The following is a 106,527-nucleotide window of genomic DNA, read 5'->3' on the forward strand; positions in this document are numbered from 1 at the left end:
TATTAGAAATGCATTTTGATCTCATGAATCATGTGAAAAAAAATCTTATTATATCTAACATATTTCAAATTTGTTTTTGAACAAAATAAATAAGTTTGATGGCTCCTGAGACAAATGACTCATAGGAGTGCTACCTGCTTCCCACCTTGATCCCTACTTGATGAAAATTGAATGTTCCTAATGGGTCCCATATACCTGTGGTGCAGAGATATATTTGAGTGTCTGAGAGAAAATTGACTGTACTACTGTCTACTGGCACGTGCCGAGCCGCTCAACAGATTGCAGACAGAATTTGATTGATGGGCTGTCAGCAAATTCCAATTTGCATCCGCTGATTGTAAAAACTAATCACTGCGGGAGGAGGAGCAACGAAGAGCATAAAATAACAGAAAATCTCTTGTGGTGTGATGTTAACTGATGCATGTCCACCTCTTTCCAGAATTATATCATGTGTTACATTATTGACGTCCATCCCTCACTGACACTCTGCAGTCACAGCCTGCTGTATTTTATGAGCAAATAAAAGGGACATGCTGCTCTTTTTCTCCTTTTGGCTTGTCACCTTAGGTACCTGCACCTCTCAATCATCAAGCTGTCCCTCTAACCACCTCCCCTTTCTCCCAGTACCCACTGTGTTCAACTCTCTTTGAAGTTGCACAGGAGTGTTCAGCCAACAGCTGGCCACGGGAGAATAAAATGTCTTTGGAGTCTGTCCTATGTCAAATAGGATAGTCCTCATTGTCAGTGGTTGTCATTGTGCCAGATGAAGGGGGGCATTTTCGGTTTCTGTCCACCGACTGGGGAGTGCCAGAGACTCAAAGGGAGCTCCCTGGAGGGTGGTAAAGGGCGCTGCACAGGACGGAGTCAGAACCCTCAACAGCCTCTCAAAGCTCCCCAACAACAGCAGCAGCATCACTGTGCATAGTACCAGTGGTGGAAAGTAACTAAGTGCACTTATTTATTTAGTATAGTGTATGAAAGTTTTGAAGTGCTTAGTAATTTTGAGTCAATTGCACAAAATTTCAGAGGTAAATATTGTATTTTATACTTCACTGCATTTACCTGACAGATAAGATGGAGAGAGATTTAACTTAAAACAAATGACCATGTTATAAGAATACAGATTAAAACAGTGGCTACAAAACCTTTTGGCTAATAACCACTCGAAAAGGGTGTGAGGAGCCACAAAATCATCAAACTATGTAATGTTTTACAAAAAACAGCAGAAAAGACCTAAGAATTGATATAACTTGTTTTGTGTGTATAGCAGGACTTTGTTTTCTTCTTCTTTTATGCCCCCATTAATCATCTGAAAACCCCTCAGGTTTATCTTGTGACCCTTTGGAGGTTTAATATCAGCTCCACCACAAGCAGCTCCACCATTAAAATGCTGCTTTTACATTGATGATGCATCAGTATTAACAATCTACTGAAGTAATAATAATATAGTCAGTCACACGTGTCATTTTATTGCAGATCATTTTCATTTAGTTTTGAAATGTTAAATACATTTAGCTGAAAACACATCTTTTACTTGAGAGAAAAAGTGAATGCAGGAATAATGTTGTATTGGTTGCTTTGATAGATTTGAGTGCTTACTGCACAGCTGCAGAACAAACAGATCTGCTATGACACAATTAAACAATTTGAGAATAATGCTCTTCATTAGTGGTCATAAGATGTTGCATATTTGAGCACACTCACATCAAATGAAATGCACTCACTCGCTCACTCACTCACAAAAAGCAAAATTCACATGTTGCTTATTTGCTTCTATCAGCACTTTGCACATCACTGTTGATAAATCCAAACATCAGGCTTTGGTTTATCATCCACTTTATTATGGACAGTGATTGAATTTGCAATATTTAATCAGCGTGTTTCCCACATTAAATTATAACGAATCAGCAACCACCAGAATTCATCACATCACTGCTGCAGTCTATCAGAAAACAAACTTTTTCATCAATCAGATACAAAATCTATGAGGGGTTCTTGAATAACAAAGGAGTATGGAAATGTTCAAAAGTTGGGTCATTGGGTTTACAGTTTGAAAAACAGCACGTCAAAGAAAAATGGACCTGATCAGCAAAACATTGTCGCGTTGCGTTGTTTGTACTCCTCATCATATATGCAGTTTCCTTCTCAGCTCCAGTATTTTGATGGATTGCTGTTGCTGCCATTTTGTTTTTGGTGCTTTTGCATTTTTATACACTATTTGAGTTATGATTAAAGAGGGAGGGGGGGCCAATAGTTGATACAGGATTAGTGACAGCTCCAAAGGAAAGAAGAGAATAACAAGAAGGAGGAGGTAGAGGAGGAGGAATGGTTGGAGAGGTCATTATTAAAGAAAGGTGATGGTGGAGTAATACATCCTCATCCATTATTTGCTGCACAGAGTCTGACCTGGCAGAGACCTCCTGCACTAGAGGAGGAGGAGGAGGAGGAGGAGGGAAAAGGAGAATAAAGACAGATGATGAATAAGGGTGTCAACAAGAGGAGTTCCTCTGTCTCATTAAAGCTGCGGCCATCCTTCTGTTTTCTTCATCACTTCACAATGTGTTCCCATGGAAAGCAGGGAGATTCTCCTCTGTCCATGCATCACAGTTTTAAGGTCACCTGCTAGACTCGCTCATTAAACTTTACTTCATTGTTTTGAACCAAAGGGAGGAATTCATGCAGCAGTGCAAGTTTGCTTTGTCATATTTAATGTGGCTTTACAGCTCTTGCAGTGCACCGTGTGGCAGTGTACCCTCAGATTGAACTATGCTGCACTGTGCTCTTTCATTGATTAGCAAATCTTTTATGATGCAAACATTAACAAATTTGTCAGGTGCATGTGCATAATATCTAACCCACACAATCACAAATGCATGCGTACTGTCAGTGTCAACTTCACAGGTGACCTTTTGTTTCTGTAGTTGTTAGGAGATGCAGTTTGTTTGAAGCTCTAACCACCCTGAATTAAGCACTCCTCGAACATCAAGGTGGCGTGGTTAGCTAGATGAAAGCAGATGGGGATTGCTCAGCGGGTAATACATTAAACAGGCAGGTATTCACAGCCAGAGGCGAGGTAGCTGGGGAGATGGGCAAGGTAAGATGAAAGGGGGATTAGCATGGATTCATCATCTCTCTCTATCACACGAGAGAGGCTCAGCAGGTTTGTTGGTTAAAGTAGCACAAAATGGGTGCAAAGCATTAGCACCTTTGATTTGATTTAAAATGATCAGTTTTTGGATTGCATTTTCACAATTTCTGGTGCCAATAAAAATGTATCCTGTCCAAAGGTGAACAAATTTACGTACTTACAGTATGTAAAGAAATCATTCGCTGAAGTTATACATACGATGCAATCATACAAATCTTTACAGGTTTTAGAACAAGCTGGACTCAAGTTGGGATAATCTCTGAAGTTCCAAGCCCAGATCCATTGATTTCATATTTTACCTTTAGCTGACAATCTTTTTTTTGTTTTGCAAAAATGTAGTGTACAGTGGGTTTAGCAGGGCTTTTTGTCAGGAAAAAGCTGTCTGCTGAATGTAGAACCAAACACAATGAGCTGACAGGTGTTAAACAGACTGTAAAGCTGATGATAAGTACAGAGTCAGGTGATCATTTTCTGTAGGTTTGTCACTTTGTATAACACCTTTTACATGCATAGTCATTTGATGCATTGTTAATACACAAATATGAATTATAGCAGCTTTAAGGTTTGAATATGATCTTTTCCCACACTATCTGATGGTGTCACATACAGTATATATTCTGTATCCATTGGTGTCTTCCAGCTCTTCACTGAATAATGTTACACTCAGTGAAATTTTAAGACCCAAGATTCTAAAATTCAACCGAACATATTTTGTATCAGTGGAAACTTCCTCAACTAGGAAGTGAAATACAATTCTATGGGTTTACCCGAGTCACTTTAGTCCACTGTCCCTATTAAAAAAGGAGTTGTCAACTCACCTGAGTATAATTTTGTTCCTCTCTTCAGTCCCAGTCAGAAAGAGACTCAGGTGTGACACACTTGTGATCGTAATTTTGCAGGTATAAATTGTTACCGATTGGCATTTTTCTGTTTTCATAACTTAACCTAATACAGGCGAGTCACAGAATACAACGCTGCATCTCTCCACAGATTTTCTGTTTTATTTTATTCATATTTTCTAAATATCAAATCCCTGGTCTGATTATAATAACCACATATCTATTGTTGAGTGCTAGTGTTGAATAGGTGATTATTGAAGAGACTGCACTTAATACTACCTTTGTGAAGAAAATGTTAGGGACACCTTGGAGAAATGTGTTGATGAATAAGTGATGCACATTATAAGCACTAGGTAGAAATATTGCAATATTGTAATCTCAATGTTTTGTACTTTACAAAAAAAGCACAGCCAGTCATGTTGCCTGTTTCAGAGAGTTCTTGAGCTAGATGCAGCTGCAGTGGAGCATGATTTGATCTTCATGGATGAAGTTGGTTTCAACCTTGTGAAAAGGCGAGGAAGGAGAAGAATGTCATCAGCCAGCATGTCATTGTCAAAGTTCCTGGCAAGTGTGGAGGGAACATCACTATGTGTGCAGCCATTAACCACTGTGGTGTCATCCATCACCATGTCACCCTTGGCCATTACAACAGTGCCCGTTTCATCAAAATCCTGGACACACTACACAACTACAAGAATATATGCCATGTCGGATTCACCAAACACTCGTATCACCAGGAAACAGTCGTAAATGACCTTCGTAAACATGATGAATCCCACCTGTGAACGCGCATTCCCGAGAATAATAAGTCAACATGAATGATGCCCCCAAAACACCATATAAGGTCAGACGTCTGGTAGGTTGTAGAGAAGCTCCATTCATGAAAAGACTAAGAAGAAGAACTTTACAACCTATAAGGGTGTCATCAGCCATGGAGCTAAACTATAACTTCGATCACCAATATTTCAATTAAATTAATAAAAATAATTAATGGTCAGTTTGCATTGTGGAAAAGTAACTGTGGACAAGTTGCGTTGTAGTTTCAGCCACTAATATTTATATTGTAAGCTTGCATTATATCATAGTTTAACCATTTAACATACGCCCCTGTTTTTATGTTGTTAGCCTAAACGACATGCCCAAGTTGTGAGCAGCACAGATCCCACATAGTTTGAGATTCAGATATGTGTCTGGTATCATTGGAAAGGAAACACTCTCAGGATTCTTGTAAAAGTGTCTGTGTGATTCTGTGACTTACTGACAAAGAGTGGCAGAGGTTACAATGATGGGGTTGTTTACTCGCCCATAGGTTTGCCTTTACAATGACATGTGTACAGACATTCAGGGACCTCTCAGCGAGATATAGACACAATGAGGCCACAGCCACAGGTCTTGGCTTCATGCAGTCCAAATTTGGAGTCAAAAGACCAAAAGATGAATTTTTCAGAGTTATTTTTCAACAGGTATGTCCATGCGTTTTCCTCAGGTCCTTTTTGGAGACTCCAAATGGACACTTGGTTACCAAAGCTGTATAACCGCAATCAAACACCTATAACTTCACATCCCCTTTGCCTACAATCAAAATCTTGATCTCTAATGAAAGCTGACACCATAGTATTATTATTATTATTATTATTATTATTATTACATATAACCATATTTTTTTTGTTTGGCCATATCTATCTATCTATCTATCTGTCTATTTTGCTATTAGTCATATGTCAAGTCGAAGAAGAACCAACCGTGTACCAAAATGCGGAGTGCATAATGATATATGGTTCAACCCTTTTACGCACTAGGCGCACGCCGGTTACGCTTGGAGTTTGTTTATGGACAGCTAAACTTGATAGTTTAGTGTCATACGCCGTTGGAAACCTCTGACTATTAGCTAAAAGGTTATCAACTTCATTTCACCGAATATGTCCATAGGCTAGAACAGCAGTCAATCAAAGCCATGTCGTCATTGTTGTCGGTCACATGTCCTCATTGGCTTTGGAGACATGTACTGCCTAATCCTAAGCACCGATTGGCTTGTGTGTGGTGTCGTCAGAAGCAGGAGAGGCGGTAACATCTCGTCGTAAACATCTAGTCACGTGTACTCTAAGATGGACGTGCAGGTTATTTGTGTTATTACGTTACGTGTTGGACTAAATACATGGACATATTGAGGAAAGTATTCCGGTTTTATGGAAACGGATTTCATATTTCACAAGAATGGATACTTGGCGAGCTGTACAGAAAGTCCTGAGTCATAAGATGATCGTTGTGGATAAAGGGAAGACTTTGAAGGTATGTAGGCATTATAGCTTTTCTTACTTAGCTGAGTGGCTAGCCGAGCTAATCGCTAATACTATTACGGCTGTGAGCAACCATATGAGTCATGAGTGGTCTTGAATGACCAGCGCAATCTAAGCTTTCCAACAATGTACGGCATGAATATATATGTTTAAGGGTTGGTGTTTAAAACATTCAGAATAACGTGTCGCTACCTCTTAACATCCGTCCCGTCCCGTAGACGGAACAGCGTACGTTAAGAGGTTGACTGACATATCTACCTAAATTGTTAAATAGCCTACCACTTTATACTAAATACTTTTGCAAACAGAGTAATGTCATCATGATTATGGATTCAGAAGTGCAATTTAATGAACGGGACATAGGGGAGAACGGGGTTGGTAGTCACACGTTTTACTTTCCTTTGAATTCCTCATAAACCATAAACTGAATAAATTCCCTTTTAATTTGTAATGAAAGCCTAAAGTGTCAGGTAGGAATAGAGTGGTCTTACTCTCCTTCAGCTGATTCTGTTCAAAAGATATGGGCCGTCAAGTATATCTTGTGCACTTGTGACAAGTTTCATTGAAATACAACAACCGAACACATGTCCTGCACAAAGACAACATAAATAGGAAAAATAATTCCTTTAAGTGTATTTTTTGTCCTTATATGACAATATTATTTATTTTCACCTCTCTAACTGAGCTTCTGGAGAAGTCTGGCTCTTGTTTGTCTTCCTGACAAAGTTCCTAGTCATTTTACTATCTTAAAAGAAAGAAAGAACTAGATATATCACACTATGTATATACCAACATGTGACAACTATTATGGAGTTTTGCCATTTGTGTGTACAGTTCTGCTTTCAGAAAATGTGTATAAGCAATTGAGGAAAACTGTATCCTATCTTACTGAGAAATAGTTCTTTCATGGTCACTTACTGGATTACATAACACAGGTGCTGCTGTTCTTGTAGTTCACCCTTTTGCAGATATATATTTTATGTCACATTAACAATTTCAACACTTCTCATATGTTTTCCTCAAGGTTGAACTGATGTACAATTCAAAGCAAGTGCAAACTGGCTGAGCTCAATTGGAAGAAGCACATATCTGAAAGTATTTCATCTGTAACTGAAAGATCTTATGATCTAATATAATGCTGCAGTGGAGATTACAAGAGTAAATTATTTTGCCTGGTGTGAAAATGATAATCATCATAGCTCTGGAACTTTATTTGAATCCATAATTTATTTTTATCTTAGAAAACTTTCACCATTAAAGACTCAGTATTCTGCTCACACACAGAGATTTTTAAGCTTGCCCTATTGAACAAGTTTTTAATGTTACAGTAACATGACACTTATTTAACTGAAAATCAACACCCAAGTCGGCAGCTCTATATAGGGCAGATTTGCTGGTCCGTGTCAGGGAAAGCCAAGCCAACAAGAAGCTTACAATCGAGCTGCACTGGGCAACGCTCCATCCTGGTTCGCCTTGATCTTGGTGCTGCTCGTGATACCATCGATCGCACAGATCTCATTCAAAGTCTCAGGGATTTTATGTGGAATTAGAGGCAGAGTTCATAAACAGTCTGTATCCTATCTTACACACAGACAGTTTGCTGTGAATGTAGGAAGCTTTGTACTAGAAAGGACCACAAAACAGCTTTAATCTGAACCAGATCCTCAGCTAAATCAACAGTGAACCTCACTACAGTTCTGAAAATCTTTCTTACTTATTCCCTCATCATAGAATAAGTAATTAAGTAATTAATTGTTATACAGTACTAACAATTAAAATGTGGCTCAATTAACTCAACTGACAGAGAAGATACAGCATAGTTTTAAAAGCACAGGTTGATATTGCTGATAATAACATTAATAACAGCTCTGTTCTATTCAAGTATTGCAGTAAGTCATGACAGTCTGACAGTGAGCTGGACTGCACAATACAAGGACCCTGAAACTGTGGCTTAATGGAAAAAGCCATCATTCATTTTTTTATTCAAAGTTTGACAATCCCTAATTATATGCCTTGCAGCTATATTATAGACTCTTGCTATATTTTACAGTATCTCACAAATACGAGTGGAAAACCTACAGTGAAATGTGTGTAAAATAGGTTGACAATGTGAGTTACTTTTGTTGTCAATTTATTGAACGTCTTTGGGTTCATTTAAAAGATCCTTTGGTGTGATATAATTGTTAAATGTAACTGTTGACTGTTTGATTAGGTTAGAGAGCACAAACCTGCAGACTCTTGTCCTCCATAGTGTGATTAATAGTCCCCACTTTGTATATAGACGGACACATACAGTAAATAGCCTTGATAAATGTTGCTCAGAAGACAGATGATGCATCTTTTGTAACACCTTTTCCTGATTGTGCACATCAGCAAGAAGTCTGAATGAATAAATAAATACATAGATAAATAAATAAATTACTAAATAAATAAAAAAATAAATCTTTGCATGTTCACACACGTGTGCGCACACTCTTACAATCAGCAGCAGCCCAATCACAGCAGCAGCAGACAGGCTCATCCATCTTTATCACTGCAGAAACACACTGCTAAGACCTGCCAGTAAGCACACACACATACACACACATGCAGAACCACACGCCTCCTCTGCCTTGTCATCCACCGCTATTTTTCTCTATCCTTCCATCTCTATTCCACACCACATTTTCTACTTTTCTCTCCCTGCATCTTTCCTTGTCCATTGCATAAACTGCACATGAGAGACAGTTATGGACTGACAGGACATTTATCAGATAGACCTACTTTATATTATGGTGAATGTAGAGTGACCTCAGCTTATACAATGCGGGTGATGTGGATTTATTGGAAGAGGCCAGTCGCAGGTTGTCTCACTGAAACAGACACGCTGATCCTTTTGTTCAGCTGCAAGACACTTGATTGTGTATGCAGGGAAATGTCAGTTAACAGTGAGTCGTGTTTGGCAGTGAGGGTGACTGCATTTTTTTCTTGTGAGAGAGGTGTTAATTGGCTTATCATGAGCTGTGTGTAATAATGATTGGTAGACTGTGAATATGGGTAAGACAGTGATTGGCTGACTGTGCCTGCGGATGTAACCAGAGGGTGTTTAAAATATGACACACTTGTGTTACTTTAACTTCAATCAGAGATGATTATAGACATATAAAATAGAGTCTTCTTGTGTGTGAGTGTTTGTTCTCATGAACACTATGCTTCACGTATTGTGACTTTGACAGGGACAAAGTGTCAGTTGAGTCAAATCTGCTGTCAGGACTTAATTGGGCACAAATGCATGCACACACACAGACACACACACACGCGCACACACACAGACACACACACACGCGCACACACACACACACACACACATGCACACAAACACAGTTGAATCCCCCCTATGCCTCTGAGCTTGTGATTATCAGCCGGATTGTTACAGTTGAGCTGGAGCTGTGGAACAACAAAGCCCTGTTTGCCACTGCATTGTATAGTGTATCCCCCCGAATTATAACAAACTGTTATCATTTTCGCAGACCCACCAGCACAGTGTGACCACACACACACACACATTGCAGTAAACTGGACTGGACTGTTTTAAATCCTCTGCAGTGTGTTTAGGATGCTTCAAGGTCAGGTCACCATGCACAAGTTGATTTTCAGTTCTTATCTGTGGTTATTTGGTTAGAACTCACAGATGTGTGTATTGCTGAAGAAAATACCCTGGTATATCATTTTAATGATGTACAGTTGGATATGTAGAGACTCCTTTTTTGCAATGTTAATAGTCTGTGATATTATCTGTAAAGAAGTTAGATCAAATGAATATCTTTCCCAAAGCTGCTCAGTGGTGTATTTTATTAAAAAATAGTTTCCAAATTATTTTACAGGCCCCCAATAATTGAATGTATTATTCCCTGAAAGGACTACGTAATTGAAAGTATGAAATATAAGAATTCCCTGCAAGAAAAGCTACATTTACATAAATATTGATTAAGTACATATTTATTATTAGGAAACTGTATTATCTATATACAGAATGTGGAATCATATGCTTGCCTGTTTACAAGAGCAATTCACTAGAATAAATCAATTGGGTGTTTACCATTTGAAGATTCAATTTAACCACAGTATAGCACTTAATTACATTCTACATTCCAGCCTCATATTCTTGACAATAATAGGAAATGATTGGGAAATTATTCAACAATTATGGACCCTTCAATCTAAGCATTACTTAAAATTTTTGGATTTAATAATTTGAAAGTATTCAGAATTCAAAATTATTTCTAAAACCAACAGTAATGATAGTAACAGATGAGGTTTATATTTTCATTTCAGCACTTTGGGGTGCCACAGTTTTGGGGGCTAGTCCTCGTTTTCTGAAATATAACTCCTCATATCCATTTATCAGCACAGAACCTCCAGACCGTTCACCGAGACAGAACACTGAGTTGGTGCTTATTTTCTGCAATGTTGCTGAAATCAGCAAGTAATGTACTGCAACCAGATATGTCCAAATAATATAAAAAAAGACACTGCGGAATATAACATTGTTAAAATGTACCCTTCTGCTTATATTTCCCTCATGTTATTGAGTGTATTTCTATTTCTTTGAGTTTTAAATTGTAATTTTGCATGCAGGAACAAAAACAAAAATTGCACTATATCTCAGTCTTGAGAGATACTGTTCTTTATTTATTTAATCAAAAATATTCATATTGGTCAATACTTTTCTGCATACTTTCTCACAGCACAGTAATACATACTCTTTATACAGGCAATACATTCATTAGGAGGGAAAAAATGAATTATGCAAGCCTATAATTACTTCAGTACAATTATAAAACCACAGTTTTGAAACAGTGCCATGAAGAGAGGTAAAAGACTGCTCAAAAAAGGTTGTTGTGTAGAAAATCACAATCAGAAAAATACCAACAAAAATGCCAGAAGCGCCATTTCTACATTCATGAATATACTGTTATAATAATGTGCTGTATGGAATTATATTTGTCATAATTTCATATAAATACATATTTGATTTTGTACATTACAGGTCACAAACACTTTTTTAAAGCTTCTTTCTGTCTAACACGGACATTATGTACACACGCACACACACACGGGCGTGTGTACATACACACACTCGCGCACACATACACACACACACACACACACACATTCTAGAGCTAAGCAGGTAGAGAGAGATGGACAGAAAGTGGAGCAGGGCAGGATGTGTGCGAGAGAAAATACAATTTTCCCCAGTGATTGATTTATGTTTAGTTATCTTTTTAATACCTGGCTGAAGAAAATATAGATCCTGGGTATTTTTTTCGTCATAATTGGGAAGATTTCTTGGCATTGCCCCCTGTCACACACACACACCCTCCCACCTGCTCCCGAGTCCCTCACGTGGGATGTGTAGGGGGACCTGCATGTGACAGTCTTTCCACCCTCCCACTGATCCTTCTGCTTTGGTTTCCCAGCATGCTTGCCTCATTCCCTGGTGGACTGGAATGAGGCGTGCCAATGGCCTCGGTTTTCTCACAAATGTCACATTAACATGGCCGAAACACTGAAAAGGGTTACCACGTGAAATGAATGTCATGGCAACGTTGATCTGGCATGAGCTCCTTAGGCTTAATGCACCAAATCCAAAGCCATTGTTTTGTCATTTTGTTTTTTAATCATCACAGTCTGATAATTAGGCAATATTGATTAGCTATACATTAAAGCGTATATTTAGTGCCTTCACATGAAATGAAATGTAACACCTTGCTGCTGTGTAACAGTCATGACGTTGATGGACTGGAGGTCGAGTAGCTCACTGAATGATTCCTGGCTATCGACCCTTTGGCCGTTCATCTCCATCAAATGATTCTTGACATCCACCAGCTTCAAATCAAGGTCCCTACTCATATGGATCAATTCCCTGATGAGGAATGATGGAGCGATATGTTCAATATGCACATGAAGCACAAAAGATTCCAAACTAATGAGTTAACGAGTAACAAGGACACTTGTGAAATTAACTTTGAGCAGGTGCATTTGACATAAAGTGGGAGGAAAGAGGGATGAGAGGGAACAGTGAAGTGAAGATGATAAGGAGCAGGTGGCAGTCTCTACTCCTCACTTCAATTTGCAATTCTGCAGAAAATCAATTTGTGTGGAAGAAAGAAATGGGGATGGAGAGTGGAAGAGCCAGTTATTGCTTGAGTACACAACTGAAGTGAAACAGGGGAGCTTAGAAGTTGGACAATCAGGTTTACATCAGTGAAGTGCTCTTTGATAGAAACAGAAATTGGAAATCATGTAAGCCAACAGGTTGAATTTGTGTATATACAGCACACATGTTTTTATTGTAACTCTGACTCTGGCTGGTTCTGATAAAATGTTACTCTCTAGATTGATGAAGTCTACAACAGTTTCTGGGGCAAAGCAACACAAACAGAGTGGATGGTTTGTGTACAACTTTAGCTACTAAATTTACCTATACTTACATGCAGTCTTAAAGGGTCACAACTCTTGTAGAATGAGGATTTTGAGTGTTTTTCAAAGTCTTTGTGTGCTTTTAAACTATTCATCACAACTTCTCTTTTTATCTCAACTTTTATATTTTTAGAAATGCCATTGAAGTGATTTTTTTAATACAGTAATACATATAGCACATTAAAAATGCAAATTTTGAGTTCCTCTGTATTAATTACTCTTCCTGTTTATGGACCAAATATTGCATCATCTACATCCATCATTGGACACTCCTTTCCTTTCAAACAGTGCAGGAATTTAATCAGTCTAAAAACTATATGGCCCACTATACTACTGCCATGTTTACATCATATGGGATGGAGAGTTACCAGAGTTGGCTGCATTAGATTAAAAAATATAATGTGTTGAAAATAAAGCAATCAATTAATTGTGGGTTTAATTCTAAATGTATGTTGATTGACATGAGAGTGTGTCCAACCTTTTAACTGGTGATGTATGTGTGAATATCTTGTCTGCTGCTGGTTGTCCTTTTTTTCTTCCAAATACAAGCCATATGACAGTGTTTAAACATCTTCTCAAATTAAACTAAAATAAAAAATATCTTTAATAATTCACTGCATCTGCATGTTATTAAACTGGTACGTTGTTTAAACTGGCTGATAAAAGGTGATACTTGTTTTAAAAGACTCCATTGTAAAGTTGTGTCTTAGCATGCTCTCATATCTCAGCAGTGAAGTCAAATGTTATTATAACTGACATGAGTAATGACCAAACCTATGAACCCCTTGCCCTGATTTTCAGCTGCAGCCAGTTTTTCCTTTATTAGTTGCTGAGGTAAAAGAATGAGAGGACATACACACATACAGTCCCCATCCCACTGCTGAAGAGTATCACACATTTGAGTTTGGGGGGCATTACTTTATCAGCTTTTGACAGATGCACCAAACATTCAAAGCCATATCCATTTGAAAAAAGAAAAAAAAATAGGAGGCCTGATGTGTCTCTCTCTCCAAGCAGGTACTAGCAGAAATCTGCCCTTCGGCACAGCTCCATTCTTCTTTTTTGGGCTTTTTCCCTTTATTCAAGTCAGTAGAGAGATGCCTCTAATAGAGGAAGAGAAAGAGGGGTATGACATGCAACAAAGGTCCCCTGGCCAGGAACCGAACCATGGATATTGGGGTTATGCGGTCTGCACATTAACCATTAAGCCACCGGGGCACTGTGGCACAGCTTCATTTTTGCTAGATAGATGAACACAGTTAATGCCCCAAGGGGTCTGCAGAATGGATGTGCATTGATCTCAGTGTGCTCTTTCTGTGGGCAATACAGCACGAGGTGTGTGTGTGTTCACATTTATGGTTTGTTACCAGGCAGGACTCGGGCAGCACTGAGACACAGTTGATGTACGTGACTGTGTTTCGGTGTAAAATGTTACTGAATTGTCATCAGCCGGCAGCAGAATGAGCAGAGCTAAAATATGTCACGGTGGCCGTGAGACCAAATTCACTGCTGCATCATGGGACAGAAAACCTTGGATGAGGGAAACAGACCAAAGGGATGAAGCGCAGACTCTTTTGGTCCTGTCTCTGTCTGTTTCTCTCTCGTTCTCAGACAGCTAAAGGATTACATTCATTATATTCATCCAGATAATGGCTAACAGTAAATCATCAAGGTCCATTAATAGTTAATAGAGGACTATCTACTAATAGCAGAAATTTCCTCCTCCTAATATTGGAAATGTGATTACTAGATTAATAACAGCTTAGAGACAAACGACCTCATGTCATATTTTTTGTCTTGTATTTGTATATAGCTACAATAACAGTCAAGTCTACCATTGATAAATATTTAACCAACAATAAGCAGAGTGCCTACTCATCCTACAACAATCTGTGAGCTTGGATGTGGGATAACTTCTTCCATAGCGAGTGCCGACTTGTAAATGACCTGCGCTGCTAGGATGAACTCTGCACACATGAGGAAAGTCAGAGAGGGCTACTCTTTTTTCTTTTTTTAAAAATAAAAGCCCAAATTAACATGTCTTTGTGACTCCTCTGCATATTAAACTGGTAATGACAGCGCTGTTTTACATTGCTTGGGAGACAGTCAGGACTGTGGGCAGTGGACACGCCATCGGTGGCTCTGCCTGAGTGAATCACCCCTTGAGGTGAGATGTTTCGTGCCCAGACTCTGACTGGATCTTTCTGGAAATGACTCCCAGTGGACAAAGGCGCAGCTGTTCAAAGTTCCTCACTGTTGGCAGCAATGCACAACAGAGAGGGTCCATTAATGAACCACCGTCACCAGGCATTTGATGCTTAATTGAGGATACATCTAGTTGTCACTTCAGACAGTGGTGTTACAAATGGTGGCTCATGAACATCAGTGATAGATGGTGGTGATATGCCTTTATCAGTCTGTGATTTCAGGCAATGAAACAGTCTGGAGTCGCTCAGTCAATCAGCAGTCATTCACTTATAGTACCGTTTTTTTTTTTTTGCATGGTGGAAACAATCAACATCTGTTTGATGCTGGTCACTGCTTTGTAATTACTTTATTGAACATGAGCAGCTTTGCCACTTTCTTCCAAGCACGTATCTGCTGTTTGCTTTTCCACCTTGCTAGCCCTACCACTGTTTTTATCGCTCAAAGCTAACTAAACTGTCACCTCTTTTCCCACCGGGCGTGTTGACATTTTCAAGCCTCAGAGAGTCCCATGCAGGCAAAGCTGGTTGCCAAGGAGACAAAACCCCAACATGTTCCCCAATGTTTGAGGGTGGGGGCAGCTGCTGGTGCCTGAGGACTCAAGAGGAAATACAGATGGGCTTTCCGTTTTTGTCATACTGGTACACCAACATTTTGATGCAGTGGGAGTTGGCTGGTGAGATCCAGGGACTGCTTGTGATAGAGAAATTGTGGCTGGCATAGAACGGCGGTGGCTGCTTCCGGCAATGGACCAGTGCTCGCAGCACGTTAGCCGCCATGCCCCTGAAGCGCTTGCTGATGAAACAGTAGAGAAAGAAGTTGACACCGGTGTTGAGTAATGCCAGCATGTTCGCCAGATCAGTGAGCATGTGGAGCAGCCGACCGGCACCTTGTGAGGCTGGAGGAGGGGAGTAGAAGTGGTAGAGGATCATGAGGGTGCGTGGGGCCCACAACACAGCGAAAATGGAGGTGATAGCGAGGAGAATGGCGGTGGTCTTGCCGGTAGAGTAGCCACGCAGACGGAAACAGCTGCGGCGTCTGCGTAGCTTGCGCACGATAACAGCATTGAGGGAGAAGAAGACACTGCAGGGGAGGAGGTAGACAGTGGCACAATGGGCCCACACCAGGACATGTTGAGCCACAGTTCTTCTGTTGCCCTCCCCTCCACCACCACTGCCCAGACCAGGCAGGCTGTGCCACAGCTCAGGCCACCAGTAATACGGGGCTGCAGAGAGCAGACACCCAATGTAGACGGCGAATATCACCCTTCGTGTACGGGCTGGATAGGAGACCGTGTGGTAGCGCAGCGGGTGGCAAACAGCAATGTAACGGTCGATGGTGAGCGGCACAGTGATCCAGATGGAGGTGTGGATGGAGGAGAACTCCAGAACCTGCACTGCATTGTTTATTGATGGTGGCAGCGGTGTAGCCAAAATAAAATCCTCCAGTATGAAGTCGACAAAAACAATGAGGAGCAGGACGAGGATGTCGGCAGCCGCCAGTGCCAGGAGATAGTTGTAGGACGACTTCTGACGACGCAGCACCAGCTGGGACAGGATGACCACTGTCAGGATGTTGGCTAGGGGGAAGAAGGATGTGTGAAGATGATTGAAAGTAGATGGGTCAGGGAAATAGGGAAATGATGGGAAAGGAGGAAGTATGATGAGATTGGAAAAGGAATGGGTGCAGGATAGGGCAAGGAAGGAAACAGAGAGATTGCGTGTTAGTGGGCAGGTAATTGAAAAGGGGCAACACTCATCCTGCCAACAACAAACTAGAAAAATAAAATAAATAGAGATGCAGTCGATAGCAGCCAGAGGTGTAACCAACATGTACACACAACACCATGAACAAACAAATTGAGTGGAAATTGTTCAGTACCATCGACAGCATATCTATACCAAACAGATGTAAGAGCAGCTCAGGTGCCACTTTTTTCCTTCACAACATTTCCTTTCACTTCAATATTAACCATATTCAGCTATACCAGCTCTCCTTCTCTGTAATCCTTCTTTTTATTTCTCCCTTCTCATTTCCCCCTCATCTACACCTGCTGTGTAATTTCTGTACCACCTGCCTCTGCCTTTGGCCAAATTATTATCTCTAATAAAATGTAAAGCCACAACAAAAACAGAGGGGCAACTTGCAGCATCACAGCCTTGGTAAATCTGCTGAGTTCACTGCTGCCCTCCCCAAAATAAGCTCCTAAAACAAAGCACAAGTACACCCCATCTCTCCATGTCTGTCTCTCATTTTCAATCTTTACTCCACGCCTCCATCATATAATGTTACATCTTCTTTTCCATGTTGCAAAATAAAATGTCTCATCTGTCTCACCACCCTCTGTCTTTTGTATGACAGGTAACTAACCCAGGTGGAGGACATAAGGGAGACCATGCTATGTTCTTATTGTTTGCTGAAAAGAAAGTGGACACAAAGGCCGGGATGTGATCTATCCTACTGCTGCGTTTACCAAAGCATGACCTCTGTGCGCCTCCATCAGACAGGAGGAGCACAGAGTTTGCCTCTCACGTGGAACTGCAGTTGGCAATTGAATTGAACAGCTTTATTAAATTTTTTTTTTATTGACCTATTCTGTTTCCTATAGTCCCTCTTTATTCCCAGGTTGTTCCGTTAAACGTGAACATTTGAGTTTACAGCTTTCTGAGCATGCTCAAACCTTTCCCAAACCAGTGAACAAGATACAGGCACTGTATGTAACTAACTAGTCTGTGTCAGTGAAATTCCTGAGGGTTAAAATATTTACAGGAATACTTTTCTGTTACATGTTTGTAACTCCTAAAAAATGATTTTTCATTGAGTTTGAAACAAAATTTTGTTTTCAAACTCATCTTAAATTCACAAGCCACAAGCCATAACAAGACCATAACATGTAGGTGAAAGCTAGGAAAACATTAACAATGTAGGCAATGTAGGCATTTGACAAATTGTATGTCAAATGGGTTTTTTCAGCTTGAAACTTTACTTGTGTTGTTTCAATCTCCCACTCTTATGACCACTGTCTTTTTTGCAGCAGGCACAGAAAGGGAGTCTTGGATATGCATCTGTCAGGTTGACACAAACTCCAAAAAAAGATGCCAATGTCACTCTGTGTCTGTTGGATGTGAAAGTAGGCAGTTGTTTGCTATTACATTTACCATAACAACTTTAATGTTGGTAATATGCTGTTTTTACAGATTGTTTCTTCTTCGTCACCAAGCATAGTAATTTGTGAAAAGTTGATGTTGACATCAACATATTTTTTTAGGGATTGTATAATGTTACATAAGTAATCTTGAAAATATTTGCAAATGTCCTATTCTTGTAGAAAGTATGTGTGACATGAAGTGTAAAAGGCATTATATGAGAAAATCAATATTTTCCCAATGTGTCCAAAGATCCCCATTTCATGCTGTACTGGTGTAATTACCCAAAATAACAATCAGATAAACACAGCCTTGTATCTACCCTTTACTGCTTTCAAGCTGTCGCTTCTAGGGAAACTGTCTAGTGCAGCATGAAGCCATCTCCAGTCTGTTTCCTCAGACGAAGATGCGTCTGACATTGATCTGCATCACAGTATTACCGAGACATCAATGCACTTAGCAGCCGTCATTGTCCATATATACAATATGTGTGTGTGTGTAGGGGGATGACTGCTGCTCTGTGGTCCTGTCCCCGTCTTCTGTAATAGATCTGGGATTGGATTAAATATGGCAGCTTGGAGTCTGGTACATCACACTTCACAGCCTCAGCCACTATCAGCTGATTACAAATTACAAAGCCGGCTCCAGATAATGACTAAAGATGTCCTTGCCAGACTGGAAGATGTGCAGCAGAAGACACACACACATTAACACGTCTGTGCACGCACACCCGAGCACACACACAGATCATTAGTGATGCGCCAATTCATTAACATAGAAACTATCAATAACCATAAATGAGATGTCAAAGCAGCTTACAAGACTCAACAAGCCAATATGTGAACATGTAGGGCCGCTGGATTGCGTTACACCCCCATCAACTCCCACCCCGGCCGCTTGTACGCCACACTAGCCTCTGCACAGACAAGTTAAATTGCTTTCAGGTTGAATCCTCGTTGAGTGTGATATTGATTCTTTGTTTTCATCAGCAGGTCATCCACTTTCTGACTGTGTCTTCCTCTTCTAGTTGTCTATCTCTAGAGATATCAATCAATCCAGACTGCAATTTCAATAAAATTAGAGGGTTAACCTTAGACTCAAGGATATGGCGCGTCAGGATTGGCATGATGAAGTCTGAAATAACACTCACTGCAATAACTACAGGTTGTTGGAGATTGCTTTTGTTCTTGAAAAATATATAGATTTTTTTCTCTTAGCCCTGTGTACAGAGTAAATGACAGGAGATCAATGACAAGTATCATTATTTATCAGTTGGTCCTAGCTTTTATATAACAATACAATTAGTGTAAACACGGAACATGTGAGAAATTATTAATACTTAAAAAAAAAAACAACAACAAATTAACCAATAAAATAATAATGACTACATTTAAGTGACTAACTTCTTACCAGAGTGTTGGCTCAGTTTTATATTGGTCCAACTGGTCACAACCTGTTTACATCCGCAACCTGTGACAAAGGGTCTCATGGTTCTTGTTTTGGCTTTTTCTTCTCATTTCATTTCAACAATCTCTTTTTTTTGTCCTTGTCAAGCTCATACTGACTCTTGTTTCCCATTCAACTGCCCCTCACAGTTGTCAGTGTGCATTGTATGTACACCTGCAGCCTAGCACCTGGTTTATCCAAAAGGGATGTTATCAGTGTTTGTATGAGGCAAAGTTTGCTGTTAATCCTTGAGCTGATCAAAAAATTGCCAGATCCAACTCAACAGACCCCACCTTTAATCCATCACCTTTCTTTCTCTATTGTACCTCTACCCATTAGTTTCCTTGCTTTGTCCACATACTGCTAAACAGAGAGGAGTGACATGAAATGGAAACAGTGAGGTGTTGACTGTTGCTCGCTCGGTATTATTCTGTTTTGGCTCCCCAGTGAGATGCGGCCTTCTACAGTCAAACAAAAGGGATCTACGGAGAGCTTGACATTTCCATTTAGCCCTAGCCAGCTTGCACTGGGTTGCCCATTCATTTCAATTGACTCCTGCTCTTTATGTTGTCTCTGGAGCCGGGGGGAGCTTGGAGCTGGATGGATCTGCTCGGCATTCTGTGGGTATGAGGCGGCACATGCAGGGCTCATCTCAGCAGGGTTGGGGACAGACGACGAGCTGGAGAGATGCACGCTCATGCACACACACACAACAGGAGAGACATGAGGAACACAAACACACACACGCATTCACAGATCTGTCCATGTATGTATACAAAGACATCTGGATCTCACGCCTGGAATCACAGACATTCAAGCGGACACACACGAAGACACACGTACACATGCAAAAATTTCCCCTTCTTTTCCTTTTTTTCTTTGCAAGGAATAATAAGTTAGCAGAGGGCTCGTCTCCAGCTGAGAGGGGATTAGAATGACCTGTAGAATGGATAATGGGATGCTGTGTGTGTTTGTCTGTCTGTCTGTTTCCATTTGCTTGTCTTTGTGTGTGTGTGTAAATGTTTGCATGGGTGACCCCTTCTGTCTATTTGTGTGGGAGTGCTTTTGTGTCTCTGCTCCCCCCGCTGCTCCTCCAATATAACGAGAGACAGGACCATTGACGTTGTTTAGCGGGAAAGTAGAAGGCACAACGTGCTCCCTGAGGTGTGTAACGAGGCTGACTCATCCCACCACTAAAGGGACGTGTTCAGGCGGGCTGTCGACAAACGACACTGCACAGTTTAACCCCTTGAAACCGGTGGCAAAACGTGCTGCCACTCCCCCCTCATCATGGTTCCTCATGGGCCTCATATACCATAGCCACAACATTGAAAATTATATCCTCTCTTCCAAAAGAAGAATGAAAACAAGCATTGCAATTACTGTAAGGATCTTTTTTTTTTTCTTCTTTTTTTTTTTGTGTGCCATTTGGAGGAAATTGAGGTTGAGCTTTGACGGCTTATCTGGAAGCTAATAAGACCAGAGAAGGAAACTAGACGGGAAGAGAGGAATGAGGAAATACACAGAGGGCGAAGGAAAGTGTGGTCTGAGGAAGGTCACAGAGAGTTAAAAAGAGAGCAGGTGATTGAGAGGGAAGGGAATGGAGGAGAGGATTAGACAGCAAGACTGAATGAGATGGAGAGAGAGGTATAGAGGAGAGCAGCATGGCAGTGGGAGGAAAGGAAGAGACAGGGAGGGGGTGAATATCAAAGCTTGCTTCAAAGGTCACGGGCACTTTGTTCCTGATGACATCCATTTCCCTTTTGTCTTCTGTAAGTGTCAGACCGGACATAAAGCAGGGCAATTCCTTAATTCCCCCTGAACAAAAACCAGGAGCACATTCCAGCTACAAAGCCACATAGAGTGTATGTATTTAAAAAAAGAAGAAGCATACGTTAAAGATGAAACTGTGATTTTACTGACATGTTTTCAATTTGTTTAAAGAAGAGAAACCCTGATATCATTTTTATCACAATTCATTTAGACTGAGACTCAGGCTTGTAATGTGATGCAAATTTGACAATATCACACATTACATTGTGAGGATAGGTTGATCTGGGATCTGAGAGTTAATGGGGGATGGAAGAACACAAAGCGAGAGAGAGAGAGAGAGAGAAAGAGAGTGAAGAAAAAGGAAGATCCAAGACAGAAAAAAGAGCAAGCATGAGGAAAGAGAAAATGAAACAGGATATTTAAGTTTAATGGGGATATTAAGAGAAAGCACTGCTTGCTGCTGGTGATATTGATGCTACTGCAGTGCTCTGTTGCCTGCTCACTACACTGCCTCTGCTCACCTCCACAGCCATTTATTGTTCACACAGACCACAGTGAGTCAAAGTTTGGTGGAGATGACTGTCCTTACAACAAGGCTAACCCAGTTGATGTGGCATTGTCAGCTGACAAACCCTGCTTATCATGTTTAATGGGTGCATAAACAACGCTAACAAGTATAATGTGCCCTTGGATCTCCTCCAAATGGTTTTTATGAGGTTCCAGGAAAAGATAGAAAATGAGGGGAGAGAAATTAAATACAGAGAGAAGAAAATAAAGAAGGTTAAGATGAAAAAAAGATGAAACATTAAAATCGGATCACAGCGATGTATTTGTCATCAGATCGATGCATTGCTGTTGTTCAAAGAATGCCAAGCAACATACAGGGTTGTGCTGCATTGAGCCGATTGAGTCTGCAATGTTTTTAGCAGCATTGACAGCTTTTTGTTGTCAGCTGGTAAAACAAAGTCAGCTCTGTCACTGCATCAACAACATCTCTGATTTATTGCCTTGAACAAACCCCCCCCTTCCATCTTGCCCCCCTCTGTCCTCCAACGCCCTCCCTGGCTCATCTCCCCCATGACAAGCTGACATGCTCACCAGTTCTCCCCCTGCCTCCCTCCTTCACATTTCCCCAAAGGCAGACTGGAGACAAACCAGAGCCAAAAATCTCCACGTCTCTCTGTTTGATTTCATTGAATATTCACTATCCTTTCTGCACTCTGTCCCTGCTTCCATCAGAGCGGCAACACAAGCCTTCACATCCTCTCCTTTTCAGTTAGTTTACACCCCTTAATTTGACACTCCAGTTTCAGTGTGATAGCATCTAATAACAGGCTCCCATCCCACCATAGATGCCCCTCTCTCTGGTGCAGATTGACAGATGAAAAGTGCAAACTGAAAATCGATAGGGCCCATCTCTTTATTAAGTAGGGGTTGACACCTGGCCTACACTGCGGTGCTGAACAGTGGGTTGTTAGCTCCGAACATCTCCAACCTTTTCCCCCTTGGGTGTGTGGATAAGTGGGGAGTGTGAGATGTTTTCCAACTCAGTCACACAGCTGTCTGTTGAGCAGCCACACAAATTGCTTCAAGGAGGTGGGATGGAAAACACCAACATACTGCGCACTTATGTGGTGTGCACACGTGAACATGTGCACATACATGAACATGTGCACATTTATGCACACATGCCTCTGACTCTTATTCGACCACTTGTTCCACACCCAAGTCATCTAATGACACCTGATGATGACATTTACTGATGCGGACCATGACATTTGTGTGACTGTCATTTTGTTGCACATAATATTTGCACTGATACTTAAAGGGGACAGGCACATTTCCAGGCCTTCTGGAGCTCTACTGGTATATTTTGCATACTTTACAGTAAAAAAAAAATCTTCTTAAATACATCCATATATGTTCAATAAGAAATGTGCATATGAGGCAATATGGGAATGGAAAACATGAACAACTGATGGAACAACATTAGCAACAAAGGCTGCATAATGGATGGCTAATAGTGGGCATGTGTGACTGATGTCAGTTTGATGGAGACTTTGCAGATGAAACATTCACAGCAGGTTGAAGCCCTGGCTTTTTACTTTCAGAAACCATTTTCACATACATTCACCTCAAGTTTCAGAATTTTGACCATGTTTTACACTAACATCTGACATCATAAAAATATAAAAATAACAGAAAATAAGAAAATGATTATATTGCCCCTTTAAATGTTGCAATAACTGAAAGTAACTTAGTACATTTACTTATCAAGTGTTCATACTGAAAGTACAATTTTAAATGTGTTGTACTTTATTTGAGCACACAGCTACATTTCAGAGGCAGTAATTCCATGTATCTATATTTAGTAAGTGGAGACCTTGCTTTATATACAAAACATATAATCAGCTTAGAAAATATTTAATTTAAAATATCAAAGTTAATAATTTCAGTTATTCTTCTACTCTTGTTGAACAGTGATATTGAACTGATCATCTTAAAACTCCATTAATGTGTAAACAGGGGTGTCTAATAATTTAACGTAACACTTAGCAGATCACGAAACAGCAATACAAAACACATGCATGCATACATAAAATCAGGCTTTGGAGGAAACTGTGAAGACAGTGTGTGTTTCACAGAAATATTAATTTAGTAATATAACTAAATTGATGAAGTTTTGATGAAACTGGCTTTTCTGGCACCCAGCTAATGAATTCATAATTACATGTGAATAATTATCACATAGAAAACAGAATTTAATTTAATTCTTCAAATGGCCCTGTGCTCTGCTGCTCTATCTCAGAGTGCACACATTTTCTGTTAACAGATGTTTGCATTCATTCAAATAAGCGATATGGAAGCATCAACAGCAAACAGTTTTCTGTTTGAAGACTGAACAGAAATCACACCAGGGGACTTAGAATTTAAGTATTCAGGTAAAAAGCACTTTCATAAAGAAATTATTGTGTAGAGAAGGGTTAAACTCAAGCCATATATTCAGAGCATCTTCACTTCCACTTAAATCAGTTGAAGGAAGATTTCTCAGCACACTATACAGTTTGTGTCTTAGCAGTGAGCGCCTTGAGACATACTGTACTAAACAAAGAGCTCTGTAATCCCAGTATGTCAAAGACTGTTTCAAAGCCCGACTGCTTCATTGTGCTATTTGCTATGCTAGCACACATCTGTTCTGTCTCAAGCACCGTGGTGTAGTGAGCAGAGAGGGAGTAAAAGAGAGAGAGAGCGCAAGTTAGCGATTAATTAAAAAGGTGGCAATTCGTCTCAGCTCTGTCGTCTGTAGCTCCCCCACTCAGGGCTCAGAGGTGCTACTTCACTGGCTCTGCCGTTATTAATCTCTCTCTCCCTATTACTGCTCTGATCTCTCTCTTAACTCCACTGTTCTTCTTCTTCTTCTTCTTCTTCTGGGTGTCCTTGTCTGCCCTAAACTTCAATCTCTGTTAATGCCCTTTTTTTGTGCGGAGCTATCTGTTCATCATTTCCCTAGGTCAAACAGCAATAATTTCCCGCCACTTGACTTGCGTAATCCCTTTTCTCATCACCTCGCTTAATCTCGCCGCTCACCTTTAAACCTTTGCTCTTGACGTGACCCCTCTCTGTCTGCAGCATAAAGGTCAAGTCTGCAAGAAATGCGCACAGACACGACGACGTCTTTGTGGAAACCCTGTTGCTGTTATTCTGATGGAACAAATGTTGGTAATCAAAGTAACAGCCTTTCAAACCATTGGGAGTGTTAAATACGTGCAGGTCTGTATAGGTCACACAGCCACTACTCACACATGCCGAGCTCATGAAACATTCATGATTCAGCTTGAGTGGAACGAGCTGTGTCATAATGATTAAATAAGTTGAACTCGCTGCTGCAAAGTATCAGCCCACTGCACTCAACTCTGCCATTAATTCAGACAACTATTGTAGGATTGCATTACACACTCAGGTTATTGTTACCCAGTGATTAAACAAACTGCCTCAATCACATTTGCAGAGACGACTCAGCAGTAGAATCAAATAAAACTGCGGCCGCGCAGAAGGGACTATAAATGACAGCAGGGAGAATTGCTTGCGCGAGACTTGATTTGCCATCCGGGAGAAATAATTACGCAAAATGTGATCAGAAAGAAAGGCTTTACTTTTACAAGACAGCAAATCTGTGGAGCAACTGCAGTGTTGGCATACAAAATGGCATTTTTACTTTGCATTGCAGATTTGTTTTGAACCAGAACAGCTTACGTTAGTGATAACATCTCACTCCCAATCTTTATCAAAGAAAAGGGGTGCAGAGTTTAAGATTTGTTAATCTGAAGTATTTAGGATTAAGACAATAAGCGTCACAGATATGTAGTCATACAGGCAATATATTGTGGGCCTTTTCACGTCATTTCAAGCTGGAAATATTTAAATTAAATCACGGTTAAATGATAAAATGGGGTGTTGAACCAAAGAATAGGGTCAACATTGTGTTGGTGGGCTAAAGCAGAGAGGATCTGAATGTCCACAGGGCTTTTAACATCTGAACCCCCAATCTCTGATTAGGCATCAGCACTTTCCTCTTCATCTGACCTCCACAGTTTCTGTCTGTGTCTCCCCCTGTCTGTGTCTACCCCCCTCCCCCACTCTCTCTCTCTCTCTCTCTCTCTCTCTCTCTCTCTCTCTCTCTCTCTCTCTCTCTCTCTCTCTCTCTCTCTCTCTCTCTCTCTCTCTCTCTCTCTCTCTCACACACTCACACACACACACACACACACACACACACACACAAACACACAGAAACACACATCACTTTCCCTCCCTGTGTGAGACTAGGTCAGCTCTCATAGATCACGCAGTGGGACGGAGGCAGTAAATGGGTCTGACAATGACTGTGAACGGACTAATCAGTCAATGGTAAAGATACAACAAGAAAGTGTCATTAATTCGGGTCATCAAGCAGCACCACGTAACGCACACTTGTCCTCGAGGTCAAGCCTGAGTCATTACTCACATAATCTGTCATACACACCTGCTGCTATACCAACTCCAGATTAACAAAAAAGGTGCAGTTGGGACAAAAGAAAGCTGTACACATCTCAGCATTTCAGGGGAGATGATGCTCTGCACGCACAATTGCTTTTATTGATATGGTGCTTGAATACTTCCAAGTAAAGAGACAAAAAAACTCCACACATAGGCACAGACGAATACATATCAATATGCATGCACATGTGATTACCACAAGGTCAGAATGACAAATCAACAGTATCGGTGCAAAAGAGTGACACTATGCATGACACACACACACTCACTCAAACCTGCAGACAAGTGCACAACAAATCAAGATGCAAAGCACAAGTTCTGCAACCCACTGAAGCAGGGTCAATCAAAGCAATGAGTATGACATGCACATGATTGGACACAAACACACACTCTCATGTGCATATCTCTTACCTGGCAGGCCAAGGCAGAGCAGGATGCTGTAGTAGATGACAGGCAGTGGTCCGAGGGGGCACCCCTGGGAAACCTCAGAGGGATGCTGCCCTGGACTCCAGGTGCTCTCATTTGGGGAGAAAACAGGGAAGATGTGGCTGTGCTCCATGGCCTCTTCTTCGTCCTCTTCCTCAGCTGTGCTCAGTGTTAAGAAGCCTGACAACGGGAGCAAACTGCCGGTTCGGGAGAGAGGGTGCTCTGTCCTTGGGTGCCAATCAGCATGAGTGTGTGTACGCGTGCGTTTGCGTGAGACAGCAAGGTTGAGTGTGTGAGAAGCAGGGAGGAATGGAAAGAGATGGAGGAGAGGGTGAGAGGGAGACAACAGACGAGGAGATGCGAGAGATGATGTGTGTTAGTAGGTGATGGAGAACAAGGAGGCGAGAGGAGCGGAGAGGGAGGCGCGAAGAGGTGAGTGTGAAGGTAGAAGTGGAGAGGGGAGGATGCTGCCTGAGTGTGTGAGGAAGGGGAATGAGAGCGAGTTGAGAGCACAGCGGGAGGAGGCGGAGGAGGAGAAAAGAGGAGGAGAAAGGAAGGTAGATGGAAAGCAAGGGCAAGTAAGGGAGAGAGGAGGCGGGAGGTAGGAGAATGAGGGAAGGTAGAAGGATGCTCAGAGAGAGAAAGAGGTGAAGTGAGCAGAGCGTCTGTGTAATACGCTCTCTTTTGGGGCAGATCAGACACAAATACTGATAGAGGGACAGATGTAACAGATGAGAAATGGTAAATGGAGGGTTAAATTATCTCTTTAAAATCCAGTGTCTTCTGCAAAAGCTTGAGAGCATCAATCAGCAACTTGACATTTGCTACTGAGTGCTGGTTCCTCAGTGTTTCAAAATGCTCAAGCATGTGTGTCTAAACATGCAGCCACAAGCTCATTTGCATACTGTGAACCTTACACATAAATGCATGTGATTGGACACGTGTGCGTGTGTGTGTGTGTGTGTGTGTGTGTGCGTGTGTGTGTGTGCGTGTAGATGTCTGTGGGAGTGGGGGTTGGGGACTGGGGACTGGCTGTTCAATCTAATTTGCCATGCATTGTGAACTGTCTGCATCTCCAGCTAAAATGTGTTAATGAGCACAAAGCACACTATGAAGTAGTAGATTATTCCTTTTGAAGAAGCACAGCAGCCTCTGGTTTTGATTTGACTGGGTTTGATTTCATTATAGATCAATCAGTCAATTTATTTTCACATTTCATCTTTTAGTTTAATAAAAAAATACATTTTGTGATTCAAAGAAAGCATATAAAGCATGACTATAAAATTCCAATTTCATAAAGACTGATTAATGAACATGTCCCACAACCCATTTCCAATATGTTTATTCTCTAAAATGTATTCAGCGTCATTACACCCAGCATACTGATGAAGGTAATATCACCCAAAATGTAATTGGATTTGCTCTTGAAAATAATTCCCATTGCAACTTACAGTACCACACCTCAACGTAATGTCTTAAAATTCATTGTTTAACGTGGCTGACAGTAAAAAAAATAATCTATTTCTAGTGATATGAAAAGGAGGGAAAAAATCAGATATTTTGCTTGAAAAATTATTTTATATCCCATCAGAGATTTAAATCTCATTTAAGGATTACATTTCTTTCTATCATGACAATTATTGATAGTAATTATAAATTATTATAATTTCCAGTCCCCTATTGAGGTGTTTTTCTTCTGAGGTCTTCACACTCCTCCTCTCAAACCCTTTTTCCAGAGAGAAAGTGAAGCCATTAGATGCTCCATCAACTAAACATTTCCTCCAACCTTAGTGTCAACTCCTATAATCCTTCAGCATGTCCTTCATATGCAACTTCTTTCCAGTCAATACTCAGACTTTCCCCACAATTTATCCCTTTGTCCAGGAACCACAATAACACCCCTCTACCTCTACCCACTGCAGGTAAAACATCAATATTTTGTATACATACTGTAGTAGTCTTTATTCTTGCCATCAATGATTTAGAGAACCCTCTGGGCTTTTAGGTGTTGCTACATGTGCAGAGAGCAGGCATCAGAGCAGCTTTGGCATGAGTACAGTCCATTTGGAGAGCTTTCAGTCTTGTCTCTGCTCTCTTGGTGCCTTTTCAGCACAATCAGGACCTCTGCCACCTCCCCACTGAGCTGAGAAAACAGAACCATGCTCTGCTCGTCTGTCTGGGTCAGATACTGCATATCATTTTGAAAGGTAGTGCATGTGGCAGCGGCAGGGACATGGGGGCAGGTGAGATAAAAGAGTTCCACACACACACACACAAAAAGAGAACGAAAGACATTTTGTGGAAGAAAAGAACTCATGAGTCACTGAGCTTGTTGAAAGTAGGGTGAAAGAGGATCACAAAAGAGGATTTCAACCATCTTAAAACCTGCTTCAAGCTTGCAATCATGTCGTTTTGATCCTCTCCCACCCATCAGATGGAGGGCACTGTATGAAAAGAAGAATTAATTAGAGAAAAGGTCGAATAATGGCTCACCCATTTCTGCTGAACGGTACTTGAATCAGACACAGGAAAGTGCAGAAAACTGGGAAGGAGTGTGGAAAGGAGCTTTCACGTGCTCTTAATTATTTTTCTCCTACTTGTGAACAAATGAACTGCAGGGGATGTAGGGAGGGGGAGCCCCACGATTAAGTGTTAAATAAAATATGGCCAGCTGACATGAATTGATCACAGAGAAATGTGGGACAGAGAAAGGTGATTCTTCAAGAGTAGCAAGCGTAGCTGTGAAAGACCCCTACAGGGGCAGTGCTTGCCTGCTCTCCAGTACTTAATACAAAATCATCATTGGTCCTTGTCACACAAACTCAATTACACACAATCTTCTGGCGCTTTGATATAGGCGTGATTGTGTTGTGTGTGGGTTGTTGTTTGCAGTTGGATTCAATATGGAATCACAGAAAATGTTTGTCAATTTGTATGTGTACCATGCAGACATTTCTGTGTAGTTACTGAACAGAAATAATCTCATGGTTTATGCTGACAAAATGACAATATATGGGGGAACAAGTAAATAAAGGAGTAATGACAAGCATAGGATAAAAAAGATGTAGGGAGAGAATTATTTACAGCATACATGTGTAAGGAGTCCCAGGGATTTCATCTCCAGCCTGTAAAATCCATCAGAAACTTGTCACATATCAGGTGGCATTAATTATGGATGCCTTCTGTAATGGCTGAGATGTTTGTTTGGTGTGCCAGTAAAATTGGACCATGGATTTGAAGAGGAATGGGTCAGCAAGGTCACACGTGAGCGCTGCGCCTCTCTTTCTTGCCTCCCCCCTCCCAATTTAGAGAAAGCACTCAAAGAATAATGAGAAGAGTGGAAAGAAATGGGAGAGAGGGAGAGAGAGAGAGAGAGAGAGAGAGAGAGAGACAATATGAGAGGGGCATGTTGAATAAAACATAACTGAGAGAAAGAGATGGATGGATGATTGGGAAAGATATGCAGAGCTTTCCACTACAGCTACTGTATTCAAGCCAGCATTTACAGTAATATACACACCTGCATGCTCACACACACATGTACATACTCACCCTGCACAACTTTGGATTTCACCAAAGCCACTAGGGAAATTACCACAATCCCAATCATTTACACATCTAGCTGCAGCTCTGGCAGACTTTGCATGCCAGAGCAGGCTCTCCCTCCAGTCTCCCGACTCCTAGGTGAGTCTCCCCGGACTGGGCAGTCCAGCTCCTGCCCCTGTCCAGCACTGGGGATCAGCTGGTCTGAGAAGGCTTTATAATGCTTCCGTTATTAGACTTGGGAAATGGAGACATTTAACATGGCTGCAGCTGACACTAAAGCCCCACGGCCCTGTCTGCAAATTACATTGTTCTCACAAACAATCCCATTGAAAGAAGGCCACTTGAGGAGGGAGTTTGGTTTTCGAAAGTGTAGAGCCCAATCTAGTCACTGTCTGTTTGTTATTGTCTAGACTGACGCATGTTTGTTTGCAGTTAGGCTTCTCCTATTGATCACAGCCAGTAGCATCTTATTTTGTTTGATCAAGTGTGCACATCACATGGATATACCTGCATGTGTCTTTTAGATGGATCCCTGAAAAGGTGAAAATATCCACATATTAAAGGCAGGAACTTGGGAAAAGCCTGAAAAATTAAACAAAGTCTTTCTTTCCTCATTAATCTGTTCTCAACCAAAGCTCTGGGTAGACTCCATAATATGTCAATAATATGTTTATCCTGATGGTAAAACTGAAATGCGGTCATTGAACACGAGTAAATGTGAAAATACAGACAATTTCAGGATAACCTTTATGTTTCATTCTTATTTCTACTTTACAGGTTTCCTTATTTCATTTGTTTTATCTTAACCTTCATCCTCTTGCAAGTCAGACAGTACATGAGCTGTAACCACCATCTTTGTCTTATAGTGCCCTCTAACGGCTGGTCATTGTCATTACACCTACCACACGCAGTAAACAGTGAGAGGGCACTTCAGTCTTGGATGTGTCCATTCCTCTGTTATTTCAGATTAACAGGCCGGAGCCATCCAAGACGCCTCGCCGTGTTTTACGACCAGCGGGAAGAGGAAGCAGCCCGGGCCGGTACCTAGGTTTCGTCCGGAGCAGTAAGTATTGCTGATCATTGTTATTGTTATTGTTTTCACTCATCTGAATCCATGAGACCCACGTTGATCTGCTGAGTTTAGGATTAGGTGACCCACCCTGTGTCAGAAACCATGCAGCGACGGATGTGTGCACATTTTGTTCTTGTTACATTGTAGTAGTTTAAAGACGCGCAGCATCCTGTTTTATTACTGCTGCACAGATGATGCGTTAGTTGTTCTGGCTCCATCTTTGTCCTGTGTCACCCAGTGAGCTAATGCTATCTTCCTGGGAAAAGCTACATAAATAGGAAGCAAAAAGCTAGCCTCTCTTCCTATTAAAATGAAACACGCTGTACTCTGCTGTGCCGACCTTCAGTGCTTCACACATAAAGACATATCATCGACTATTGATGACACACGAGAAAGTGTTTGTGTTTTTAATGTGTAAACAAACAGGCCCACCAACATGATAGCAGCAACAATTAATGACCTCTTGCTGTAAAACTGCGCTGTCATGATCATAAAATAATATGAGCTCATTTACTGGATCGTTTCTCAGAACTGATTAAAAAACAAACAGTATAATAATAAGGATTTAGTCACTTTTACAACATGCTCTGACATTAATTAATTATGAATGAATGGTTTATTGTTTATTTAGGCTATTTGTAAGGGGTTATGTACAATATTAAAGATAAATGTTGCCATTTGATGTCTTAATTGAAGCTAATTTTTTTTACGTGCAGCCTCTAGGCAGATGATGTTTTATTTGACATAAAAGAGAAGCAGAAGAAGAAGATGAGAGTTTTATTTTTATTTAAGGTGCAATGTGTAGGATTTAGTGACATCCCACAGAACAGACTTGGCAGAAATGGAATATAATATTCATAAGTATCTTTTAATTCTAATATAAATCTTGTGAAAATAAAGATCATTGTGTTTTTATTACATTAGAATGAGCGGGTTCTCTGTTGCCATGTTGCTCCACCTTGTTTCTACAGTAGCTCAGAACAGAAAAACCAAACACTGGCTCTAGAGAAGGCCTCTGGCATTTTTTGCATGTTTCATGGCCACTGTAAGTTGGAAGGAGAGGATGAGGGTAGGGGTGTTCAGTTAGTTGCAATTTACAAAAATGACTATATTATTAAAAATATTTACTAGAACGTGTAAAATCACAGACCAAATGATCAAACTGATATATCATTGAATTGGGTGGTTGTGTTACATACTGCATATCAAAATATTAAATATACAGTTAAAATGAATGTTGAGAAAAGATAACAAATTAAAGCTACAAGCAGAAATGAACAGGCCCTCGCGGCTTGTGTGTGTTCGAGGGTTGGTTGACACAGCTATGAATTTTCAGGATTATCGCACACTGTATGAAGGGGTAAACTATTATTTCCTTTGTGCAGCACGTGCCACTGGAGGTGACCTTTTGGAAAAGTGTATACATTTGATGAACTATGTGACATTTAGGCTTCCTGTCCAGCTGCCTGTAGGCAATACTACATAAGTGAAATATTAATGAGTAATACATTTACCAGAGGGCTCTTATCAACCATGAGAAACTTGGGACAAGAGTAATTGCAAAAATGCTGTTGAGGGGTGCTAACATCACAGTCTCTGCCATTGCTACTGTTGTATGATGCATGTGCAAAGTTTTATGAGTTTTCAAGCACCCCTAGCATCTCTAAATGCTAAAAGTCCAACTGTGATATCAAATTAAAATACTTTCTAGTTCGAATATGGGTGCAAGGTTTTGTGAGTTTTTACAAACCCACCCGAAAGGCCTCAAACATGTTAATAAAATTAAAATCGATGCATGTAATGCTAAATGGATGACTTCCTGTCTGGAGATCCCATCAAATTTCATAAACATCCATAAAACCTTATCCCAGCATGACCCTGCTATGGAGCCTGCTGGCCACATCCAAGCCCACTATGTTGCAATTTAATTTTTGTGTGCCAATTATACCAATTTTTGTGTACCAATCATCCAACACCTTTCAAAAATAAAAAGGCATCCTAGAATAGTAATCTCTACAAAAACAGTAAATTCTTTGCAATCTCTGTGCCAGGGACCTTTGGGCACTTGGCACTTTCATGCCCTAATTAATCCTGAAATTGGCCAAGATATCATCTAAAATAACACATAGTAGTGCTATTCTCAAATGAAGACATTTTAAGTTAACTATTGCTTATAAGATTTATTCCCCTAATTCATTATTTGATTTGACTGAAAAGTCTATGAAATGGTTTCTTCAGTATTTGTATCTTTCTGACGATGAACGCTGTAATGAGGAAGGAAATCCTTAAACTTTAATGAACCTAAAACGGTCGTGAAACCACAATGCATATGGACAAACATTTAACTTAGAGTACACATTAACATTACAAAACTATTTCAAGTGGCTAATTTGGTTCCTCTTCTATCGTCTTATGCAATTTAATAGTAGGATTATTAAGTAATGCATCCTGACCGCAGTGAGTTCCCCAAATAATTAGATAAACTTCATAATCAACCCGTGGGCCACCTGCTGCAAACAGAGACAACAGTGTAGTGCCAAAATAAGCACACTAACAGACACACTGCTGCATGACAGCAAGCAGATACTTTGTATTTTTATTTCCTTCCACAGTTCACTGTCTTTTTCCAGTCATTCTGTGAATCATGTTTGTAATCTGTACTTTTTTAGGAGTACTCATTGATCCCGATCCCGACAACTTGACTCAGAATCGGGTCATACCTCGTGTCACCATGCGCTCCTCAACAACATCTGCCGCTCTCCTATATCTGCTGGCGGGGGCTGTGTCAGCCATTCACACCCCCCAAACAGGTGAGCAGACCAGCATGGAGACTGTAGATTTCAACGACAGTGTAGTCTGATCTTTAATGAGAGGAGAGGGAGGTGAGGAATTAAAATAGGTCAAGATAGCAGCATGCTGTGTATGTCATGTCAGTGTCGCTCGTCTGCTTAAGAAGAGTCTTTATGAACCACAAGACCGAAGTATGAAAGCACTGAATAGATGCTGTGTTTTTAAGGGGCCCGGGAGCTTTAGGTGCTGCATATTTGGGTTAGTTTACTTCTGTTTATTGCTTATAGTTTTGATAATGTCTAACCTTTTACAAGCTTTCCTATGTTAGTAGATAGGAAAGTTTGAGATTTTAAAATTTTAACATCTTCACGATGATTGTCTTCTTTATTTGTCCATTAACCAGACTATTTTTATTAAAAATTGTTCTACCGACTATTTTCTTGATTAATCAGTTAATCATATGGTTTATAAAATGCCAGAAAATATTGAAAAATGCCAATCACAGAGAGAAAAACAGCCTGTACTCACATTTTTGAACCTAGCTGGTTTGTGTTATTTAAAAAAAAAAAATTCATTATGATCCTCAAAATAGTTGCTTGTTATTTTCTCTCTTTTCTCTTTTGATCAACTAATCAATTAATTGACTAATCATTTCTTCTGTAAACCAATGAATCTGACTATTGAGTCTCTGAAAATCACAAATTCATGACAAATTCCAGAGACCCAAGAAAAACCAAAAATCATTTTAGTCTAAATGCTAAGATAGCCTTATCAGTTTTTTTCTCAAAAACTGTAATTTCCTCTCAACTACAGTGTGTAGTTCAGTTTGTTGTGCATGAACTTGATGAGTCATTAACTGTTTCTCCAGTGTTTTTGGACAAGCATCAGGCGAGCTCTGTAATCTCCCGTTCAAAGAGGAACGTCGGTAACCCGGCTGCGACTTCCACCCTGGAGCAGGTTTGCATGGAGAAAGTGTGCACTTATGAGCAGGCCAGAGAGTACTTCCAGGACTCATACCGCACGGTGAGCTCTAGGATTTCACTGTGAAGTTCTTCCTTGTCCTCTTTGCTTTTTCTGTATCCTTCCTGAGGAAGCCATTGTGCATCTTCTCCTGCACTTATCACACTTCATTTTCTCTTCCAGGATATCTTCTGGTCTGTCTACATCGGTAAGTGCTGTGTTGAAATGACTCCCCATCACTGCACACTCATTAGTAGCATTACGTCGTCTTACAGACTTGCTGTCTGTGTTTAGATGGAGACCAGTGTGTAGGCAACCCCTGCAAGAATGGAGCCATGTGTTCGGACAGTGTGGGAGGCTATGACTGCGTCTGTAAGGCGGGCTTTACAGGAGTCCACTGTGAAAATGGTGAGGAGATGTTGTCCAGTTTTGTGTGATCGTCATTGTTAGATTGCTTTTCATCTGGTCTGTGAGTGCTGATAGCTTCCCCCTACTGTTTCGGCGGTGCAGACCAGACTTTGTGCATCGTGGAAAAGAACAAGGGATGCTCCCAGTTCTGCAAACCAGGCTTCACATCCTACGAGTGCTCTTGCGCCCGTGGATGGAGACTCAGCCGAACGGACAGAAATCTATGTGAATCTGCGGGTATGTAATCAGTTTCACTTTGAGGTCTGTTTCCTTTGTGAAAATAGAAAAAGAAATTATTCTAATATAAGATAGTAAACATAAGCATCACGCATTCCTCTTTCAGAGAGCTACGCCTGTGGTAAGGTGAACAGTCTGAGACAGTGGAATGACAGACAGTCCCTCATCATCGACAACAACTTTGAGGGTATTTCCTGTACTTCAACAGAGTGTCCCTGGCAGGTAGGAATGCACACACACACACACACACACACACACACACACACACACACAAATTGTGACACATTTCAGGCATAAGATGGGCCTTATTGTTGCATGTTGGTGTTGTTTGCAGGCTCTCTTGAAGAGTCCAGAGTCACAAGGTTTCTGTAGTGGAGTCATTCTAAAGGATAACTTGGTCTTGACCTCGGCTCAGTGTGCCAACAAATACAAAAACAGCTCCCTCCGAGTAGCAGTTGGTGAGTAGACAAAATACATAATCACATCTTTACCATTATTATTGCTACTGCTAATAAAAAAGATAATATCATAATTTCTACTACAGGTGCAGGGCAAAACAGCACACAAAGGAGAAGGAGAATTTACAAGCTCCCAAAAAGTTAATAATGCAACATTTAGACTTATAAAGTGTCTAAAACATCCATGTGACCAAAAAGCAGATAATAACAGCTCTACCTACAATTAGGAGATCTCATGATACAAACTAACGTTCGTCATCCCCGAACTAGTTCCTGTGCATATTAAACACAAACAGGACTTATATAATACACATTTGTACATTTCTGTAATACACATGTTTAAATTGGAAAAAAGTTGAGATAATTCATCCAGGATGGATCAAATCTTTAAGTAGTAAGTTAGTTAGTCACCAGGGGGAGACATATCATCAAAGAAGGGAAAAGGAACATTTAGGATCTGTACTTTATTTATAAAAAATTGGATGTCAATTCCTCATTTAAAACACAGTATTCAGTGTACATTATGTTGTTGACATCAGTTTCACATGTGAGGCAGATGCCATCATACTGTGTAACGGTAGGTGAAAACCTGAAAACATGCTTATGTTGAAATAAAACCTATCACCTATGAAAACTGAAAACTTTAACATCTTAACATTTTGAAAAGATATCCAATATATTTTTATGATTTACTGCCTTATTTCCACTGAGATTATGAGCAAAGTTGTGTTTTTACAGTATACAAATAATGAGGATTTTGGGACTATATTGTTTCAAAAGTTATGCATGTGCACATCAAATGTATCTGTTAAAAAATTATCACAAGACCTACATGTCAGTGTGTGTACCTGAACTATAGAAGCACCATCACTGTAAAGACTGTCTCTTAACTGTCTTCTTCTCAGGCAAGCGCAGGACAACTGATGAAGTAGGTGAAAGTACATTGGCTGTAAAAGTAGTTCACGTTCATCCACGCTATGTGGAAGATCGCCCTGAAAATGACCTGGCTGTGATTGAGCTTAGTGACCGCATCACCTTTAAGAAAGAAGTGATTCCTGCCTGTCTGCCAGAAAGAGACTTTGCCGAGAACATTCTGATGTCAGGAGAGTTACCTGCCATGGTCACTGGTTGGAAAGAATCCAAGGAGGAATCTGCTTTTCAAGGTCCACTCACCCTCAACCAGCTGGTGTACAAGCCCCTGACTGAGTGTCTGGAGGCTCACCCCAACCTGATTACCAATAAAATGGGCTGCACCACTAACCGGACCAACGCTGACTGCACCATGAGCTCTGGCAGCCCCCTGCTCACATTGTACAGGGGTGTGTTCTTCCTCACAGGGGTTATTAGCCAGCCACCAGGGGCTGACTGTGAGAAAGGCTACATCTTCCATAAAGTGTCACGTCACCTTGGATGGCTTCTGCCGCTCATGGGCTCCCGTTAGGTGGGGTAGTCAGGGAGGTGAGGGAAGGAGGACATGAATGTTATGGAAAATATAGTGTAATGCAGGTGACTAAATACTAAAAACAGATAATCAGGTTAACATTTTCATGTGTGTTCTTATGTGGCTGCCTTTAAACATTATCCACCTCCTGTTAGAAAATACATTTTAACAACCATATAATCTAAAGGTACTTCATTTATCCACAAGGTGGCTCTCTGTCAACATCCAGAGACCCACTTAGTGTATGTGTCCATCAGCCATGAGTCCAAAAGCAGCAAGAGATGCATTGAATTATTCAGCATGTATAATATATAACTGTAAGTGATGTTATTTTTATTTACCACTGTCCTTGTTGACATGCACCTTGTAACATTTCAAGTAATCACTGTTTAACAGATGTAATAAAACCTAACACCACATCTGGTGTCAGTTCTTTTTTTTCCTATTCTTTAGTTTAGCGTGTTTGCAGTACTGATGTAAAATTTGCAGGTATTTGGTCATAAATCAAAGTTTTGGACAAATCTAAATTTTGACCAGATGACGATTCTATATGCCAAGTTACATGATTGTTAATCCTAAAAGGGACATTAATATCAGTACAAAATGTTTTGATAACCCATCCAATAGTTTTCAAGACCTTTAAGTTAAAACCACAAATATGAGCTGCTAGAGGGAAAGTCATTACATTTGCAAAACTCTCAGGATACACTGTCAGGTAATCATGTGTTCAAAATCTTGAACCAATACATCCTCTAGATGTGGAGATATTTTACAGGATAAGAGGAAACTTTGACCTTCTAGTGGCGCCAGAGGAAAATTCAGGAGATCACCAAAGTCAGACAGATTGATCCTCAGGGGACCATGAATATCTGTATGGAATTTCATGGTAATACATTTTATAGTTCCTGAGATACTTCATTTTGGATCAAAATTGAGGTTTGATCAACCAACAGACTGACATCCATAGAGCTATCACTATCATAGCTAAAAATACAGACGATAAAAAAATAGTATTGAAACATAAAGGTTAATACAGTCAAGCACTAGAGGATTTGAAGATGAACAGGCCATGACATGTTAAAGTCATGTGAAAAGGTAATTGATCTGAGTGAGTTGGTCAATTCCAGTCTGATCCAGCTCATCTGCTCATGTTTAGACCTATCATGAGTAAAAACATTCAAACTTTCAAGCATCAAATGTGCAGTTCTTCTCATTTTGATGTGACAACTCTCAGTTCGTCCTCTGTAGTCCCAGGCAGACGATAGTAGCATGCCCTCATTTTCACATACTCCTGTGTTGTCTGGCAACATTTTCCCACGGACTCTCACCCTATGCAGACTTCTCACAGCCTCCTTGGTGAAACAGGCCAGGGCCATGTCATGCACAGAGAGAAAAGAAGAGGCAGAAGAATGGGTAAGAAAGAAAGTAAGAGACGCCAAACAACAAAAACCTGGCCTGCCACATTTGATCGGACGCTTGAAAAGGACAGCTCTGAAAGCTGGGGCCCACGTTGCCTGTTGCCATGGTACTCACCTAGGAGATGGCTCCTTGCTCCCAAAAATGGCTCTGCTCCTTTACTGGGCCGTCCAGTGGAGATTAATTTGAGTGGAGCTCCTTCCTTCCTGAATCTGGTCCCACTTTTTGGTCCTGCCAGGTCCATTTATATGCTCAAGCATACATATACACAACGACATGCAAAAACATACACTGAGCAAGATAGCAACTAAACATAAAGCTTCATCTGCTCTAAGGCTACTGAATTCAGGCTGTTTTGAAGTCAATGTTTCATTCACATATCAAACAGCTGCTGCATTTTATTCCCTGAATCAAGTCTAAAATCTGAGCAATTGTCAAAGAAAGGACGTGACATGAATACAGAGAGGGGAAAAAGAGGGCTGAGTGAGAGATGTTTCACAGAGCTGAGAAAGCAAAGAGCTGAGATGAAAAAATGGAAAAGAGCTTATAGATGAAGAGCAGGGACAGACCACGGGACCTGGGATTTGTGACGTTGACACAGAAGGGAAGTCAGTCATTGTGTGTAGATTGATGGAACGACCATTAGACATGAATGAAAAGCCCGCGGAGAGAAACATTAGGGAGGCCATTACTGATGGCGGGTGGAAGAGAAAAAGCACTTAATGTCAAAGCTTTCACTACACACAAATCAAATGTTGCTATTGCTGGAGAAGTTGGCGGTAAAACGGAAATCTGAGAAAGAGTTGATACGGTTGAATTGTACTACAATATTTTCATGTGGGTACATCTAGCCGCTGACCTACTAAATCAATAATCCTTTACTCTCCCTGAACCCAAAAAATAGCTTCATGCTGTGACCTCAAATCCTCCCCACAGTGTGTGAGTGTGTGCGCATGCTTGAATGTATGCATAACACACTTATTTGTGTCTTGTGAGTCTGGGGTGGGGGGACATCAACAGACAGACTTTGGAAAGGATTATCTGTCTGTGTGGTGTCTGATTCCACGTGGGGGTTAACAGTATGTCTAAGCATTGCAGACAGATTGACTGAGTTAAAGTCTGTGTGCTGTGACTGGCTATGTGTGTAATAAGCGCTCTGCTATCTATGAAGGCATGCCTATGATCTTGTCCAATAATCCCCCCTTCCTAAAATCCATGTCCCCAATCTTTTCTCCCTTCAGGACTCCACAGGCGTGGGGCTCTTGCAGTCAGATTGGGTGGCAAAGCTTCTCGCCTTCACGCCACCCCGACTCAAAATATGCCCCATGCCAGACAGAGCAGCTTCCACTTGGTTGGGTAATTGTGCATGAGGGTAGAGGTAACACAGGTTAAGGCCTGGAATGGGTTGAAGTGGCTGAAAGAGGAAGAGACAGGCTAAGTCTACAGCCATGTTTGCGGCTCTGTGAGGCTAAATAGCCACAGCAGTGCTTTAAGCTAAATGTTAACACTGGCATACTGAAAACAATGTTAAAGGATAAGGCTGGTGATTTCCTGTATTTTTCTTATTGTCAACAAATTTCATGTGCAGTCAAACCAACAATGAATTTATCTACGTATTGTAAAGGTAATTTGTGTACATTCAAAGCCTGGTGTATCCTATTTCTCGGTATACTGTAGACCCACTAATGTCCAAAAACTATTAAAAATACATATGTGAGCCACACTGTTGCACTGGGAGACATTCCTTTGCCAAGAAAATGTATGGTCATGGTTTGTTTAGAAAGAGCTCCAGAGACTAATAATAGCGATAATGTTTTCAGAGATCTACAGCAAGGAAGAATAAGATATATCAGGCTTTGGATACACATACAATACTTGTAAGTAGGAGCAATTCATCATTGGTTGGCACATGAGATTTGTTGAAAAATATAGAAAATTGCCGGCCTAGTTAAAGTGATAGTAGTAGGTAATATCTACCATGTTCATCATTTTAGTGTAGCATGTTATCATGCTGACATTTTGCTGATTAGCATTTTGCTGATTAGCAATTTACATTAGCTGAAGCTGATGGAAATGTATTTCAGGTATTGGTCAAAAACTAAAGTATTGGACAAACCAAAATTAGTTTTGATGATAGATTTTACAATGATCACAAATCATCTTGACGGGGACATGAAGCATGCACCAAATTTCATGACAATCCATCCAAGCATGCTGAGACATTTCACTAAACACTTAAAATGTTGGGCTCAATGTCATGGTTTCACTAGAGGAAATGTAAGGGGATCACTAAATGATATCCATTTGAAGTTGGAATAGATTGGTCTAGATCGAAGTGGGGGACCAACTGACCCATGCATCCTTTTGTGGCTAAAAATCATCTAACCTCAAATAGTTGTCTGTATAATTTCACCTTAACAGTACGTGTTATTCTACACCAAGTAACACAAACAAACAGCAACAGGGACCAACAAGAACCTCGCTTTATTTGGTCTTCAACGAGTCTCCTGTATTCCACCTTCATCTTTTCTGTCTGTGACATTTCTGCTCTGCTGATAAAAAGGGCATCCTTTATCCACCTCTGACCATAACCAGTCCTGGTCCTTGAGACAGGCTCTAAAAACAAATATGTCACTTTTAGCATGTGGGCCCAATGACTGGATGATGGAGGAGGAAGGTAAATCCTGGAGCTGCCTTTATTCCACTGACCTCACCCTGACCTTCCAAGGGTTAAATCCTGTTTAGAGCTATTGAGAAACCTGAGCAGCTGACAGAACAGTCTTCAAGGCTCACTGAATGAAAACAACAGGGCCACAGCCCATGTGGTGGTCTTGGAAGAGGTCAGATAAGACCTGTTCGTTAGTGTATGTGCAAGAAATGTGTGTGTGAGTGCTTATGTGTATGTGCTTGGGTCACTTGTGTGATGAATAGGTGTGTCTGTCCTCCAGATACAGTACACACAATTCTTCCTAGGTTGTTTTAAGTTGACCTGACAAGGTCACAGTCAGATGACCTTTAATATCTACCCTCCTTCTGTTGGGCTTTGCCAATTCTAAAAGGTCATGACCTCTGCAGTTTTTCAGCATTCTGAGCAGGCGGTAACAGCTGGAGGGTTTAAGTGACTGTGGTGGACAGATGAGGTCAGGATTATCATGCTCAATACATTACCTTTATTACCTCATTGACCAAGTCAGCACATTTTGTGACACAGCACAGGTATGAAAAACATGGGTAAATGTGTTTGTGTTTAAAGCAGGGCTAAAAGCAACAATTTGACATTTTGGTAAAAACATCTTTTTCAAATTTTAGCAGAAAGTTAGATGAGAAAATTGATATAACTCTCATATCTATCTGATAAATATGAGGCAGGCAGGTAGCTTATTGCAATAAAGACTGGAAACCACTAGCCTTGTTCTGTCCAAAGGTACTGGAGCATCTAAAACCAACACTAAATAACATGTTATACTTTGTTAAGATTCAGGTGCTCTGTGTCAGACTTCATACATGTTAGTTATTGTGATATTTATAAACAAAATAATTGTTCAGCTGGGCTTTTTTTCTTTCCAAACAGAATCATCACACTTTACATCCTCTAGCCCTGTGAAATACACTGGAGACTGTTTAAAATGGGATGTGTGTCAGAGAACAAAGCTCTTTAAAATTAGACTCTTCCTGCTAATTTTGGACACCTGCATCCTGTCATAGTTGATACATCCTGTGTGGTCATAGGATCTCAACCTGATGCTAGTCACTGGAAACAGATGTGGTGTGCAGCCTGTATGTTGGCCACCCTGCTGTCACTGTGTGGTTTGTTGTGTGAGCCTTAACACGCTGAAGAAACCTCTGGGGCAGCATGGAGGCGTGCAGGGAAGAATGAAAGGATGGAAAGAGAAAATGAAGGAGACAAAAACATGTGGTTGTTGTAACTTTTGGAGAGAAAAACAGAAATAAATACTAGTCTAAATATATAGTATATAAAATAGAAGGAAACATGACAGACACAACACATTAATAGCATGTGCTTTTCTCATTAAAGCACAATAACACACCAGGCAGAGTCAAAGTAAGCGGACTACCTGTCTGTAAAGCTATATTAGTCAGAGCTCTACATATGATGATACTGATCCAGAGCTACCTTGTCACCCTCTATAAATACTGAGGCAGGAGTCCCTTGCTGGCTGCTTTGATCCACAAATATAAATGCAAACATGACCGCATGAGAATGTGCTGCGGAAGAAACTGTCACAACTTGGCTGCTCCACCTTAGAGCTTGAAAATGAAGGATATAAAAAAAAAGGTAAGCTGCAGCTCACAAGGTTTGTCAAGATCATAGACTTAGTTGGGCCTGTCTGTTGATAACGTGAGACAACCCTTAATCAGATTGGTCGCCCTGTTTCAAGCGATGACCCCTCCCCTCCTCCTCCTCTTCATCCACCCCCTCTTCCCATGCTGTCATTCTCCCAGCCTGCACCTGTCAGATTAGTCTCACATCCTCAGCTGCCACTCCATATGATACGCCTTCTTACTGCCCAGAGCCAGCATGTCATCTCACTTTGCATGTATTTATGCATTTGTGTGCTTGTGTCAAAGAGAAGGGGGGTGGGATGTGATGGGATGGGGTGGGGTGGGGTGGGGTGGAAATCCCATGCAGAATGTAGGTGCAAAATGTGTGAGTCGTGGGTTCCCAGTTTCACCCTGATGTAGTAGGATTTGTCTGGCTACTATTAATGCACAGAAGCCAAAGTGTAGATTAACACCCCCCAAATCACTGGATTAATTACAATCCCATAAAAGGAGGCCTAACTCTGTGAGTTGGAGGAAAAAGGAGGTTTCTGTTTTAATTGTCTGGTAATATTTAATACCAGTCTGGCTTTATATAGTTACCTGGTCTGAGGTGTCATGGTTGCCTTGATCCACTCCTGCTAACAGTTTTGGGAGCCAGTGTAAATTGCGATTTTGTTGCCACAAATCACTTTCACCGGCTTTCCTAATCCACTGGGCCAGAGCCAGTGGAGCCAGTGGAGCCAGAGAGCTTTATGGTGCTGCACTGGGCCACAGAGAGGTTGGGAGTCTGGGTAGAAGTAGGGGTGGGGTGAGGTTTGGGGTAGTGGGGGCTCCACCATTGAAAGCGTCCCTGGTAGATAGACTGGAGCAGCTGAGGCGACAAGCATGTGACCGATGGGAGAAATAACAAGCATCACAGCGGCTCTGTCAAGTAGCCTGATATAACCAGTAAACCAGGAAAAGCGGGTTGATTACTTTCAATATAATAGAGTCACTTTGTAGCCAATGATGCTACAGAAACTTTCTTTTCAGCTGCTTCACAAGATCCACACCTATTTTTAAGAGCGACAAAATGTGCCATTACTTGTGCACATAAGTATTTTTGGTGATAATGAAGAAGAGAGGCATGTATTTGAAAATGTACTATTCTAAAACTAGTCTTCAAAGTGAAATAATAACATGGCAGCACACTCAATAGTTCTGTTGCTGTTGTGGCACAATAGGTAGAGCGGGTTATCCATTGACCACAGGGTTAGTGCTTTAATCCCTGGTTATTTTTGTGCACATGTCTTAAGCACAACATTGCAGTGCCTTGCAATGGTAGCACATTGCTGTTGGGTTTGTGAGTGTGAGTGTATGAATGGGGGAATAAGAGACAATTGGTTAAAAATACAGTACTATTCAATTTATTCAACTTGTCGATTGGAATAAAACAGATTAGTAATTTACAATGAGAAGATGTGAATTCTATATCGGTGAACAAGTGAAGAACTTTACTCTGAAATATGTAACCGGAAATTGGTTGTTGATAGTTTAACTTGGCACTCTGGTGTCTCATGGCACATTTTCTATCACTTTAGCGCAATCAACGAGGGGGAAAACAGTACTGCAAACTGGAACTAAGCTGGAGTGGAGTCCAAATAGAGTCTGACAGTGACATTTACAACAGTAGATTTAGAAGTGTGTGTTTGTGTGTGTGTGTGAGAGAGAGAGATAGATAGAGAGAGAGAGAGAGACAGAGGGAGATAGAGAGAGAGAGAGAGAGAGAGAGAGAGAGAGAGAGGCTACGAGTCTAGAAACGATTTAATAAGGTAGTTCTGTCTGGTAGGCGTCAATTAATTTATCAGTGAGTTTAACCAGGTTTCGTTAAAGAGAGGAAGGGGAGAGTGGAATCAGAGGGGACTGTGTCGGCTCTGGGGAGCTGTCACTTTCTCTCTCTCTCTGTGTGTGCGTGTGTGTGTGTGCAGACAGGGATTATCATTACGCACGTTATGCGGAGCGCAGTTTTGTGATGCATTCAGTCGAGAGATGTGCAGCGGGGAGCAGTGAGCGTCAACCCATTCATTCAGCGGCATAATCAGCGCTGTAGCAGGAGAGGAGGATCCGGTTGGTTTTGGGGCACCGTTTCTGCACCGTTTCTGCGCATCAGGATTACGAGACGTTGTGCGTTTTGTTTATTTTTGGCGAATGCTCCCTTATTGGTGTTCAGTGGAAGTAAAAGGTGCGCACCACTAAACAAAGGATTTAGTGGCAAATATATATATCTACAACAATTCAATCCTGACACCCCGGCGCGTTTCGTCTTTTCCCTTTGGACTTGTCAGGGCCGGCATTCATGCCCATTCTGCAACTGAGGACAACGGACACGGGCTGAATAACCGGGTTCCTCTGGCGTGAGAGCCGGAGCTGGATCATCTGGGCTGATCGCGCTTAGGTCCATGTGGATGGAGAAAGAGTACGCAAATAAAGCGAGCGGAGCTCTTTCCGAAATGTGACATTTTTTGTCCTGTCTCCCATCACACTTGACTACTGTGCATCTGCCTTCGTTCTCCATTGGATTTGTTTACATCGATTAAGGTACGTGCTGCTCACCATGTAGCCCATGTAGGGCATCGATTATAAAGAATGGGGGTCGGTAGGGGAGTGTGATATGTTCAGTGGGTATAGGACTGTCTTGGCTGAATAACCAACAGAGCACCTCGGTTATTTTGAATACATCGCTTCTGCTTGTGTTGTAACAAGGCTGCTTTGGTGCTTATCACCAATGAGGTGGAAGTTGCATCACTGACAGCAGCCCTGGGAGAAAGGCGATGTCGATGCACCAAATGTAAAGGTGTATGAGGCAGAAAGGGCACACTGTGTTGTAGACATGTTGCAGAAATGTACAATTACGCACAGGGCTTGGTACAAATGGACTTGACCTCAAGGGCAATTGACAAAACCATGTTAAGCTTAACCAAAGGCAGGTCTTTGGAGAGCTTTGACATGTGTGAAATCTAATGACTGACTGATTGTGGCACATTTTTCTCACGAGGATGAAAACGGTGGTCTCTTAGCTGCGCCTTTATTTTTCACTACACAATACAGAGGGATATTTTAGGAGTTCCAATCACTCCTCCTTTCTTTAGTTTAGAGGTTAGATGTCATTCTTTATTTTTGGATATCTCTCTCTCTCTCTCTCTCTCTCTCTCTCTCTCTCTCTCTCTCACACACACACACACACACACACACACACACACACACACACACACACACACACACACACACACACACACACACACACACACACACACACACACACACACACACACACACCTCTGTAACAATAGTCTTATTGCTGGTCCCTCAAACAAACACTCTTTTCTGGAATCCCCCAGGGACCCTCCCATGTGGCCATTGTTCAGGGAGGGGGTCTGCTGAACAAGAAAAAGAAAAAGAGCATTCTCTAAATGTATGTTTGCATTAAGCTGCTCCTTAGGTCAGCTAAAACCAAGGGTCCCTCCCACGCTGGCCTTATAACAAGAAGCAGGGCCCAGGATGGTTGTTTAAACTCAGCAAGAAATTGCACTTAAATACCCTCTTGAGTCCAATCTATACAAGGACATTTGTATAGAAATGGATGTCAATGTGTGGATTGACTTACTTTTGGTCAATAGATAGCTGATACCCGAGCCTCAAGTCACTGTCGGAGCAGTATTTGTGTACTCAGAAAACTCCCAGGCCTATTTTGGAGTGTTCAGTATTCCATCATTAATCAATATTCAGCAGAGTGTAGCTGTTTATTTTTAAGGCTGTGCTTTCATGAGTTAGTTAGCTTCCTCTTGGGAAAAGAGGATGCTACAGTATCTCCTAGGGGCTGATGCCATATGTACCTTGTTTGTATGAATGTGTGTGTGTGTTTGTCTGTGTGTGTGTGTGTGTGTGTATGTGTATGTATGTGTATGTATGTGTGTGTGTGTGTGTGTGTGTGTGTGTGCATGTGCCTATGTGTGGCCTCTTTCTGTACGCATGACACAGTGAGGAGTGCGAGCCCACATACACAGGAACTTCCCTGCTTCTTTTATATGTTCATTTACGTTCATGCACACACCCCTCTCCTTAAACACACACACATACACATACACACACATACACGCTTCAGGCACATGGCTCGCTCCAATTCTTCCTCTGCACATCCGGCTGTTTCCTGCCTCTGCTGCTCACACAACCCCTCTGATCACTATCACACTCGCTAACTGTATCTGATCTCTCCAGGCTCCTGTGATCAACCCCCATTCATCCCACCTTAGATCCCATCAATTATCCATAATGTAACATACTTATTGATGTCACATAAAAGCAGAACATGTGACATCGGAGGTCTGTTGCTCTGGTTTCAGGGTGCATTTTTGGGGTTTGGGATGTTTTCATATCTGACAATCAGTTGTTTATGTAGAAAGAGGAGGAGGGAAGGAAAAATGGGGAGTGGAGGGAGGTGTGAGGGTTGAGATTAAACATTGGCACTGTTAATTGCCAAGTCAATTAGCATATGGTCTTGCTGTGAGCCTAGTCACATGGTAATGAGGCCTAATTAGGATGGCCAGAGATGTCTAAAGAGGCAGGGGAAAATACTTCCACTGTCATTTTCTTAATGCTGACTGGGCTGATGCAGTGAATGGGATACCCTTTTTCAGTGTCACCCTTCACTCTCCGCACATTTTTTCTCACTGTATTGTTCCCCCAAAACTTCCTCACCAACTCTTTAAGTGTTTGAGCACAGCCATAAGTCATACCTTGACATTTACTGTATATCTCTTTCATCCCCTTCCTTTACTCTCATCCTTTTATCTGTCTCTGAGATTTGTCGCATCACTCTAGAGGTTTAGAGATGTGTAGAGATCGGAGGCAGAGATACAATAATACAATGCACTTTATGGTTATTGTGCATGTTGTGGATGTGGATATGAAATGGATGAGTTTCCAATGGTGACCCTAATGCATTCTTTTGAATTTGTTCAAGAAAAAACATGAATGCTTGAAATCACATCATTCCGACAGCAAAATCACAATCACAAATGGACTGGGGTAGACTGCTACAATTAACATATATTCAGAACATTAAAAATGATGGCATACATGGTATCAAAGTTACTGGATATGTGTTCAAACTATAAAACTATAGAAAACATAAATGGTCCACTGTGTGTGCTGCTGTTTAGCTATGAAGTCATGTCAGTTTATTTCAGTCAACCTGGACCAGATATATATTTTTCAAAACTATAGATATCTCATGTAAATTGGCTGTACCTTTGCACTTTTCTGCATATGAGGTCTCTGATTCCAGTTGAATGTACTGTTAGAGAGGCTGTGTCTCTGCAATGTCACAAGTTCATGGCTTACAACAACCATGTGTCCTATCAAAGTATCCTTAAGTATTAAAGACACATCCTGTCTGTTCTGGTTACCAGCTAAGTGTCAGAAATGTAAATATAAAGGAGGTTTGTTCAAAGAGAAACAAATATTAGAGAAGTCTTTAGTTAAGAAAGTCTGGTCCTTATTGGTACTCATTACCATTGTGACTTCTCTCCTTTTTTTTCCTGGACATTGTTTCAGATCAGTTTCAAACTGTGGAAGCCAGTTCAATTGTTCTCACTCAAGATACTAGAGAACGTTGAGAAAGGTTGAAAGTGTACAAGCATATTTAGAACACAGATGTGTTTCTGATTCAGTATAAATCCTCATTCAGTGAGCCAAGATATCCAGACAGCTTGGGTTAATTTAACATGACTGCTATCTAAGGCATTACGTAAGCCCAGCTACTGATGTAAGATGTTCATTTATGAACTGTCAGGAAAGGAAAGGTCTGGTGGTGTTCGAGTAGACTGTGGATAAGACGTCATTAGTGAGCAGAACCCATCATAAATCCTGCAAATGACCTGCTCACCTCAACAGCTGGATCTATGTGTTGCCAGACACATAGACACCATCTACGCACTCACAGAGACTCACAGATGCACATTTTCTCAATGATTGTCCCAGTAGTCTGAGTAAAACAGTAGGAGAGGAAAAAAAGGAGAATTGTAGTAAGTCTTCAAAATGTGATAATCCTCCCAATTATCACCATGGTAATTAGACAGCATCTCATTGTGTGCTATGTCTGATAATTATATGAGGTGGTAATTGTACAGGACTGCTCCCTGAATTTCACCATTGCTGCCTATCCAGCCGGGAGCAGATTTGAATGACTGCAGTGCTGCATATGTGCACTCTCACGCTTGTATTCCTGTTGTGTGTTAACAGCAACAGCAGCAGCAACAGCAGCACTATAAGGAATGCATGCTGCATACTTGCCAGATTCAGCTTTGTGTGAGAATGGTGCCGTCACACACGTGCATAGTACATGCCACCAAACAGAATGTTACATTTACATGCAAATAGACCCAGCACACATGGGCACAGTGCCAGCCTATTTTAAATTTTTTATATATGTGTGTCTGTGTGTGTGTGTGTGTAAGTAACACGTGCAGCATGAATGCATGCAACCCTGCTATGTGCAGAATACAAAGATGGACCTCTGAGTGCCAGCAGGCTGTTTGGCACTGAGGAAGATGATGCCTGAGAAACAGCAGCCATGCAGCAGAACTGGCAGGAGCTGGATCCTTCCCCCATTACATAAGATACCCAGCAAGAATATGGGCAAAGGGATGGAAAGGAAGGAGGTGGGGGTGAGAGAGGAGAGGAGAGGAGAGGAGAGGAGAGGAGAGGAGAGGAGAGGAGAGGAGAGGAGAGCAGGAAGGGGCACAAGGAGGGAAGAAGTCAAAATGGTGGGGGTGAAAACAGGGAGAAAATATGGGGAGAGGAGGGTGTGAGGTGCATCTTTCACAGCACATCTTCAAATGTAGCAGTGGGATGAGATGGCTCTGGCTGCTCTGAAGGAGTGGTGCCATTGAAATCTGAAATAATAGAGGATTTGAAATGGAGGGGAGGACAGAAATGGCTGCATGGAGCGGGAATGACAGAAAGAGAAACATGTCTAGAAAGACAGAGAGAGGGGAGGGGGAGTGGAGGATGAGACGACGGCAGCATCCTGTGTGCAGCACAAAGCTCAAGGCCAAGGGCTCTCTCTCTCTATTTTGACACGACTCATATTAGTGAGTAGAGGCGATCAAAGTGTGTGGCATGTGTGCTGTAGGTGTGTGCTATGTTCTGTGCATCGCGCGTGAGCATTTGTGATTTTGCAAATGCATGTCTGGCTCACTGCGTACATGTGATTCTGTGACTATGTGTGTGTGTGTGAGAGTTTTGCCACTGGCAGCTCTCTGTGCGCGTCCATCAGCTTTCAGTTCACCAGCCTGCCAAGTCACACTCAAAAAGCAGCCAGAGCAACCATCTGTGCAAGAGGGGGTGGTATGGATGAGAGGGTGAGTGAGTGAAGAAGTGATCACTAGTGTGCAGAACATGAGTTGCAGTCATTCTGTCTGTTGACTGTGTGGTTTTACAAGCTCCACAATAACAAAGTGACAAAGCAGGCGGTGAAGAAAGACAAAAAGAAAAGTCCCTAAAAAAGACAGAGGAGGAGCAGTCTGCTAGGCTTGTTGTGGATGAGTGAGCCCTCTTTGTCTGCTTTCCCTTTTGTTTTATTCCTGTCATTTAGAGACGGGGTGTAACCATGGTTATCAGGGACTCACTTGAAAAACAATATGATGCTTGGAGTTTATTAGGAGTATGTGTGTATCTGTTTTTGTGCCACTTGTGCTGGCATGCATATTGGTTTTGTGTGTGTGTGTGTGTGTGTGTGTGTGTGTGTGTGTGTGTGTGTGTGTGTGTGTGCGTGTGCAGATCCATCACTGTGTTTTGTTTTTTGTTCTGGTGACTCATCCCTCAATAAGCACTGATTGATGTTAATGTAGACCAATAATAACCGGCGGCTGTGGGCTGCTGCTACAACGAGAGAAGGAGACGACAGGAAACAGAACAAGAGCGAGGCTGAAATTATGGCAGGATACAAGGAAGCAAAGAATTTTAGTAATGAGGAGGCATGAAAGAGGAATTTTAGAGGGTGTAAATCTCTGAAGGATACATGAAAGGGCTCTAAACAATGAATATGCACAAACCACACATCTATATGCACACATACATTTTTAAGTGCTTTGCCCTCTGGTCTCACAGAAATAAATAATGAATGTTCACAAGTTGTAAACAACTGCTGCCTTAAAATATATTTTAAAAATGGACATGAGGAAAAGACACATCAAAAGCCTGTAAACAAATGGACGGACCAACAATGCAGGTCAGGATCTGTGTGTACATGCGAGTATGTGTTTTTTGTGTGTATAAAACAATTATTCAAAATGAGCTCAGTCCCTTATTAATGTTAGATTAATAATGTTTTTGTTCACATTTTCATGACCCATTCTTTTACAAAAGTGCATGCACCATTTATCCTAAAATACTGTACCTTCTTGAAAAGGTCATTTGAATCAAGAAGACAAATCATACAATTATAAACAAGTCTAGTCTAAATAAATTTGCTGCAAATCTTCCTTACTTCCTCTCCTCCTCCCACCTTTGTTCCTATTTACCTTGTGATAAAAAAATCATTGTATCTAGTGGCTGCATAGGCCTTGCTCTATCTCTCTCTCTCTCACCGTCTGCCCCATTTAAGCTGCTTGCTGGAAGGACTGTGTGTGACCTGTGGTCCTGGCTTGTGTGTATCTAAACCTAGCTCTTTTCCCTGATGGCCCGGCCATGTACATCCCTCTCTTATTTACTGGCATATGTAGAGAGAATTTGAAGCTGAGGATATCCAGTGTCCTTTATTTGGTATGTAAATATTGTGGCACAGTCTATTTGTGGACTCCGGGAGATTTTTTAATGTCAAAACTACAGTGAGTCTGACAGTCCTCTGAAATAAACAATCCAAAGTGCGGCTTCAGGCACAAAAAGAGAGGGGAGAGAGAAGAGTGTGTGTGTGTGCGCTCTATGGAAGCAGATTGTTTAAAACACTAATGTATGAGCTAGCTTGGAAAGAATTTCTGAAAGCTTAGTGATGTAGCGGACAGACAGTTGACAGTAACCTGGCAAGAAAATGTGTTTGTGTGTGTGTGTGTGCGTGTGTGTGTGCGTGTGTGTGTGTGTGTTTGGTTTTGTGGTGGCTTTAAATACAGATCAACCTCCCATAAAACACAAAGCTTGTCAGGTGAAACGACAGCACTGATTATCCCAGCAAAGACCACAATGGAATGGAAGAATGTGTATTTGTGTGTGTGTGTGTGTGTGTGTGTGTGTGTGTGTGTGTGTGTGTGTGTGTTTGTGTGTGTGTGTGTGTGTGTGTGTGTGTGTGTGTGTGTGTGTGTGTGCGCGCGCCTGTCTGACAGTTGTGATGAATAAAGGAGAAGGTAGACTTAGACAGCATTGATTTCACACAGTGTTTTTTTCACTGGGACGCTTCTCTCCAAAGTACGAGTGTTTGTGCTTGTGCTCCAGGCACTGTGTATTTTCATGCAGTGTATTATGCATTGGCTCACGCCTTTCTAGATGCCCTTAGATGCCTGATAATATGTCGGACTGCTTGTACGCACTAGTTCCCTTCCCTGTATCTTTGTTTTTACATTAAAATATGCATGATGCTGCAGCTCTACTGTCAGTACTCCAGCAGCTGGTTCACTGGACAAGACTGGACATATCATACACCTCTGAGCTCTCAGCAGAAAAAGGTGCTCTGATTCTGACCTTATGTCTTTGTGAATTAACTGGAGGCTGCTTCTCTGGGCTTTTCAGGATTTGTTGGTGTGTTGTTTAATTGAGGGGCTTTGCAAAATGAAACCTTCAAAGCCTTTAAAAGGTTCAAAAATAAGCAGGGCTCTTAGTATTGGTGAAACAGGATGCATGTGTACGTGTTTTGTGTTTGGAAAGGCTTCAGTCATTCACCCTGCGTGAACTACTGTCCTTTGTTTCCTCTCTAAAACACAGCAGTGGCTGATTGTCTGTATTGTCACTCACAGGCAGATCATTGCTGAATGAATAACTGACTGCTCAGCTTTGTTGCTTTCCAAATATTTATGACCAGAATGGCTCATTTTTCATTCTTTCTCTTTTCCCTTTCTCTAAACTCCTTTTACTTTATCCATATTCCCTCTTTGACCTTATTCTCTTTTTGTTGATTTTCTCAGAGATGGCGTTCCACCCAGTCCTCCTCCTGCTGCTGCTGACTGTTACCCATCGTGCCAACAGTCAAGACTCGGATGACTCTGAGGCTCTCCCAAGAGGCTGTGGCTGGGGCCTTGTGCGTCCCTACACCCTCCTCTGTGACCTGGACTCCATATGGGGTGTGGCTGTTGAGTCAGTGGCTGCTGGTGGGGTGCTGGCTGCCCTCTTGTTAGCCTTAGTCCTGCTGTGCCGCTTACACCACATTAGTGAGGCTGAGAAGCGTAGTGGCGTTGGACCCATCCTCCTGCTTCTCCTGGGCATCCTTGGTTTGTTTGGCCTGAGCTTTGCTTACCTGATTGAGCAGGATGAGTCATTATGTCTGCTCCGCAGGGCCTTGTGGGGTCTCCTTTTTGCTGTTTGCTTCTCCTGCTTGCTGGTGCAGGGTGTCCGTTTACGCAGGCTGGGCCGGGAGCGCCGGAGCCCTGGTGGCTGTGCCCTAACAGGCCTGGCGCTGGGTTTGAGTGCTGTGCAGGGCATCATTGCTGCCGAATGGCTACTTCTGACGGTGCTGAGGGAGGGACGAGCTGCCTGTCAGTACCTGCCTCTGGACTTCTCACTAGCCTGCAGCTACGTGCTAGCCCTCCTACTAGCTGCGCTGACTGCTGCCTCCCTGGCTCTGTGTGGGAAGACACCTCAGTGGCGCTGCAATGCTGTCTGGCTGCTGGTGACCTGTCTGCTGTCACTGCTGCTGTGGGTGGCCTGGGTGGGCTTCTATCTGTATGGCAATGCCTGGCTGGGGAGGTCCCCAGACTGGAATGATCCGGCACTGGCCATCGCTTTAGTAGCTCAGGGCTGGCTGCTGCTGATCTTCCATGCCATTCCTGAAGCCCACATCTGCCTGAGACCTCCGCCACAGCCCACTGCCCCGGATTACTTTGACACCTCCCAGAACTCGACACGGATGAGGGAGACCAGCTTTGACGAAGATATCCCCCTCTCTCACAGGCAGTTTGTCGAGAACCAGGGCTACGGATACAGCGACGAGAACACTGCAGGTACAGTATCATCCAATATTTTAGAGCAGACAGGTGTAATATGTGTGGACAGACTGTAGGTGGAATGTAGGCCAAAGTGAGTAATATAACATCAGGAATAATCTGCATGTGTAGCTATGAATAAGCACAGGAGGAAATTTCTTTGGTGCAACATTACACAGCCAGTGTTTGTTTCTTCAAAAGAGACAGAGATGTAGTGAGTCACAGTGAGTAATCTCAGTCATTTCCATTCCAGGCTTGAGGAGTGGTGGCAGTGCCGGGCAACACAACAGCAACACCGGTGCCAGGCCAAGCGCTCCTTTCCGCAGCAATGTCTACCAGCCCACCGAAATGACCATGATCCTGAACGGGGGAGCGGTGAGTACATCCTCCCAGTCACAGGTACACGCCGCTTACATGCCGCTCTCTCATTCGTCCGCTCCGACAAGACTGCATCCACATTTGTGCGTTCCAGATCGTACGCCATTGCACAAGAATGAGGGAGAAGTGTGAGTGTGTATGCACTATGCATCTGCATGTGCATGTCCACAGGCCTGTGTGCACTGTTTTTTGTAGGGACATGCATGGACAGGTTAGTCACGAATGGTCACTCATCTGACATTGATCTGTGTATGGGAGAGTGTTAGGGTGCCTCCATGTGCTCCTGTTTGTGTAATAGGCTGCAATGCTATCTGTCCACTGAGTGATGCAACTGTCATGCCCTTCATTATGCGGGATGAATGGGCACTCTGGCTGGCACAGGAGAACTGCTTTCCAGCCATTGTGTTATGAATTTAGCTGCTGTACAACTACACAACACCTCACACACCACTGGAGGCTAAAAACTGCTGAAGTTTTTGTAGTTTCCATTCTTAACTTTTCAGTCATGCTAATTTAGCGGACCAAGGGAATGTAAAGACTCCTCCTGAGCCGCTCTGCATAAAATATCATTAGTTAGCAAGAGCTGTCTTTGTGGTTCTGTGTGCATCTATTTGAAAGGCAAACCAAATTTGATTATTTGGCATGATTCGTTTTCAAAGGGAAGTGGTTGCAGGAGGCAAAAAAGACATTAAAGAAGAATTACGGCATTTCACACAACATTTTAAAAGGATAAAATATGTTTAAGAAGATAACAGCACAGAGTACTAAATAGAAAAGAGCATTAGATGCAAGTGTAAGGTGGATAATGGTTGAAGTGTGTCCGGTAGAGTTAACAGAATAGTTTGACATTTTGGGAAATATGCTTATTCACTTTCTCGCCGAGAGATGAGAAGACTCTCTAATGTCTCTACGGTAAATATTGAGTTGCCGCCATCAGCTGGTTAGATTAGATTAGCAGAAAGACTGGAACCAGGGGAAAACAGCTAGCCTGGCTCTGATAAGGTAACAAAATCCTCCTACCAATGTGGAACTTTAGATGAGCAAATAAGATTATTTCCTGAAAAAGACTTCTATAAAAGCAGTGGAGAGCATAACATAGTTTTAAAGATGGTAAGAGTAGAAGCAGGTGTTTTGTCATCTGGAGTTTTGTTCCAGCTTTATGGAGCTGCTTAGAGAAAAGCTGCTTCTCGATTGTTTGCCTTAAAATCAGTTAGACATCTACCAGATCACCCAAGAAAGGTTTATATTAAGGTAAAAGGCAGTCAGAGATGTATTTTGGTTCTTATAAACAATGAATAAATCTGTAGACAAGCAGTAAAGTGTGTGTTTAAAGATGCATGTGTGGATAAATACTGGTATGCAAAAGGTTTTTCTATTACAAACTTAATTTGCTTCCCTTTTCTTCTCCGATAGGTCCCCTCTGCCCCTCCAACCTACACAGGGAGGCAGTTGTGGTGAGCGAGAGGATTGGATAGAGGATGTGTGGTAGAAAATGAAGAGGATGGAGAGGGTGAGGAGGGAAGGATCCAGGATGAGGGGCCAGCCTGATTGGAATGAACTTAAAACATGGGTGCCAACAGGGCCCTTTCACCCTGTGTACAGACTGGGGACTTGAGCACTGACTTTGTGCCAATCAACTACTGTATGTGTGTGTGTGAGACTGAGAGAATGTAGGGTATGGAGGACAGAGCTAAAGTTTTCTGAAGCTCTTCTAGCACACAAATCTCTATAGAAGGGTTAAAAAAGAGCTTGAAATATGACCAGCAAGTGAAACAAGAACATGCAGATTTGAAAGAACCAACATGCAGTATTATTTTTGTTTAATTTGCTCTCCTGAGACTATAGCACTGTAAAGCATCCTTGAAAACTGTGAAATCTATCCCTTTTTTTCTCTTTCTGTTCTATTTCTCATCCTGCCAGTCAGGATGCATTTTCTGCTGCTCCTCACAATGTTGGTGCCCAAGTAGAAACATTTGGCTCTGTCCTCCATCCATCCACAGTATAGGTGAAGACAGAGCACATGGGCAACTGTACAGCTTGAGCACCGCCCTCTCAAAAAGAATCCAGCCTCTGTGGATGTGTATGTGCAGGATATGAGAGAGTGAATGTGTGTGTGTGTGTGTATTCCCTGCATCTCAACTCTTGTCACCTCAACAAGCCTTCCCTCTCCAGACTGTTACCCCCAACCCTCTGGCTTCCTCCTCTTTCCCAATCTCTGTTTCCAGCCTGCATTTCTCTGCACCGTTTGTGAATATAACACATAACTTCTCTCACTTTGCCTCATCCTCCTCTCACCTGCATGGACACAAAAATGTGAAACAAGCTGTGAAGCCCGAACTGTGATCAGCGTCAAAGTCCCTGTGGCCACAGATGCAACAAAAGCAGCCTGGAGCACCTGAACAGAAGGACTACAAGCTGCTAATGAACTGCTGTTAGATATATGATGGAGTAGAGTGGATTCTGATTGGATGAGGAGGTCATCAGTCATCAGTGGGGAGGCGCTGGTCCATGAATCTAGGTCAGACTGCTTTGCTCTCCCACATCTCCGGTGGCCACTGGCGGTTTGAACCAGCCAGGAGAAACTGTCACTTTATATCAGCAGGAAAAGGAGCAAGGAAATGAAATGGTCTCCTGTTCTTTGTTCCTCTATCTGTGTTTAAGTGTGCATATGTGTTGTGATTTTCTGTGTGTTGGGGAGTTGATGGAAAAATTCAGTCAAGGTTGCTTTCTGGTGCTAAATTTCTTTCTTATTACTCCTCCACACAACTTCCGAGTGAGGCGCAGGAGTGCAGAAACAACACTGACAAGCATTAATACAGATACAATAGTCAAACTGTGAGCGGCAGACTATATTTAGAGCGGTGGCTGGTGTGTGGAGATATCCTAGAGCCTTAGAAAGATCGCATTTACAGAGCAAGGTAAAAAGAGGGAGATCAAACATAAGCTCATGCAGAGGAATGGAGGAGGAGGAGGAGAAGGAGGAGGAGGAGGAGGGTGGAGAAAGGAGATAGCAAAAGAAGGTCCAAGGGGAGTCTATGCAAAGTAAAATCTCTGTGACTTCCTTCAGTCAGCCTCCGATCTGTGTGAGAAAATGGCTCCCTGGTCCATCTGTGTGTTTGTGCATGATTTGGGGGGGGAGCAGCCGCGCTGCTCCGCTCTGTGTGGTTGTCTTCTTTATCTGGTGAAGCGTCTCTCCCTCCTCCTCTTCACCCTCCTCCCGTCTCTCTGTGGTCGGCGAGCTGATTTCTCTGTGCCAAGAGGGAGTCTTGTTTCACTGGAGTCTCTGTTTCACGCCCTTTCCCTTCATCATGACACCGGCTCTCTCTTTCACCCGAGAAGCTGTGTACATAGTAGTGCTGTAAAGCTTTGCTTGCTTGATTACTTTTTTTTAACTGTAGGCTGAGTTTAGACACCAGTGTCATATGACCCACTGGAGCAGTGACTACTGCAAACTGTTTTTTATCAGATTTATTATTCTTTTTTTTTAACTGGTTTGCTTTGTGTTCATACATTTGCTTGCTGCTTCATTACGTTTCCTTTTTTCTCTTGCTGGTGTCTTTTTTTTAACTAGCATTTTGAAAATGTTTTGCCAACACTAGATATGCTTTTATTTTTGTTTGATTAATAGTCAAGGAGCATAATAATCAGTCAAGACAGTGATCCACTCACAACAACAGTTATGGGGATACAAACACACTTGTTTTTTATTTTTCCAGAAAAATGACAATGGCTGTGAATAATTTTTTGGCACTTCATGCAGTAAACATTGACTTATTCTGTGATGCTTTTAGGGATAATCACGAAAAGCAGATCAGAGAGGGCTGAATAAACTAACTTCAAGCCCACCAATAGTCATGGTGGTGACACCTGGTCTTGCAGCAACGCTCAACTAAGAAAAGACTGAGGGTCAAACCTTGACTGCTGCTGTATGTTTATGTCTTACCCACTGGCTATTCTAAAATAGGACTGGTATTGACAGGGCAGCTCCATGCCCAAAGAGAGTTTGTCCTGCTACGTCAGGCTCTGTTTGGGCAAACCCTGGTCATACACAGGCTACGTCTCCAGATCTGTGCGCCATAGCCCAGGAAGAACTGTCCTCTGGGTTTTGGATCGTCAGCAGTAAGGAGACAAAGCTCTGGAGACCAATCAGAGCTGAGGGGGGTTGAGGTTTCAATTCTTGTGATGTTTTCACTCAATATGGAGTACAAAAAAAACAAACAATAACATGTGACTTCGTAGATTTTGCACTCGTCGACTACCTTTCTGTGCATGCTTATCACCATTTCTACATGTAAGACCTTTCTCAGACGTACTTTTGAATACTAACTCTATTTATGTAAAGGTCATGTGACAGCAATCATAATTTCAGTGTATATCAGATGACACACTTAATGTCTGTGCTTTCTTAAACACAAAAGAGAGCTGGTTCTTGAGAAGCAAAGAGATTAAAGTCAGGGGAAATGGTCCAACATCGTATGATTCCCCGAAAAGGAACTATATGCCATCACAACTGGACCTAATAATTATTTCCTAGCTGTTAGCTTGAAGACTGGAGGGGAAAAAAAGAGAATCTTCTGACTGATATCGTCTCTGTGTTTAAAATCAAATAGACTGTGGTGAAATTTTGCACAAAACTTCTATATGTTACGTTTGTCATCCCCTGGGCAGCCCGTTGAACACCCACCCTCCCTGGGTTTGACATGTCTTTGCCTGTCGTCTCCTGATTTGTCTTGCCTTCAGACTGTTCCATCAGGGCAGCTGACAGGGGTGATATTGGTTTTCACAGCTGTGACTGTGCAGTGACGCAGCATGCCTATGTATAGAACTTGATTCCCCTGATTAGAAAAATGAAAGAAAAAAAAAACAGTTAACTCTCTTGTTTCTGTAACCAATTCAGGAAAAAAAAGTTCAATAAAAGTGTCATGTTTGTAGTTATTTTTTTATTGGATGTGGCTTCTTTCCCCCTACATACATGAATTCTCATGACAGGATTTTTGAGGCAGATAACAGTATTGATATTTGAGAGTTGATATATCATTAGATAGAACACATTGATAAAGAGTCCTTAACTTTGGGTATTTATGACCAAGACAGGACATCCCACACTTACAGTTGTCAGTGCTCAATGTTGGACAACTAGCAGATGGATGACAAATTAAAGGAAAAAGCGGCTGACCCCTTAAAGTGAGGAGATCTGGTGGCTCTGTTGTGGTGTGGGAGGTATTTTCTGGCATGGCTTGGTCTAATTGTCCCCTTAGAGGGAAGAGTCTCTACAAATCAATACAAAGTTGTTCTGAGTGATCACCTTTATCCTGTGTTTAAACATTTCTATCCTGATCAGTGGTACCTATCCATAGACGAGTATGGAAATGATGTAAATCGTATGCTATGGCCTTCACAATCACCAGATCTCCCCTCAATTGAGTTGTTTTTTCCTTTAATTTCTCACCTGTCTGTATGTAATTGAGACATTGTCTCTCTTTATTCGTTTGCTTTTATTTAAAATACACTGCAATTTATAGAACTGTTTGCAAAATCATGATTATTTTTCTAAACAAACTCAGGGATTAAAGCAAAAAAATCTTTGGCTGAATTTTTTTTCAAACAAGGTAAAGGCTAATTTTCAAGACATGAAGCAATGATAATATTCTGTAGGTGCTACCAAACTTTGCATTATGCGATGGAAAGCCAAAGTATGGCTACATGAAGGGGCTACTATCATCAGTGGATGGGCTGTAACCACAGAGGAGGTTACATGTGGCCTATAAAATTGTCTGTGCAGCTGTTTCTATCACCACGAGGACAGGTAGGCTAAATGTGAACCTTGCATAAGCTACATGTTTTGCTGGCTAGGTTACAAAAATCAATGGAACATTTCTTTTAATAGCCTACACACACGAGGACTAACCCCAGTAAACAGGATTCCTCGGAATACCAATCCAAACCATTTCCCTTTTCCCAAGAAACAAAACAGGAAAATGGGAAAAGCAATTTGGAAATAAACATTTAGAACATATTTAAATATATTTAGAAAATATGGGTACAGTTTCCTATTTTAAAAAACAATGTGAGTGCACACACACAAAGTTTATTGCAATCAATAAACACAAAGCGCCATCAATTCAAAGCACAGCGACTTCTGATGTTGTGGCATTGAGCATGACCGCCAGTACTGTAACACCCAACACGTTTTGGCCCACCAAATTCATCTGTTGTCTAAATAAAGTTAGCGCAACATGATATCTACCAACAGCTTTGCTAAAATACTTCAAAAGATTGAACAATGAAGATGCAAAGTGTGTGGCCTATGAACGAGTGATCAAATATGCCGGAGGTTCAGCAATATTTAACCCACTGTATTGGCCTGGATGCACATTGCACAATGTTTGAAATGCTACAAAGTACAATAAAAAATGTTCTGGTAATTTTGAGTGATCATTGACTTTATTACTATATCAAAGTTCAAAGAGTTTTAATGTCATTTTTCAAAACGATGACTTTACAGAACTCTTACTGCACATGTAACAAATGCTGATAGACAAGCAATTATAAACATTCATTAGGAGAGAGTTTGGAGTCTTGTAACTAATATTGCTTGGGTATTACAGAAGGCTCCAGCAGCATCTGAACACTAACAGAATATGGTTTCCATCTCAGCTTAACACAATGACTTTGACAACACCAAATTACTTGCGTTAATGAATTTTTTTTCTAAAATGAAGAATTGCCAAATAGCTTATCACGTCCATGAGGGTGTTCTCAGCAGACAGATCATAGTTAATGAGTTTGGCATGACATCTACACTGATCTGATAAATATCATCTATTGACTCCAAATTACAGAAATCTGTTGTAGCAATGGAGAACTTTAATCTCTGTCATCTTCACTATGTTTTTCCTTCAATAATGAAGGTCATATAGGGCATCCTATGTGTTTTAGAGGTTTGTAGAACACTTGGCATGCTGCATACATCCAAGAACAAGTACCAGAGCTGAAAATGGCTAGTTGTGCATGCCCATAAATGGTTTCGGACTTTGTTTCGTAGTTTGTTGATGTAATGTCCAGATCCACTGGAAGATGCAACTTCAGAATCAGAACAGTGTGAACTCCTTGGGAGGGGGGCCTCAATGTGACAGGAGGTAAAACAGCCTGTTTAAGACAGAGGCTGAGGTGAGGGGCTGTGTAAAAGAAATGTGCATGATATGTCCCCTATAAAGTTATTGTATTTCTTATTTTATTCTACCTCGTATGTTAAGACAAGGCTAAAATGTTTCAGTTTTACTGTCTCAACACCAGGATCTCAATCTGTAAACACAGTTGTATTTTACACTTCCACTTTCAGCCTGGAATTACAGCGCAGAGCCAGTTGTTATCTGTCTTTGCTCTGACAGCCTGGTGCCCACTCCCTCCTGCTGCCGTGTGATCCAGTTTCAGTTGGGCCCAGTGCTGCCAGACTCCATGGAGCTGGCTGCACTATCAGATGTCCCAAGAATGAAATGGGCTGCTTTATCACCTCACCCAGAGGCAGCTGTCTCCCAGGCATCCGCATACCTGCAAAAGAAGATACATGACTCTCCTTATGCCTCACTGTGAGATGCTGTGCATCAGTGACTGGGGTGGTCATGAAAGCTGTCCGTCACAAGACTGCCTTGCTGCTCTGCAGAGACACTGGAGAGGGAACCACAAGTAGCCACTCGGCTATGTTGGAGGCACAGTGGTGGAAATATGCCAGGAGTGCACTTTATTCACTCAGCTTAATCGACACACAGTCAGGAGAAAACACTTTTGACCTGCAGTCCTTTGAGTTGGCATGAAGAAGAGCAAACTACAGTTAGTTGAGCAGCAGGCAGCCTTTTTATCCTTAATATTTTTGCAAGTTAAATTTCATGAACTTTCTATCGTTGATTGTGACATTTAAGATGATTTTTGATCACTAACTGCCACAAAACAGACAGCTCAAAGTGCTGGACTCAGACATATATTGCGATGCAGTATGTCTCACTATTAGGAACAACAAGCAGAAACCATATTAGAAAAATAGAAATATTCTAACTGCTGTGAATATCTAAATATAAATTCCCACACAACAGATTATGTGTCTCTTTTTTCATCTGTGACAATTATCATCTCCATCTCCATTTCCATTAAATACATATACTATTGTTAAAATACTTATTGTTGAATATCGTATACAATATGTCCTTCTTGCCTTACTGGGGTTAACATGTGACTACAAACTCAAGGAAATATATAACAGGGTTATATCACTTGTAAAATCTAAGGAGGATATTGGATATTAAACATTCCTTTTTGCTGCTCTGTCAGATAGTTGTCAATCACCCACCAGTGACGTTTTTAAACACTATGTTTTATCCTCTGTTTCCCGGACAGAGTCATTTCCTTTCCTGATAAACAGGATAGACCGTGCTGCTCTGCACCCCAAGTCACCTTTCTGGCGTCAAATCCTGGCTTGAATGGAAACACTACATCCTCTTCTGTGGAGTGATATGTATTGCTCAGGAGAAAGGAAATGACAAGCAAAGGAAATACGATTTGGTTATCTTCCAGTGAGTCATCAGCTGGAGGTGCTAAGAGGTAACAGTCTGTTACAAGCACACAAGAGGTTTTACTCCCGACAATATAATATGTGAAACGTACTATATGGTGAAGGGAAGTGATCCATCAAAAAGGCAGTGAAAGCAATCAACTAATTAGACACGGATATTAGACCATAAATCCATGTTCAATTGGTTACAGGGGTTTTTAATGGCTTGTTTGACTGAGCACTTCGGTCAGTTTGACATCAACATAACAGAGTTTAATAGCCTTGAAACACCAAAAGAAGTCTGTACACATAGCTGATGACTTACAGTAAGTTAATAGTACCGGCAGATTAGGTCAGGTTGTGAGTCCCCAGGAAATGAATCAGTGATGGTGCAGAGGCTGGAGATCAGTCTGTGCAGCAGTGTGGAGGCTGGGGGTCAGCCACTCACCGCCCTCAGGGGTCATCTGGTTCGTGGGAGTGTGGACCACAGTGCTCTGTGGGGTAGGAGAAACCACTTGGATGGACACATCCAAGTTGCCCGACAGAGGGCTTTCTGGAAGATCTGTGATGGCCGAGCCAACTGGAGACAAAGAAGAGCTGCATCCTTAATACGAATAGGTTTCATTGTTTCTCTGACAGGCTGTAAGAAGAGAATTATGTCATTTTGCACCACAAAAATTAAAATGCTCACAGAATAATCAGCTGAATCCTTAAATGTTCTGCTAAAGCTTTTTTTTTTGGTCTAGACTATTTTGCAAAACTTTTTAAGTACAAATGGATAATTATCCTTTTAGATAAAAAATCCTCTTAGAAATACATTTTTGCAACCCTCTGTTTTATTTGCAAAACTACAAAGACATATGTAAATTACATGTAATTACACCACAAGCTTTATGTATTGATAATTGCATGTTAAAGGATAGATTAACAACTTTTCAAAATAACAGTCAACACTGAAATAGATATTTCTTGCTGTATTCATTCCTCAAGCTCATACTGATCATTAAAGGTTCCTCTCCAAATGTGCTTACAATGTAAGTGATGGACAACATCCACAGTCCTCGTTTTAGGTTTATCAGAAGATAATGTGAGGCATTTTCCACAGTTACAGTCTTTTAAGTAAAGGCCTGGGCTGAAAAACTGGGAACATGTTAAATATATCATGATTCAGCCAGTTACTAACACTTGCTCTCCGTGCCAGCTGTAAGGCTTTTGTGGTGGCCTTTTGTTATCTGCTTGTGAAAAGGCAACGGCTTTGACATGGATGGAGGTGATACTATGTTGAATAGACAGCTACTGTACATTCAGCTATTTACACCATTCGCCCATTTACACTGTGACAAAAGCCATAAACCGGATTGTAACCGGTGGCAGCGACAGATGTTTGAATTGACTGACGCACTAATGACTGTAACTGTGGTGGTCAGTCAAGTGTTAAAAAGTGCTTGTTATAGTTATATATGACATATATACTGTATATAACGTGCCCTCTATAAATATAATGTGGAGTTCTTTATAATAAATGAAGAAGAAACTTTGGCCAGACATGGGACTAATAACTGTAATGACGTACATGTTTATGTAACTGCTTAATCTCATGATACTATTGACAACATGAATTGCTATTCTTATATGAGTAGACATTACTATTAATACCATCAAGGGGAAACGTATTTTCAAAGTTGGCTGACTACTCTTTGCCCGATAGTAAACATCTAACATTCTAGGCTAGAGTCAAGGACAGTCGTGGTGATTCATGAGCTGTTGAGAGCTGCACCTGTCCAATGAGACATGACCTTTTGACCTTGAAGTATCAGTGTGTGTCTGCTCTCTGGTTCACTTTGCTCTGCCTTATTTTTTTTCCTCTCCATCTCTGACTAATTCTGATTTCATACTGTGAAATGTGAAATGGCAGTAGAGCTATCGCATGCTGGTCTCCTTGGGTCAAATGAGATGAGTGCAGCTGTTGCTGGATCAACTTAAAGAGCGTGTATACAGTAGGGAGGGGGCTTCCCTGAATAATTTCTTCCTCTATATAACACACCCTCTCTATGCCTCTCTGTCCCTAACGTGGGTCATTTATCTCAGCGCCAGAGAGCAGCGCTCGCTTCATTACATCCAAAACAACAACAGGCAAAACCAACTGCAACTTCAGCAGCACTCTCTTCCACTCCATGCCTCCCTCCGTCCCTCCCTCCATCCCTCCCTCCCTGCCCCTATATCACACATTTCTGATTCTCTCCCATTCTCATCCATTTCAGATTCAGTTGAAGAGGTCATAAAATGGCCTCCAATGAGGATACAAGTCTGGGCAGACACTCTTGTATACTCTCAAACACTCTTACACACACACACACACACACACACACACACACACACACACACACACACACACACACACACACACAGACACACACACACACACACACACACACACACACACACACAGACACACACACACACATATATACAGACATACAACACACGTCCCCAGGCCCCCTGCTAGAATGTCAGGTCAGCAGTCGTGGTGCAGTAGAGGTAGCAGCAGTTAGCAGCAGCAGCACAGTGAGGCTGTGGCACCCCAGTGGAAGAATGTTCGTCGGCCTGCGTCGGCTGCAGCGAGTGCCTTTGTTGTGTGGAATGTGTCAGCGTGGAAACAACCTGCGTTTATGACACGGTGGTTCATTGTCTGTGTGTGACAAGAAATGACCAGTTTTGGTGTGGAAGTTGGAGAGGGTGCGTGTTTGTCATCTTCTACATGCACTTTCATTTAAAGTGGCTACAATCAATATTGTCATATTAACAGCGGATTACATGACTTCTTGAATTTGAAAGGGGTCATATGTAGTGCCACAGAGAATAATCACCCATCTCTGCAGTTCCCTTCAGCTCTACAGAGTTTTATAGCATCATTCAGCTCGTTGATTTGGGCTTTATGGTTGACTACTTTACTGTTTCAGTCTGTTCCACTCTCACCGTCTTGTTATTGGGCAGAACTGGCAGCTATTTTCACCCAAAAAAAAGCCCTTAAAATCTTTGGTGCAATGTCTGCCTGGCACCAATTGACAGACAGAGTTAGAGTTAAGCTGGTTTACATAGTGGAGCATTTAACTTCTACAGAGATGGATATTACCCCTTGGGCTTAAGGTAAAGCACAAGTAAAAGCCAAAATGAGAATGAATACTGGGCTTGAATAAGCATGACTCTAAAATGAATGCTATGTTGATCTGTATTTGCTGGATGTGTCAACAGGAAACAATTGGCTAAGTTTTTATATTGACTTAAAAAGTTATTTTGTTATGTTCACAACTTGTTTCCTCTGCCCCTAGGTGACCCAAAAAAATCAGCTATTGCAGGTATAAGCACAGTGTATCCTCTAATTGTTTTATATGGTCGCAAGAATCTGTACATTTCAACCATTTATCCATCACTTTTAGCTCTCTATTTTTACTTTTCTGTCCACTTGCTGACTAGCTTTCATCCACTTAATTGCACACAACTGGAACACGTGTTGGTAAGGTGACGTAGGAGGGTGGGAAACAAAACAAAAAGGTGAACAAAAGGTGTGTCCTGTTGTAGTTGGATGGCTACTGGCAACTGGGACAATAAATGAACAACAAAATCACAAAATGTTTTTTTGGATGTCCTACAAAAAATGTTAATGTGTTTTTTAAATTATCACATCACAGGTTTTTTTCACATTAGCTGTCCTGAACCACAATTATCCCAATGTACCCTTTGGCAGCTGGTGTGAGTGTGTGTGTATATGTGTGTGTGTCCAAGGACAAAGTTTTGTCACTCTCCTTGAGCTCTAATTCTACGTCAGTCACAGTGGACATGAGCCTGCATTCTCAGCTGCTCTCCTCTGTCCTTCGCGTGTGCACACAGTATACACACATACACACATTTCATCATTTTATACCTCTCTGTCTCCATCTCACCCCCTCCCTCTGCCCCCTCATCTCTTTCTCCACATGCATCCCCAGCCCCCATCCTCTGCCCTATCTCTCTCAAACACAAATACACCCTGAGCCCTACAGACATTTTTTTCTCTCCTTCACTCGTCATCTACTCTCTCTCTCTCTCTCTCTATCTCTCTCTCTCTCTCTCTCTCTCTTTCACTGCCTGTTTTCTTTCTCCATCATTGTCACTGCCCTCATTCTCTCTCTCTCTGTGTCACTACGGTCCTCATCTCTCTGCTTCAACTTCAAACCTCTGTTTGGGATGAATACTGTATCCCTGCAGTTTTCGTGTGTGTGCCTGTGACTGTATATCAGTGTATATAGTGCTGTATGGGTTGATATATATGCATTCTAGCTTCTGTGTGTGTGTGCGTGTGTGTGTGTGTGTGTGTCTGTGTCTGTGTGTGTGTCTGTGTCTGTGTGTGTATGTGTTGGCTTCCTGCCTATCAGCAGCTGTTGTCGGCCACAGGAGAAAATTCAAGATCAATGGTATTGTATTGCCAGCAACCCTCGGGCCTGGCATTCAGTGATACCATGTCTGTGTGTGTAAGTGCCTGTGTGTGTGTGTGTGTGTGTGTGTGTGTGTGTGTGTGTGTGTGTGTGTGGGTTCTCACCTCTGCTTTCTTGCCGGGCCCAAAACTGCTTGACAGTTTTGGCAATGTCATGGTTCTCTCTCAGTTTTTTCTGCCACTGGCGCAGCTCCTGCACATCTGAGCGTACCCTGATCTACAGAACACACACAAATACACACAAACACACACACACACACACACACACACACACACACACACACACACACATACAGCACACGTGTGCAGGCAGCACGTGTATAAATACAAATGAGAAAACATCATCAATAACTTAATTATGTTGGAGGCTAATCAATAAGCCACAAGCATTGTCTATAAAAGTCCTATTTAGAGCACTCGCAATGTATGCTTCAATAACTGTGTGTTTTTATGTGTCTGTGTTCATATGAGTTTGAATGCTCTCATTTGGGTGTATTCACACTCTTGACAACAGAATGAATAAATCAGTCAAATCCTTCTGTTGACCAATGCGGCCTAATTGTCAGTGAGCTGTCTTTGATTCTCCTCTCTGTCCAGTCTGTAGTTAACATGAGTTATGCTTTCGTTCTTGGGGGACACTTCTTGTTGTTGCTGTGTGCTCATGTGTGGGATGCAGGCTTTCCTGAGAGATTGCTAAATAGGCTGGCGGTTGTAGGTAAACAGAAAAATGTCCCTGAACAGTGTATTCTCATTTCCCTTCTTCATCTCTTCCTCCTACTACGACTACTACTAGGCCTTCCTCTCCTTCCTTTTCGTCCCTCCTTTGTCTCTGGTCATCTCTTGTCTTTCCTCTCCTCTCCTTCAGTGCTCAGTCTCCCCTGCCAACAACACCTTATTATCTCCATACTCTCCAGCACATCAATGCTTCATCTCTCTACATCCATAAATCTCGTCTTTATTCTGTATTCTCTCTTGCCTCTAGTTTCTCCAATCCTGTTTTCCTACCTCTCCAAAAGTGGGTCTGTTATATAACATGCAGCCTGGCAAATGGGTTGAGGAATGGGTTGTGAGCTCTGATAGTTAATTCACCGGGTGTCACAGTGCTGCAACAGCCCCTCTGCTGATGGGAGCAAACCATAGAAATGGAAATGAGGGTCAGGAAGGGTGGCAGGGGAGGGGGTGGTCGGAGTCTGTCGGGTTTGCTCATTGCTTTGTGCCTGTGTGGCCATGTCTACTCAATGTCACTTTCCATTTTTGTCCTCCACAAATCTTACACCTCAAGTTCTGCTTCTGTTACTATCAGTTACTCCTGCATGAGGGAAATATTTGATGGGCTTAGGACCCCCCCGTGACACTTCTTTATAATGTGTCACACACACACACTACATACCAACATACAAAGACAAAAACAAAAACTGTTTTTCTCAGTTCTTGGAAAGCTGACTTTTTGAATATACAAGCTTTCTACAGGATGCTGACAGTTCATGTGTGAAAGTGAGGAGACAAAAAGCTGAGCTGAGTGTGTGCGTGACTGTTTTGAAGCCTGTCTGTGTGCATCAGCACTGCTGATTAGTGGGGGTAAGGTATTGTTTTGACTTTGCGCATGAAGCCAGGGCTCTGTGTGTGTGTATGTGTGTTTGTGTGTCTGTATACATGCTCTCTATAAGTTTTAATACATTTAAACTTGATGTATGAAACAAAATTATGTTTTTCTTGTCATCTACTTTTCCTAATTTGAATCATTCTGATAATACAGTATCTTTTTGGTATAATCTCAATGTCACTGCACACGTGCCAGAGTCTGTTTCACTGTGCACGTGAGTCACTCTACTCATGCTGTGTGCATGCATGAAGGCTGGTATTAGAGCAATTAGAATAACTAGCTGGCAGTGAAAGGGTGCATGCATGCACATGGAAAAAAATCTCACACACTCCACAGTAGCACCAAAAAAAGAATCTCAATCCTATTAAGCTCTACTAGCATTTCCCCTCAAAGTTGGCAGCAGCACAAGCACATATCCACAAAATGCATACAAGCACAACGTGACACAAACTGCGCACAGTCTGCCCTGCTTACCCTCTCGCTCACACACACACACACACACACACACACACACACACACACACCAACACACACAAACTCACTCACACACACACACACACACACACACACACACACACACACACACACACACACACACACTTCAATCCCAATGCACAGCCTTAAGCCGCCTTCCTTCTTGTACAAAGCTGCCTGTGAGACTGAACTCTTCTCCTCGTCTCACACTCTGCAGCAGCACAATGGCTTCTGTTTGGAAGAACTGGCCACAACCGCGCTGACAGCCTGCACAGGACCCATCCACCGCAGCTTCCTCTATACCCCTCACACACACACACACACACACACACACACACAAACACATTTTGTTGCGCAACACTTTCATCAAAGTTTAACCAGCCAAGCAACCTGTAAATTGAATCGTGGCTCTGTAGACTCAGGTACAGTAAGTGGTTACACTGTGACTCCATTGTCCTTTGCAAGAACACTTAGAAGTACATAAGATCTAAAATACTTTGAGTATTGCAGAGGAAAGTGGATATCCCAGGACTACATGTGTAGGCCTTTCCATCCATCAGTCCAACTCATTCTTCCATTCAGGATGCCCATACAGTCCCTTTACAGAAGGGGGAAGTGAGGTTGAAGCAGAGCCATTGGCTACTGGAGGTCCTCAGTGCCTGTGACTAATTTTCTGCATGAGTGTCACTGCATGGCTCTTCACCGACTAAACACTGGACCTTCATTCAAACCATTCATCTATTGCGGCCCTCAGATCATTCAGTTGGAATCACAGACCTACTTCTGCTGTTCACTATACAGCTCTCTCTCTTTATCTCTCTTTATTGCTCTCTCTCTCTCTCTCTCTCTCTCTCTCTCTCTCTGTGTGATTCTTTTGACCAGCTCTAGTTTATGTCAAGTGGAATACCAATCACTGTGCCCCACTTTGTGACAAAAACTGGGACTACTAATGCAAGAACTTCCTCAGACACGTAAGGAACATAAGACAGCTACTATTCCATTTTGTCAAAGACATTAAATAGTTACTCTAAGAAAAAGAACATCTACTTCAGTCAAGAAAATGTAAGAAAACTGAAAAATGCATTTTATTATTTCTCACACTCAAAGAAGAAGTTTTATTTTGTCTGACCAACAGTCCAAAACCCCAAAATAATCAATTTACTACAATAAATGACAAAGAAAGCATGACATCATCACATTTAAGTAGCTGAAACCAAAATACTTTTTGGGATATTTGCTTAAAAAATGACGAAAACAATTATTTGGTTATCAAAATAGTTGCTCATTAATCTTTTGCCGACAGATTAATTGATAATCACTTCTGCAATAAAATGACGTAAGAAAAAAAACAGATCATAGTCACTCGTATCTCATCTGATCTGAGTTGGAGTGGGGGTAGTCGAACGTGATTTACTATGTCGGGTTAGGTTAGACAAGGCAGTGCTACTCAGCACAGTGCTGGGTTATAGTTAGGGCAAGGCCAACCACAACATGTGAGTATGCTTCATAAATCTACATCTGCAAATGGAGACACTGGAAATGATTATGATAAAAGCTTCTCTACCTCACCACAACCATCCAGGATATTGACAGCCTACAGTAATTGTAATGCCTATTTATTACACAGCAGCCACATTACTCCCACTCAGCTGACTAGACCTGAGAGAGTCTGAGAAGTCTTAGTGATTAGTGGTATGTGTTTGTGTGTGTGTGTGTGTGTGTGTGTGTGTGTGTGTGTGTGTGTGTGTGTGTGTGCATGTACATATGTGTGCATTACAGTAGCAGATATGGATGAATGGATTAGAGTTGGGCTAAGGCGCACAGCGTAAAGAAGATTATGTAATATGTTTAGCCCTAGCAACGCTTTATAGTTCTACGTGAGTGAAACAAGAGACAATCACATTGTCTGGGTCATAGATGTGTGTGTGTGTGTGTGAGAGACTGTGCCTCTGTGTGTTCTGTATCTCCGCTGCTGCTCTTCCTCAGTCTTCAATATGTTTTGATGGGGATTAATAATAGAGGGATAACATTCCAATCGACAAAAATACCCTCTTTCCCTGCTTCCAGGCCCTCAGTCTGTCTGTCTTTATCACACACACACACACACACACACACACACACACACACACACACACACACACACACACACACACACACACACACACACACACACACACACACACCCTCTGCAGTCAGCGCTGCGTCAGGCGGGTTATATAACAGAAAAGAGAGTGTAAGAGTGAGGGGGAAAGAGAGGCTATGGGGGAGTTATAAGGTTGAAGAGAACATATTATTTTGATAAAAGGATGTACAATTTGGATAAAACGTATATAAAAATGATCATCTTGGCATCATCACTCAATTCAAAAGTCACATAAGAATCATCACGGAATCAAATGTTTTTTGCACTTTTCCACAGCAAAATCCCATAATCCTATTAGTCTCATAAACCCCTAAAAACATGTTTATTTTCAAATCTCTCAGTCAGATTTTAGTAATGTATATCTTGTTCACTTAGATATGTAATCTGTGAAGCACAGTATGTTATGACAATAGGAGAGTGCTATTTGCAAAACACAGAAGTACACACAGGAACTAATGATGTTTTACAGTGCATCAGTGCTTTCCGGATGACTGTTTGTACCGATGTCCTCATCTCTGCTCTACTGCCCACTGCTGCTGTAACTGCTGTTTTTTAAGTCAAGGTAACAGCAGCCACGACACAGTACAGAACGCCTGCTCAGTGCCTACCCAAAATATCTCCGCCCTATATGTCTTTAATAAGTTATGATCCTCTGTCTCTTCAAGAGGCCAACCCTCAAACTCAGACCCTGATTGTGCAGTGCTCACGGCCTCCACGAGCTTCTCAGAGGCTTCATCCTTCATCTCTTGGCCTATTCTTACCCTTTACAGATGTATTTCCCTCCATCTTGCCCAATTCCTAATCCAAGGCCACTCTGCAGAATCAGCTTGACTCGCCTCGTTTCTCCCTTTTGTCACCCATCCATCCAAAAATGTTCCAAACATAGCCCTGAGCTTCATCCTTATATCCTTCCATTCCCACTTTGCTGTCTCTTTTTTCTCTTTCTGTATGTGTGTCTCTTCCTCTAAATCCCTTTGGGTGGCAGGCTGCAGTGTTATAAGTGGCCCAACTGAACCTCTCTTATTTCAGTGTAAACACAGTGAGGAGTGACAGGCAGCTGACTCACTGCTGCCACCTGATGTGAGCACAGGCTAATCAGATTTTATGTTGCAACAGAAAGAAATAGGAGGTGTTGCCCCCTGCTGTTGCAATAGTAGACCAAATCTGGAATAAACAAAAGTAACTCCTCTAAATTAGTCATCACTTATGACCCACTATATATGTGTGGCGGTGTATCTATCTACAGAGACCCTGCACTCCGCCTGTATTTTTAAATTTTTTTTTGCTGTGTTTGGGACGTTTCAGGGTGTCAGTGGGTGTGTGGCCTCCAGCCAATACCAGCGCACAGGGTGTGAGGTCGTGACTTGTAGCATAGCGACCAGGTTACGTCACTGTCTCGTTCTCTTTCTGCTCTGCAGGGTGATACACACGCAGAGCAGAGAGGCCACAGAGGACAGGACAAAAATTATGTTTTATTTATCTGATTCACAGCTCTGTTTCTCACCACTGCTCTCTCTCTCTCTCTCTCTCTCTCCCTTGCTTGCTTGTTGAGTCAGGGAGGAGAGGCCAACTTTGAATACAGTGTTTTAACAAATGACAAATCCTGCATAATATACATATAATAACAACTTTTCATGCACAACCCTTACATTCATCTACATGCCCACATGAATGCATGTGCAAACATAGATTTTCAGATCATTGAAACAGAAGGTAATTGTACATGACAGAACAGCTGGCATCCTTTCCTCTCAATGGTTTGTGCATCGAGACTGAAACTGAATCCTCCCTCAAGCGGCGAAGGACAAGAAACAAAAAAAACAACATGAGAGCCTCGGGAGTGACAAACAAAAACATAACCTCTGCTTACATCCTTACACCACAGGAGGTTTATCTTTGAGTGAAGCAGAATGGGAGTGTGTGATTGTGGGGAAATTGCTGCTGTTCGCCTCTGGTATTGCCTATTTATATCACAACACCCACACAGGATGGAATTAAGCTAGGCATCACTGATGACATAATCAAACTGCTGAATAAAATGAAATGAAATTGCAGTCCCTGTGGATGGGTGGATGGTGGGGGCTTTTCAGCAGGATGGGATTATACAACAAGATCGCACTGTGGGCCAATGTACTCACAGGAGGGTGCGTATTGTATCCTAATGGACACACACACACACACACACACACAGGCTGAATGTGCAGGGTTCCGTCACGCTCTTTACTTCAAAATCCTAATTTTTTCCACACTGTTGCTTCTGAAATCAATTTGAAAAGTTTGGTAAGTGGCCAGCCGGACTAGCCCTGTCAGTATCACTATATACAGTATAGCTGAAGTTGTGATGAGTACATAGCTAGAGCATAATACGAATCCAGAGTATTTCCTCCTGTATTTTGTTATGACAATCTTCTAAAACTTTATGCTTATTTTCCAAACTTCTCACTTTTTTTTTTTTTACACGTGTCTCAGCTACCTGTCATTTCTTCCAACAATCTGCATTACCAGTCCTCGCCACATTCTAGTGCTTTGATAAACAATTGGACACACGGCTTGTACACAGCATTTTGTCTTTAGTTTAGTCCAGTATACCTTGTATCCCCTCCAGAAAGCCTGGATGAGCAGAGCAGCCTGATCCTCACTCAGCAGCAGAAACAGAGGGATGGGAGGCCTAGAACTGAGGATAGCGAGAGAGGTAGAAAGTACATTTTTGTTTTTGTATATTTTTGTTCCTTTAAATTCATATTTATTTAATGCTTCAGACACTGAACTTGAACCTAGTCACTATGAAACTCATGAATGCCAAAGTCGTGTGTGTGTGTGTGTGTGTGTGTGTGTGTGTGTGTGTGTGTGTGTGACAGGTGGCAGCTTGAGGAAATACTTACTGCATGCTGAGCCAGTCCTTTACAAAGTGGATTTCATGGAAGTTCACCGGGCTCTGTCCTTGCCTGCAAGGGTTATGGCTGAGGAGAGAGAGATACGCATGACACACATACAGCTAAAATATGACATTTAAGAGTATTCATGATATGAGGTGAGCATTAAAGAGTGAAAATGGAGCTCGTACTTGTAGAGCCACTCAGTTAGGAAGTCACATGGATTAAATAATGTTGTTTTCCGCTGAAAAAAAAAAGCAATCAATGTGATGCAAATTGCAGCGGTTGAAAAAAGTACTCCGATTATAAAAGTAGCATGGTCACAATGTGAAAACACTCCATTATATGTGAAGTCCTGCATTCAAAGTAACATCACAAAAGTTACAGTAAGCTTTATTATTGTAGATTAAGCAGTAAACTGTAAATAGCATTTGTACTGTCTACTGAAGTGAATTTAAATGACTTCATATACTAAAGGGTAATTGAATCATTGAATCTGTAACAATTCATGTTATTTTATACCCTGATCATACGTTTTGTAGGTCAAATCCTAATCTACAAAGTATATAGTGATTACAGCAATGAAATAAATGAGACTAAAAACAAAATGGAAACAGAAGTACCGAAAAACTTACAGAAAATACAGATTTTTACTATAGTGAAGTACAACCAAATGCATGAATTACTTTGGATTAACTTAAAACTTAAATAAAACTTGAAATATGGGTCACTAGGACTGGGTATCGGTAGTATAAATTATACCAAGCAGTATCAAAAAATCTCCTGTCAAACGATGCCTTCAATCAATCCTTTTTACACCCAGAGATACTATTTGTTTGCCTTGCTCACAGTCATCCACACAAGCGTTATTGGCCCACTGCCCCAGCAGCTACAAGTTGCATTGTATAAAAATAAAAAATAAAAAAAATCATCAAATCAAATCATCAAAAATCTAAACATTTAGATGTGGAGGAGTGGTGGCATTTTATGGAATTTAATGTTTCTATTCACATGATGGGTATCCAAGGAAGTACTCAATTGGTATTGGTATCACTGAGAGTACTTAGATTGGTACTGGTATCGTAATTTTTTAAACGATACCCAGCCCTATGGGTCACCTCTCGTTTGTTTATTAGTTACATATTTATCAGAAGAAATTCTGACCTGGAAACAGCCCTGCTTTTGGGCTTCTTTCAGTAAAGCCTCCAATCCAGGCAACAACACTGGGAACACTCTCTGCTCCACAAACCGTGTGACAGGACCTGACACACACACACACACACACACACACACACACACACACACACACACACACACACACAATATTTACGGACGAGAATGGCAGAGACATTTGTTCACAGATTTATCCTGCAAACAGTCCATTTATCTTACGTTGAAGGAGTTGTGGAGGCGATGTAGTGTCAGCTGCTGATGAGTGTTTCCGGCTTGAAGGTGGAGGTTTTCCTAACACAGAATAGCCAGCCAGAGCAGGGTGGCACAGAAGAGGGTCAAAGTCTGTCAGGGGATCATCATCCACAAACACCTGATGAAATTGGTGATTGCCAAAATTACTTCAGAGAATGCTGGAGTGACATGCACCAGACTAATGTGGCAGATAGGGATAGTTGTACAGCTGACCTTGGCTGTGGTGAGTCCATAGAAGACAGGGGAGTGTGTACTGGCGCTGTACTGGGAAAGCTGAGTGCTCGCTGAACTGGTATCCGTCCACACAGCACTGGGAGGACTGGGCTGCTCAGCTTCATACTCTTCAAAACACATTAAACAAAAACATAGCTTTAATAATACATTTTTCAAACGCCTTGGGAAACCGAAAATTTCCATCTTACCATCACACACTTGTTGCCAAAGGGATTTTTTGGCACCGATTATCTTCGCCATTATTCTGCCTGTTTTCTTCTGTGGTTGCTAGGGACTCCCAGGTTGCCAGGAAGTAAGCATATGACTTCCGGTATCAACACAGCACAGCACAAGCCCGATAAAAGGGCACTGGAAGATAATTAGGTGCAAAACTGGTCTTTATAAATAGAGGATTAGCCAGAAACTTGTCCCCTAAGTAGCTTATCCTCTTTTGTTTATTAGCCGAGTGTTACGCTTCATATCATAGTTGCATATTTGAGCTGTTATAGCGTTAAGCACAAAACAAATTCATCTTTAATTACCTCATCTACATCCGTGCTGACAACAGGCGAGAAAATCGTTGTTTTTTTCCATTTCATTTCAGTTTCCATGTTCAAAATAAATTGGAGCATTTTCATTTTAATGCCACAGTTCCCACATTAGCCGCTAGAGGGAAGCAATACACTTGATTTTGTATGTCTGGTCTAACCCTTCAAGATTTGGAGGCGAATGTGACAGACTAAAGGATTCACGGCCTGTCGATTATAGCGCAAACAAAAACAGACAAATACATCATGTTACTGTTTCTGTGTGGAAATTGTGTTCTACAATCACCACACAATAAACTCTTGGGTTTTGTGTCTTGTCTTCAGCCTTTCTATTTTTCCCCCTTGTCTGAAAGGGTGGGGACACATAATTTTCTTAGTCTAAATCTACTTCCTTTGCCCTGATTAACTCTACTGTAAATGGTGTCTGTATGGTGCTGTAAATTTGTATATTTTAATTTAATATATTTTGATAAGTGACATTTTAAACAGTTCAAATTCATGTGTAAACTAGGGGAAGGTCTAAATTGATGTGTTGTTATGGTGATTTCCACAATTTCAAATGGATGGGTATGGTAACCACCATAATACAACATGAAAATGTTTTTTATGTTTTCAGGAGTAGATTAAGAATTAATATAATGCTCCTACAAAAGTGTTTGGTATCTTGTATTTTTGTTTTCATTAAAATGTAATTACATTTCTTATGTGCCAAAATGGATTCCTTCAGGAAAAAAAAAAACACTTATACAATTTATGATGTATTATTATTGGCTCTTAATTAATGGTGTGAATGACTTGTAAATAGTCTTTTCCCTACAAATATTCAAAAACAAAAAGATTTGATTTGTAGATGCAGACTGTCATCTTTGGCCATGATGATGTTACTCAGACAAAGTTCTTCAAAATTAAAATCTTTATTGGAATATATTCCAAAGCAGTTAAGTCATCTCATGACTGAACAAAAATAGCCATTTATCTTAAAAAAAAAAAAAAATCCCAAGATGATTTCAAAATGCACTGAACAGCTTTTGACAAAATATACATCAGTTACTCACATCTCGCTGCAACTAATTGACTTGTTAATAAATAAGGTTGTGAACAAAACAATTTCATACGTAACATTTTAGACATCCCCATATTTGCAACCAAAATTGATGACTACACCCACCCACACACACTTTTTAAACAAATTGTGAAGACCTGTGCCACAAACATATCTGACAAGTTGTTGCAGTGCATCCTCTGACATTATCAACACCCCCCCCCCCTCCCTCGCCAAAAGAGAAAACCTGAAAAAAGCAAAACACAATGGGTAACCGCAGAAATAATAGTATTAACACAATCATAATAATAATAATAATAATAATAATAATAATGACGGGATGATTTTTATAAAGCAACACTGATAAAGCAGATATTATAAAGGACCAACTATCAACAATGAAATATACATATTACATTCCTTCAGGGTATCAGAATAGAGGGAGCCCATGTGAGGAGGACGTTTGTAACTGAGCTAGAGGGAGAAAGACCATCCCATTGGCTTGGAGTCCACTCTTGATAGAAGCAGAAAAGAAAAATCACACTCTTGTCTACAGGAGGAGTAATTATATAAGTTACCTTTCAACATTGACTGGTAATTTGAGATCCAGGCAGAGAGGACACACCCTCACGTAAATCCATGATGCATGTTATACTTAAAAGTACAGTTCAGGAAGAGTCACATGCTAGAGTTAATCCTGGCGTCTATCCATAACCATACACGTATTTTGTCTATGTTGCTTAATGTACATAGTGAAGAACCTCCTATTACTCCAGTCACATAGAGCTCAGGTCAGTGGTTATATAGTGTTGCTGTGTGGTTAAAGGATGACTTGCATCGCGCCTCCACTTGAAAAAAACATTCAAAGCCTGTCCATAGGCAGCATGTTTAGTTTCAAAACAAAAAAAAGTATTAGTTATGGCTATATGGATGCATGATGGCAAGCCTTGAATGTAGTGAACAACAGTAGAAAGCCTTGCATGTCCAGTATGCACCAGCTGTGAGTGTTTTGCGGTCCTGCAGGCTGCCAAATCGCTCAGTTTAAGTCATTTCAGAGACCTGACAGCAACAAAAGAGAGTGAAATGCCTGGACAGCTTCACAGGCAAAGGTGCAGTGGCTCTGATCCTGAAAATAGTAGTTCTAACAGGAAATCAAAGTAGCAGATGATCAAGAACACAAAACCAAATCAGACTATATGAAGAAATGGTGGAGATGAGTCTAATCCCCCCTTTCAAGCGTCCACCTTCCTGTAGAAGTGGAAGGTGCTGAGAGTGGGGTGAATTTGTCCGTTCAGTGGAGTCTGGCGCCCCCCCATGGGCTGATTCAGTGCAAGAGGTGTCTTACGAAAAAGGGACCTGGACTTTTAGCTTCTTCCGTGGTTCAATTCCTCTTCTGCGATCCTCAACATTCCCCGTACAAACTTTCCTGTTATTCTTTCAATAATACAAAACACATGTCCACGATTCAGTCTGGCCACATTCCTTTAACAATCCACAACTTCTGTGTCTTCATGTCTTTCATACAAAAACGTCCACAACTTCTGCTGAGTCCCCTCCATTATTAACAATTAGGCGAGAGCTATGTACAGATAGGGTGATATGTCTGTTATGAGTGTGTATAGTCATGGTAGGTTCACTGAGGCCGAGGTTCTCCATGGACTCTGAAGCGATACAGGCAGGTGTACTCTGGATGACCCCAGTTAGATAGTACCCGCACCTCAATTATCTGGAAGGTCTTATCATTCTTCTCCTGAAAGACAAGAGGGGAGATACTCAGTGCATGCTGGCAGACACTTCATTGATTTTAATGTATTGCAAGTAGGAAGTGTGACTTCCACACACTGATGTCTAAATTACCATAACAGGGAAGGTTTGCAGTGACTCCCCGTCATCATTATATTCGTATTGTCCCAGCAGCTTTCCTTCCTCTTGGTACTCATCATCTAGACCCTGTACACAAAGAAACATCAGTTAATTATAGATGCTTGCATGAGTTTACCAAGTGTCTGCTTTTGTGGCTTTATGTTATGTTTCTTACATAGACAGTGAAGTTACGTGGGGCACTAGTGATGTTTCCGGTTGGTGACAGGGCTTTGGGGATGTGCTCCACACAGAAAGATGTGGGTAGGATCCTCAATGAAAGCCGGATTACCAAATAGCCCTGGGAGCCTTTGAATGCCCAACAGTTACCCGGGTACACATCAGGCTGACAGAGAGGAAGCGTGGGAAATTAGTTTTATATCCAAGACAGACAAAGTGATTTCAATCATCAGTAAAATATTTCTTAGTTGAATATGCTCATAGTGAGGCTCACCTGGATGACAACACGTGGAGACTGGGAGAAGTACCAGAGTGGCAGGCCAAACAGACTCATGAGGGCTGTCTTGGTTTCATATGTCTCAGAGCAGCGGGTGCTGAGGATGCTGCCACCTGAACACACACACACACACACACAAATGAGTTATTCATATAAAATGAGGTTAAGGGGTTATCATGCTTCACAGCCATGTGAGTGCATTAATTGTTCTACATTTGCAGGAGAATTTACTTTGTATGAAACATTTTTGATTTTACACACTTATTTCAGTGCTTTTTTATTTTTTTATAAAAGCCAACTGTTAAAAGTTAAGGCACCACGTCCTTACAAAGATGCACAATTCTGGTGTGTTGCGTCTTTCAACCACTGGCTTCTCTGACTACTCAACCATAATCTACATTGAAGTTTTCTCTTCACATCAGTAGAGCTACTTGAGTCAAAGCAAATACTCCTCGTCAAAGGCCACTTGTCCTCATCATTTGGTCCTTCTTGTGTAGTGCTCTCTAGATCTCTTAGCACCACAGTGTGCCTTTGTTTTAGTATAAAGAACACAGTTGTGCCAGTTTTCAGTTTTTTCGATTTTTGGGGCATTTTAGCTTTTTTTTTAATTGTTAGTTTAAGTAAAGATGGAGCAGCAAAGGTACCTTTTTCGAGTCAAACCACAGACATTTCAATTATCAGGTTATGTGTCTTAACCACTGAGTTACCAAGATGACCTGACATTCATGACTACTGTGAAGTGAATCTCCCATGTACGTCAGCAAACTGTTCAGTAACTGACTTGACAATGGAGCCTGAGCATTTGCTGTTAATACCCTGTTGTCTTTTAGCCTGGCTAATCTCTGCATGCTTATTACATAAGAGACTAAACATACTGCACATTAGAGCACAGTACTAAGATATGGAACAGCTGGCTCACTAATCTCTAGCATCCATTAGAGGGTTAACTACTGACTTACATCAAGGCCCAGGATGGACAGGCATTGTTGTCTTACCTCCAGACTCCAGGGCGTAATCCACCAGACCTGTTCGATCCTGGGAGTAGAGCTTCAAAGCATTCTGGACAATCAGCTTCACTTGCTGGAAGACAAACCACAACACAAGAGTGAAAGATTAAATAAGAGCCTCAAAACAACACCTTTAAAAGAGCTCATCTTAGATTATGTGATTAAAATGAAAATCCACAGTGATGATGGTGATGATGATGTTGACAGCACATTCATTACCTCTTCTGTCAGTCCCTCAGTAGAGGCAGTGTGCTGGACAGTCCCAGTTACTGTCTGAATGATGGTCTTGGCTTGGGACTCTGCTTCATTCAGAGTTTGGGCTCTCTGGAGCTCTAGCTGCTGGGAAACGTTTCTCAGGATGCCCAGCTCCAGTGAGGCCAGTAAGGCCTGCAGGTCGGGCGTGCTCACGTAGCGCTGGGACAACCAGTAGATGAGAGACTCAGGCACCTCTCCCTGCTCCTCCACCGACCCGCTGCTACCGAAAAACAAAGCCTGCAACTCCTTACGTATCTGGGAGGACACCTGAGCTGATATCTGTGGAAGGCACACACACAAATACAATTAATACAGACATTTCATTGGCGCTGAATGTCAGGAAAATCTTTTATATTTTATGGAATATAAATCACAGAGGGTCAGATTAAAGTCAATATTTTACTTACCGTCTCCTGCAGTGAGTCCAGCTGCTCACACTTGCCCTTGCATCCTGCAACACCCTGCAGGTCCTGCCTGATTTTGCCCAGCTCCAACTCAAGTCTCTGCACCTCTGCCAGCAGAGCATCATGGTCCTCCTGTTTCACGCCCACACTGAGAGAACAAAATCCTCATATCAGCTGCAATAATCTTGACAAAGTTTCTTACTAAATTTGCATATCACATAGAAGAGAGAAAAAAAAAAGCAAAAATCAATCAGCATGTGGTCTTGGTACCTGGAAGGAGCTGTGTCTGCTGCTGAAGTGACAACTTCTTTCTCCCATTTCTCTTTTTCGTGCTCATACTGCTGCTGCTTCTGTTGCACCTCCTACAACACACATGGGTAACCATTAGTAAATACAGATAAAGAAAATACCAAGTTGAAACAAACTTCCATAATTCCTAATGGTGAAATCTCCTTGATAACAAACAAACCAAGTCAATACCAACGCAGGACATATGAAGAGAAAACTCTTTTGGCTGTCTTGCTTGTATGAGCTTGTCTGGGTATTTAATATTTTCAACACCATTGTCTCTATGGTTGCGTTGCATGTCTCATCATGTTTTTTGTCATTTAATAATTAGACTCCAAGCATTGTACCTGTTGTGTGTTTCTTGCTAATGTTTGAATCCTCAGTCTGTGCTTTTTCTTGGATTATTATATTTCGCTTGTCTAAGCTTTGCTTTTGATGGTACATTTTGGCCTGTTTAAATGATTTATGTTTATCAGCCATTTCAACATTATAAATAAGACAGATTAACATCACTGCAAAAGTGCCAGTGTTATCATTGTGTGCTTAGCCTGTCAAAATAACTAAAAGAAGAGCCATGTGTAAATGTTCAAATGCATTCTGCAGTCAAGATTTTTAAGGCATTTTCTTGGTGGAAAAGCAGTGAGTGGATGTACCTCAGTCTTGGCAGCCAGAGTGTTGAGCAGCAATTCCAAATCAGCCAGCCGTGCTGTCTGACTCGTTTGGTGTAGTTTCTGCTGCTCTGCATTCTGCACGGAGAAGATAGAAGTAAGAAAGATTTAAACATTTTAAGAAAAACGTCACTGTTGTAACTCAACGCTTAAACTTTTAGGAACAACATGATCTCTTTACCTGTGCTCCCTCTTTCTTGTCCTGCGCCAGCTCTTCTCGCAGCACACTCAACCTCTGCTCTAGCAGTGAGGACACCCACCGTCCCAGGTTCTCCCTGTCAGTCTGAGTGTGGAGCTGCTCCCTCAGCTTGCTGTAGAGACCCAAAACATCTGTGTGATGCTGCTCCTGCTTCTGGTCACCCTGCTGTACTCGCTCCCAGAGCAGGGCTAGTTGGCGCTCCACACGTTCAAGACGCTCCAAGTCCACACTTGAGACCACCACAGGGGGGATGATCGGCTGCAGAGAAGAATGAAGGAGTGAGTGAAAAAGGAAGAGGACGGTAAAGCTGATACAGCATTACATATGTTTAAACTGTTTGTGTGCATTTGTGAACACTGCAGTCATTAAAATGTTGAAAACTCTAAGATATTTAACATAATAAGGTCATGCATACACACAGACTCACAGTCACTCAGTGTTTTCCATTAACTGCTTCATGTCTGTATCTTACCGGTGCCTGTGAAACCGGGGTGGCTGGTGTATGCTCCACTAGAGTGTCTGCTGGAGGGACGGGGACAGAGGCAGGACCTGGAGCAGAGGCTGGTACCAAGTTAGGCAAGAGGGTGAAGGGAGACGTAGGACGCCACTCCGTTAGGTTTATAGCTGGGAGGTAGGCAAACAGGGCAGCAGTGGACGGACCCCACAACCATAAAGCTGCATTTAGATGATAGAAAATGGGGGTTAAACTGCATTCAGCTGCTGGTACATCATTAATTACAAACTTGTGCATTTTCAATTACTTCAAGATCAAAAGCCTTTCAAATACACTGAATATGTCAGGTGGAATTGTGGGTAAATAAATCTGTTTGGGTTATGTTATTGTCCAAGTATGTGAGAGTACGGCTGAACCACAGAATGGAGTAGCTCACTAGAAGCCAAGAAAGACTGACCTGAATCTGGTACTGGATATGTAAAATACTCAAGGGATGCGTGCTGGTTAGGACATCTACTGCCTCACTACAGAATGATTTTTCTCTCTCTGTGCCCACTAAATGGGTTACAACTGTGACAAAGGAAGGGTAGAGGCCACACTCTTATAAACTCACCTAAGAAGAGCAAAAGGGGCAAAAGAAGCAGCAGGAGCTTCCAGAGTTTGGGAAGGCATCTGAAACAGAGTCAAACACAAGTTAGATGAATAAACAACTGTCAGGAGTACAAGTTCATTCAAAAAGATCTTAAGGAAAGACCTAATGGACCTTAATGAATCCAAACTGTCAAAACTCAAAAGGAGAATAGTTAGCACATTTAAGGTGTCAGATACAAATTTAATCATTATTGCTGTTTCTGAAAATGTAGCTGTACTGGAAATATAAATATATATCAAAATGTATTTTATAATAATTGTTTTATTCTTATTTAATTGTTTAAGACATTAGTGTTTAAGACTTCTATAAAAGTACCAGTTGTCTTTTCTTGAACAGCCAACTCAGTTGTGGCATGTTTGGTTTAAAAGAATCATTCAATCTGAAAATACAGCTTAACTTTTTTATGTGGTACATTTGTATAGTCTATAAGAATTTATTTATTTTTAATCAAATGTGTAAGATGCTTGTCTAAAACTAACACCAGTTAATTCAGTTGTGGTATTTTTTTGTTAAAAAGTAATTCAATATAACTGAATATGTATTTTGAGTATTTAGTATTTTGAAAAGAATTTACTGTGTGTAGCTGTTAAAACGGTTTAATTCTGTGCATTGTGGCTCTTACCGTGTCAGAAAGAAGACATTGAAGAGAGACATAAGAGACACCAGCTGGTACCATCCTTTTGCAAGAAACCACAGAAGACCTCTGCCTGTGTTCACTGGGCAGATTGGGGAATTTTGAAAAAATACTGACCATGAGTGACAACACAATCAGGCCATGTTAGCCAAGAAAGAAGCACAGAGGATGGATTTTAAGATCATTAGAGAGAGTGCCACCAACCTGGGGCTGCCAGGAGCATCCAGAGCAGCGACAGCAGCCTCTGTGCTACTGCCCCAACCCCTGATCCCACTGCTTTGCCTGCTCTCACCACACAGTATCCTGGCTGGAGGAGGCAATAACCTGGAAGACCAAAGAATAAACTCATTAATTACAGCAAAATATAACAATAACAACAAACAAATGGGGTATAAACTTATCAGAGCTAAACGTCATTTCAACTTAAGAGAAGGGCTGGTTAACCTGTGTAAGCTAGGAGGCTCCACAGCGCCCCCACCAGGCCCCGAGGCCTGGAGGACTGTGTGATGAGGACGGTGTGTGTCTCAGAGTAGTGCTTCCCTTTACAGTCATCACCTGCGTCAACCGAAATGATGGCAAGCAAACAGAAAACAAAAAAGATGTGTGAATGAACACATTATGATGGATTGCAAGCATAAAAATAAAATGAATAATTCTGCAAATAATCAATGCAAAGGAAGTTTAAAAAAAAACATAAAATGAATTCATAATAACAAGTTATATGTTTATTAAAAAAAGAAAATACAAGGGCCACTTGCATTCATATTGCATAGTCTGCAATATGTGTGATGACAACATGCAAAGCTAAATGTGTGACAACATCTGATCAAACTCCCAACGCATCATTGCACAACCAAATCTCCTAATTGACAAAAGCATTTATTGCCCTATTACTTTACTGTCTCATGTTTCATATGTAGCATTGGCTTTGCTGAAAGGAGGGACAACTGGACTTCACAATAAGAAGCCAATATGAAGCTTACGTCTTTTCTAACAACTAAAAAACTTTATCGTTGTCAACTGAGTAGTATTACATGGCTCTGTTTATTCTGTGAGTCTGATATTTTCTGTTATTTAATTGTTTTATTTTCAGCATTTCATATTTCCACAATATAAACTGACACCTACTTACACAAATTGTCTCACTTCTGTTATCTGCTTTTATGTCAAATAAAAACTATTAGTAGTAGTTTGTTAATGTCTAGCAATGATCATCATGAATGTAAAGTCTGTCGTGTTAAAGTGGTATCTTAAGACAGGGTTGTGGGACAGACTTATGTGAAAAAAAAGCATCTGCAGGTCACAGCGGTCAACAGGCTGCCGACTAGCTAAAGCAGTTCACACAACCTCTGCCCGCTGATGCTAACATAGGTCACGCATATTATTAACTCTGCCAATCACAGCAACAACAAGAAAAGCATAGCAAAAAAGAGAACATGTGTGTGTGTGTGTGTGTGTGTTGTTTGTGTGTGCGTGTCTGCTTACACAGGGAACCATTGAGATTAAGATGTGATGCGTCTTCAGTCACCAGATCCTTCACATTCATGCTTCCACAGAAACTTGAGTGAGCTGCAACATACATACAACACATTTTTATTTACTTAACAAAAAACATGTTGCAAAGCGAAAACCAGGGCGAAGTGAAGGATGGATGAAGAGTAAGTGCACGTCACAAATGTGATGGCAGAAGAGTTCTGTTTTTATGAGGAACACAAGAATAGAGGTGCAAGAAGAAAGTTAGGTGAAACTGCTAGAAACGAGAAAAACAAAAAGTAGTGACACCCGTCCTTCAAAGTAAGAATAAGAGTTGATTAAACTCTTCTGCAGCTGTGAAAAGAACACATTTATGTCAGCAGTATACCAGAAATAAAACTATCCTTGTACACATTTCTCTTAAGTACTGTGCAGGGTGCAAGAAAAAAAAAACTTTTTGTTCATTTACTGACCGCACACCACATCTGAGGAGATTGAAAAATTGCAGAGTTGTTGATGAGGCAGGAGTGTCTTTTCAGTTCTGCTTGAATGGGCATTTAAGTGCACATATCCTCTCACTACCTCATGTGAACTAAGAGACTCCCATTAAAAATGCAACTTATGTGAAGGTTGGGTCCAAATTCAGGCAATAGTGTTTTAAAAGGGGTGGTACAGTATTAATTTAGTTTCAATCCCACTTTAAAAGAAATGTTACATATTCATGCTAATGCAAGGCTTCTTTCTCCTTAAACAAGAAAGTAAGTACCCAGAAAGGAAAGAAGCATGAAGAGAAAGTTTATTAATAGAAGAGGTCAGTGAGGTCAGGAGCTGTGACCCTCGACCTTTTCAGTATCAGGGAGGGTACCTTGTCCTTCATAGCCATTAGCCCTGCAGCCCATCATTCTGTGGAGAGTGGTCTGCTTAAACAGCCACAGTTGGGACAAACTGGAGGACACTGCTTGTCTCATCGAGTCCGAAAACGACGCAAGGACACCTGGTGACACACCCATCCCAAACACTCACTGTTAGTCAAAACGCACTCTTGAATCACTGATTAAGACATGAAAAAAGTACAATTTGAAATAAGTGATGGGATGAAGAGAAGGTGAAGAGGATGAGAGAAAAATCCCCTGAAGATACCCTGAAAGGAAAAGGTCAGAGATGTATGCACAGCCTGACACGAGGAAACATAATAAGTAGAGCCCGACTGATATACCAGTCAGCCGATCAATAACTACCACTGATATATTGGTATTGGTATTTGCTTGCGTATATGTTGCCCAATATATGCAGTTTTTTATTTTTTATTATTGTTTAAAATTATAAATGCAGCATTTTACATATATTTGATCCTTTTCCTTATTTCAAGTTTAATATATATGTAAGATTATCGGCCAATACACTGATATCAGAATTTTTTTACTCCCTAATATCAGTATCGGCCCCAAAAACCAGTCGGGCCCTAGTAATAAGGTTACTTATAAAATAGCAGGGGACCATGACTAAGCCAGAAACATTAAGAGTAATGAAGAGAGGCCTGAAAGGAACAGGGGTGGAGATTTCAAAATTGCTGCAATAAAGAGTCTAAATCTGCTATCACCTTTTAAAAGTGATAGCAGATTTGTGGGAATCTCACTCTGAACTGAACAACCAGCACGTCACCCCAAAAGACAAAAGACAGGAAAAAAGAGAATGATGGGTAATGGATGACGAGCACCTCTTGTTGTATACCTTTTCCTGGTGGGCTCTTGGCCCTTGAACCCAGCCAAAGCACATTGCTGAAGAGCAGGGTGACTAAGGACACTACAGGGCCCAGGACTCGTTTGCTGTAGCGTATACACATATTAGACACTGACGTCAGGACACCTGGAGAGAAACACCACTACTCATTATATTCTCATAATCATAATCTTATAAAGGCATGGAGATACTCGCATTGTACCTTCCTGTTCCAATATTTTCAACATTTAGATGTACAAATGTGGGGAGGAACAGCGGTCTGCAGTTCAAATATGGCAACTCCAGAGATTCTCACCTGTCTTATTCCTCCGACTCCTGTCCCTGGAGTATATGCTGGTGAAAGGTGACGATGAGAGGGAGAGAGCATCAGTGGAAGCTTCTGCTGCCTGAGAACATGATGATGATGAAGAGCGTGTGGTAAGGGACTCTGTCCTATGAGAGTGTAAAGAGCAGTCTTTACAGATGTAGCCATTGGCGAGCGTGGTGTGGGACTTTGATGCGCTGGCACTGACGTCACCATTAACACTTGATGAACTGTGGTCAGTGCTGCTTCCTGAAAGAGAATACCATGTGCACAGATAATTATCATTAATGTGACTTCAAACACACAGGGAAATGGTTAAATTGATAAAATATTAATGCATTACTGACATTTTTGAAAAGTATGTTTGTAGTAAATATCCAACAGATGCACCCACAGAGTCATTAATTTTACATCCTACATCTATGTCAGTTATATATCTTGCATGGTGGAATTACTTTAAATGATGCTCATATAACTTTTAAATTGTGCAAAAGCATAATGTGTCATTTGTGATGGAATATACATTTTCAACAACTGACCCCGGTGTCCATCCACAGAAGTAGTGGTGGTGGTGGTTGTTGTAGTGATGGTGCGTTGTCTCAGGCTGGACTGGTCCAGGATGGGGGTGAGTAGTGAGGCATCAGACACAGTGTGGCTTTGCTGAAAGCTGCTGCTGTTATTAATCGGGGTACTAGCAGCAGAGAAGGAGAGGGTTTTCCTCGGTGTGGCAGCTTGGCTCAAGGCTAAAGACAGGGAGCCGGAACTGGACTGCTGCTTTCTGCTCCGCTGCGTCCTGGGAGAGCACAGATAGGAAACATAAAGAGGAGTTACTTTTGTTGTGTGTGTCGAGATGAGACACCATCAGAAAGATTCACAGCATCAAACATTTACGGATACTCTCTGTGAAGCTGACGTGTGTTTCCATTGCTATTCTCACCGCGTTTCTTTCCTGGTGCTGGTGTAGCTGCTGTTGCTGTGGTTCTGGGTGTAATCAGCCAGGCTCTCGTTGCCATAGTGACCAGCACTGGTCTGTAGACGCAGGCTCCGCCGTGACATCCTGGGCGACTCGTACACAGGAGCAATCTGGTGTTCCTTTTCAAAGTCTAACGCTGCTGTTGAGTAGCTGGAGCTGAGAGAACGATAGGAGAGTGGAACAGAAAGAGTGGGAAAGAAAAAAATAGGTTCAATAAAAGGAGGTGTTGTATAACAGATAAGCACAGCGCGGGAACTTTCTCACGTCTGCTAGATAAAAATAAACAGTTCAATAAAAGCAAAAAGTGACCTTCAACCTCAAATGAAAACTGTACAGCAACATCCTGCACTATTTCCTAAAGTCTCTGTCTCAACATGTCAACTTCAGAGGGATTTTCTTTTTTCCAACAATACAAAACAAAACATGGGGACAGAGAGTCCGTTTGACAGAAAACATTAACTGTGATACTGTTGTTCCCTGCAACTGGCGATGGGCCTGACAGGAAGTGACTCACTCACAAGGGAGAGAGAAAACAAGACAAAAGAATAGGCTCAGTCTGTTTTTGAAAGCCAAATTGGAAAAACTACCCAAATAAACTTCCAAAAGTATGCAAGTAGACTGGAAAGTATATTCTACTCCACTCGCTGCAATCTACAGCCAGCAGTAAGTAGAAACACACCAGGAACGTTGTAAATTTTGACTTTGCCATGCGTTGTGCAGCTGTGACTCACTGAGCCACACCCACCTGGCACGCTACTGTAGGCAAACAGAGCCGAGGCCAACATCCAGCCATGACTAATAGGCAACAGGGCAGCAGTTGTAAGATCCACTAGAACCATTCTAAAAACTAGTCCTGTAACTGACTTAGAGTTTCAACAAAACAAAACTTTAAAATAAATGCATTGCACTGTCCACTATGAAATAATCAACAGGACAACCCTACCTCTTAAATATCTTTAAAGATCAAAACTAAATACATAAATAGACAAGAATACATTTTTTATATAGATTTAAAGAAAAAAGCAGGCCTGAAAATAATAATTAAATTCACACCATTGTCTGCTTTGAAGTAATAACTTCTGACTTAAGACGGCAATTAAGAGGCTAAAGAGAAGAGAAGGGTCTTTGTGGGTTCTAAAGATATTAAAGGAGGGGGAAGATCTAATCGTTACTGGCAAACACAATTTAGGGCCAACAAAATACAACAACTTTAAACATAAAATAAATAAAGCGTAAATAAATGGTATCCCTGTGCATTTTTATAAGCTCCTGATTTACCTTGTTATTGTCATGCAAACTAATAAGACCACCAGTAACCACTAGTTTACTCATTCAGCTGCAATGTTGTAGAATCAGTTATTTGACAAGCTGAACCGAAGTGACCTAACCAGGCTGTACTTTTCTGCAGGCTGTGTGCACTCCTTAGCATGTGGTTCAACTAGGTCAGGCAGAATAACTCCTAGACTCACAGGCGTGCAGGCGAGTGCAAATAAAGAGGGGGGGCAAAGCACTTTATCTGTCACTGGAGGACAGGGAATAAACTTCCTGTTAGACGTTTGAGAAGGAGGAACCTTCCCTGTGTAAATAAGACTTATTTGCTTTAAGGAACAAGCACACAGTGACAGTCCCTGTCAGTGGTCCTCGCTCACACCGCTCAAGACAAACTGCAGACTGAGCAGTCGCACTGTCGCAGTCATACAAGCATACATGTACATCTGTATGTACTGTGCATGTTGCTCTCTGGGCCACCCTCTGCTTCTAAACCCTGAGGATTACACACTCCCACCAAGAGCCAATTATGTGCTTTTCGACCTCACTCTGCATCCTGCCTTCTGCTCTAACTGACTCTCCATAGATCACATGACCAGAGCAACACCCTTCCTTGTACGGTATATCTTGTTGGTCTCAAACTGACCAAAGTGTGCCTTTTCACTTAAAAAACATATTATTCTGCTAGTCTTCACGCTAATAGACTATAATCAGTTTTAATGTTTACACAGCCCTCTACTGAAGTCTGTAAACATCGAGGAGTGTTCCAATGTGAGTCAGAAAATCAATACAAAAGTCAGAGATATGACAACAGCGAACCACACATCCAAACTAAACTAAACTTGTGCTTGTTTGTCTGTGTGTGACACACCCCTGGGAGTTATTGGGAAAAACAAATCTCACACAAGAGGAATGCAAACACACAGCAGTAACGTATGATATATGGAGGCCACTACCAAGCTCACTAAATCATTAAGGGTCGTGGTATGTGGAAGTATGAATGCAGCACTTGCATTTCTGTTACCTGCAGGTGAAAGTAACATCTGCAATAACAACTCATGCTACTTCCAAATGCTACTTTATTGAAAGATAAACAAAATCTAAATTCAAGTACAATTAAAATCATCAATTACGACTGAGCTTTAATTATACAGGGTGTCCACAAAGTCTCTTTACAATTAAAAAAATGTATTACAAAAGCAATTGATGAGATATGTTAATCAGATGTGTTCTATGTACTCAGTGGTTATCAAAGTTTTTAAAGTTTTTTTTTTGCATTTGTGTATCGTGTACCTAACAAAGATACAGGACAACAAGATCACTGATGCCATTACCACCATTGATGAGACTACGCTACAGCAAACATGGCAAGAAATTGAGTACCGTCTTGATGTATTTGTGCAACTAATGGTGCCCATATAGAGGTATATTAAATGATTACATTTCCACAGATGTGTATTCATTTGCTTTTGTAATAAATGTGTTAAATTGTAAAGAGAGTTTATGGACACCCTGTACTATGTGCCGCTATCAAACTGTAGCTCATGTATCTCTATGTTAAATTGCTGGAGTCAGACTGTAGTAACAAAGTCAGCAGAGTAGAGAACTTGGGTGACACAGACTAAGCAGAGGAGTGAGATAACACAGTGTACCTAAACAAAGGATGTCAATAGAACAAACAGCTTTCCATCACATCCAGCCTGCAGTAAGTGCACTACTCACAAATATCGTATTGACAAACCTCACAGTTGCATTAGTTGTTAAAAAGCTGATAAAGCTTGCTGTCATATTACATCCTGAGCCAAAACCAGTATAATAATGGCATGTTTTCACATGTAGCAAACATAAGCAAACATGCCAAGAGTTTTTCATGGCAGAAGACAATAATCCTGAATTTACTGGTAATGACACTGACTCACAGCCTGGAGCAGTGATGCCCTTAGCGGGGCAGGGCAGGGCAGGGTGTGTGTGAGAACTGACTTGTTTGCCTGTTTAGTCTAGCAGACTCAATCATTAATGTATCCTTTTGCTCTACCTGGAAACTCATGAACAGAGTGAGAATGATGATGATGGGAAGTTCTTTATTTGAACAACACAGCAGGTAATGACCTATCTGGACTGTACAAAATAAAAGTTTAGCTTTAACAAACTAAAATAATGTTTGAAAACTAGCAGCTGTTCAGATAGCAGCCTGTTTCATCAGATGAAACAGGCTGCTATTAGTTTAATTAGTTTGCAAACCTTTCAATTTTGCTGGGTATCCAAATTGATCTGTGTGTCTCTTTTACCCTGATGGCCCCTTCAGCCCACAGCAGTGATATAAATAGAGATGGACGCTGTGCTGTCAGAAATGAGTGAAGACGCAGATGAAGAGACAGACATACAGTATAGAGAAAGAGGACAATTCCATCCTGATATTCAGCTTCCTGGAATCTCTCCTTACATAACACCAAGCTTTGATACTCTTCCCACACTCAGTAGGCACAGCCGGCTTTCTTACAACACACAACTACGCAAAGAATCAGTTCAGAGAGGACTCTTCTTTACAGTATTTTCAGTTTTGCTTTTTAGTACTTCACAAATATACAATGGCAAAGTGACACACAATGAAGACGCAGGAAACCGGTTCAAGGTAGATGTGAATCAGGACAATGTCAGATACAGCGCTATCATAATCATGGATGTATGAAGAGAACTGGATTCAGCGTTGGAGGCGGGGCCCTGATCATTCCTATGAAAGCTGCTCAGTGGCGCATGAAGCCAAAAAAGTTCCTCCTCTTACGCATCATTGGGTCCATAGAGCAAGCGCACTAGCGACTTCAGCTGGCTACTTCCAGTTTAGCCCTCTGGCTAACCTGAATGAGGACTAAATGTAATCATGCAGATGTTCTGTACTTTTGAAATGCGATCAGATCAAACAGATCAAATTCTGATAGTAAAACAAGTCAAGCGAAAACTCTTTTTGGGCATCACATGACATTGTAATTACACTGTTTGGCCAGTATGTCAAATTGGTGCGCTTCCTGGGGGCTTGATCGTAATATACAACCGACAATAGAGCCTGTTACTGTTTTCCAAGAGAGCTGATCAAACATCAGAAAACTACTTATAATATAAAAAGCTGAAACAATTAGTCAACTAAGCAATAAATAAAGGCTAAATAAACATAAAAATAAATAAAACATTATTTCAGGTGGACAAGTTCAATCTGAATGAAATCTGATCTTTCAGCCAGCCTCCACATGACGTGAGTTCATCTAAAGCTATTCATCCAGGTGTAAATGTGAGGTGATCCATGTGTTTGTATCACTGAGAAAGAAATCTGCCCATGGGGTGGAAGCACCAAGACTTTAGTGTACCGTATCCCGGCTCGTATAGATAACATACCCTGGAGACAAGAGTAAAGTACATTTTTTACAGCCCTGTGAGCTTCACTACAGCTGCCAAAAATGATTGCAACAAAACCTGCTTGTCATCTTTTTTTCCCAGAGAACCACAAAACAAAAAAACGTAACTCCAGTAATGTCACTTCTGGTGAGTCTACACCTCCAGTATAACGTTTGGTTTGTTGCCACTGAAGGAAACACCCACTCATCTACAGTCTGCTTTGCATATTGTATGCAAAAAATGAGATCCTATCACTAAGTATACTGATTGCACACAATGAAACATCATGTAAGCATCAGGTTTACATGAAAGGGCTGTGATCTGGTTGTTTATAACCTACACCGAGACATGGCTTACATTTTGACATTTGGATTCAAAGATATATTCCAGTGTGGTTTGCCGCATTACCCCGAAAGACATATGAAAAATAACATCAAAACACAAAGAATTGTTATTAAAATGGAATAAATGTTTGAATAAAATAAAACAAATAAAAACACCCATAAAAATGTTACAATTGACTTCTTCTGTTTGCTAGATTTTCAAAGAGAACAAAACACTGTCAATATGAATAAGATTGCTTTTCTGCATAATGCCCCATTAGCCTATTGGTTAACACAAAGCTGCAACATTTGTTGCATGCCATACCACTCTCTTCAGTCTTGGTTCCTTGTCTCTCACTTTCAATTGTTGAAGTAAAAAAAAGAAAAGGCAGAAAAAGCTAATTATACGACAAGCATAGAAATGTATCTTATAATAGAACCTAATCTGAAGTTCTTGGATGCAAGTGTACTGTAGTGAGCTCAAACAATCACACTCTTGCCTATAAAACTCATGACAAAAAACACACATTAACATTTGTGGTCTCTCACCCACATACACTCACCTCAGAAAGAGATTAGAGAAACCACGTGGATTGTAAATCTCAGCTTCAAAACCTCAAGTGTGGCTACAAAGGCTTCGCCAAGAATCTTGCAAGACAGCCTTTACACTCACACCAGTCAGAAAACAGAAACATTTTTATAAAGAAGAGGGGGTGGGTTGTCCCCAATGAAACTCTTAGGAGGAGCAAAACGTGCCAATCAATGCTAATAAAAAAACATTTGTTAACAGTTGTTAACCAGTGTGTACTGCTTGACTAAAGTTAGACTTACCACAGATTTGTATCTTACTGTGTAACACACTTACATGCAACTACATTTTAAGCTTGTGAAATGTGAACAGCCTTGAGTCAGACATCAGATACTTAATCCTGTTCATGACATTTTCAACAGCAATTTTGCAACTGCCCTCTCATGATGGGGAATTAGTTCGGTTGGCTATGTAATCCAATCACAACAACACAAATTAACTTTCCTCCCTTGTCTCTAATACACAGCAGACAATGTGATAAATGAGACTGTGCAAGCACAAACAGATTAGAAGCAACTACACTGAATCTACATGGATCAGATCAGTGCCAACAACTAATAATTAGAGATTTGAGATGTTCCAGTTTGGCTGAAGTATGACTAGGCTATTTTGTTTCATATTCTCAACAATTCCCTACAACACTGTGTTTACTGAAATTACACTGCACTCAATATTTTCACTAAAATTCTATCCAAATCTGAGCACACGTAACACACTCTGCCTCCCTGTTTCCTAAAATTGTTACAGAGTGGAGAAAGTCTTCTATCCCCCAGAGGTGCTGAGACCTATATTTACCAGAGGCCAGGAACTGGGAGTCTAGGACTGAGCGGAGAGCCTTCAAATTTCCATCTGACTATCTCTGGGTGGTTAGAATTTGGCACTGATTAGGATCGTTCCAGCCCACCCTCATTTTCCCTCCCACAGACAGCACTTTCCTTCTGCCCCGCTCTCTCTCAGTGGTGTCCTTCGCTCTCCACGTTATAGCACTATAGTGTGTGGTTTCATGTTGCCATGGTTGCTATGGAGACTACTCTAAACAGCTCCATGCTCAATACAGACTGTGATCAGTGGCAGTAGCTGGACATACACTACTGCCTTTGCATTTTTATCTTAGCAATAAGAGCTTGAAAAGCAGTTAGAGTGATAGAAATATCTGTGTCTGTGACTTCAACCCTCACAAGTAACAACTCCAACTCCAAAATCCAGCTGCCGTCATATGCATGTACTGAAATACACTCAGACCAGATGTCAAAACAACTGCGACAGTGTGAACAACAACAACTGTCCAACTGACTATCAGCACGCACAGCTACATACTGCTTTGGTTGTGTCCCTGAACTGTGTCTTGCAGAGTGTGGCTCACATTTACAAATGTGAGCGCACCAACCATATTTCATACGCTCTCTCAAAATTGTGTCAAAAAAACCAAAACGTTAAACAGATCTAATAAAATTACAGTCTGAACCAGCTTTAATGTTGGAAAAAAGTCAACACCTGGGTTTTGTTTGCATTTCAACAAATGTTGGGAGGTCATGTTTATACATTTTCTACATCTTATCCCTCATCTAATTTTCTTCCTTTTTTTCTATTCTGAGTTATCTACAGACAGCCTCATATCAGACGAACTGCATCACTACTGCCATAATTTATCTATTGCTTGTGGGAGAATTTCAACCAGAGGCCCCACTGACCCACTTCCAGCATCATAAAATATGAAGGATCTTTGCAAATCAATACACAGCACGCACACACATGATTTCAGTGAGGACATGGGCGTAGCCAGTTAGTTTTTTCAAGAGGTGATACAAGTAAAAGCTGAACCACAGAGGGTAAAGACCCGCTGTACCACTTCCTGTAGAAATGCAAATCACATGGCTTCATAGTGAGTCTTTAAATTCTAGTGTGAACTAAAAATGACTCATGAATGTGTGTTTGTGCGGTGTGAATGTATGGACCTTACACATAAATTCAAACTATAGTATTTCCATTGCATTGCAGCACACCTCTGCTGTTTTCACTATGAAGTTGAGTACAGTTATAAATGCCTTTTCCAGTAATTGAATGAGTGAAGTTTTGTCTTAAAAGAACCTCATATAGAACATAAAGGATAGAAAAAAATCAGTTACTAAACAGTTATATTAAATAGGGATGGGGGAAAAAATCGATTCATGTACATATCGCGATTATTTATGGGGTGATTTTAAAAATCGATTTTTTAAAATTTTATTTTAGAGGGTCTATTTTGGCCAAGTGTTTTATTTTATTACCTTACAGCACTACCTCAGAGAGCAGTGTTTATGTGCAGCAGTGTTTCTCTGTTGAATTCTCAGCACCGCTGCAAAAATGACTGCTTGAAGTAATGTGACGTTAACTATGTTGATCACTTGCTCGATTTCATTAGAAGTTGCTAGCTGCTAGTTAACCATATAACTTTGCTTTTGGCTTCGGTGTAGGCTTCATAACACAACCTGCCCCCTCCCTTCATAAGCTACTGAAGTAGGGGGAGGATGAAAGCAGACAAACCAACTCTCCTGGACGTTCCGTCTTCCGCTTATTGATAGCGGCTCCTTGACTGTTTCATTTGAAACATTTTAATTTCATGGCTCATATTTGTGCTGTTTTTTTTTCTTTTAGAGGCTCTATTTTCGCCAAGTGTTTTATTTTTTTTTAATCTTACAGCACTACTTCAGAGAGCACTGAGTAGTCAGAGCACTTTACTTATTATTTAAAAACATATTGGTTAATCTATTGAACAATTCATTACATTGACACAGACTGATGTGCATTGTATATGGGAATGTCATTCATGGTTCATGGATTCAACTTGTTTGTTTTTTAAGAAGGAAAAGAAAATTGCAATTATTGATTATATCGAATCGCGATACTTATAGAATCGCAATTATCAAGAATCATGATACAAATCAAATCGGCACCTTAGAATTGTGATACAATTGAATCGTGACCAAAGCATATCGTCCCACCCCTAATATTTAACAGTAGGCAACTAATTGATTGATCAACTAATGGTTGCAGTTCTAAATAATAGTGTGGTTTTGGTTGAAATCAGTCCAGTAAAAGCCTCCTGGCTGGCTCGATAGTTTTTTGTAAATTTCCCCATAGTGGGACTAATAAAGGAATATCTTAATAAAGGAGAGTGAGAGAAGGTGTGAAGCAGTACAAGTCCAATGAAACCTCCCAATTCACTAATAAAGACCTCCAATCCAAGTGTTTCTTCACTGCATGTACAATATTAAATAAATTAACAGAAGGCTGGTGGTCGAGGTTTGTAATGGTCTCCCTGGTATGTGAGGGACTCCAAAGAGCTCTGAGAGGTGATGGAAACAGAATGTGATTGGCTGGCTGCCCCTCTCTCTTTCTCCTGGACCATTCAATGCAGCAAACTTGTCACTGGTCTTTTGAGTTTTGACAACAGATGGGCCAACCGTTTTTGTCACCTGACTCTGTCTGCCTCCACACTGCTCTCTTGTAGTGACTATACTGCAAATGCAGTACACAGACACCCTGAAAAGTCCCAACACAATCAGCTGTCAGACTCTCATGAGTTCATATTTCTCAGCTCACAAATATAACACTGACTGTCAGGCTGCCCTAATGTACACTATGATAAAGACAAGTAATGCTGTTCAGTTGACCGACTAATATTTCATTAAGTTTGCTTCTCAGGAGAACTGAGGATCAATGGCCTGTCAGCTACAGTAGACGGGCTTATAAAAACTACAGATCTCTCAACTCGCTAGTGAAGAATCATAAACTATTAGTCTAATCCTGGGATCAGGGCCACGGTTGTGACTGTGAGGTTCATTAATAGCTTCTCAGCTGACTGCATTCAAAGGAACACGATTAGCTGGTTCCAGCCTTTCAGTCTACCTGGCTGGTTCCGGTGTAATGTCAAACAAGCTTTTGTACATTCATCTTGGTTTGCCTGAGTCCACAGTGTGACTCATGAGACTTGTTACAAAGGCGGGATTTTAACTTGTTGGAATGCACTTCATGTACTACAAAGCTGAACTGAAATTTGGAGGATATCAAGGGAGCTCTTTATCTTTTATTGTTTTTTGGATTTCATGTCATGACACAACATCAGATGTTACTACATTACCTGCTATCCTACATCTCCATATAAAAAAACACCCAAAATCCCCAATGCAGGTTAATTCCCACAACCTATAAAAATGTAAAGGATGGTAGCCTGAACTTGTTCAGCTGGATTGCCAGACACAGACACAGCTGTAAACCTAATGAGGAGTCTTTGTTCAAACATGATTTTAGACACTTTCATACTTTCACTGAAAAAATGGGAGGCCCCCGCTTCTAAATGACATGTGTTAACTCCCTTTCCTTAAAGTCAGAAAGATAGCTAAGGTGAAAGGTGACATTTAACTTCATGACCTACATACACAAAAATGCCTTTCTGTGTTGTGAGATTGGCCAACATCAGGGGTGACAGCGCTTAAGACAACAACATTCCCCTACATGCACAGACCTTCCTGGTAAAGTGTCACCACACCTATGCTAAGAGATATGATGAGGAGCATGACGAACAATGCATGGATAAGGAGAACAGTGAGAGAGGCTGGTGTTACAGGAATGGTATGTACTGGCTGTGCAGTTTTTAATGTCTAAAATAAGAACTGTGCATGAAGGTGGCTAGTTGACTTGATTCTAAAGTATAAGAATAGTATGTTTAGAAAAATCTCTGTACCCGCTGTTTTTATTCTGTGCAAGACTCCTCGATTCCCTACTAAACATACAATCACACACCAACTGAATCATGAGGCTGAGTCATCAAAACCACAACCACAGGATTTTTTTGGGCAAGCCAATAACTTATTCTAGAAAAGTACTCTGGACTGGAAGTTCAAAAGATTTAGCAAAAGTGCATACATTTTAATAATTTTACCTAATAATCTCCCCATGATCACATTGAAAAACCACTTGGCTGTCAAAGCGAGCTGAATCGTAAAAGCAACATACAGTGGGTAGAGAATCAGTACACAAATAATGAATGTTAAACAACCTCTAGGATAGTCTGATAGCCTACAAACCTTTCATTATGTCATAATTTCATTGGTAAACTGATAACAGTTATGAAAATATTATGGTTGATAGTGCTCAATAGCTTACTCTACTCAGGAAAAACAAAACACTGCACTTGTGAAACCTTAAAACTAATTAAAATGCAGCAGCAAGATTTCAAGGACAATTTTTTTCATTCTAAATTAATTTTCTAAGTTGCCTGGAGTCACATATGACAGGCAGTGAGTAGTGAGTGACATGCCGCAGGCCACACAACAGTGCTGTGCCACGCTGGCTGCGGCATTGAACAGAGATCTCACCTGAGAGAGTAGGTATAGCCGGTGTTCTCTGGAGCACACTGTGGAGGCGTGTATGTGTGCAGTTGGGAAAAATCCATGGTCATTCTTCTTTGTTTAGACTGCAAGAGTCAGGGTGCAAAGGATAGAACTCTTAAACTGAAGCAGAAGATAACAAACACTAACTTCCATACAAACAAAAAAGAAATCAAACAAAAAGACCTGCATGCACTGTTTTATTCAGCCCATCTCATTTCATAATGCAGACAAAATAGTTCCGCCAATGAGCTCAAGTTTAGCCTCTGTGTAACTGTGATATAAAAAGACTTGGAGCTGCACATATACTTTACATACAGCACAGAACTGATAAAGTCCCTGCCTTTTCCCAAATCAACTCTAGCACTATTCACTGGGCTGCTCTCCAGGACAACAGTTACTGCTACGCTATAAAACCATGTCAGAAAGGCTAGCCCTGGCAGGCCCTAATGAGAGCTACTGGACAATTCTTTTCCTCAGGAGCACAACAATGCTACTCTGATTCTGCCTGTGGATGAGACTTGGCCCGACCTCTTCCTGCATTGTAGCTCTGGCTGGCTGTTGACGGAGGTTGCGGACGCCAGTGAAGCTGTAATGAATGACTTATTTCTTCTCCTCTGGTCGACAACCAGGCAGCAGCAGACAGGCTGGTGGAGACAGTGCAAAGACACTGACGATCCTCTCTCCTTTAGTATTGAGCAGATTCCTCACCAGGGCAGCTACTCCTATAGTAACTGCTTGGGTAAGCTCCACTCGCAGTAAAAGCAGTAGGATATTATGAAACCAACTAAATCTGCAAGGGGTGGGGCTGAGTTTCAGGCAATGGGCGGGAAACAGCCGGCATGAGGGTTGAGCTTTCCAGAGTGAAACTTGCATTATTTGAACCAGTTGTATACTTTTAACCTAATTTACTATGAGCCATAACTACATGCAACCTGGGAAAAAGCATTAGTCCCAGTAACACACTTCAGGCAATTTGTAAAAGTTAGATATCAGAATGCAGGTAAAACTGAGATGACTTGAGCCAATTTATATAAAAAGGTTGAAACCCTTCTCTAAATAGCTCAGAAATTCTATAACTGCTGGTATGCAGCTTTTATGTTGCAAACCACTCCATTCATGTGACCTATCCATCCTCACATATCCTCAAATCACATGGGAACTTCTCCTCAGACTTATAATCATCTTTTCAATTAAATGCAGAGATGATGCAAAGATGGAGCAGCGCAAACAGATGGCTTTTCTTAAACTCCACCACCAAAGTCTCAACCCATAATCTTAATCATGTTTCAAATCCAAATTCAAGTCTCCAAGCCGAAAAGAGGGATAAACTGAAACAAATATCCAAAAGCCATGACGACTACTTTAGTTCAGCCCGGATTAGTTTTTTGACTTGTCAACTGGTGCAATGAAATGTGATGCAACTGCACTACAAAATTAAATCTCACCCTTCTACAGTGTATCAGCTGTGATGTGGGCCAAAACCACTGCCAGATTATCTCAGAATAAGGGAGTGCAAAAATAAGCTTGATATAATAACTGTAGTCTGACCACATAATAATGATAAATGTATGTTTTTCTTTTATTTCAGCAAAAGCTGGCTGGATTCTGCAGTAATATTGAGGCATTTAACACTTGAGCTCATAATTTAGGAGACAGGCTGAACAATAACAGACCATGCTGGCATCCAACAAACACACACCTACATTATGAACATGCTACACAGTGACACCTTGCCGACAGTGCTATTATTTATCCTCACACGTCTGTTTTGATTGCTCCTTTACGCAAAACACCTGCGACGACCTGAGCCTACAGTGACCATACTATAAAAACAGTGTTTCAGACATGCGCCGTTTACAACACACGTTTAGTTTAATAATAACTACAGACAGTGTCCGTCCAAGTAACATATAAGCCGCCTCGTTACATTCTCTCGTTGCCCAGTGCTAAATTTAGACGCCATGTATTTAGACAACGCCGTCACTCACGAAAGCACCGACTTATATTCTGCGCAACGACTCACAATCCCCGTTTCTTATCAGACAGGCGCATTTAACACTGAGTCAATAAATGCATTAGCTGGCCACTTAAGCGTTATCCACTACTGATGGATAACGCATTCAATGTCTGATCATGTTAAACATATTGTAAATAAGGCCTGAGATTGCGTTCGCTGTCAAAACAGTTGTGGGTAAAGGAGCTCACCAAGGACAAAAATAAATCCAGATAAAACGAAACGGCACATTCACAGCAGACAATTATAACTTAAAAACGTGTGAAATGTTATTTATGGTAGCATGTCAACTTGCCCGCGTGTATAGAGTCCATGTATGTTGTTATTATTTAGGAGCGTATTCCAAACGAGCAGGATCCACACATTACTATCCACGAAGCTGCGCAAACTTCTGCCAGCATCCCGACGCGAGGAAACCTAATGGTTACTTATTACTGCGGACCCTCTGGTCGTCAACGTTATTTTCTCCGTAGAAAGACACAAAAGTTTGCAAGTAGCTAGTGAGTGTATGTTATGCTAGTGCACAACAAGCAGATTTCCAAAATGGCTTCCCGGGCGTAACAAAGCCAGAAGGATCGCTGCTGAGCTGATCCTCCCACTCCCAGGCCCTCCATTGTCGGCCAGGGCGCACACTTTAAATCTATTGGAGGAAAAGCGGCACTGCTGCAACGGCATGCACAGGACAGCTGCTGCCTGGAGCTCCTTATTCAGAGGAATCACACTATTGTTAAGTTGACATTGAACCCTGGAAGAGTCTAAAGTGATACTGAAGGTCCCTGCAAGACATCTGTCACCAAAACCTCTAAATAACTCTTGTTATAAATTATATGGTGGGTGTGTGTTATGGATTATTATTTTACAGTATAAATAGGCCTATAATGTGTTGGCATTCAAATTTGTTTTGAATGCCTCTATATCATATTGAATAATAAACACATTTCTGGCAATTCATCAATAGGTGTGACATTCTTTCAAATTGAGTTGCAGGGACATAGCCAGTATAAATCCTCCCATTAAACAATTTTTGATAACACACCAAAAAGAAGTGTTACATTTTCTACTATTTAAAAACACTATATAAAGCCTTGAAATTGTCTATTTCAATTGGAAAAAAGGAACTACCTCCATGTCCCCAAAACCCCCAGTTAAAGGAAATAAAATCTGAATTGTTGCAACATTGTTGTAAGTCTGTTACCACAAAAACATTGCTTTCCTAAAGTTCTTTACGAGAGAGCCACCTTGACTCACTGTCTTTAAATGAAAAGATAAACTGAATTAATATTGGTAGATTGAGACAGGAGATTACAGGACCACTGCATGTTTTACTCTTATATTCCATTTTTCAGTGACAGTCAAGAAATATATGAGATACTGTTCATAAAAAGAACAGAGGACTTGTTTACAAGAAATATAAAATGTATGTATTGTGACACAGTCTATCAAATTTGTACAAAAGATAAAAGGGGCTGAAAATATTACCAGACAGCTGCTGCATAAAACCAGAACATAAATAAATATCACTTGAACACTGCAGACAGATTCATTCTGTATTGCTATCAACCGGCCAATCAACCAATCTACTTTACAATCAAAAATGGATCGAGGATACTTCATTACTTCTTCATTTGGCCTGAAACAAACAAATACCAGAAAAAACCACCAAAGCAAATCCAAAAAAGGTAAAACATGCAGGCTAAGATGAGGACACTCTAATTCCAGTCACGTTGAATCAATTTAATTTAGTGTATATAGCCTAAAATCACACATTTGTCTCAGGGAGCTCGACAGTCTGTACAACTAAAACACTATCCTTAGAGGCTTTAAAAACAAAACCTGTCTGTCTGAGGAGGCATCCCTCCTCCAGGATGTAAAACATGCATAATTATATTAAAAGAGCAAACAGAAGGGTTCAATAAAATTATGGAGATCAAATTACAATATTGGGTAACTAGAGTAAAAGCAAATAAGATACACTGAAAGAGGGAAAGAAACAGAAACATATTCCACTGTGTGTTGGTAGCAGGGTGCAATATTATCATTTGTAATATTGATACAGGCTTGAAAACCAGCCCTTATTAGGGACAACACTTAAAATATATCATTGCTACTCATGGACAATATATGAATGGTATTCATGAGAGCATATGAGGTCTTGAGTGAGGCGCCATCTGCTGGGCAGCACTGTGCACTTCACAGACTCAAGTGACCAATCTGTTCAGCGACCTTTGGACGTCAATGCCAGTAGCCTATGCCAATGACAAAACAGGATCCACACCCTATTTCAGACTAGATTGTGACACAGACTCTCACAGTTAGTGCCATTCATGCAGATGTGTTACAGAGGTGCTGGAAATCATCTGTTCTTCAAACCTAGACAATATTGCCATGACTCCTGCCCTCATGAGTCTGGATCGGGGAAAACTATTGCACATTAAGAGGACAGTTCAGTAGTTCCTGCTACAAATGTAGCAATGACTAATCACAGTGTACACATGCAGTTACACTTATCACAATACTGTTTGACCAAATACCTTGATAGTGATATCATTGTATTGTATGGGTGACTATTGGTGATTTCACAACATAATTACACAATGACACTTTTGATAAATAATCATCAGTAAAAAGGATAATAACTAAATGGGTTAAATAATAGAATATTATATCCTTTTACTGCAATGCAGCCTTAAAACCAGAAAAAGACAACACTAGACTAACTAGTCTCATATCACCATATCAATATAATATTGACATATTGCCCAGCCCTAGTTACACTTCCTAAAACCAAATTAAGATTGTAAAGTAAACAAAATGTGCACAAAATGTTAAGGTCTCACAAATGTAAAGGCTGGGGGATGCCAATCGCTCCTCATGGATGCCCTACCTTTCTGATGTGAAGTTCAAACAAATCACAGCAATGACAAGCAGGCTATCTTAGTTAAGTTGATTGCTTGTGGGGGGGATTTTAGTGCACTTGTAGATAGTAACCAATAGTACGTTCAGCTTATCCATAAACTGTCCAGTGACCCATAAGAAATATGTCACACCATCTGCACTGCTCTGGAAAAACAAACGCTAGTCACATTTCAAGGCTCTTTTGTGTCTTCTTACCAGTGTAACTTCTGTAGATAAGACTGGCCACGTTGCACACAAAGTCTAGAAATACATTGTTCCCCATAAATACTGCACCACAGCACAACACGTTTAGGACAGGCTACTTTTAGCTCATTTAAGACTGGAGATACATTGTAGCCTCTCAATCCCAGACATAGCAGTTCAGGATAGCTCACGCAACATTCATTTAGAGAATTATCAATACGAACATTTGACGACTCACCAGGTGACTGTGACAGCGGATGTTAGGTGAACGCTTGTTAGTCAGTTTGGCTTTGTCTTGTAGTTTATATCCACTCGCAGTTGCACATGTACTCCATGAAAAGAGGACCTTCCTCTAACGTTCGCCTTTCCCGCACACGGTCATACTTTCCGTTGCGATATCACGTCACGTGCGTCACTACTATATATGGTATAACTGACCAAATTTGGGATCTGTCAAAAAAACAAAACACGTCATGCACCCTGCTTTCAATGTAGGACAGCCCCACCTAGTGGCTGCTCATGAAAAACACAACGAAAAAGACATTTGTAATTACAGGATGAATAAGAGTAATATGGGACATTTCTTGCACTTGGCACCTGTGCAACAGATTTCAATAGGAAGGCAACAAACATTTTATCCACAGTGACTACTATTCTGAAATGTTCTAAGCATATCAAAAACCACAATGCAGAATGGCAAATACAAAAGTGTTACTTGTGTCAAATTGCCTCAGTTTATGTGCCTTTCCTGATGTGGGGGAAGGTTCGGGATGAAGTCTGTGACACTCACTGGGAGGCTGAAATGTCTAAATTACCTTAATGAATGTAATAAAAACTG

At 41.2% G+C, this 106,527-nt stretch overlaps 5 protein-coding genes across 9 annotated transcripts; 2 read left to right on the top strand and 3 right to left on the bottom strand.

Moving 5' to 3' along the window:
- Nucleotides 1-15,550: 15,550 nt before the first annotated feature.
- On the bottom strand, nucleotides 15,551-26,918 carry gpr139 (G protein-coupled receptor 139). Of its 3 annotated transcripts, none has more exons than XM_053338036.1 (3): nucleotides 26,762-26,918; nucleotides 17,292-17,294; nucleotides 15,551-16,530 (listed from the first exon to the last, which is right to left on the bottom strand). In XM_053338036.1, the coding sequence occupies exons 1-3, from the start codon at nucleotides 26,907-26,909 to the stop codon at nucleotides 15,551-15,553; spliced, it is 1,131 nt and encodes a 376-aa protein (XP_053194011.1). In that variant the 5' UTR covers nucleotides 26,910-26,918. The 3 variants fall into 3 exon arrangements, with proteins under 3 accessions (XP_053194011.1, XP_053194012.1, XP_053194010.1); XM_053338037.1 differs by lacking the exon at nucleotides 17,292-17,294 and adding an exon at nucleotides 26,676-26,678 and having other exon boundaries at nucleotides 26,762-26,915; XM_053338035.1 differs by lacking the exon at nucleotides 17,292-17,294 and having other exon boundaries at nucleotides 26,762-26,909.
- Nucleotides 26,919-31,240: 4,322 nt separating this feature from the next.
- Nucleotides 31,241-38,107, top strand: proza (protein Z, vitamin K-dependent plasma glycoprotein a). Its single transcript, XM_053338031.1, has 9 exons — nucleotides 31,241-31,385; nucleotides 34,064-34,204; nucleotides 35,053-35,207; nucleotides 35,328-35,352; nucleotides 35,439-35,552; nucleotides 35,655-35,789; nucleotides 35,896-36,011; nucleotides 36,124-36,247; nucleotides 37,153-38,107. Exons 2-9 carry the CDS (start codon nucleotides 34,126-34,128, stop codon nucleotides 37,686-37,688), a joined length of 1,284 nt encoding a protein of 427 aa, XP_053194006.1. The 5' UTR covers nucleotides 31,241-31,385; nucleotides 34,064-34,125; the 3' UTR covers nucleotides 37,689-38,107.
- Nucleotides 38,108-45,647: 7,540 nt separating this feature from the next.
- Nucleotides 45,648-59,886, top strand: gprc5ba (G protein-coupled receptor, class C, group 5, member Ba). The gene is made up of 4 exons (XM_053338782.1): nucleotides 45,648-45,965; nucleotides 53,540-54,571; nucleotides 54,807-54,928; nucleotides 56,345-59,886. The coding sequence occupies exons 2-4, from the start codon at nucleotides 53,542-53,544 to the stop codon at nucleotides 56,387-56,389; spliced, it is 1,197 nt and encodes a 398-aa protein (XP_053194757.1). The 5' UTR covers nucleotides 45,648-45,965; nucleotides 53,540-53,541; the 3' UTR covers nucleotides 56,390-59,886.
- Nucleotides 59,887-62,354: 2,468 nt separating this feature from the next.
- On the bottom strand, nucleotides 62,355-76,939 carry iqck (IQ motif containing K). Its single transcript, XM_053338694.1, has 10 exons — nucleotides 76,888-76,939; nucleotides 76,679-76,806; nucleotides 76,433-76,583; nucleotides 76,205-76,302; nucleotides 75,232-75,284; nucleotides 75,050-75,127; nucleotides 74,757-74,841; nucleotides 68,053-68,164; nucleotides 63,818-64,056; nucleotides 62,355-62,482 (listed from the first exon to the last, which is right to left on the bottom strand). Exons 1-9 carry the CDS (start codon nucleotides 76,937-76,939, stop codon nucleotides 63,857-63,859), a joined length of 957 nt encoding a protein of 318 aa, XP_053194669.1. The 3' UTR covers nucleotides 62,355-62,482; nucleotides 63,818-63,856.
- A 1,188-nt stretch (nucleotides 76,940-78,127) lies between these two features.
- sun1b (Sad1 and UNC84 domain containing 1b) lies at nucleotides 78,128-103,036 on the bottom strand. 3 transcript variants are annotated; one of them, XM_053338015.1, is made up of 23 exons: nucleotides 102,886-103,036; nucleotides 100,562-100,659; nucleotides 89,601-89,792; nucleotides 89,203-89,456; nucleotides 88,655-88,912; nucleotides 88,351-88,485; nucleotides 87,485-87,613; nucleotides 86,632-86,715; nucleotides 85,591-85,701; nucleotides 85,351-85,470; nucleotides 85,135-85,228; nucleotides 84,474-84,532; nucleotides 83,879-84,081; nucleotides 83,389-83,664; nucleotides 83,193-83,285; nucleotides 82,522-82,613; nucleotides 82,255-82,399; nucleotides 81,812-82,126; nucleotides 81,581-81,665; nucleotides 80,583-80,698; nucleotides 80,307-80,474; nucleotides 80,126-80,218; nucleotides 78,128-80,018 (listed from the first exon to the last, which is right to left on the bottom strand). In XM_053338015.1, the coding sequence occupies exons 2-23, from the start codon at nucleotides 100,642-100,644 to the stop codon at nucleotides 79,902-79,904; spliced, it is 3,222 nt and encodes a 1,073-aa protein (XP_053193990.1). In that variant the 5' UTR covers nucleotides 100,645-100,659; nucleotides 102,886-103,036; the 3' UTR covers nucleotides 78,128-79,901. The 3 variants fall into 3 exon arrangements, with proteins under 3 accessions (XP_053193990.1, XP_053193989.1, XP_053193988.1); XM_053338014.1 differs by lacking the exon at nucleotides 102,886-103,036 and adding an exon at nucleotides 101,105-101,331 and having other exon boundaries at nucleotides 89,601-89,786; XM_053338013.1 differs by lacking the exon at nucleotides 102,886-103,036 and adding an exon at nucleotides 101,105-101,331.
- Nucleotides 103,037-106,527: the final 3,491 nt, after the last annotated feature.

The sequence above is a fragment of the Scomber japonicus genome, chromosome 18 (genome assembly GCF_027409825.1).
Source record: "Scomber japonicus isolate fScoJap1 chromosome 18, fScoJap1.pri, whole genome shotgun sequence".
Taxonomy (NCBI): Eukaryota; Metazoa; Chordata; class Actinopteri; order Scombriformes; family Scombridae; genus Scomber; species Scomber japonicus.

Coding starts and splice junctions, on each gene's coding strand:
- gpr139 (XM_053338036.1), bottom strand. CDS start 26,909: ATGGAGCACAGCCACATCTTCCCTGTTTTCTCCCCAAATGAGAGCACC.
- proza (XM_053338031.1), top strand. CDS start 34,126: ATGCGCTCCTCAACAACATCTGCCGCTCTCCTATATCTGCTGGCGGGG. Junction 34,205..35,052: donor CATTCACACCCCCCAAACAG/GTGAGCAGACCA, acceptor CTGTTTCTCCAG/TGTTTTTGGACAAGCATCAG. Junction 35,208..35,327: donor TCCAGGACTCATACCGCACG/GTGAGCTCTAGG, acceptor TTTCTCTTCCAG/GATATCTTCTGGTCTGTCTA.
- gprc5ba (XM_053338782.1), top strand. CDS start 53,542: ATGGCGTTCCACCCAGTCCTCCTCCTGCTGCTGCTGACTGTTACCCAT. Junction 54,572..54,806: donor CAGCGACGAGAACACTGCAG/GTACAGTATCAT, acceptor TTTCCATTCCAG/GCTTGAGGAGTGGTGGCAGT. Junction 54,929..56,344: donor TGATCCTGAACGGGGGAGCG/GTGAGTACATCC, acceptor CTTCTCCGATAG/GTCCCCTCTGCCCCTCCAAC.
- iqck (XM_053338694.1), bottom strand. CDS start 76,939: ATGGCGAAGATAATCGGTGCCAAAAAATCCCTTTGGCAACAAGTGTGT. Junction 76,584..76,678: donor ATGGACTCACCACAGCCAAG/GTCAGCTGTACA, acceptor CAATTTCATCAG/GTGTTTGTGGATGATGATCC. Junction 64,057..68,052: donor GGCCCGGCAAGAAAGCAGAG/GTGAGAACCCAC, acceptor CTTTGTCTCCAG/TTGGCTCGGCCATCACAGAT.
- sun1b (XM_053338013.1), bottom strand. Junction 85,702..86,631: donor TAATCTCAATGGTTCCCTGT/GTAAGCAGACAC, acceptor CGGTTGACGCAG/GTGATGACTGTAAAGGGAAG. Junction 81,666..81,811: donor CTGAGGGACTGACAGAAGAG/GTAATGAATGTG, acceptor TTTGTCTTCCAG/CAAGTGAAGCTGATTGTCCA.